The sequence below is a fragment of the Coffea arabica genome, chromosome 3e (genome assembly GCF_036785885.1).
Source record: "Coffea arabica cultivar ET-39 chromosome 3e, Coffea Arabica ET-39 HiFi, whole genome shotgun sequence".
Lineage (NCBI taxonomy): Eukaryota > Viridiplantae > Streptophyta > Magnoliopsida > Gentianales > Rubiaceae > Coffea > Coffea arabica.
In genome coordinates this window covers 9345769-9470301 of record NC_092315.1, presented here as the reverse complement: position 1 = coordinate 9470301, position 124533 = coordinate 9345769, and the positions used below count along the sequence as shown (strand labels likewise).

Here is a 124533-nt window from a genome sequence, read left to right as displayed (position 1 = left end):
ATGTGCAAAATACTTCTATCATGTGTCACTTTTGTTGCCAATTTGGACATATGCAAAATGATTGCTATGTAAAGAAAAATATGAGAAAAGGTATAAAATCCATGTGGATTGCTAGATCATGTTGTAATAACTCCCAAGGACCCTATTATGGTCTTGACTTGAAAAATAAAGGGGAAGTTGGCTTTTTGATTGATGCCAAAAGGGGGAGTAGGACTTATTGAAGTTTCTTTGAATGTTGGCATTTTCTAAGGGGGAGTTTTATTTGAACTTATTTGATCAAAGAAATCTTCATTTTGTTTGTCATCATCAAAAAGGGGGAGATTGTTGACCTTGGTTGATCAGTCATTGGTTTTGATGATTAACAAACCAAAATGTAGATTTGGGCTAATGTTTTTATGTGAGCAATTTGTTAGAACAGATTCTTGTGGCACAAAATAAGAAGCAAAAACAGGGCACTCATGTGGGACGTCCGAAAGGAAGCTATCGGACGTCCGAAAGGATGAAGAACATCAAGAAGAAAAATTATGTCGGACGCTCGTGAGGAAGCATCGGACGTCCGGATGGATCGGACGCATGCTTCGGACGCATATCAATCTCATCGGACGTCCTAAAATTTCCACGAAAATTTGATAACTCTCTGGACGACGTTCGGACACTGAAGCTCGGATGATAAAATCCCATCGGACGTCCGAACAACAACTTGACTGATTTTCGGACGATGGGATCGGACGATGACTAAGCTATCGGACGTCCGACAGGCCAACGGCTAGTTTCGACAGCATTTAATAATTGACCGTTGGAGAGCCTTTTGGAGCCATTTCTTACCTTCTATAAATACCCCAAAACACAAGAAGACAAAGGACTTTTGCTAACACAAAATACAAGCTTACAAGTGAGATTTTTGAGTAGAAAGATTCTTTGTTGGTTGTATAAGGGGTTGGGAAAGTTGGGTTGTGAGGTTGCTCAAGTGAAGGTTACTCTCTAGGTGGAGTAAAACCTTGGTGAAGGTGAACCTATCACTTGAAGTGGTAAAACCTTGGTGAAGGTTGCCTCATTTGTATAAAATAGTTCTAAATTGGGTGTGTGATCTTTCAAGTGTAGGTTGTTGAGGGTTAACTAGAATAGTTGTAAAACTCCTTGGCTCAACCAAAGTGTGTTTGGGGTGAGGAAAGAGTGAGCCTTCACATGTACATCTTGGTTAGCATCGCCATCTATTGAAGAGGCTATTGGATTGATATTTGGTTTGCATTTCTTATCTTTTCTCTTTAATTAAGTTTTCTTTATTGTGCTTAAATTTGATATATCTTTGTGCATCATTGTGAAATTGTTTGTACTCATTGGGTTGCACCCGGCCTTACAATTGGTATCAGAGTTTGGTCTCCTTGAGACTAAGCTCAATCGGCTTGGAGTAAAGATCATGGCAACCATAAAAGTTTCCTTTTTAGAAGGGCAATCTATTGATAGACCACCTATGTTTAATAGTTCTCATTTTAGCATGTGGAAACAAAGAATGATGATTTTCTTACAATCCGTTTATATTGAATTATGGTATGTGGTAGAAGATGGTCCTTATGAAGCTAGAATAGTTGACTCTACCACCAATTTGAGTAGATTAAAGACTAGACAAGAATTGAATGAAAAAAACAAGAAATACCTTTTTTTGAATGCCAAGGCCATGTGTATATTGTACAATGCATTAGATGTAAATGAATCTAGTAGGATTAAAGGTTGTAAATCAGCTAAAGATATTTGGGATAAATTGTGTGTATTTCATGAAGGTAACCAAGATATTAAAGAACAAAAGAAATCTTTGCTTGTTTCTCAATATGAATTTTTCAAAATGCATCCTCTTGAAAATGTTGATGAGACGTGTAGTAGATTTTGTGACATTATTGAAGATCTTAAATTGCTTGGAAAAGAATATTCTTTGGGTGAGAAAAATAGAAAGATTTTGAATGCCTTGCCAAAAGAATGGGAAAACAAAATAAATGCTATAGAAGAGGCAAAGGATTTAAATTCTATGTCCATTGAATCTCTTGTGGATACCCTAACCTCTTATGAATTAAAGCTGAAATTCAAAGTGCAAGAGGAAGAAAATGCAAGAATGTATAAGAGAGGCATAGCTTTTAAAGCATCTCAAGTGGGGGATAACCCATCCTTCATGGGTAATGAAATCATGGAAGTGGACAATGATATAACTCCTCACATCAAAAGTTTCAAGAAGATCTTCAACAAGAGATGTTCAAGAGGAGATTGCAAAATTACATGGGATGAATGCAATTCAAAAAGAGAAAAAGAAGAGTTGGTCCAAATGGCACTAATGGCCGTTGGAGAAGATGAGGTAAGTTCTTATCACTCTTCTTGTGATGAAGATAATGAAGATGATGATGTGAAAATTCTTATGATTAAAATGCATAAAAGTTTGAGAAAATCTTATGCTAAAAATAAAGATTTGAAAACAAAAATAAATGATTTGTTGGAAGAAAACTCCAAACTTTTTCAAGAAAACAAATGTTTGAGAATGGAAAATGATGATTTAAAAAATCAAAAAAGTGTTTTTGATTGCAAAAATAATTTGAAAAGAAAGTTGGAAGAGAAAACAAAGTTTTATGAAAAAATGTTGGAGGAACAAAATGTGTTAAAGAAAAGAATTAATAACTTGAACGAGTTTCTCCAAAATGAAAAACAAACGTTTTCTCAAACAAAAGAAAGCAAATCTTTTCAAGGTACAAATAAGTTTGCTATGATAAGAAGTAAGAAAATTAGTTGCATTAAATCCACCTATGTGCAAAATACTTCTATCATGTGTCACTTTTGTTGCCAATTTGGACATATGCAAAATGATTGCTATGTAAAGAAAAATATGAGAAAAGGTATAAAATCCATGTGGATTGCTAGATCATGTTGTAATAACTCCCAAGGACCCTATTATGGTCTTGACTTGAAAAATAAAGGGGAAGTTGGCTTTTTGATTGATGCCAAAAGGGGGAGTAGGACTTATTGAAGTTTCTTTGAATGTTGGCATTTTCTAAGGGGGAGTTTTATTTGAACTTATTTGATCAAAGAAATCTTCATTTTGTTTGTCATCATCAAAAAGGGGGAGATTGTTGACCTTGGTTGATCAGTCATTGGTTTTGATGATTAACAAACCAAAATGTAGATTTGGGCTAATGTTTTTATGTGAGCAATTTGTTAGAACAGATTCTTGTGGCACAAAATAAGAAGCAAAAACAGGGCACTCATGTGGGACGTCCGAAAGGAAGCTATCGGACGTCCGAAAGGATGAAGAACATCAAGAAGAAAAATTATGTCGGACGCTCGTGAGGAAGCATCGGACGTCCGGATGGATCGGACGCATGCTTCGGACGCATATCAATCTCATCGGACGTCCTAAAATTTCCACGAAAATTTGATAACTCTCTGGACGACGTTCGGACACTGAAGCTCGGATGATAAAATCCCATCGGACGTCCGAACAACAACTTGACTGATTTTCGGACGATGGGATCGGACGATGACTAAGCTATCGGACGTCCGACAGGCCAACGGCTAGTTTCGACAGCATTTAATAATTGACCGTTGGAGAGCCTTTTGGAGCCATTTCTCACCTTCTATAAATACCCCAAAACACAAGAAGACAAAGGACTTTTGCCAACACAAAATACAAGCTTACAAGTGAGATTTTTGAGTAGAAAGATTCTTTGTTGGTTGTATAAGGGGTTGGGAAAGTTGGGTTGTGAGGTTGCTCAAGTGAAGGTTACTCTCTAGGTGGAGTAAAACCTTGGTGAAGGTGAACCTATCACTTGAAGTGGTAAAACCTTGGTGAAGGTTGCCTCATTTGTATAAAATAGTTCTAAATTGGGTGTGTGATCTTTCAAGTGTAGGTTGTTGAGGGTTAACTAGAATAGTTGTAAAACTCCTTGGCTCAACCAAAGTGTGTTTGGGGTGAGGAAAGAGTGAGCCTTCACATGTACATCTTGGTTAGCATCGCCATCTATTGAAGAGGCTATTGGATTGATATTTGGTTTGCATTTCTTATCTTTTCTCTTTAATTAAGTTTTCTTTATTGTGCTTAAATTTGATATATCTTTGTGCATCATTGTGAAATTGTTTGTACTCATTGGGTTGCACCCGGCCTTACAATAGGTGGTTTAGAAGTCGGAGTAAGTTGATGTCTAGTTCAAAACTTGTTAGCATAAATGGACAAAAGAATAGATTTTTGGTAGCAGTCAATTAAATTCCTTGTAGGATTCTCGAGTGCTTGACTCATATGTACGTTAGGGAGAAAAACTTGAGAGAATTTAACGTTGACACAAAGGCTTAAACAATTAGGTCTCAAACCCTTATGTGCACAAAGATTTAACGATTAAGTTCCGGACCCTTACTTACATATCAAGTGCTCTTTCTCTGTCTCTCGAACAAATGTGGAAACAATTCTTCACTCATGAACCGAACAATTTTCTCTTTCATGAGTAATCCCTCATATTGAATCCAAATTTATAAGCACTTCTTCCTTTTTCGAGCTCACTTTAATACTCAACACAAGTTCACTTTAATATCTGATATCACCTCTTCTCAACTCATGGATCTACACTTCTTCAACATCCAAACTGGATTTCGAACCCCTACCAAGCTTTGGTTCTTTGGACAAACACCAAATGGACCTTCTGCCAAACTCTTGGTGGACCTAGTCAAACAACATTCAAACTTTTTGACACTTCAATCCACTACCAAGAAGAGAATTTCAACGGTCCAACTTCAAAAAGAATCTGCTTGCTAATGAGTAACCCAGTCTTGTAATCAGAAAATATGCTACCACTTGTCAAGAAAAAAAAAAATTTGAGAGAGCCCACCAAAGAAATTCAATATATAAGTTAGAAATCCAACATTGACCTAAAAGTTTAAACTGTTAGATCCCGGACCCCTATTTACATATTAACTATTATTTCTTAATCTCTCAAACCAATGTAAAATATCATTCTTTACTCATGAATCTAACAATTATGTTTGTTGGGATTTAGGCCTGAAACAAACGACTATTGAAACATTAAGAACACAATAATTTAATGACAAATAAGCCACATATATGAAAATAAATGACACACAAGATTTAACGTCCACAGAGACAACATCCATTCTTTATTATGAGCGAATAGCATCTACACAAAAATAAAAGTTGAATCCAAATCCAACCCTTATATAATTTCTCTCACCTTTCAAGAATTCTCTCTTAACCTATGTAAAGAACTCTCTCTTACTCCATTTGTACAATGATAGGCCATAATTTGTTGCTAAATTTATAATTATTTTTCCCTAGATTTTAGCCAAACATTATTTTAATTGATTGATTTTACTTATATGTGGTATTTGGTACTAATTGTAGGAAGGTGGAGCAAAAAGAGATAAAAGATGTGATTTTTCAAGAGTTTTCTAATTCAAAAGGGAGTCTACTCGTGGATTATTAACGGAACAGTAGGAGGAAGTCTATTTGGTTTCAAAAAGCTAAAAATTAGGAAAATCAATTCCTTCAATTTCGTGGCTACCAAAAGGAAAAAGAGGGAAGTATTAGACTCCTAGTAGATCTGCTTGGCTTGGCATGAATTTCCGTTTGGCTTTGCTAGGTAGGGACCATTGAGAGAAAGCCACGGTGGTGGACCTTTGTATTTGGGCTTTGGCTAATTTGGGAGGAACAAAAGACAAAGAAGAGAAAGAGCCGGATCCCGCGGGATAAAGACTTCAGCCAGCAACAAATTCGGATCTTCTTTTCACGGCAGAAATAAAAGAGGACAATTGCTTTGTTCTTATTACTTTTTTAATTCCTGGGCTAGTTGGCCGATTTTGGCCAGGAACAATCTTGTAAACTTCAAATAGCTCTTTTGCACAGTTGGTTCTCCATTAATGGAGAACTAGCTTCTTAATTCTAGTCAAGGGGACAACTGAAGATATGGTTCAACAATTACTGTGAGATCTAATTTATTTTAATTGTTTCCTTCATTTATTGGTATTCATATGTTTCCTGCTTTTAACCGTTATACCTCGTGTGGATGATTGATTAGTGCGCAATATTTAATTATTCACATAGGCTATTTTGCTAAATAGGGGTAATTGAATCCGTAATTGTTCGTTATCTCTATCTCAGTAGCAACTGGCGTAATTGGCTTTATGTCAGGGAAACATACGATCTAACTTAAACAAACCCTCGTAGCGTGTTTGTTAGTTAGGATTGGGCTTTTCTAATTATTAATGCAATCTAGAAATTAAATCCTACGGTCGTACCTAGGATTGTTTTTGGGTTAGAGAAATAGTTAACGGTCGTACCTTAACTATCGAGAAAGTAAGGAAAGGTTGGTTGTTTATCGCGTGTATGACAACTATAACCACTCTAGTAATAAATGTTGGAATTATCTTTGAATCAATGATCAGTGCGTGAACCATTTCTGAAGTGTACCCTTGGCTAGAGTTTTCCCTTAGTTATTTCTCTTAATCAATTATTTTTGCAGTTAATTTATTTAGTTAGCATTTAATCCAAAACCCCCCATACTTTGAACTCTAGAAGAAACGAACTATCCCCAGTCCCTGTGGATTCGACCCTGCTCACCGCTATATACAAAATCTGTATTTTTCTCGAGTAGGTTTTTATTATTGCACAGGTTCGGCACCTGTCAATTTTTGGCGCCGTTGCCGGGGACTGGTGCCAGATTAATTTGTTTCTTTTTGAGTTCATCTTGTTTTTATTTTTTATTTTTTATTTATTTTTCTCTTATTTTTTTTATTATAGTTTATGGCTTCTAACACTCCGTATTTTGGTGATAGACTGGATTTTGTTTCCGGGGAAGGCGATGAGACTAGTTTTTTTGCTAAGTTTGCATATTCAGAGGCAGTAAACTCTATTAGTGAAAGAATGGCTGCTGCAACCTGTAAAATTTGTTATGCCAGGGATCATTCGACCGGTATGTGCCCCGAATATCAAGATAATCTGAGTGTCCCACTCAATAATTATGGAGATTTTTCACCATGGTCTCAAACGTGGTATAACCCTAATCCAAACGGGTATGATCAAGGATGGTGGGATAACTCCAGTTATAATTATACAACAGGGCCACTAGATTTTCAACAGCTAGAGTCTCAAGAACCGTCATCCATGTCAGGAGACACAAAAGATGAGTGAAGAGATGAAAGAAGCAAGGCTTGAATGGGCATTTAAAACGAGCAAATTGATTTCTCCAGTTTATGAAGAATTGTCCTCACCGACTATTATCGACCATGAGGAAGATGAGAGTGCAATTATTCTGACAAATGACATGGTACTGCAAGAGTCTCGAGAAGAAGAATCTAAAGATGTAGTTGAAAAGAAAGTTGAAGAGCAAGAATTGAGACCCCAACATCAAATGGTTCAAGTGAATAAATCCAGTGAACTATCTCCAAATGCGGTGACATCTCCTCCATTCCTTGATCAATATTTTCCTGACTCTTATTCTTTAATTCCTGTTAGTGAGATTGATTTTATTATACCAGACGATTTTGAATTTCATGCCAGGAATAAATTAAGAGTCATGATGGCAAAATATCTCGAACCAATAAGTGCTCTTGATGGAGGAGTGAGTGAAGATTTAAGATCATCACTTGTTTGTTTGGTGCCATTTACTAGTCCATGGAAGCCCGTAGCTCGTGTGCCCAAGAATTACTCTATTTACGAGGGCTATCAGGATTACATAGAAGATGAAGCACTGAAACGAGCCACAAGATTTTATCCTCCATGAATATACATGAAAATGTCTTGCCAAAGACATTAAAGAAAGGCGCTACTTGGAAGGCAACCCAAGACTATTTGTTTCAGTTTTCATGCATTTTTGAAGTTTTAGTTAGGTGTTGGTAGCAATTAATAGTTTGATGTTTGGTGACAGGGAATTGGCATTTAGGCGTGCCCACGCCAGGTGGTCACGTCTGGGGAAAAGGGTTGGAAGGCGAGAATCTGCGGACTCTAAGGCAGTTAGACGTGCCCACGCCAGGTGGTCACGCCTGAGGAAAAAAAATTTTCGTTCAGGATCTGCGGACTCTATAGCAGTTAGACGTGCCCACGTCAGGTGGTCATGCCTAAGGGAAAGAAATTTTCCTTCAGGATCTGCGGACTCTATAGCAGTTAGACGTGCCCACGCTAGGTGGTCACGCTAACGGATGGTCAAAAGACTAGGGGCAGTTAGGCGTGCCCACGCCTAAGCCAGAGGTTCCTTTTTCTTTCAAAAAAAAAATAATAATATATTTTTTAAAAAAAAAAATTTTAAAAAAAAAATTAAAAAAATTAAAAAAAAATTTTGTGTTTCACCGTAGCTTAGATATTCAAAGTATAAAAAAAAAAAAAAAAAACAATTTCTCTTTCTTTTTCTTTTTCTTTCTTTCTTTCTTCTTCTTTCTTTTTTTTCTTTCTTCCTTCTCCCCTGCTCTCTCTCTGTTGTCCGAATCCCTTTTGCCCGCCGCCCACTCGCGCCGCCCACCTCACTCACGCCGCCACCTCGCGTCTCGCGCAAAGGACCAGCCAGCCATCCACTTCGCACCTCGCCGACCCTCGATGCTTCCACTCCAGGCCGCTCGCCGCTGCTGAAGCTCCATCGCCACCGCCGCTGCCCATCTTCCTTCCACACGCAGCTCCTTCCTCGCACAGCCACAAGCCCACAGGCGCGCGGCAGCAGCCTCTGTCCCGCCGCCCAAGCGCGACGCACGCCGCCCACTTGCCCGCGTGACCGCCACTGCCTTCCACCACCACCTGGCGCGAGCTCTCCTCTTCTTCTTCAGCTTGTCCGCCACCAACTCACCTCCAGCTCATCCGTCGCCAGCAGCCCACGGCCGTTGCCCACCGCGCGCCTTCACCACGGCCATGCGCCAGCCGCGACCTCCAGCCAAGCTTGCAGCGGCCTCGCGTAGCCTCCTCTGCGCGCATCACCTCCTGCGTGCACCAGTTCCATCGCGCAACCCAGGTGCGCAGCGCCTGGCCGAGAGCAGCAGTAGCCCGCACGCTTGCACCTGTGCGCCAGCACCAATCACAGCCCACGGCCGCGCAGACCAGCAGCGCTTGCACCTGCGCGCCTGTCATCCCAGCAGCCGTCACCTCTGCCTTAGCGCCAGCCGTCACCCACGGCCAGTCAAACAAAAAAAAAAAGAAAACTCCGGTGACTTCTTTTTCAAATTCCTGTCACTTAGCTGAGGCCAGATTCTTAATTTTTGTTTAGCAGAGGACAGATTTTTACTTTATTAGTTGAGGCCAGATTTCTTTTCATTTGCTAGCTAAGGACAGAGATTTTGTGCTATTTGGGTGCTGTAATATATCTGTGGTTCATTGTGGTCTATTTGTGAAATTTTGTGCTCGACCGGTGATATTTGGGGGATGTTTTTACTCTGACTACCTGTTTAATTAATTTTTGGGGAACAATTGTTGTGCTTACCTAATTAATTGATTTTTGGGTTGAATTTGTGGTATTTGGGGAAAATTTTGCTGCTGACAGATTTAATTAATTCTTGGGGGTGTGTTCATCGGCCGTTTCTGCACTTGTCTGTGATTGGAAGCTGTATTTAGTTGTCATTTGCTTTGTTGGCTGTATGTTGACCTCTTTGGAATCCCATTTCCTTGCCTCCACCTTGCCCTCTGATTTCCAATGACTAAACCAAAAAAATAAGGGCAAGAGCAAATGGACACTCGAATGGATCGGATGGAGCGTCAAATGGGTGGGATGGCCCAGAATTGAGCACAGCAACTCCATCACGTGGGTTTCCGCCCGCCTTTCCCTCCCCAGCCGTGGTTCAGTTCTGCCCTCCTCCGTTTTAAGGGAAGTGTCGTTGCCCCAATATCTCTGTTTTGCTCTTTCTTTGCTTACATTGAGGGCAATGCAAGATTTAGGTGTGGGGGGTAGTATATTGGCATTTTATTGAAAAAGTGCAAGTGTAGGCATTTTTGTTGGAATTTTTTGTTTGACTTTGTCGAATTTTGTCCAATTTTTGCCTATCTTTGTGCTTATTTGTGATTATTCCTGATAAACGATGGTTAGATGTCTCAAATTTTTCTATTGCTAAGATTTTACATTTTAAGGTGTTGAGTATGACATGGTTGATTTTAAGGGTATCTCTTTGGTGAATATTTGAGACTTTGTGACTTTTGCACTTTTTGGTTAACTCTTCTAAGCATTGTAAATATTTGTCTAGCATTTTTTTTGTGCAAATTGGTTCAACTATTAATTTTAGTTCTCCATGTTTAAGAAATGAAGCGGGTTTGTGTGGTATTTAATTTTATTTTTGGTGCTTATTTATGAATAATATTAGACTATACTCCGCTAGTATCGTTGCCTAGTAACCGGGAGTCTTCACCACAAATGTCGACTTTCGCGTCAAAAAGCGACGATAGCTATGAGTATGTGGTTTTTAAGCGATGATGGCTGAGTAACCGGGCTCCTTCATATGGCCAATGTCGGAGTTCGCGTCAAAACGCTTGAATGGCTAAAAACTAAGCGTTCCCCCTAAAAAAAAAAATTTCATCATTCATGTGTGGGGATATTCTAGAAAAAAAATATGGAAGTGTTTGAATGAATTGTTAACCCGCTGATCCCTGAATTTTAATGTTGAGATTTTGCTTAATAGTTGAACCATTTGCTTATGGATGCTGGTTGAATATTTTATATTCTTAGATTAGTTAGTCATAAATTGAAAGAATCCTTGATCTTGAAAGCTAGTTGGAGAGATATTTCTTGAAAATTGCCACTAATACTTAACATGTGTTTTAATTGTATCTTGGCAATAGAAGATTTGAATAATACCATTGTTTGAATTTGATTATTTGATTTGTTGTTCTCATGCTTGAGGACAAGCATGGTTTAGGTGTGGGGGAAATTGATAGGCCATAATTTGTTGCTAAATTTATAATTATTTTTCCCTAGATTTTAGCCAAACATTATTTTAATTGATTGATTTTACTTATATGTGGTATTTGGTACTAATTGTAGGAAGGTGGAGCAAAAAGAGATAAAAGATGTGATTTTTCAAGAGTTTTCTAATTCAAAAGGGAGTCTACTCGTGGATTATTAACGGAACAGTAGGAGGAAGTCTATTTGGTTTCAAAAAGCTAAAAATTAGGAAAATCAATTCCTTCAATTTCGTGGCTACCAAAAGGAAAAAGAGGGAAGTATTAGACTCCTAGTAGGTCTGCTTGGCTTGGCATGAATTTCCGTTTGGCTTTGCTAGGTGGGGACCATTGAGAGAAAGCCACGGTGGTGGACCTTTGTATTTGGGCTTTGGCTAATTTGGGAGGAACAAAAGACAAAGAAGAGAAAGAGCCGGATCCCGCGGGATAAAGACTTCAGCCAGCAACAAATTCGGATCTTCTTTTCACGGCAGAAATAAAAGAGGACAATTGCTTTGTTCTTATTACTTTTTTAATTCCTGGGCTAGTTGGCCGATTTTGGCCAGGAACAATCTTGTAAACTTCAAATAGCTCTTTTGCACAGTTGGTTCTCCATTAATGGAGAACTAGCTTCTTAATTCTAGTCAAGGGGACAACTGAAGATATGGTTCAACAATTACTGTGAGATCTAATTTATTTTAATTGCTTCCTTCATTTATTGGTATTCATATGTTTCCTGCTTTTAACCGTTATACCTCGTGTGGATGATTGATTAGTGCGCAATATTTAATTATTCACATAGGCTATTTTGCTAAATAGGGGTAATTGAATCCGTAATTGTTCGTTATCTCTATCTCAGTAGCAACTGGCGTAATTGGGTTTATGTCAGGGAAACATACGATCTAACTTAAACAAACCCTCGTAGCGTGTTTGTTAGTTAGGATTGGGCTTTTCTAATTATTAATGCAATCTAGAAATTAAATCCTACGGTCGTACCTAGGATTGTTTTTGGGTTAGAGAAATAGTTAACGGTCGTACCTTAACTATCGAGAAAGTAAGGAAAGGTTGGTTGTTTATCGCGTGTATGACAACTATAACCACTCTAGTAATAAATGTTGGAATTATCTTTGAATCAATGATCAGTGCGTGAACCATTTCTGAAGTGTACCCTTGGCTAGAGTTTTCCCTTAGTTATTTCTCTTAATCAATTATTTTTGCAGTTAATTTATTTAGTTAGCATTTAATCCAAAACCCCCCATACTTTGAACTCTAGAAGAAACGAACTATCCCCATTCCCTGTGGATTCGACCCTGCTCACCGCTATATACAAAATCTGTATTTTTCTCGAGTAGGTTTTTATTATTGCACAGGTTCGGCACCTGTCAAAGGCTATATGTCGTCTCTTGTGTGCCATTTTGTAATATGTCAACCTCCATTTAGTTATAAGTCACATTAATTGACCAACACCTAATTAATAACAAAAAATAACTACTAATTGCTAATCTTATATAGAATAGAAAACAATTTTTAATTCCTAAACTCATATAAATAGAAAATCCCTTAGTTATTACTTCAAGTAACTAAAACAATTAAAAAACCAGTTATTTTCACATAAAATAAGAAATTTGATTAAAAGAAACTAAATCAATTTTCTAATAGTATATAACGTTCCTATGTCCTGGTTTAGGTGTGGAAAACGTTAGAGTTGGGTGATTGATCTTTAAAATTTCAGTTTTGCTCCAAAACTTCCCTTATGTTAATCTATAGCTTGACCATTCCACCATCGGTTATTATATACCTGCCAACTTTTAATTCTTATGTTCGATTCTTGGAGTTTTAACAGCCTTTTAGTGTAAATTAGTTCGCAGAATCTTAGTATTTTCCGTTGCGTGATTTTTTGTCGTGGTGTATTTAGTTGGTGAAAATTGAACCATAAGATTGAATCTCAGCAGTAAGATGATTAATAGTATTGAAAACGATATTACAGAAGCATTTCGAGAGAATTGTTGATTGTTGCATGTTATTGAGTTGAAGGGTTTTATCAAAAGAGGTAAAAAAATTTGAGGGAGAGAAGAAGAATTTGTATGGGACGCGTAAAGAGTTGAATGATGGGTGAGATTATAGATTTGGTTAATGGTGAAAAGTTTAGCATACATATCCCATAAGCAAATTATTTTTTTTTTAAAGTGAAAAAGTATCTCAAACAATATAATTTAAATGAATTTTTTTTGTTGTGTTGTGAATACTTAGCCGGAAAAAGAACTCAAAGAAGAAGTCAAGATTACTATTTCATGTTATGCATCAAATATTGTCTAAGTGCCTTTTTAGAACATTTATTCATCGTGCTAATGTAATTATGTTTTGCAAAGTATTGAGTTCTATTTTTTGAATTGTGCATGTTTCCCCTTCTCTCTCGCATAATTTTGTGATTATTATTCCTCCAAGTGTAATTTTTATTCCTCCAATTCCATAATTCGGCAAGTTGCAAGTTATTATAAGAACTCATAAAATTAGAGTTCTATAATGGGACCAATTTTGTGCCCTAACATTGCCAATGGAAAACTCTAGGATTAATGTTGTAGCCTGACTTTTAATACCAATTGTAGATCTCTATTTTTATGAGTTCTAATAATAACTCATAGAATTATACCATTTAAGAAATAACAACTAGTGGAAAAAATGAAATATTAACTACTCAATAAACTCAACTCCATAGTTTGCAAAACATAATATACATCCTTCCAAATCAGCCATGGTAGTTAACGTAGTTTATTACTGTGAATAAATATTCTAAAAATACAACCAGAAATTATTTTATGCATAACTTAAAAAAAAAAAAATCTTGTCTTCTTCTTTTCGAACTTTTTGGTAAAAAATATTTGCAATAACGCAACGAAAAAACCATTTAAATTGAATAGTTTCACAAACCTTTTCACATCTAAAAATCAACTTAAATATATTAGTTCACTTCTGCATATGAGAGTAAATATGGTATACTTTCATCATTAACAAAGTCTACAACTCACGTACCCAAACAAGTTCTTTTCTCTTTCTCTTTGTTAATTTTGACAAAAGTATTCCTCCCTAATGCTGTTGCTGAAAAAACACATTTGTGAACAATTATGTTTTCTAAAATTTATGTTTTTGGAAGACTCGTGCCACATGTGGATAGTTTCAAATATGGTTTTCGATATATGGAATTATATGAGTGGTTGGATTTCATGTAACAACATTTCTCCATAAGATAAATAATATAGTCAAGGAGTAAAATTCAACAAAAAAAAATAAAATACAGCAAAACAACTGTCATAATGAAGCTTCTTGTAACAAATGGACAACACGAAAGACAATGGATTTTACTTGTCAAGGAAACAAGTGATAACTCCAAGTAAAGAAACAAAAAGCAGCTATATTTCTTGATTGTGATCGAAAGAGTGTGAGATAATACTAAGTTTCAGACAATAAATATTTATCTTTGCCAAAACAACAAGAATAACCAAACAAAAAGTTCTCCTAGGCCAATTCATGGATTCTCTAATCATTGACCAAGGCATGCTACTAATAGTGCTGGAATAGGGGATTGGGGATCCAACTTCAAGGTTGAAACAAGCTATCTTTGGGTTATTTGTTCTTTACTTTGTTTCTTTTTAGCTAATGACAGGTGCCGAACCTGTGCAATAATAATAAATAAAACCTAACTACCACATAAAGCGGTCAATAATCAATTCGAGCACTGGAGCAGGGACTCTAGGTGTGCAATAGGTTACTTGATTCACCATGTTCCCGAAGAGTTTGCTTAATCCGATATACTTGAATTAATTATTTAACTGAATTTACTAACTTAGTAGACAGTGGTAAGCAGGGTCGTCTCCTCAGGGACTGGCGAGAAATTTATTTCTTTTCAAGTCAAGATTAATAGGGGGTTTTGGGATTAAACGACAACTAAATAAATTAAATGCAGAAAATAATTAATTAAAAGAAATAACTAAGAGAAACTCTAGCCAAGGGTATACTTCAGAAATGGTTCATGCAACTGATCATTGATTCAAAGGTAATTCCAACATTTATTAATAGAGTGGTTATAGTTGTCTCGCACGCGCTAAACAACCAACCCTTCCTTAATTTATCGATAGCTAAGGTACGACCGTTAACTATTTCCCTAACCCAAAAACAACCCTAGGTACGACCGTAGGATTTAATTTCTGGTTTGCATTAATAATTAGAAAGGCCCAATCCTAATTAACAAACACGCTACGAGGGTTTGTTTAAATTAGATCGTATGTTTCCCTGACATAAACCCAATTACGCCAGTTGCTACTGGGATAGAGATAACGAACAATTACGGATTCAATTACCTCTATTTAGCAAAATAGCCTGTATGAATAATTAATTATTGCGCACTAATCAATATACACAAGAGCTATAACAGTTAAAAGCAGGAAACATATGAATACCAATAAATGGAGGAAACAATTAAAATAAATTAGATCTCACAGTAATTGTTGAACCAAGTCTTCAGTTGTCCCCTTCACTAGAATTAAGAGGTTAGTCCTCCATTAATGGAGAACAACCATGCGAAAGAGCTATTCGAACCTTACAAAATTGTTCCTGGCCAAATCGGCCAACTAGCCAAAGAAAAAGTCATAAGAACAAAGCAATTGTGCCCTTTTTCTTTCTGCCGTGAGAAGAAGAACCGAATTTGTTGCTGCCTTCGACTCTTAATCACGCGGGATCCGGCCTTCCTTTCCTATTTTCTAGCTTTCTAAAACGCAATCAACTTCCTCCCTCACAATCTGTAGTGATTGATGCCAAAGAAATCTCCTACCATAGGAAAACTAACTCCTAAAAGATAGCAAAACAAAGTGCTTAAAAGTCTCCTAAACCAACCCAATTACTAATTAGAAACTTGGCAGATAATATCATCTTCCAGTTGTGATGACGACTCCCACTTGAATTAGGATACTGCCCTGCATAGAATCCCACACACTCCAAGCTTGTTTGATGTCTTCTCACGCGTCCACACTTACTTGGAGGAAAATCTTCTAAAAGCTGCTATTTTTGCACTTTCCTTCTCCAATTGGATAAACATCCCCTAAACATACAATTCAAACAAAATATGTCTATTAATGCAATATCCAATCCAATAAGAAAGGGAAATTATAACAAAATTAATGCTAAATTAGCGTTCTATCAATTTCCCCCACACCTAAACCATGCTTGTCCTCAAGCATGAGAGCAACAAATCAAACGATCAAATTCAAACAATGGTTATTGCTCAAATTGTCTATTGCCAAAATAAAATTAAAATACATGTCAAGTATTAGTGGCAATTTGCAAGAAATATCTCTCCAATTAGCTTTCAAGATCAAGGGCTCTTTCAATTAATGACTAACTAATCTAAGAATATAAAATATTCAACCAGCATCCATAAGCAAATGGTTCGACTATTAAGCAAAATCTCAACATTAAAATTCATGAATCAGCGGGCTAACAATTCATTCAAATACTTCCACATTTTTCACTTTTAGCATATATTTTTTCTTTTCTAGAATATCCCCACTTATTTGATTTTTTTTTCTTCAGGGGGAATGCTTAGTTTTTAGCCATTCAAGCATTTTGACGCGAACTCCGACATTGGCCAAATGAAGGAGCCCGGTTACTCAGCCATCATCGCTTAAAAACCACATACTCATAGCTATCGTCGCTTTTTGACGCGAAAGTCGACACTTGTGGTGAAGACTCCCGGTTACTAGGCAACGATACTAGCGGAGTATAGCCTAATACTATTCATAAATAAGCACCAAAAATAAAATTAAATACCACACAAACCCGCTTCATTTCTTAAACATGGAGAACTAAGATTAATAGCTGAACCAATTTGTGTAAAAAATGCTAGACAAATATTTACAATACTTAGAAAAGTTAACCAAAAAGTGCAAAAGTCACAAAATCTCAAATATTCATCAAAGAGATACCCTTAAACTCAACCATGTCATACTCAACACCTTAAAGTGTAAAATCTTAGCAATAGAAAAATTTGAGACATCTAACCATCGTTTATCAGGAATAATCACAAATAAGCACAAAGATAGGCAAAAATTGGACAAAATTCGACAAAGTCAAACAAAAATTCCAACAAAAATGCATACACTTGCACTTTTTCAATAAAATGCCAATATACTACTCCCCCCACACCTAAATCACACATTGCCCTCAATGTGACAAATAAACAGTAATAGCAAGGCGAAGGGCAACGGGACTTCCCTGAATACGTGGTGGAAGGTCTCGGGCGGCTATAGAATAGGTGGGAACGGTGGAGTGAAAATGGTGCTACGGTAGTGCGCGGCAGTGAAAGATTGTAGAGGGAAGGAGAGCTTAGACGTGCGTCTTGATCCAGGCGAACTAGAGTGCAACAGAGAACATCAAACCAGCAAATACTCACTGGTGGCTCCAATTGGGTCAAATGCAGGAACAATGTAGTCCAAAATCGCAACAAATGCTCTAAAGATTTAGCAATTGAAATCAAAAGGTAAAATACTCCCAGCAAGTCAATTAGACGCCACCAACAGCAATAAGCAATGGAAGTGGCACAGTAGCCTTCCAATTCAACAAACAAATGAAGAAAATACCCAACCAAAGGCACTTCAAGGGACGCAAGACAGAAATCAGCAAAGTAGAACTCAAGTGATACCAAAAATAACCTCAACAAAGCAGTGAATTCGACCAATTTGAATACGTAGAATACGGTCAGAAATGCCTCCCAAAGATCAACAGAGAGCGACAAAATTTGCCCACCCAAAATCTGTCCAAATGGCTCCAATTGGACAAGAAATTACACAACTCAACCAACCGAAATTAGCAAATAAGCCAAGAAACCGTCAAAACCAGAAATAGCAGTTCAGAATTTGGACTACAACTAAAACAAAATGTTTGGCAGTTTTCAATCAAGTAGCCCACCAACTAGAACCAAGTATCAACAAATGTAGTTATAATACCCCAACCCGTACCACTGGTGCCCAGACAGGAAAGAATTAAATTCAATGGCAGCAACTCAACCGCAAGAACTTAAACTTTAAAATTAATCAACCAGTACCACTGGTGAGTCACAGGGCAAACGATAAATCAAACGGCCAACAATCGAGCAGCAATTAACCTCAATTCAGTTCTAAATGAACCCAGAAAATGCTCAAATCATCTCCGGCGTTATCCAACAAATTTACTCAATGAAATCGTAATCATCAAGATCCCATCAACATCAAGAAATTGGAATCGGGGACCAGAAAATTATTTAAGAAAAACCTGGCACCAGGGAGGTTGGGATGTTGGCGTGGCTGAGGTGGGGGCGACCCTGAGCTGGTGGAAGGCAACAGGCCCGCGGGCTGGGCTGCGGCGCTGGCAGCGTGCGACAGTGATGACTGGTAGCGGTGGTTGTGGAGCTCGAGCAGGCGGCGGCGCGGCTCCTCAGCGAAGTGGACCGTGAGGTGGTCTGGTTGTGGGCGAAAGCTGCGCGCGAGGGAGGAAGTAGGAGGTTGACCGCTGGTGGAGATAGCCGACAGCAGTGGCGGAGGAGGATAGCAGACAAAACAGGAGGAAAGCTGGAGTGGCGGTGGTGGTGCGCAAAGCTGGAGTGCGGCGTGCTGGTGGCGCGGCTGTCGCAGAGCTCAGGCAGGCGCTCATCGCCGGCGGCTCTGGTTGAAGGAACAAGAGAAAAGGGGAAAGCAGGGGCAGCGGGGAAGAAGGAAGAAAGAAAAGAAAGAAGAAAAGAAGGAAAAGAAAATAAAATGGTTTTTTTTTTTTTAACTAGTCTTACCGAAATTCTCCAAAAATTGAAATTGCTTTTGTAAAAATTTTATCTCTTTTTTTTTTTTTTTCAGAATAAGGAACCTCTGGCCTAGGCGTGGGCACGTCTAATTGCTATAGAGCCCGCAGATCCTGAACGAAAATTCCTTTCCCTCAAGCGTGACCACCTGGCGTGGGCACGTCTAACTGCTATAGAGTCCGCAGATCCTGAACGAAAATTTCCTCCGTCAGGCGTGACCATCTGGCGTGGGCACGTCTAACTACTATGGAGTTTGCAGAACCTGAGCAAAAATTCCTTTTCCTCAGGCGTGACCGCCTGGCGTGGGCACGCCTAACCACTAATCTCCTGCCACAAAACATCAAACCATCAATTGACACTAATACATAACAAAAACTCCAAAAACATAAGAAAACTAAAATAAAGAGCCTTGGGTTGCCTCCCAAGCAGCGCCTTTCTTTAATGTCTTTGGCTAGACATGCTATGCTTGTTCACGGAGGATAAAATCTTGTGGCTCGCTTCAGTGTTTCATCTTCAATGTGATCCTGGTAACCCTCATAGATGGAGTAATCCTTGAGCACACGAATTGCGGGCTTCCATGGACTAGTAAATGGTGCTAAACAAGTCAACAATGATCTGCATTCTCCACTCACTTCTCCCTCACTTGCATTTATTGGTTCAAGATATTTTGCCATCTCCACTCTTAACTTATTCCTGTCAGAAAATTTTAAATTTTCTGGTATAATAAAATCAATTTCAGTAACAGGAGTTAAAGAATAGGAGTCAGGAAAGTATTGATTAAGGAGTGGAGAAGATGTCACCGCATTTGGAGATCGTTCACTGGATTCATTCACTTGGACGGGTTGATATTGGGAGCTCATTTTCTGCACATTAACTTCCTTTTCAACTGCATCTTTAGATTCGTCTCTTTGAAGCTCTTGCAGTTCCATATCATTTGACCGGATAATTGCACTCTCATCTTCCTTAAGGCTAATGTTGATTTGTGAGGGCAATTCTTCAAGGTGAGAAGCTAATCGCTCTATCCTGGATGTCAATTGTTCCATTCGATCTGCTAGGTTACGCCTGCTCACTTGTGTCTCCTGTTGAATTTGATATGTTAATTCAACTATCTCTTCAAGAGACATACCTGACATAGATGATGACTCTTGAGACTCATACTGCTGAAAATTCATTGGTCCTGTTGTATAATCATAACTGTAGTTATCCCACCATCCTTGATCATACCCGTTTGGATTAGGGTTATACCACGTTTGAGACCAGGGTGAAAAATCTCCATAATTATTGAATGGGACACTCAGATCATCTTGATATTCGGGGCACATACCGGTTGAATGATCCCTGGCATAACAAATTTCACAGGTTGCAGCAGCCATTCTTTTTTTAATAGAGTTTATTGCCTCTAAGTATGCAAACTTAGAAAAACAATCAATCTCATTGCCTTCCCCGAAAACAAAATCCAGTATATCACCAAAATACGGAGTGTTAGAAGCCATAAACTATATAATAAAAAAAATAATAAGAGAAAAATAAATAAATAAAAATAAAAACAAGATGAACTCAAAAAGAAACAAATTAATCTGACACCAGTCCCCGGCAACGGCGCCAAAAATTGACAGGTGCCGAACCTGTGCAATAATAATAAATAAAACCTAACTACCACATAAAGCGGTCAATAATCAATTCGAGCACTGGAGCAGGGACTCTAGGTGTGCAATAGGTTACTTGATTCACCATGTTCCCGAAGAGTTTGCTTAATCTGATATACTTGAATTAATTATTTAACTGAATTTACTAACTTAGTAGACAGTGGTAAGCAGGGTCGTCTCCTCAGGGACTGGCGAGAAATTTATTTCTTTTCAAGTCAAGATTAATAGGGGGTTTTGGGATTAAACGACAACTAAATAAATTAAATGCAGAAAATAATTAATTAAAAGAAATAACTAAGAGAAACTCTAGCCAAGGGTATACTTCAGAAATGGTTCATGCAACTGATCATTGATTCAAAGGTAATTCCAACATTTATTAATAGAGTGGTTATAGTTGTCTCGCACGCGCTAAACAACCAACCCTTCCTTAATTTATCGATAGCTAAGGTACGACCGTTAACTATTTCCCTAACCCAAAAACAACCCTAGGTACGACCGTAGGATTTAATTTCTGGTTTGCATTAATAATTAGAAAGGCCCAATCCTAATTAACAAACACGCTACGAGGGTTTGTTTAAATTAGATCGTATGTTTCCCTGACATAAACCCAATTACGCCAGTTGCTACTGGGATAGAGATAACGAACAATTACGGATTCAATTACCTCTATTTAGCAAAATAGCCTGTATGAATAATTAATTATTGCGCACTAATCAATCATACACAAGAGCTATAACAGTTAAAAGCAGGAAACATATGAATACCAATAAATGGAGGAAACAATTAAAATAAATTAGATCTCACAGTAATTGTTGAACCAAGTCTTCAGTTGTCCCCTTCACTAGAATTAAGAGGTTAGTCCTCCATTAATGGAGAACAACCATGCGAAAGAGCTATTCGAACCTTACAAAATTGTTCCTGGCCAAATCGGCCAACTAGCCAAAGAAAAAGTCATAAGAACAAAGCAATTGTGCCCTTTTTCTTTCTGCCGTGAGAAGAAGAACCGAATTTGTTGCTGCCTTCGACTCTTAATCACGCGGGATCCGGCCTTCCTTTCCTATTTTCTAGCTTTCTAAAACGCAATCAACTTCCTCCCTCACAATCTGTAGTGATTGATGCCAAAGAAATCTCCTACCATAGGAAAACTAACTCCTAAAAGATAGCAAAACAAAGTGCTTAAAAGTCTCCTAAACCAACCCAATTACTAATTAGAAACTTGGCAGATAATATCATCTTCCAGTTGTGATGACGACTCCCACTTGAATTAGGATACTGCCCTGCATAGAATCCCACACACTCCAAGCTTGTTTGATGTCTTCTCACGCGTCCACACTTACTTGGAGGAAAATCTTCTAAAAGCTGCTATTTTTGCACTTTCCTTCTCCAATTGGATAAACATCCCCTAAACATACAATTCAAACAAAATATGTCTATTAATGCAATATCCAATCCAATAAGAAAGGGAAATTATAACAAAATTAATGCTAAATTAGCGTTCTATCAGCTAACTCCATTCAGAACCCAAAATATGCCCTAAAAGATTCTATCTGAGGCATGTGATGAAAAATTGGAATGCCTTTAGATCTTTCTTTCCTCATACGATCCAATTTTTAACTTCAGTGCCCTTGTCCAACACAAGTGTCTTAATTAATAGATTAAAAATCGACAGAAGCTGGATATCCAAAATTTACTCATCAAAAAAAAAAATTATTCCTCAAAAAAAATTCAGAAAAATCCTGTATGTGGGATAATAGAAAAAGTTAACAATCTTGAATAGTGCGAAACAAATTCAGCAAAATCAAAATATTTATAGGACGAAAAGACAAGATTCAGAGTTTTATAATTAAATTGCAGTTGAATTATCTGATGTCTTCAAGAATCTGCTATATTACAGTTTTCCCTGGGACAATACACGCGTGAAACACGGGATAATAAGATACCATATTTTCCTTCTCCTAGTGGCAAAGGCATTCAATATGATCAAAAGATTAATACTTGGAAACCTTGCATGGCTCTTGCATCATTCTTGGCTGCGTTATCATCTTCTTTAGATGACGACCAAAAACCTTCGTCCCAGCTTCAAGAACTTGATCGAATAGTTATGGCCAGAATATTCACAAACTTTATGCTAAAACTTGTCAGAGCAAATCTATAGCATGTTCTACCGAAAACCAAAAAATTAATAAATAAACTGATTCTTTGCCTAGAGAAAATAGTACATGAATGTCATAAACATAGAATAGAACTTATTAAATCAAGACTTGATTAGTTAACAGAGAACCCAACAAACAGTTGAAACTCTAATAAAGTAACTAACTAAACCAAATCAACAAAAGAAAAATTACATAAGGTAAAAAATAAAAGAAAATCATGTAAAGAACAGGGAACTTACAAGATCATAACAAGATTTTGATATCCCTTACCTTGTCGTCTTCGAAGCCAGAGTTTTTTTGTCGAGAATCCGAAGAGGGATTTCTGATCTCCTTGCTGAGCTCCAACACCATCCGACCACCCTCAACTGGCTGACATCCCAAGACCGACAATAATCTCCATGGCCATCAACACCAGAAAGGCTGGATTCCAAGCGAATCATCAAACAGTTCTGGAGGTGAAGATGGTTGTTGTTGGTCCGTGGATGTCGCCTACTGAAGGTGGAGGAATGCAGGCAGAGCGAGGCAAAGGATTTTATTCATCAACATCATCACCATACATGATACAACAGCGCCGCGCAATCACCACCACCATTAAGAACCATATGTATATGCTTGGAAATTAATTTTCTGAAGGTTAGAGTCTGTTGTGAGAAATTCTAGCAAGTCTATAAGGATATATTTATACATCAAAGTGGGGTTAATCCGTTTCCTAGTCGGATTCCTTGTCACCGACTTCCTTTTTGTTTCCAAATTTCAAATGCGTGCTTTACCAGATATCCAAAATGTCACGCCTTTGGACCTTAATTTTTGTTTGCGTTGAAGTCGTGTTTTCTCTGAAAAGTCCACTTCTTCCACGCTTCTTGCACTGAGTTGAATATAGGTCAATCTAGGTTGTCCTTTTTATGCGTTCGTCTTGCTGCAGTGAATTTTATTTTTTTTAAATAAAAATTATCTTTTTATCTCTTATACATCTATAGTAATTGTTGTTTTTTGAAAGATGCCAACAATTATTTAATTAATTTTTTTTTTGTAAAGTATAACTTGCATCTCTTTATTGCCTTCAAATGCTAAATAGCCTCTTTGCCCAAACTTTAATGTCCGGTTAATTTGATTATTTTTTGGAAAAATTTCACTTTACCCATCTATGATTTGCATGAATATTATCCACATAATCTCCTATGGTTTTATGCAAGGAGGTTAGGCTGTTGTTCAATTTAGTGCTTAAGTAATGGCGATGCTAGTATTTCAACTAACGGTATTACAAAGGCTATTTTCCATCAAATTTTCATTTTACATGAAATCGCAAGGGGTAAAATGAATATTTTGAAATGTTAGAAAAGCCATGTAGCAATAGGTGAAACCACAATTGGGTTATGTGTAAGTTACTCTACATATATTTTTTTGTAAGGTATAGTTTACTTAATTTCAATTATATATGGCATAATAGAGTTTTATCATAATTATGCTACTTGCTTTACTTGGTATAATCAGCGTGGTTATGGCATGATTTATTATTTAAAGATTCTAGCTCAAGGGCATTATTGTCAAATTAGTTATCAAAATATTGTACATTGAGTCCATAAAGCTTTTTTTTTTTGCCATGTCATGGTTACTTCATACCTGGCTAATGGCCCTACCGGATAAGCTGGGTCTTGGGAAAATTGGCCTTAATTCTATGCAAATTTAATTAAATTCTTTTTTACCTTACTCCAATGTTGTACATTAAATTCAGTTTGACATCATAATAATTGTAATACGGGGTTCATGGCCTCATAAGTTCTGGTTCAACCCAGTTGAGAGCAAAATAATTATTTTATATTTCTTTTACACTACACTCATATTTCTTTATACCGTATCTAGATTCATTTATACCATGCCTCCATTTATTTACACTTCAAAGACAAATTGGTTTGAACTAGAACTTGTGAGGCTCCTAGTCCATGATAGGGTGTTGTAGTTCATATTGCTCACTTTCTATCTCTCAGTGTGGACAGTATTTGTTTAAAAGTCAACGATTATCACTTCAAATATGGATCACACAACTTAATTCTTTTCCTTTTTTAGGTTTAATTCCCCTTAATTTGGCTGCATTTTGTGTTTAATTTTTCCTTCAATTCAAGAATTATCACATTTGCCACATTTAGTTATAATTAAATTGAATTGTTATCATGAGTCAATACCATATGAATTTTTTGTCTCCTTCTGATAAAAATTATAAAATTGGCAGTTACAGTTCATTGAAATTAAAATGGTTATCATGACTCTTGGCTCTTTCTGCAACTTCACCGCTACACGGATCAAATGCCAAGATTTATACCGTTCCAACAGCTTATAAATTGAAGCGTATACCTTCAACTCAAAGTAATAGTAATACAAGCTTTGCAATCTCGCCATGGCCATCAAGCAGCAACACTTTCTCATCACGGCTCTACCATCCCAAAGCCACATCAACCCTGATCTTCAGCTAGCTAAAAACCTTGCCCGAACAGGTGCACAAGTCACTTTTGCAACCACAGAATATGGCTTCAGCCGCATTAAAAACCTTCCAGCCACTCATGGCCTCTCCTTTGCCTCCTTCTCTGATGGTCACGATGAGGAATCCAGAAAACAAAGGCGATTTTGTGGGCTTTTTATCTGATCTAAAGCTTTTCGGTTCTCGAGACCTCACCAATTTGATCCAAACTTCATCCAACGAGGGTCGACCGGTTACCTTCTTGATCTACACAGTTATGTTGCCTTGGGTGGCAGAAGTGGTGCATGAGATGCATATTCCTTCGGCTTTCTTAGCTATCCAGTGTGCCACCTCATTTGCCATCTATCACAGCTACTTCAATTGCCAAGATGGTATGTATGATAGAGTTCGTCAAGGTGATAAGAACCTTTCAATTGCCATAAAATTGGCTGATCTTTCCTTGTTTGAAAAGGGGGATTTGCCCTCCTTTCTCTTTCCAACCGATGTCTTTTTTGCTCCTCTGGCTCCAATTTTTCGTGAACATTTTTAAAGTCTTAGAGCAAGACTGTAAACCTTGTGTACTAGTCCATACTTTTAACGAGTTAGAAGAAGCATCAATCAAAGTTGTTGACAGTACGAATGTGATCCCAATTGGACCTTTGATTCCTTCTGCCTTTTCTGATGGCAATGATCCCACTGATAAATCTTTTGGTGGGAACTTATTTGACATTCCGGAAAAAGACTGTATCCAATGGTTGGACTCAAAGCCAGAAAAGTCTGTGGTTTATGTATCAATTGGAAGCTTTGTGGCGTTAAAGAAAGAGGAAAAGATAGAAATTTTGCACGGATTAAAAGAAGCCGGAAGACCATATTTGATGGTAATCAGATTTTTCGGATGACGAAGAGAAACAAGTAAAGGCAGTGATAGAAAACATATCAAGTGAAGAAGGAATAATAGTGCCATGGTGTTCACAGATGGAGGTACTTTGTCACAGCTCAATAGGGTGCTTTATCACGCACTGTGGGTGGAATTCAACATTGGAGAGCATTGTTGCTGGGGTGCCAATTGTGGGATGCCCACATTTATCTGATCAGACAACAAATGCAAAGCTGATTGAGGAAGTTTGGGGTATTGGGGTGAGAGCAAAAGCTAATGAAGAAGGGGTGGTGGAGAGAGAAGAGATCAGGAGGTGTTTGGATATTGTGATGGGAGGTGGAGAACAACGGGAAGAAATAAGAAGAAATGCCGCAGAGCGGAGAGACTTGGCTATGCAGGCTGTGAAGGAAAATGGAACTTCACACAACAATTTCAGAAATTTCTTGCAGAATTTGGAGTAAGGATGATGATATTAATTAGTTTGTTGTAGGAGGTCTGCCTCTGAGTCTCAGTTCCTGAAGTGATCATAGTTCAAGGTTTGGACCCTTCATCAAATTGTCAGTTATATTTATTGCTTATCCTTGGATATGTCTTACTGTATTATGTAAACAAATTGTATTAAAATGGTTCCAAGAATCAGTTATATATATATATATATATATATATATATATATATATATATATATATATATATATATAAAATATAAAAGTTGTGCATGAACGATGAAGAATTGGAAAGATTTATGTTATTCTTCATCCGATCCCTCCCCTCAAGCAGCTTCTTCACTCAGAAAAGTTGAAAATTTTCAAGGTACAAGATAAACACGTAAAATAGAGGAGCAGGTCCACAATAAAATTTAAATATTATCATCCACCTCCTAAATTGTTTAAATTTTTAAGGGCAAATTATACTTTATCCTCCTGTGGTTTAGTGATTTTTTACATAACCCCCTATGGTTTCAAAAGTTATACATAACATCTTCATAATTTGGATTAAAGTGTCAAAGTGATGGAATTTGCATTCTATAACAAAGTCAACTAAAAGTAAAAAATACTCATAAGTAAAGTTGAAAATTATTTATTAACCATAGAGGGATTATGTGTATATTTTGAAAATCATAAGGGAGTTATATGGTAAAGTTTTAAACCATAAGGGGGTTAACGAAGTGTATTCTTCAATATAACCCTTCTAATTCTGATCCAATGGTTATATTAAGTGGTTAAAAAAAAAAAAGAAGACCCTTGGTTCCAATTGCATTTACAACTAAAATGGCTGAAAAGACTGAAAGTATACATTTTTTTAATGTTCAACAGCTACTTTGAAACAAAATTTAGATTAGGGACCAAAACTTGACAATGGAAGTAATTTAAAGGTGTTCTATACACTTTATCCCTTGTTCTGTCGGCACTAATGACTAAATTTGACGGGAATCCTTAAACGTGACACTTTTTTATTGAGGGGCTTATTTGCGAGACTACATTATTGAGGGGAGTGCAAAGAAAATAGTTTAGTGGTCAATCGGATGGTTTCCTAAAAAAAAAAAAAGTTATAACAAAGACGACATGTTATATGCCCATTTGATTAAAAATTTACATGATAAATTAGTTTCTTGTCTAACCTATGAACGTTACGAGCTCGAACATGACTTTGAACCGTGTTTTTTTTTTTTTCAGAGGGACTTTGAACCACGTTCAAAATAGCAAGCACAGTTGGAAATTCAGAATCAATATTTAGACCCTGTATAGCTTTGAGCAACTGCTGGCCTTTGTACTCCCGGAATTTTACGTGCTCTACTAAAGCTGAACTGACCTTCATGATCATGAACAAAGATGAACCCACTTGTCACTATCATGAGCCCAGCAAACAGCCCTACGCCAGCAGCTCCCAAGTCCCTGAATATGGCCCCAGAAGAATCAATTATCAGCTGCCTTTCACATGGAGCAGTCCGAGAGGACTCTGCTGTCCTCAGGTTCGTCTCTACTTCCTGCACTGTATTAGCTTGTTTGAAGTTATTAAACTTACTGTTCATTGTCAACATCTGATAAATTGGATTGGCCGCACAAAGAATAGAATTAAAACTTTAAAAACAGGAATACAAATGGAAGCACAAAGTCAAACACCAGTAATATAAGGTTTGCTATCTCCGATGAGTCATTAACTAACACACTCAGAAGTTTAGAAAATTATTCATTAAGCATCCACAAGAACATGGAGCACCAGCACTTTCTCATCACTGCTCTACCATCTCAAGGCCACATCAATCCTACTCTTCAGCTAGCTAAAAACCTTGCACGAACAGGTGCCCAAGTCACCTTTGCCACCACGGTTTATGGATTTAGCCGCATTAGAAACCTTCCAGCCTCAGGTTGTCTCTCCTTTGCATCCTTCTCCGATGGATATGATGATGAAAAGTCTCAGAAAAACCGCGATTTCACGAGCTTTTCATCTGATACAAAGCGTTTCGGTTATAAAGACCTTACCAAGTTGATCCAAACTACATCCAAGGAAGGTCGTCCAGTTACCTTCTTAATCTACACAGTTATGCTGCCTTGGGTGGCAGAAGTGGCGCGCGAGATGCATATTCCGTCGGCTTTCTTAGCTATCCAAAGTGCCACCACATTTGCCATCTATTACAGGTACTTCAATAGCCATGATGGTTTTTATGATGGAGTTCGTGAAGTTGAGTGTTCTTCAATTTCCATCAAATTGCCTGATCTTCCCTTGTTCGAAAAGGAGGATTTGCCCACCTTTCTCTTACCTAATGATCAGTTCTTTGCTTTTACAGTTCCTTTTTTTCATGAACATATAAAGACCTTAGAGCAAGACTCTAAACCTTGTGTACTAGTCAATACTTTTAACGAGTTGGAAGAATCATCAATCAAAGCTGCTGATGGTATGAATCTGATCCCAATTGGACCTTTGATTCCTTCAGCTTTTTCTGATCGCAATGATTTAACTGATAAATCTGTCGGTGTCGACTTATTTGACACCCCTTCAAAAGGCTTTCTCCAATGGTTGGACTCAAAGCCAGAAAGGTCAGTGGTTTATGCATCATTCGGAAGCCTTGTGACATTAAAGAAAGAAGAAAAGATGGAGATTTTGCATGGATTAAAGGAAGCTGGAAGGTCTTATTTGCTCGTGTTACGAGCAGATAACGAACAGGAAGAAGAAGTAAAGGAAGTGGTAGAAAATATTTCAAGTGAAGAGGGGATGATAGTGCCATGGTGTTCACAAATGGAGGTACTCTGTCACAGATCAATAGGGTGTTTTCTCACACACTGTGGGTGGAATTCAACACTGGAGAGTATTGTTGCTGGGGTTCCAATTGTGGGATGTCCACATTTATCTGATCAGACAACAAATGCAAAGTTGATCGAGGAAGTTTGGGGTATTGGGGTGAGAGCAAAAGCTAATGAAGAAGGGGTGGTGGAAAGAGCAGAGATCAGGAGGTGCTTGGATACTGTGATGGGAGGTGGTGAAAAAGGGGAAGAAATAAGAAGAAATTCTGCTAAATGGAGATGTATGGCGATTGAGGCTGTGAAGGAAAATGGATCTTCACATAACAATTTCAGAAACTTCTTGCAGAAATTAGAGTAAGGAGACAAGGATATGATGATTTTGAGTCTGAGTTTATGAAGTGATCATCAATTGAACCTTTTGTCATTTGTCATGACTAACATGCCAATTGAATTTATTGCTCATCTTTCTGTTGTATTGGTCGCGTCTTACATGATCAAATTGAATTATGTTTCCAAGAATTATTTAAATCACTTACCAAGACCGATGAAAAAGGGAAAAGATTTAGGGTAAATTACATATAACCCCCATAGTGGTGGCCAGATAACCCCTTTAAGGTTTCAAAATAGTCATATAACTGTCCTATAATTTTATGTAAAGTCGAAAATAGATGAAATGCACAATTAATTACAGCAGTTCTACAAGGGATGCTCCAAAAGTGTGTGTGATAAGATCATAATATCTGCTTAACCCCATTATGGTTTGCATAAACATCCATTACACCCCTTTTTAGTTTTTGCATTTATCTACATAATTCCTATGTGATTTTATATAAGGTGATTAAGTCATCATTTGATTTAGCATTTAAATAAGAATATTACTTGTATTTCAACTAACGACACTATATAGGTTATTTTTCATTAAGTTTCCACTTTATATGAAATTATTGGGGGTTTAAAATGTTAGAGGAGTCATGTGATAATAAATGAAATCATAAGGGATTTATTTGTAATTTACCGGAAATTTATGTTGTTCCTAATCCAATCGCTCGAGCACCTTCTTCACACTTGGGATCCTCGGTGACATATATTCTATGTCAATCCAATGCCATCTCTAATATTGCGCCAAGTGTCCTATTATTATTTGCACTTTAATTTTTTAATAATTCAAATTAGTTTGGTTTAACACAAGTTTTCTCTTCCTCTAAAATCTTGAACCAAAATTAACAAACCGGTCTAATTCCATAACCAATACTTTCATCATTGATTGCCTTCGAACAAAATTGCACAGGAACTCTTTTTGACCTTGATTGCTTTGGAAGAGGCACAAAGAGAAAATTCCCGTCAAAGGCCGATTGTCGATTGCCATTACCAACGATGTCATCTCCACTGCCGATTGCCTCACCGTCAAAGGCGCCGAGGACGTCTCTTTTGCTTTGGCTGGAATAACCGATAGGCGTCTCTTTTGCTTTGTGATACATGTATGATTTCTGAAAAGAGAAACCCCTAAATGGCTAACTGGCATCTGCAAGGAGGTAAGAGGAGGAAGGGGAAAGACCAAGCATCCTTGGTCGATGGAGAAGTGTCAGTCTTCCTTCTGCTCCTTCTCCTTTGATTTACTATTTCTGGACTTTATGAAGCAGAAACATGAGCAGCAGGGAAATTGCAACAAGAACTGTGTCCTGTTGGTTCTTTGTCTTATAAAGTGACTGTTTCTGCCATGTCCTTTTCACGCCAAAATACTCCTCACTCACTAGCCTTTACATGTGAGCTGACAAAACCAAAACAGCCCTTTCATATAGAATCATAGATTACCCTAAGATGAATTCAATTTTCTTCACCATGATTCCATTGCACATTCATACACATACATTTTATATGAGATGGGAAAGATTACCACAGTTTTTAAGCTCAAAGACCTTAGTTATAGAAGCTTAGAACTTGAGTTCAATCTGCCTTACATGATGTATTCTAAAAGCAACAATCTTCAGGAAGGCCAAATGCACTTGCAAGTAGGACAGCAGACTTTATCTATGGTTTCCTAAAGTAATATAACATGTGCTCCCAAGAGGAACTTAGCTTGTGTCTTCTTTATATTCTGGGCAAAGAATGGTTTAGTACCAACACGGAATATAAGTTACAGTAGTATTAATCAAGACTTAGCCTCAACATTGCTTTATTTACATGGAGGGGAGCGACATGTGGTGCATACGGAGTGACTCAAAAAGTCTGGTAATATTTTTCTAGATTCCTGTTTCAGAGCAAAACATGAGGACTTTGGCTTTGGCAAGTCTTGTTGCTATGAAAAGAAATCCCAAACAACAGTTTAGGCTGCTAGTATGGGCTACATGGTTCCTGAACGTGCCATCACAGGCAAATCCGGTAAAGAAACTGATGATCCAGAGCATTGGAGTTGTATGTAGCATTGGAAAGAGCTTGGGGAAATGACAAAGGAACGAAAGTCAAGAAAACATGGTTGAACGGGTTTTGGCCCTTGTGGAATGGCAAATCTTGTTGCATCTGCTGCACCAGAAACTCCATTTAGAATTCAATGGGGAGGAAATGGAACACTTGATAGATGATTGTTGGCCTTTGATGTGTGCTCATAATATCCGGCCTTGAGTTATCAAATTGATTCTGTGCTTAAACTAAAACACAACATTCTACAATATCGGTGGCAGGGCTAGCGTTTAAGGCCTTCTCACGGAGGGCCTTGCCATCGTAGTGTGACAGCGATAATAATTTCCCATGACCAAATCCTTTTAGAAACAGTAGAATGATCGAACAGCATAAGCATTGCAGGAGGAGTTGGTCAGGCTAAGACCTTCCACGTTGATGAAGAAAAAGAGATGTTGGTTATGAAACTCTGTTACAGCGATAGCATTGGCCTTGATCACCAGTAGAAATAGAAGAACCTTTGCATAGATTTAGAAGTTAGCCATTCGTAGCTAGAAAATTATAGCTTGGAACAATACACAGGTTATCAAATTCAAGAAAGAACAATTATTTTGTTGAAAAGTCTTGGAGGACTACTTGAACACACGAAGTATATGACCTACTAAGATTGTTTCTCAGGTATATATATCTGCAGTTTAATCAGACAGAGCAACACCCAGACTTGACCAACCCATGGCTGTGGTCATTCTTCTGAAGATCTTTTTCTTCTTTCTTCTGAGATTTCGTGATGCATTTGCATTGTACTTCAACCTTTTTGTAATCATTCAATAACATACAAATCGCTTCATAAATACTACAGGAGATGTGCTTATATCTCAAACCAAGGCATCCAAGTCACTCCAGGACCACTTGGGATCCTCGGTGACATACACAGCAGCCTCTGCATTTCCATTATTCTGACACCAACTGCACCCAATAAACATTCCCAAACACACCATTACTACGATTAACACTTTATTAACTCCGCCAGCAGGTCCAGCATCCCCCATTATAACTAGCTACCTTCAACCCAATACGCCTAGAATAGTTCCAAGAAAAGAAACTATGGAACTGGAATCAAGAGGCACTCCTCCATTAATGCCTCCAATGTAAGCTCAAGCCAAAATTGCTTCTGCCTTTTTCCAGCCGGTGTACCAAAACAAGTTCTAGCAACAAAAAAAGGCAAAATGGAGGAGAACCCACAAAGCAAAAGAGACGCCTATCGGTTATTCCAGCCAAAGCAAAAGAGACGTCCTCGGCGCCTTTGACGGTGAGGCAATCGACAGTGGAGATGACATCGTTGGTAATGGCAATCGACAATCGGCCTTTGACGGGAATTTTCTCTTTGTGCCTCTTTCAAAGCAATCAAGGTCAAAAAGAGTTCCTGTGCAATTTTGTTTGAAGGCAATCAATGATGAAAGTATTGGTTATGGAATTAGATCGGTTCGTTAATTTTGGTTCAAGATTTTAGAGGACAGAGAAAACTTGTGTTAAACCAAACCAATTTGAATTATTAAAAAATTAAAGTGCAAATAATAATAGGACACTTGGCGCAATATTAGAGGTGGCATTGGATTGGCATAGAAAATATGTCACCGAGGATCCCAAGTGCCTTCTTCACATCAGAAAGGGTTAATTACATTTACCTCCCCTGAGATTTGACCAAATAACGAATTGATCCCTGAAATTTGACCAAATAACAAAAAGGTCCCTCAAATTGAAAGATGTATAACAGATACACCCCTCCCGTTAGTCTGTTGCCGTTGATTGTTAAAATTATGGGTTAATTACATTTACCTCCCCTGAGATTTGACCAAATAACGAATCGATCCCTAAGATTTGACCAAATAACAGATTCCTCTCCCATACTAATTTCTGTCACTTATATGTAACGGAAATAGCCAAAAGTCTGAATAACCCTCATTGATTTCCATCAAATTTTTTACCTATCGATTTTTGTGTTTTCAGAAAAAAAATTTTGGTTAACAGATAAAATTTTGAATCCAACAAATTATTAATTTATTTAACAGATAAAATCAAAGTAAATTCTAGTAGACCTTGTAACGCAAAATTTGCCATACACGTATTTTGTAATTTGGTGAAATAGTGTGACAAATTTTGGGTTACATGGGGTAATACCCATTATCCCATAAAATAACAGTGCTTTACGACTTTTTCCAATTATATGAACAAAGTATCCATTTTTTTAAAAAATAATTTATTTAAAAGATAAAGTAAAATTAAAATTTCCAGTGCATAAGAGGGTTGAAAACGTAGTACACATTTTTTCTTTCCATAATGTACCAGCTCCTTATACTTTTCCTATATTATATAAACGAAGTATCAGCTTTCTATTGGCATTTTACTCTATTTATTAGTAACCCATTGTAAAACCAAACCAGCAGAAGGCTTTTCTACACAAAACACTTTGTCATGGCCGATTCAGTAGTCAAAGGATATTTGAGAATCTGGTAATGGTCTCATTTTTGAAAATCATGCCCGTCTCATTTTTGTGGTGGATTGAGTGAACCTTTACATTGCTTCTATAAATTTTCTTTCATCGCTCAATTGTCGGTTATTATTGAAAGCATTTTTGATTTTTTAACGGTAAGTTTTCTCTAACTACAAGTTTTACAAAGAGGGTAAATATGACATTTTACTACTTCTATTTAAGTGTCTTTGACGGGATTACTTAAAAAGGAGGTACTTGTAATATTACCACACCACAGGGATTTAAAAGTAGTTTGGTCAAACCACAAGGTAGGTAGATGTAATTAACCCTTAAAAATTTCATGGAAATCAATAAGGTTTATTCAAACTTTTGGCTATTTCCGTTGCATATAAATGACAGAAGTTAGTGTGGGGGAGGAATCTGTTATTTGATCAAATTTCAGGGATCGATTCGTTATTTGGTCAAATCTCAGGGGAGGTAAATGTAATTAACCCTAACAATCAACGGCAACATACTAACGGGAGGGGTGTATCTGTTATATATCTTTCAATTTGAGGGACCTTTTTGTTATTTGGTCAAGTCTTAGGGATCGATTCGTTATTTGATCAAACCTCAGGGGAGGTAAATGTAATTAACCCCATCAGAAAAGTTGAAGTTTTTTATTTAACCAATTAGACAACAGGTGAGTGCAATAACAACTTAGGTAACAGCTGATTAGTAAAATTATAGGACTATTTTAAATTTGTACCCCTAACATTGTGCCTCACTCTCACCTTGCATCTTAAACTTTAATTTTTGAATATTGCACCCTAAGCTCACATATTCTTGCCATTAGAATCCCATTGCTAATATATCATAAGAAAAATTAGCGGAAGTTGTGCACAACATGCCGTTTTAACAATTCCACATTTGTAAAAGGACTTATTCCACTTTCCACCATAAACTTTAATTCCTTACGTATTGTACACTAAACTCATAAATATGTCCGATTCAAGTTCAATTGTTAACAACGTAAGTAAAACAAATGAAAAGAAATCTCCATAGTCCATTTCTCAGAGGTCTCAATATTGTTCACTCCTTGTGTTTGTCAGAAAAAAGCCAACTAAAAATGAACACCTAGTGGATCATAAAAGGCAAAAGCATATTCTTGTTCTTTTTTTGGCATTTTTTTTCTCACAAATTACAAATTAATCCAAGAAGTTGAACTTGATGGCTTATGCAACTTGACACGCACTGACTAGTTCTATCCAAATAATGCAAAGGATAGAAAATATGTTTTATTGATGCCACAGAAAATATGTTCGTCAATGAAGTCAGTCGAGTAGGAAAGAATTAGGCGAACTTGTCTTATTTTTTGTGAAGAGTAGGAAGATAGTATACTTTAGTGATTGGTTGGTTGGTATATAGTATACTTCTTAACGTTTGAAACGTAGTTGGCCCCTTTTATTTTATGTTACATGTTCCAATCATGAATTGTGGAAAATGTGGTTTATGGAGAAAAGCATCAACGCACAGGAACCGGATCAAGTGAACGAAGCTAGTCAAGATGCATACTTCCAAACACAACTCACAAATTGAAGCGTAAAAGTCATTAACACAAGTTTGAATATAAGCTTTGCAATCTCCTCATCAGTCAATAACCAATACGCGCAAAAGATTAGGAAATAATTGAGCATCCACCATGAACATCAAGCACCAGCACTTTCTCATCACTGCTCTACCAGCCCAAGGCCACATCAACCCTACTCTTCAGCTAGCAAAAAACTTGGCAAGAGCCGGTGCACAAGTCACCTTTGCCACCACGGTTTATGGCGTTAGGCGCATTAAAAACCCTCCAGCCTCTATTGGTCTCTCCTTTGCATCCTTTTCGGATGGCTATGATGATGCAGAATCCATGAAAAACCGCGATTTCGCGTGCTTTTTATCAGATGTTAAGTGTTTCGGTTCTAAAGACCTTACCAAGTTTATCCAAGCTTCATCAAACGAGGGCCGACCGGTGACCTTTGCAATCTACACTGTGTTGCTGCCTTGGGTGGCAGAAGTGGCCAGTGAAATGAATATTCATTCGGCGCTTTTGGCTATCCAGTGTGCCACTTCGTTTGCCATCTACCACAGGTACTTCAATAGCCATGATGGAATTTATGATGAAATTCGTGAAGTTGATTGCACTTCAATTTCCATAAAATTGCCTGATCTTTCCTTGTTCCAAAAGGAGGATTTGCCGACCTTTCTCTTACCGAATGATCCATTCTTTGCTTCTATAGTTCCATTTGTTCATGAAAATATTAAGATCTTAGAGCAAGACTCAAAAGCTTGTGTGCTTGTCAACACTTTTAACGAGTTAGAAGAAGCATCAATCAAAGCTGTTCATGGAATGAATTTGATCCCAATTGGACCTTTGATTCCATCGGCCTTTTGTGATGGCTACGATTCATCTGACAAATCTGTTGGTGGCAACTTATTTGACATCCCGGAAAATGACTGTCTTCAATGGTTGGACTCAAAGCCAGAAAGGTCAGTGGTTTATGCATCATTCGGAAGCCTTTTGAGTTTAAAGAAACAAGAAAAGATGGAGATTTTGCATGGATTAAAGGAAGCTGGAAGGTCTTATTTGCTCGTGTTACGAGCAGATAACGAACAGGAAGAAGACGTAAAGACAGTGGTAGAAAATATATCAAGTGAAGAGGGGATGATAGTGCCATGGTGTTCACAAATGGAGGTACTCTGTCACAGATCAATAGGGTGTTTTCTCACACATTGTGGGTGGAATTCAACACTGGAGAGTATTGTTGCTGGGGTTCCAATTGTGGGATGTCCACATTTATCTGATCAGACAACAAATGCAAAGTTGATCGAGGAAGTTTGGGGTATTGGGGTGAGAGCAAAAGCTAATGAAGAAGGGGTGGTGGAAAGAGCAGAGATCAGGAGGTGCTTGGATACTGTGATGGGAGGTGGTGAAAAAGGGGAAGAAATAAGAAGAAATTCTGCTAAATGGAGATGTGTGGCGATTGAGGCTGTGAAGGAAAATGGATCTTCACATAATAATTTCAGAAACTTCTTGCAGAATTTGGAGTGAGACTGATACTAATTTCTTGTAAAAGGGCTGTGTTTGAGTTTCAGTCCATCAAAATCATAGGTTTTTTGTAATCATGTATTGATGATTGAATAAATTACAATACCTATTTAATTGTTGAAAACTCCTTTAAAAAAAAAAAAAAAAGCTGCTTGGGACCGCATACAGCTTTAAATGTGAAAGATGGATTTCCTGCACTTGACTTTTTGAAAATTGCAATGGCCTCCCTTTGACTCAGTCTTTTCCGTGTTTCGAAGTGCTACGTAAGCACAGACGTTTTTTCGCCATTGTGGCTAAACAATGTAAACGTGCACTAATAGGGGTTACTAGGAGGGGATCACCGCGCGAATGCGCGGTGTGAAATTAATAGGTAGTATGCCCAGTGTCAAGCCCATTGCAATAGTTTTTTTTAAAACAAAATAGATAATCCATAATTAGGAGTAATGACTAAAATAAGTTACAAAACTATATTGGCCAAATATGTTGAGTCAAGGCCAAGTATATTAATAAAGAATACAGTTAAAAAAAAACTTCTATAAATTATTACAAGTTGTATGCATAATTGGATACTAAGTGTTTACTAACTATGGTTCAAGCTTGCATTTCTCAATCTCTTTACAATGCCGAATATCGTTCAAGAGTTTATTTGTCTTCCTCTTCCCAGAGCTTATTCGAATAATCTCCTTATGCCATGTTTTTATCCTGCACAAGAGGTAATGCAATTTTATGTTTAAGCCATATGAATTTTATGTATCATTAAGGATATAATCTAGACAGAGTAATAAATGAACTACTCTGATGGAACTAAAAGGAATATAATATTACAGTATAAATTGAGTTAGCATTCGCCCAGCAGGAAGCAAATAAAAACTACTTTCTCTGCTATAAAATATGCAATTTGCTGGTAGCTATGCTTGATATGCACATGCAATGGTGATAACGTTCTTTATAGCCATGGCCTTGTATGTGTCAAAATCAACTGTAAATTAAGCTCTTGTATGTTGAAACCAAAACTTTACACATTAGACAAAATTAAGAATAACACCATGTAAAAATAGGAACGAAATATGTTATAAGTTTTGAAGCCAAAAATATTGAAATTTGAGAAATAAAAATGAAAGAACTAACATTTCCATGGGAAACAAATACAAAAAAGAAATTATTGATTAAGTAAAAAGGCCAATCGATCTCACAATTATTGATCACTATACCAGGGAAAGATAAATGATAGCAAATAGTAAAATAGTTCATATCCACACTGTTTGTGGTTGGAAAACCATACCTTGCTTCTTGATAAGAATTCATGAGAAAAGTCTTGTAGTAGCCAACCAACTCAAGCAGTTCATCAAAATTTTCACTTTTCTTCCCAAAATTTCAAAAGCAAATTCAGTAAGTAGTATATGATTGATAGCAACAAGTGATTATTAAAAAAACAACGCGTGAAGGAAATGCAAAGAGATTTAGAAATTTGAGGGATGAAAGCAAATGATCCTAAGAGGGTTCAGCACATGCAGTCCTCAACCAAAAGATGTTGAATTTAGGCAAAGACTTGCTATTCATCAAGAATGACAGTAATACCTATACATTATTTGGAAACAAGCACAATCAAGTCATCCATGTGGTTTCCATCATTTAATAGAAAGGCAATGAGCGGACAGGATGACTTGGAATTCAAGAAAAAATGAAGTTAACAAGAATACCTAAAACAAGAAAAAATGTAAACCACTGACCAACTTGATATGAACTATTTAAACTATCAATGAAATAGCAAGTTGAAGTTCCCATGGATTACATCATCTTCATTAAGAAAAGGCATAAGATCATTACATGCAATCTTGGACCAATTAGTAAAGTCAAGATCAATTGAAAGCTTTTAATGCAGAAATTATTAATACAATTCCATAAGGCTTCCACAAATATGCCTTTTTGAAATAGAAACAGGGCTGCAATGTAACAATTCTTACATCTCGATTAAATTGGGAAATATGTATTATAGGTCCAATTAAAAACAAAAGCAAAAATTTTTTTGGTCGAATAAATTGGGGAATTTGTATCAGTTATGTTTCTTTAGAAAAAGTAACAAGTAGGATAGCATAAGATGCATAAGGTGAATAAGTACCTATTTAACTCAAATTCTGAACTACATCAATTCAAAAGAAAACCATGACTTGCGTTCCGAATCCAAAGCTAGTTCGAGGGTCTTGTAAAGGGTTTGACTTGGCATCTGGACTGCTATATCCTTCAATTTTAGTTTGTAAAGAACCACATTGATCATCTTCCAGTAGCTCAAAGACAATAGTGCGAGGCTAATTGTGATTAGTGCTGTTAATCGAGCCGAGTCGAGCCGAGTATCTGAACGCCGAGCTCGACTCGTGACGAATTCGAGCCAAGCTCGAGCTCGCTCGATAGCGCTAACGAGCCATAATATGCACTCGAACTCGACTCGAAAAAAGGAAATGTGACTCGAACTCGAGCTCGAGCTCGACTCGTTTATCACAAACGAGCCAGGCTCGGATGAGCTCGAGCTCGAGCTCGAAATATCCATTCGAGCTCGAGGCTCGAGTTCGAGGCTCGATTTTAGACTCGAGTTCGAAGCTCGAGACTCGATTTTGAGGCTCGATTTCAAAATTCAACAATCAGTTATTACGAAGTCCTGCTCCAGCATATCCAGATTTAGGCTATCCAAAATCAACAAAAAATATTAGGATTGGCAACCAATGCCATTCACATTCAACAATACACAAACTCTAACCACATTTCATCCAAGACAAATAAGACCATAACATCCATGATCCATACAACACAAACTCCAGGGGCTGCAGTCAACAAATACACAAACTACAGTCTAATTCCATATGAGACAACATTCATAAGAGCCAATATACCATAACAGGTTTTGTCCAGCCAAATAAACGCACAAACTACAGCCAAATAACCATGTAAAACACTGCTACATAGCTTAAAAATTGTCCAACTTCAAACACCTGACAAGAAAAAGTACAACCCCTTCAGAAATCACAAGAAAAAGTACAGCTTCACAAGTCCAGCTTTACAAATCACAAGAAACAGCATCACATATTCCAGAAAACAGCCTTCAAATGTCCGGAAGATCAATTTCTTCAATTGTAGATGATTCGGAAACATCGAGTGGTTCCTACAAAACGAAAACAAGAAAGTTACAACTCCTAGCAAGATAAAATGAGCTGCCAAAATAAATAACTAATAGAGTATATATTATACTTACACGAGACTTGTTTTTTAACCCATGAAGATTGCGGATCCAATCATTCCCACAAAGTAGCATTTGAACCGTTTCAACGGACATAGAAGCACGCCTATCATCGATTATTCTACCACCAGCACTGAAAGTAGATTCGGACGCCACGGTTGTAACTGGAATAGCGAGTATATCACTTGCCAATCTTGACAATATAGGAAACCTCCACCTTTCCCCTTTCCACCAACCCAAGACATCAAGATTTGCATTTGCATCACAAACATATCTGCCCTCTTCCAAATAGACATCTAAATCTGATTTTTCAGGGGGAGCCTTGTCAATTTCACTAACAATCATCTGAAATTTTTCTTTCCCAGTTAGAACATTAACTCCAACCTTTTTAGCAGCCCTTTGAGTAGATTTACTTGAAATTTCCGAATGTTTTCTTTTTCCAGCTTCCCTTGGTGGTTCCTCACTATGAGATGAGATGTGAGCATCCACATATTCATTATAAAGGTCATAAAGAATGCATCTAATCTCATCAATGTTCCTAAGGGCTGCAACTTCTCCATAAATAACTGGGAAAGTATGATTAACAAGGACCATTTTGTACCTCGGATCAAGAATAGCACCCAAAGACATCAAAACATTGTTTTCACCCCAATACTTGTCAAATTTTTGTGTCATACTTTCAGCCATAAACCTAATATGATCAGAGAAATCGAGAGCTTTTTCATTTAATAGCTCTTTAATCCTATACAACTCTACAAGAAAAAGGTTAGCTGTTGGGTAATCGGATCCAGAAATAATATTGGTGATCTCATAAAAAATACCCAAAAATTTACATACTTCTTCAACTTTCATCCATTCAAACTCACTTGGGACATAGTGAAACCCAGGATCAATGTCCCCATACCTGGGAAATACATCCCTAAACTCTAGAGCTGAAGCCAACATCAAATAAGTGCTGTTCCACCTAGTTGGGCAGTCCAAAATGAGCTTTCTAGAAGGCAATTGAAGCTGTTTTTTTATTTTGGCAAATTCATTGAGGCGAGACTCTGAATTTTTCAAATATTTAATCCCCTCTCGAACAACATCAATCACATCAACAATTTGATTAAGCCCATCTTGAACAAGCAAATTAAGTATATGGGCACAACACCTAACATGAAAAATTTTTCCTCCAATGCTCAACCTTTTTCTTAGAGAGAAATCCTCTCTAACTCTCCTAATGCATACATCATTATAAGAAGCATTGTCCACAGTGATAGTAGAAACCTTATTTTCAATCCCCCACTCAAGAAAACACTTACTTAACGCATCAGCAATAATTACACCCGTGTGAGGAGGTGGGACATTACAAAAATTTAGAACCCGTTTTTGCAACACCCAATCACTATCAACAAAATGCCCAGTCACAACCATGTATTGAATTTTTTGACCAGATTTCCACAAATCTGTGGTTATACTAACCCTATTGGCACCTTTTAAGATATTTCTCAGCCTTCTCTTTTCAAGCATGAAAGCAGTCACACAATCTTCCTTTACTGTTTGCCGGTTAATCTTTTTATAAAATGGAGATGCAGCTTTCATGAACTTGTTAAAAACAACATGATCCAACATAGAGAAGGGATACTCATGTACAAGAACCATATGAGCTGCTAACTCTCGTACTTTAGCATGATCATAAGAGAAATTAGTTATAGAAGTTATACCATCCGAGGGGCCTTCGGTAAAGGATAACACTTGCTGCCTCTTTTGATTTTCCTCTCCAACAGCCAGCCTCTTTTGTAGGCAATTTTTGAGATGACGCTTGTGTTGAGAAGTAGCTCCAGATGGATTTTTGACAAATAGTTCTTTGCAGTGATTGCACTGCACTTTCAATGTTCCATCAGGTTGTTTTACTATAGTCATATCCTCCCATATTGTTGACTTCTTTTTCCGTTGTTTTTTTTCAAACGGATTTGCTCCTTCAACAGCACCTTTTTCCCCTGTTTCTGTTCCTTCATTCATCTGATCTAAGTGATCTAAGTCCAGCTCTTCTTCGCTCATCTCATCAGCATTAGACTCCACCTCAAGTTCTTGTTCGACATCTTCATTTCCAACCTCCATAATAGGACTTGTTGACGATCCTTGGTGACTGTACATACCTATTATTTAAAAGGAAAAATATACTTGAGTCAAGTCCATAAGGAACATATGCAGGAATATATGCAGTCAAGTCCATATGATATTTAATAACTATTTTCAGCTTGCTTTTCGCCATTTCTACAAATGCATGAATCCAAATTAGCAATAAAACCTGAAGTACCATTTATGCAACAAATAACAAACAATTTTAGAATCCAATATTAGTGGCCAATTAGACCTGAATTCAGAATAAATCTCTACAAATAAGATTAGTTAACTCTCCATTTCTCCTGAAAAAAGAGGAAAACAAGAAAGGTAGACAGAGAAGTATTTTCATCTATAGAGAAATTATCTAGAGAAGTAAATGGTGCCAGCCTGTGCTGCAGGTGCAATGCCATGAACAAAAAATTCCATCCTCATTCTCACGTGGTCGTGCACCCATGGCAAGGTTTAGCTTCTGCCTTGTGGATCCCTCGATGGGAAGCAAAAGAAAAGGAAAACAGCAAAACAAAAAAGAAAAAAAAAAAGAAAATCAAACATCCCTCTATGCAGCCAGTGCCTATATTATTCATTCAATAATTCATTTAACTCAATTCACACACACATAAATGGCCCCAAGACGAAAATATCAAACTAATCAAACACTTTGAAATTGAAATGAAATGAAATGAAAGGCCAATCAATCCCTGTGATAGTGCAACAGTTAGCTCACGAACATTGACATGTTTCATTCAAAAGATCAAAAATTTACCCAAAAAAAAAGAAGTATGCTGTCCAAATTAAGTCCGTAAGGCTTTGTGAGTCAAAAATAAACCACCCTTTAGAGAGGCTTTGCAGAGTTGAGGTTAAATTCTAAGATGAAAACTCTTAATTGGAAACCAAATTTGGCAGCTTTAGCTTTGAAGCACTAACATAACAGTCCCATATAACATGATGCTACCCAACTTGGCATTTGAATGACAAAATTTTTGAATTCTTCATAATTAATACAGTCAAAAACATTAAAAAGAGAAAATTGAAGTGTAATATAACGTCTGTGCGTATCAAACTTAAATTGGATTTTCAAGACAACGGTCTTCTTTCTGAAATTGCATAAGCTATCCGTTTTGGAATGTAAAAACATTACAAAATTAAAAAATTAACTAGTACAGAACAGAAATTACGGGTTTAATTAACCTACGAAAAATCAGAAATTACGGGTTTAGTTAACTAGTACAGAACAATGAAACCTAAAACCAGAAAAGAGACAAGAATGAACTCTTGTCATTCAGTATAATTAACCTACGAAAAGAGACGAGACTTACCAGAAATCACGAAGGATTAGAGAAACCAGTCAAATTGGACTGGTTTTGGCCCTGGCCGTGGCCGAGGTTGTTAATGGCAGAAAACAGAGGCTGTGGGCGGCAGTGGAGGCAGAGGTTGCTGTGGGTTGCGGCTGTGGAGTGCGGCTTGCTGTGGAGTGCGGGGTTACGGTGTTGCGGGGTTGCGGGCTGCGGGGTTGCGGTGTTGCGGGGCTGCGGGGGTTGCGGGGCTGCGGGGTTGCGGAGCTGCGGCGTTGCGGGGCTGTGGGTGCGGCTGTGGGTTACTGGTTGCGGGTTGCGGTGTTGCGGGGCTGCGGGGTTGCAGGGTTGCGGAGCTGCGAAGCTGCGGCGTTGCGGGGCTGTGGGTGCGGCTGTGGGTTACTGGTTGCGGGGCTGCGGGGTTGGAGGGTTGCGGAGCTGCGGCGTTGCGGGGCTGTGGGTGCGGCTGTGGGTTACTGGTTGCGGGGTGCAGCGGAGAGGGAGAGGCAGAAATGAAGAATGAGACGATGCAATATCAACCCTAGTCCAAATTTCTACTTGTTGGCTGCTAAAATGACAAAAATAACCTTCTTTGTCGAGCTCAACCGAGCTACTCGATAAAGAATCGAGTTCGAGCTTACTCGGCTCGATAACTAAACGAGTATTTGTCGAGCTCGAGCTCGGCTCGTTAATTGAAATTAACGAGCCGAGCTCGAGCCTTATCGAGCCGAGCCTTAACGAGCTTTCGAGCTGCTCGTTTCGCTTAACAGCTCTAATTGTGATATTTCCATCACCACATACCTCGACTAATTTTTTCACCATAAGGTGTCAGTTTAGATTCTTTATCCACTTCTTCACCTTGAAATCCATAAACAGTCTCCAATGACTTACCCAAAATCCATCAATAGTTGTGCAAAGAATAAACTGCTAAATAAATTTGAAAAAAAAAAGAAAGCAAAGAGAGAACAAAAACACTGAAACAATAACTCCTGCACATACCTTGAAGGCTGAAATAAGAAAAGTAGCCTCCTTATTTCGTTCTTCCTTTATCTAACAAAACTTTAGTGTAAACAAGCGTCGGCCAGATGAAGAATATAATTAAAACAACCTCATGGTAATAACATGAAAATGATTCAGAGAAAATTATTGAACTTATTCTCCATATTCTTCAACATTATTAACAGTTGCAAATGAAATATACAACCTACCATTCTTTCCTTGCTTTTTTTTTACATTAAAATAAAGGTCTATAGTTACATGAAGCCAGATGATATGTAGATTAATATCACAAGTTTTCCTCTCCTTTCTGAGTAAGACCCTTTTGATTTCATAGCCCTTTCAAGAATTCAATGTTTTCATTTAATGGTTCACAAACCTTACATGGTTTGAAATTTAACTACTTCAACCATTAACAGCCTAGAATTTAACCCCAAGCATTGAATAAATTGCGTAGATAGCATGCTTAGCAAAGCAAACATGACATTCTAGTCGTTAATCAAACAATTTTGATCCAAATCCAAGGAAAAAGGCCTCAAGATGGAATTCCACTCACTTGAGCTATAAAAAGTTGTCCAAAAAGTGCATTAGCTGGCTGCAAAAAGAAAAAAAAATGACAAAATCATTACCAACTAACTAAGAAAGTTTAACAAAAACAGTCAACCCACACCCTCTTACTTTGAATTTTTTACTTATAAAGAGTTATTGGCAATATCAACTGGAAAACAAAAATTTCTATGAACATGAAAAAAGAGGAAAGAAATTAAACCATTTCATCTAAGGAAATAATCACAAGTTTCAATGCAAAAAAGTGAAAGCATAAAATATTGGATCTTAAGTAAGGATAATTACTGAATGGAGTTGCTTAAAAAGACCTGACAATCTCATAATCATGACTTACACTGGAATTTTAGGAAATACTTCAATAAGAGGCAGATTGTCCTCTCCATAGTCCATTTCTTGAACATCTATGAAAGAGAAGTAAAGACAGGAGAAGATTATAGTTGACTCCAGGTAAAAAGAAAGAAAAAATAGAAAAACAGAGATCCTAAAAGTATTTACTTGAGCAAAGAATTTCCAATCATTCTTACTTGGTATCAAATCCCTATTCCTCAACCCATAGCAAACATATAAAACTTATTAGAGAATAAAATAAAATTTAATCAAGAGAAAAAAAGTATACATAGAACAAGACTGGAGAAGCTAGCAGTTTTCAGAGAGAAAGAAAGAAAGATAAGAACAGAAGAGACTTTTCAAATAGAAGCTTTGAGTCGGAGGGGATTGAGATATGGAAAATTATCTGATGGGAATTGATTAGTCTTGTCAGTATTGAGCCAAACCCCTCTATTGCAGATACAGGAATTTGAGGGAAGGCTTCTGGTTTTGTAACTCCCAGTACTTTAACTCGCCAGCAAAGAGGAAAACAATAACTTTTTGCACAGAAAGGAGATGGGAAAGATTTTTTTTTGACACAAAAGATAGGAGAGAGATGGCTCTGAGGTCTTTCTGTCAATTTTTCTCATAAAAAATCTGAGGTAAGATGACTCCAGAACACCTCTCCAAAAATAGTTGGATGTGTCAAAGAAGTGACTGTATTCTCAAATTCTAGAAAGAATTGTATGCCATTTATCTCAAAGTAGAGGCATCTTGTCCTCATATTTGAACATCTAAATGTGTTATATTTAGTACAAATTATCCATCCAGTTAAATAAATTAGGAGTTCTACCAAATTTTCTTCAAAAGTAACATGCCCTTCCTTTAAGTTCTTTCCTGCATAAAAAACTTCAACATAAATTGAAGGTCTCCATCACATTCACCTTTTTGAACCTATCAATTGGAATACCATCTTCATGTTTCTCACAAAATTTTCTGTTTAGGCTTACCTCAATTAAGTTCATTTTTACAAGTAAAAAAACTATCATAAGGTTCAGTTTTCCAGACTTAATCTAACTGAAATGTTACAAATCTAAGAGAACATCATGTTTTGTAAATATAGACTTAAGTCAACCAAAATTGATTTTCCTAATATGAATTTCCAAGCTATTAAACATCGTAGTCTATGATTCAAGAGGCAAAACTACAATTATGTAGCAATTTAATTCTTTTTTTGATCAAGGAATTGAAAATTTAAGGTGTTTATTAAAACAGTAACTTACTCATTATTTCAAGCAGGTGCTTAGAATGTAATATTTGAGAATCCTCATCTTGGACAAACCTTTAACCACCTACAAATAAGAAAACCATTTAGATTGCCATTGTAACAAAAAATTATATTGCTGAAGATACTCAGTTTAATATCCACTTAAGGTTCATAAAACGAATATTCAAGAGGTTTTACCAAGAAACAATTTATGTACTAAAACAAAATATTTCAACACAAAGCAATCAAAAGAATAGCATCACCCGATCTTTTGTAACTCATGGCCAATGACCAATGTGACCTGGAAGTTCCTGATTCTCAGAGAAGAAATTTATTAATTCTTCAAATGTTGAAAACCCTATGAAGAAAAAGGAATCGGAAGAACTGGAGCAAATAGAAAGATATTTTGAAGATGAAGAAATCTATTTTAAACAAGTGAATCTTTTTGCTTACCATATGGATTGCTTTTCTGATCAGGAGATCAACAAAACACCTGCATGAAAGACACCAAAGAAAAAGACTAAAAAGAAAACTCGAATGAGGTTTGAAAAGAGCAAAGGCCAAAGAAAAGTTATACCATCATTTGAGCTCTGAAAAAAGCAATTTAAAGTAAAATTAAATTAGAATGATAAAACAAAGCTTACGATTTTCCCCTCAGCAGTTGTCTTTTACGGGTGGCCATTTTCCTCCCTGTTGCAGAAGAAATCCAAGAAAGGCAAAAGCGGAAAGAAAAATGGAACAATAAAACACCAAGTAGGTAAAAAAAATAAAGTAAATAAATACTCTACAAGCCAGCTAATCATCAATTATTCACCATCTCCGACCATATTAAAAGTTTTTTGTTCAAACTAAAAATAAAAATTTAATGATAAAACTGAAATGAAACAAAGACATTAATCATGGAAAGAAAGGGGAAGAAAAATACCATATCTGTATTCTACAAATTCATATAGACAGTGGAGATGAAATATTAACCTTTCACTTCCTCGTTGTTTCAGAAAAGGACCAAAAAAAAAGAAGGGGGAAGAATTGATTGTTTTTAGCCAAGGAAATATCAGGCAAAATGGCAGAAAAATAGAAAAAATCAGCTATAATTACTTGAGGTATGGAGAGAGGGAGATGAAGGAGAACAGGAGGGAGAAATCGACAAAGGGAGGAGAGAAAGATTACCAGTCCCTTTGCAGTCTTGAGCCCACCGTCCATCAACTCAATCAGAAGGAAAAAAATCTGGACCCCCCCCCCAAATTGAGAACTTTAAGACAAAGAGCCTCTTTAAGAAGAAGAGAGAGGCTGAAAGATGAAGAAAACCATCTTACTCATTGTTGTTCTTAGACAGAGACTGAAAGATGAAGAAGGAGAGAGAGACTTGTTCAAAGAGGTTTAGAGAGTGACGGTCGATGAACAAAGAGGGAATGAGGAGACTTTTGACGCATCGAGCCCAACCCCCTGTCAAATCCCACCAAAAAAAGCTGTTACAGAGAGAGAAGGTCTACCCATTTGACTACCACCAATAAAAAGCCGGGAAAAGAAAAAAAAATCAAAGGCACATGTGACCAGATTTTAGCGGAACACTTCCCCCGGCAAACAACAAACAATGAAACAAAAGGATTGCTAAATGTCTGAGCAAGCAAACAAAAGAATTCAAGCGTGGAACGGACGACCATCAATTGGAAATTTGCACGGGCGGATGACCACCAATCAACCAATAGCAACGCGCCACGTTTGCAATCACAACCCAATTGAAAACAATGGCATTCCCCAATAGACTAGATATGTTAATAAAGATTGAGTTGCAAAATGAATTAACATATTCAATATTTGAATTGAGCTCGATTTGCTAACATGTTTTTCGAATTTGGTTCGTCAATGATAAATCAAGCGAAACATGCATGAGAAATATATAATGCTTGTTAATGTACCAAATTTGGCAAAAATCTTAGGTAAATAAAATGGCATCAAACTTTAGTTTTATATGAAAAAATTTCAAGCTACAAGAGTCCCGATATAACAAAAATTTGTTTAAATCCGACTCGACAAATAAATAACTCAAGATTAAAGATAATTTCAAACTCGTCAAAGAAGATTGAAGTGTAAATACTAAATATTTGGCTTAATTAGGATCGTTTTCACCAATTTAAGGAGTAATAAAGTAGAGTGTAAAGTTCAAATGGTCGAAGTAAAATTACATAATCAGCGGCATTGTAGGATAAAATTGAAATGGTAAAAAAAAAAACGTCAGACTAAGAGAGCATCAGGGCAATTTTCAACAAATAAATATTGATGAGTGCAAAATAAAACAAGGATAAACAAACAGACACTACAAGAAAAATGTCCTATTATGACATACCTATAAGGACACTTTTTTGTAAGTGTCATTTTACATCTTTTATGAAGACATAAAAAAGTGAGTGTCATAATAAAATAACATGAACCAAATACCATTGCACTTTGTTTTATATTTTTTCTAAATTGAAAAAATTGATATGTCAAATTAGAATAGCTATTAGGGCATTACTTGTGAATGTCAGCAGAAGTAATAGGAAATTGAGATAGAAACGACGTAGTTTTGTCACTGGTATAAAAGAAATGGTGAGAAAGCGTGGGGAAAAGAAAAAAAAGAACACGGCAAGGAAAATTTTGCCGCTTCACTAAAAGTTTGCCCAATACATTTCTCTTTGAAAGGTCCGCCTCTTACAATTCACACCAAAAAGGTCCACCAGTTTCTTCTCCAACTCTAAACCCATGGACACTATTCACAAAATCCATCATCGTCAAAATCAATCTTCCTTTTCTGCCTCTTTTTCATTCTTTAATCCCTACCCTCTCTCTTTCTATCTTGAGTTTTTAGATGCACTCCAATTTTACCAGAAGAAGAGAAGGATGGTATAGCGGTTAAAAGGTAAGTGTATTATGGGTTTTTGAAAATCATATGCTTTGCCTGCCCTATGTGAATAATTGCAATTTGTTTGTCAGTATTGTCTTGCAAAATTGAAGGTTTGAGGTATGGGTAATAGTTATTCATGTGATGGAGGATTGCAATCCTTCAATTTGAAATATATATATATAATAATAATAATAATAATAATATAGAGCACTGAAACAATAATGAAAGCGTAAGAGGGTCTTTGTTAAATTCAGCTCCTGAAAAATGTAAAACCAATTTCTTGTTTGGAGTTTTGAACTCTATCCCCATCAAGGTAATTATTCCCAGCCTTGACAGGCATTGCCGCACACATTTAACCAACCCTTTTGGGTTCAAGGGAGCTTTGATTTATAGAAATCTAGAAAGGCTGTTACCAAATACGGTCTGTTAATGGAGAAGCATATTTATGTTTGGCAAAAGGAGACAGCTAGCCACCTTAAGAGTTCCATGCTCTTCGTTTTTTTTTATATATATATATAATGCAACAATATCTCAAATAACCCTTTGCTTTCTTAATAAAATCATGATTCCATGGAAAAACGGATAATTAGTATGTTCACCTAATAATGATAATAATAATAATAATAAAGTGTATAAAAATAGTGGCAGAGGTTCTTTTTTTAAATTCAAGTACAAAAGCGGAAGGGAAAAGGGGAAAAATGGATGTCTGAGAATTGAATCAGGACATTATGATTATGTAGTTAATGCTTTTCTCAACCGAGTTGGATCTTGGGAATTGGTTTCTAATCCTACATTAGTGCAACTGGGCTGGTACAAAATATAGGATATAGAACCTCGGGTGCTTTACTTCTACTGACTAGTAACTACTGAGAATGTCGAAGATGGTGTACTGTTCATGTCATTTGGTTTCGAAAAAACATGTAAAATTTGGCAAAGTCAGAGCCAGTGAATTGGGAAGAAAGTTAACTGTTAACAATTGTTTGAGTTCTAGTTGAGTTTCCAAACTTGATTCATATTATGGTAATATGGCAATTAAGTTTACCAGAAAAATAATTGGCACCAATACAAAGCTTTCTAAATTTTAACTTGTAAAGCGAATTGAACCCTCAAACATGAACATACAATCTTTTTATTTCTTGAGTTTAGATAAAATTCCTGCTATCCCAGTGCTTTTCATGAAAATGTTATTCAATGAGAATAATTTGCATTTGTGGTTTTTGTGTTCAAATGGGGAAAATGTGCATGCCTTGGATCATTTTCATGCATATGTTGGTGCATTTATATATGTACATAGAGAAAGTATATTCCTTGGATAGCCACTGATTTAGTTGGAAAATTAAAATCGATGCTCAAATTAGACAAAAAAATTTAAAAGAACTAATCATAGATATAAACAATTAATCAACATCTCTAAAAAAGATAAGTTTAAAACTCTTTTATATTTGTTTGTTCTGTCTGCTTCAGAATAATTAGGAAAAGTCATTCAGTACTTTTGGTTCTTTCTCATTTTTTAAAATATTCTTCAAGAAATTTGCAAGCTGACGTTATTTTTCTTCTTGAATAATTAGAGAATTACGTATACCACCTATTCAAAATCTTATACAATTATTAAAATTTTACTTAAGTTCATTAATGTTTCACCACAGGCTTGAATTGAAGATAGCTATCTGTGAAAAGCAATCATTTTGAAGACGTTGCACATTGATTTCGCTAGAGGTACAAGCCAACTTATATTCTTGTGTTCTTTTTTATTAGAAATTAGATTAAGTTACATATGTGATATTAACTTTGTTCATTTGTTTGAACCTGTAATGTACATTCATTTTCATCTTTTGGTCATTTGGATTCTTAATTTCTTTTTTAAACTGGAGTGTCATTGCAGTGGATATATTATATGACATGCAAATTTTATTCTTAACATTGATTCGTGTAAAAAACTGTTTACTTGGTGACACGTGATAAATGGCTAGTGGTGGAAAACATTTGGGGTTCGGTCTGTTTGCTCATGTCTTGTGCTTTTATCTCAAATAGTGACCTTCTTGTTGACTTCCAAATAGCTTCTTGGTATCCTAATAATTTTTTTGTTGTATGAGTGATGCTCTTTGTTAATATTATTCTTAATTGCTTTCTTTTGCTTATATATGTATATGTATATGTATGTATGTATATATTTTAAGGTTAAATTTGTCATGGTTACAGAATATGGATAAAACTTGGATGCAAAAGAATAGATGAAGCAAAGAATATTGGGATGGTTTGTAAAAATTCTTAGATTATGCATTCCAGAATTCAAGTATAAATGGGATGATATTATGTTGTAAAGAATGTAAGTGTGGTGTATGTATTACTTGGGAGAATGCAGAACTTCATTTGAAAGTTTATGGTTTTGTTAAAGGACATTGGGCAGCTCATGGAGAATTTGTTTACTCTAGTGCACCAAAACCTACTTCCCATGATATCTCACATGGGGTACGGGATGAACTTGATGACATGCATGGTTTGGTTCATGATGCATTGGGAATTCTTGAACAAGATCATACAAGGATAGATGGAACTGAATACAAAAGCCAGTTGCCCAATGTAGAAGCTGAAAAGTTTTACAATCTAATTGATAATTCTAACAAAGAGCTTTACGCTGGATGTAAAAGATTCTCAAAACTTTCCTTTATGATTCGGTTGCTTCACATCAAATGCCTTGGTAAACTCAGCAACAAAATTTTTGATATGTTACTTGATTTGTTGAAATAAGCCTTTCCAGATGTGATGGATGGTTTGCTCATAAGACAAGGAAGAAATCGTATGCTCAAATTCGAAAGAAATTGGTAAATCTTTTTAACCTTTTAGTTTCATTTAGTTTTTTCTTGTATCACCTAGTGGTCTTATGAAGACTTCATTTTTTATAGATGAAAAAATTAGGTCATCTCCCATCACGAGTTGACATGTTCGAACACTGTTATACTGACTCAAACGGAAACCCGGGAAATGATGACGTTACAGCTACATTAGTAAGTTACTAATTAGTTGATGAAATTAGTACTCTAAATGACTTAAATTGTCTACTAACTTAAGACCGATTTTATTTTCATTGATGTAAGATAATCGATTTTAGTAATATTGAACTTTTTCTGGATTTTGAATACAGCCAGCTTTGAAGGAAAAAGTTAGCCAACTTCCCCCTGGTTCTAATGATGATGTTGCTCGTAATGATGCATTTTCCCAAGTATTTGGGGAAGTGTATTCTTCAACATAACCCTTCTAATTCTGATCCAATGGTTATATTAAGTGGTTAAAAAAAAAAAAAGAAGACCCTTGGTTCCAATTGCATTTACAACTAAAATGGCTGAAAAGACTGAAAGTATACATTTTTTTAATGTTCAACAGCTACTTTGAAACAAAATTTAGATTAGGGACCAAAACTTGACAATGGAAGTAATTTAAAGGTGTTCTATACACTTTATCCCTTGTTTGTGGCACTAATGACTAAATTTGACGGGAATCCTTAAACGTGACACTTTTTTATTGAGGGGCTTATTTGCGAAACTACATTATTGAGGGGTCAAAAGAGTGCAAAGAAAATAGTTTAGTGGTCAATCGGATGGTTTCCTAAAAAAAAAAAAAAAGTTATAACAAAGACGACATGTTATATGCCCATTTGATTAAAAATTTACATGATAAATTAGTTTCTTGTCTAACCTATGAACGTTACGAGCTCGAACATGACTTTGAACCGTGTTTTTTTTTTTTTTCAAAGGGACTTTGAACCACGTTCAAAATAGCAAGCACAGTTGGAAATTCAGAATCAATACTTAGACCCTGTATAGCTTTGAGCAACTGCTGGCCTTTGTACTCCCGGAATTTTACGTGCTCTACTAAAGCTGAACTGACCTTCATGATCATGAACAAAGATGAACCCACTTGTCACTATCATGAGCCCAGCAAACAGCCCTACGCCAGCAGCTCCCAAGTCCCTGAATATGGCCCCAGAAGAATCAATTATCAGCTGCCTTTCACATGGAGCAGTCCGAGAGGACTCTGCTGTCCTCTGGTTCGTCTCTACTTCCTGCACTGTATTAGCATGTTTGAAGTTATTAAACTTACTGTTCATTGTCAACATCTGATAAATTGGATTGGCCGCACAAAGAATAGAATTAAAACTTTAAAAACTGGAATACAAATGGAAGCACAAAGTCAAACACCAGTAATATATGGTTTGCTATCTCCGATGACTCATTAACTAACACACTCAGAAGTTTAGAAAATTATCCATTAAGCATCCACAAGAACATGGAGCACCAGCACTTTCTCATCACTGCTCTACCATCTCAAGGCCACATCAATCCTACTCTTCAGCTAGCTAAAAACCTTGCACGAACAGGTGCCCAAGTCACCTTTGCCACCACGGTTTATGGATTTAGCCGCATTAGAAACCTTCCAGCCTCTGGTTGTCTCTCCTTTGCATCCTTCTCCGATGGATATGATGATGAAAAGTCTCAGAAAAACCGCGATTTCACGAGCTTTTCATCTGATACAAAGCGTTTCGGTTATAAAGACCTTACCAAGTTGATCCAAACTACATCCAAGGAGGGTCGTCCAGTTACCTTCTTAATCTACACAGTTATGCTGCCTTGGGTGGCAGAAGTGGCGCGCGAGATGCATATTCCATCGGCTTTCTTAGCTATCCAAAGTGCCACCACATTTGCCATCTATCACAGGTACTTCAATAGCCATGATGGTTTTTATGATGGAGTTCGTGAAGTTGAGTGTTCTTCAATTTCCATCAAATTGCCTGATCTTCCCTTGTTCGAAAAGGAGGATTTGCCCACCTTTCTCTTACCTAATGATCAGTTCTTTGCTTTTACAGTTCCTTTTTTTCATGAACATATAAAGATCTTAGAGCAAGACTCTAAACCTTGTGTACTAGTCAATACTTTTAACGAGTTGGAAGAATCATCAATCAAAGCTGTTGATGATATGAATCTGATCCCAATTGGACCTTTGATTCCTTCAGCTTTTTCTGATCGCAATGATTTGACTGATAAATCTGTCGGTGTCGACTTATTTGACACCCCCTCAAAAGGCTTTCTCCAATGGTTGGACTCAAAGCCAGAAAGGTCAGTGGTTTATGCATCATTCGGAAGCCTTGTGACATTAAAGAAAGAAGAAAAGATGGAGATTTTGCATGGATTAAAGGAAGCTGGAAGGTCTTATTTGCTCGTGTTACGAGCAGATAACGAACAGGAAGAAGAAGTAAAGGCAGTGGTAGAAAATATTTCAAGTGAAGAGGGGATGATAGTGCCATGGTGTTCACAAATGGAGGTACTCTGTCACAGATCAATAGGGTGTTTTCTCACACACTGTGGGTGGAATTCAACACTGGAGAGTATTGTTGCTGGGGTTCCAATTGTGGGATGTCCACATTTATCTGATCAGACAACAAATGCAAAGTTGATCGAGAAAGTTTGGGGTATTGGGGTGAGAGCAAAAGCTAATGAAGAAGGGGTGGTGGAAAGAGCAGAGATCAGGAGGTGCTTGGATACTGTGATGGGAGGTGGTGAAAAAGGGGAAGAAATAAGAAGAAATTCTGCTAAATGGAGATGTATGGCGATTGAGGCTGTGAAGGAAAATGGATCTTCACATAACAATTTCAGAAACTTCTTGCAGAAATTAGAGTAAGGAGACAAGGATATGATGATTTTGAGTCTGAGTTTATGAAGTGATCATCAATTGAACCTTTTGTCATTTGTCATGACTAACATGCCAATTGAATTTATTGCTCATCTTTCTGTTGTATTGGTCGCGTCTTACATGATCAAATTGAATTATGTTTCCAAGAATTATTTAAATCACTTACCAAGACCGATGAAAAAGGAAAAAGATTTAGGGTAAATTACATATAACCCCCATAGTGGTGCATAATGCCAGATAACCCCTTTAAGGTTTCAAAATCGTCATATAACTCTCCTATGATTTTATGTAAAGTAGAAAATAGATGAAATGTACAATTAATTACAGCAGTTGAACAGGAGATGCTCCAAAAGTGTGTGTGATATGATCATAATATCTGCTTAACCCCATTATGGTTTACATAAACATCCATTACACCGCTTTTTAGTTTTTGCATTTATCTACATAATTCCTATGTGATTTTATATAAGGTGATTAAGTCATCATTTGATTTAGCATTTAAATAAGAATATTACTTGTATTTCAACTAACGACGCTATATAGGTTATTTTTCATTAAGTTTCCACTTTATATGAAATTATTGAGGGTTTAAAATGTTAGAGGAATCATGTGATAATAAATGAAATCATAAGGGATTTATTTGTAATTTACCGAAGATTTATGTTGTTCCTAATCCAATCGCTCGAGCACCTTCTTCACATCAGAAAAGTTGAAGTTTTTTATTTAACCAATTAGACAACAGGTGAGTGCAATAACAACTTAGGTAACAGCTGATTAGTAAAATTATAGGACTATTTTAAATTTGTACCCCTAACATTGTGCCTCATACTCTCCTTGCATCTTAAACTTTAATTTTTGAATATTGCACCCTAAGCTCACATATTCTTGCCATTAGAATCCCATTGTTAATATATCATAAGAAAAATTAGCGGAAGTTGCACACAACATGCCGTTTTATCAATTCCACATTTGTAAAAGGACTTATTCCACTTTCCACCATAAACTTTAATTCCTTACGTATTGTACACTAAACTCATAAATATGTCCTATTCAAGTTCAATTGTTAACAATGTAAGTAAAACCAATGAAAAGAAATCTCCATAGTCCATTTCTCAGAGGTCTCAATATTGTTCACTCCTTGTGTTTGTCAGAAAAAAGCGAACTAAAAATGAACACCTAGTGGATCATAAATAGCAAATGCATATTCTTGTTCTTTTTTTGGCTTATTTTTTCTCATAAATTACAAATTAATCCAAGAAGTTGAACGTGATGGCTTATGCAACTTATGCAACTTGACACGCACTGACTAATTCTATCCAAATCATAAGAAAATATGTTTTATTGATGCCACAGAAAATATGTTCGTCAATGAAGTCAGTCGAGTAGGTAAAGAATTAGGCGAACTAGTCTTATTTTTTGTGAAGAGTAGAAAGACAGTATACTTCAGTGATTGGTTGGTTGGTATATAGTATACTTTTTAACGTTTGAAACGTAGTTGGCCCCTTTTATTTTATGTTACACGTTCCAATCATGAATTGTGGAAAATGTGGTTTATGGAGAAAAGCATCAACGCACAGGAACCGGATCAAGTGAACGAAGCTAGTCAAGATGCATACTTCCAAACACAACTCACAAATTGAAGCGTAAAAGTCATTAACACAAGTTTGAATATAAGCTTTGCAATCTCCTCATCAGTCAATAACCAATACGCGCAAAAGATTAGGAAATAATTGAGCATCCACCATGAACATCAAGCACCAGCACTTTCTCATCACTGCTCTACCAGCCCAAGGCCACATCAACCCTACTCTTCAGCTAGCAAAAAACTTGGCAAGAGCCGGTGCACAAGTCACCTTTGCCACCACGGTTTATGGCCTTAGGTGCATTAAAAACCCTCCAGCCTCTATTGGTCTCTCCTTTGCATCCTTTTCGGATGGCTATGACGATGAAGAACCTATGAAAAACCGCAATCCCGGGCCTTATTTATCAGATGTTAAGTGTTACGGTTCTAAAGACCTTACCAAGTTGATCCAATGTTCATCCAATGAAGGCCGACCAGTGACCTTCTTAATCTACACTGTGTTGCTGCCTTGGGTGGCAGAAGTGGCGAGTGAAATGAATATTCATTCGGCGCTTTTGGCTATCCAGTGTGCCACCTCGTTTGCCATATACCACAGGTACTTCAATAGCCATGATGGAATTTATGATGGAGTTCGTGAAGTTGATTGCTCTTCAATTTCCATAAAATTGCCTGACCTTCCCTTGTTGCACAAGGAGGATTTGCCGACCTTTCTCTTACCGAATGATCCATTATTTGCTTCTGTAGTTCCTTTTGTTCATGAAAATATTAAAATCTTAGAGCAAGACTCAGAAGCTTGTGTGCTTGTCAACACTTTTAACGAGTTAGAAGAAGCATCAATCAAAGCTGTTGATGGAATGAATTTGATCCCACTTGGACCTTTGATTCCATCAGCCTTTTGTGATGGCTACGATTCATCTGATAAATCTGTTGGTGGCAACTTATTTGACATCCCGGAAAATGACTGTCTTCAATGGTTGGACTCAAAACCAGAAAGGTCAGTGGTTTATGCATCATTCGGAAGCCTTTTGAGTTTAAAGAAAGAAGAAAAGATGGAGATTTTGCATGGATTAAAGGAAGCTGGAAGGTCTTATTTGCTCGTGTTACTATCAGATAACGAACAGGAAGAAGAAGTAAAGGCAGTGATAGAAAATATTTCAAGTGAAGAGGGGATGATATTGCCATGGTGTTCACAAATGGAGGTACTCTGTCACAGGTCAATAGGGTGTTTTCTCACACACTGTGGGTGGAATTCAACACTGGAGAGTATTGTTGCTTGGGTTCCAATTGCGGGATGTCCACATTTTTCTGATCAGACAACGAATGCAAAGTTGATTGAGGAAGTTTGGGGTATTGGGGTGAGAGCAAAAGCTAATGAAGAAGGGGTGGTGGAAAGAGCAGAGATCAGGAGGTGCTTGGATACTGTGATGGGAGGTGGTGAAAAAGGGGAAGAAATAAGAAGAAATTCTGCTAAATGGAGGTGTATGGCGATTGAGGCTGTGAAGGAAAATGGATCTTCACATAACAATTTCAGAAACTTCTTGCAGAATTTGGAGTGAGACTGATACTAATTTCTTGTAAAAGGGCTGTGTTTGAGTTTCAGTCCATCAAAATCATAGGTTTTTTGTAATCATGTATTGATGATTGAATAAATTACAATACCTATTTAATTGTTGAAAACTCCTTTAAAAAAAAAAAAAAAAAAGCTGCTTGGGACCGCATACAGCTTTAAATGTGGATTTCCTTCTTTCAACAAAAAAACAAAAATTTTTTGTGGATTTCCTGCACTTGACTTTTTGAAAATTGCAATGGCCTCCCTTTGACTCAGTCTTTTCCGTGTTCCGAAGTGCTACGTAAGCACAGACGTTTCTTCGCCATAGTGGCTTAACAATGTAAACGTGCACTAATAGGGGTTGTAAAGATTGAGTTGCAAAATGAATTAACATATTCAATATTTGAATTGAGCTCGATTTGCTAACATGTATTTCGAATTTGGTTCGTCAATGATAAATCAAGCGAAACATGCATGAGAAATATATAATGCTTGTTAATGTACCAAATTTGACAAAAATCTTAGGTCAATAAAATGGCATCAAACTTTAGTTTTATATGAAAAAATTTCAAGCTACAAGAGTCCCTATATAACAAAAATTTGTTTAAATCCGACTCGACAAATAAATAACTCAAGATTAAAGACAATTTCAAACTCGTCAAAGAAGTATTGAAGTGTAAATACTAAATATTTGGCTTAATTAGGATCGTTTTCACCAATTTAAGAAGTAATAAAGTAGAGTGTAAAGTTCAAATGGTCGAAGTAAAATTACATAATCAGCGGCATTGTAGGATAAAATTGAAATGGTAAAAAAAAAAACGTCGGACTAAGAGAGCATCAGGGCAATTTTCAACAAATAAATATTCATGAGTGCAAAATAAAACAAGGATAAACAAACAGAAATTGCCCTATTAAATATATTCCCTCCATCTCACTTTGATGGTTTTGATTTTTTTCACATAATTTAAGAAAAATTAGTTAATTTTATTAGAAAAATAAAGGAAAAATCGTTCAAAACGTCCCTCACATTTTGCAAAAAGACTTTTTTCGTCCCTCATTTTTAAAAATGTATTTTTACATCCCTTATAAATTCACATTGATCAAATCTGGTCCTTATCTAGGTTTCCGACTAATTTTTTGTTGGAATCCACCACGTGCCTTGCACGTGATCATTTTTAAAGGGTAAAATTGTTACATCAAAATTTACATCATCCAATCCATAGTCTCTCACATTTCATAAAATGAATTTTTTTGTCCTTCACATTTCACAAAATGAATTGTTTTGTCCCTCATATTTTACAAAATAAATTTTTTCATCCCTCATTATTCATGTATACGAATAACTTTTTTTTTAAACTAATGTATATATCTATTTGATCTCACCTGAACAATACGAATAGCATGTAATATATCTCTATTTGATTTCTCCTGAACGTACTGTTCATGTGAAATTAAAATAGATATATACGGGATTTTAAAAAAAATTGTTAGTTTTTCACTCATGTTCATTCCTTTTACTTAAAAATTGAAAACAAAGAAGACATTTAATTCTAAACATTATCAAGTGTTTATATCGAATTAAATTTAGACAGAAAAAAATAAACAAAGGAAAAGTATGACAAAAAGAAGTAAGTAATTGACACTTTCAAATTTTAAAATAATTATAAGGCAAGAAATTCAGCTATTGGTCTTAAAAGTAGCGAATAAAAATTTTAGATTTAAACTGCAATTTGTTAACATGACTATAGAATTCGAATTAACACCTATTAATTAGATCCTCTAATTAAACAACTCAATAAATGAATTATTACTAAAATAGAAAAGGCTACAAATATTGAATAGATTCACAAGGTGAAATCACACACACACACACATATATATATATATATATATTTAAAATAAAATTATTAGATTTAAACCCATGTATGTATCAATCTGTTTAGGTGAAATCAAATAGAGATATATAACATATTATTTGTACTGTTTAAATGAAATCAAATAGATATATACATGAATTAAAAAAAAACTATTTGTACACATGGTCAATAAGAGATAAAAAAATTCATTTTGTGAAATGTGAGGGATGAAAAAATTTATTTTATGAAATGTAAGGGACGAAACAATTCATTTTGTGAAATGTAAGAGACTATAGATGGATTATGTAAATTTTGATTTGGTAATTTTGCCCCTAATAAATGATCACATGCAAGGCATGTGATGAATTCCGACCAAAAACTAATCGAAAACCTAGATAGGGACTAAATTTGACTAATATAAATTTGTAAGGGACGTAAAAGTACACTTTTAAAAGTAAAGGACGAAAAAAGTCATTTTACAAAATATGAGGGACGTTTTGAACGATTTTCCCAAAAATATATCTAGCCCACTATCTTACTAAAATGCCTTTACATTAATATTATTAGTATAACTAACCATTATACTTTACATTAATTGCAACAATGGTATCGATGAAAAGTCGCACCATTCAAGACACATATCAAAGCAATTAATGAATAAGGTAAGTTAATTTCACTGATAATAAAACACAATAAATAAGAATATTCTAGAAAATTTGAAATTAATTATATTTTTTAATTAAAAAGTGAACTATAATTTGAGATGGATGAAAATAAAAAACAAAACTGTCAAAGGATGGAGGAAGCAATAAATATGCTTGACAAAATGGCTCTTCACACATTTCAGAACTTTCTTACAAGACTTGGACTGAAAATGTTAACTTTGAGTGGCCAATCAACGTACGCGAGCATTTGACGGTTCTGTCTTATCTTTGGGAAGAAACTTAATTGATATCGAAACAATAAGATGACCATTCAACGTCACATAATTGTTTGCTTCAGTGTTTGGTTGGCTGGTATATCGCAACACTTTTCAACATTAAATACCTTCTTGGCCCCTTTTATATATATGCTACGTATTCCAGTCATTCAGCATTGGGGAAATTTTGGATTATGGAGTAAAGCGGCAATTCACTAGGGCAGGAGCAGAATCAAGTGAATAAAGCCAAGGTACAATGTTACATATGATAGAGTTCCAACTAAGAATTTGCTTGACTTCCAAACACAACTCACAAATTGAAGCACAAAAGTCATTAACTCGAGTTTGAATGTAAGTTTGCCTTTTCCTCAAGAGTCATTAACCACAAGTGCTATTGGTACACTCTACGTGTGTGTGTGCTTATTATAAAAATATATGATTAATTATTCTTTTTTTACATTAAGTTATTACCTGTAAAATCATGTTAGAGCATGTATATATTTTTGCTTTTAGATATCTATAAAACTATTCTTTTTTATTTAGGAAGTTATTATATTTAAATTATGGTAGAGAAAAAGACAGGATGTGAGCAGTTGTACTTAAAGAGTCAAATCATGATAGAAAAAAAAGATAGAATTTGAGTGGTTTGAAAACAAATTTTAAAAGGTATTTTTGGTATAACATTAAATGACATAAATTATTTATACCAAAAAAGTGACCTCTCCCATTGTATATAAGTATAGATTATGTACTCAGAAGAAAAACAATTGAGCATCAACCATGGACATCAAGCACCAGCACTTTCTCGTCACTGCCATACCAGCCCAAGGCCACATCAACCCTACTCTTCAGCTAGCCAAAAACTTAGCAAGAGCTGGTGCACAAGTCACCTTTGCCACCACGGTTTATGGCCTTAGCCGCATTAAAAACCCTCCAGCCTCTAATGGTCTCTCCTTTGCATCCTTTTCGGATGGCTATGATGATGAAAAATCTATGAAAAACCGCGACTTCGTGTGCTTTTTATCAGATGTTAAGTGTTTCGGTTCTAAAGACCTTACCAAGTTGATCCAAGCCTCATCAAACGAGGGCCGACCGGTGACCTTTGCAATCTACACTATTTTGCTGCCTTGGGTGGCAGAATTGGCGAGTGAGATGAATGTTCCTTCGGCTTTTTTATTTATCCAGTGTGCCACCTCGTTTGCCTTATATCACAGGTACTTCAATAGCCATGATGGAATTTATGATGGAGTTCGTGAAGTTGATTACTCTTCAATTTCCATAAAATTGCCTGACCTTTCCTTGTTTCAAAAGGAGGATTTGCCGACCTTTTTCTTTCCGAATGATCCATTATTTCCTTCTGTAGTTCCTTCTTTTCATGAACATATTAAGATCTTAGAACAAGAGTCTACAGCTTGTGTACTGGTCAATACTTTTAATGAGTTAGAAGAAGCATCAATCAAAGCTGTTGATGGAATGAATTTGATCCCAATTGGACCTTTGATTCCATCAGCCTTTTGTGATGGCTACGATTCATCTGATAAATCTGTTGGTGGCAACTTATTTGACATCCCGGAAAATGACTATCTTCAATGGTTGGACTCAAAGCCAGAAAGTTCAGTGGTTTATGCATCATTCGGAAGCCTTGTGACTTTAAAGAAAGAAGAAAAGATGGAGATTTTGCATGGATTAAAGGAAGCTGGAAGGTCTTATTTGCTCGTGTTACGAGCAGATAACGAACAGGAAGAAGAAGTAAAGGCAGTGGTAGAAAATATTTCAAGTGAAGAGGGGATGATAGTGCCATGGTGTTCACAAATGGAGGTGCTCTGTCACAGGTCAATAGGGTGTTTTCTCACGCACTGTGGGTGGAATTCAACACTGGAGAGTATTGTTGCTGGGGTTCCAATTGTGGGATGTCCACATTTATCTGATCAGACAACAAATGCAAAGTTGATCGAGGAAGTTTGGGGTATTGGGGTGAGAGCAAAAGCCAATGAAGAAGGTGTGGTGGAAAGAGCAGAGATCAGGAGGTGCTTGGATACTGTGATGGGAGGTGGTGAGAAAGGGGAAGAAATGAGAAAAAATGTTGCTAAATGGAGAGGTATGGCGATGGAGGCTGTGAAGGAAAATGGATCTTCATACAACAATTTCAGAAACTTCTTAAGAAATTTGGAGTAAGGATGCCAATAATTCGTGTAGAAGCTGGAATTGAATAAACTATAGTGTACGTTTAATTGTTGAAAATTCCAGCCTCAATTCAATTTTTTTTTTTAAATTGCAGATGGAATTTCTTGCACTTATATTTCTTGGCATCTCTTTCATTCAGTCTTTGTTGTTTTTTTTTTGAGGAATTTCATTCACTCTTTTTCAACAAAGCATGATTTTTTGCCCCTTTTGGTCGGTCCTTTTCCTTATCCCGAGGTGGTATGTAAGCACTGACGTTTCCTTCGTCCAGTAGGGTATGGGAAGGCAAAAACTTGGATAGATCCAATCTTGTACATCATGTGCCACAAAACAAATTTTTTCATGTAAAAAAATTAAAGATGTGGCAAAATTTGTTTCGGGTTTATCCTAAGTGTTTGCAGGTTGAGAATAGTAGTGTAATCTTGCACTAAAAAGGCTGAGGATGGAGTTGAAATAATTTAATTATTTAAATTGAACTTTAGTTTAATAAATTCTATTTTTCATTAGATAATCTCATTAAACATAAAAATATTAATTAATTTTTTTTTATATTTCAAACTAGTCGAGTTTGACTTAGTAAAAATTTATTTGAGCTAGGCGCAACAAATAAAGAAACAATTTCAAACTCAACAAAACTAAGCAAACAAAATTTAAACACCGAGAGTGTTAAGCTTGAGTAAAATTGTTCACACCTAGTTGAAAAAGTGATATTGTACGATAAAATCCAAATGGTAAAAGGAAAATCACTAATTTTTTTGGGTCAATTTCAATTCCTAAGTTACTCCTACTCTAATTTATATTAGGGAAGGTTCAACTGAGCTAAGGAAGATTAAAGGGAGTGACTTCTACCTCTAGACTAAAGAAGTGCACTACTGTGGGTTCAAATCCTCGATCGCGACTTATACCAGTCAGCATCGATCCCACAAATAAAATAGTGATACGTATCTCTGGCACATGGCTTTCTTTCGGACAAGGGCAGGAACAGTTGCATTCCCGGCGGTTTTGATCATTTTCAATAGCGCGTAACTTTGGTTTCACACGGCATAATTTTGTTTGCACAACGTGTAACTTTAATACAAAATTTTGCGGGGCCCCATACACGTTGTAAAAATCGATGTACAATTAGTGATCTGGACAGCACATTTTTTTTGGCCAAAATCTGGCCGTGAACAGTTCAGGAGCGGTCATTCTGCCCCTCACCCCTTTCATGTCATTTGCTTTCCCTTCTCCACCAAAAAGAGTTCCGTGGGCACTTAGGCTTAGTTTGGGAGTTTAGGATAGAAAAGAGAAGAAGGGAAAACAATGCCTTGTTTGGATTGCATTTTCTTGAATTTTTGGTAGAAAAATTACTGTAGCGATTTGATGTATGTGAGAAAAAAAATAACAGAGAAATGTGATCACGGAAAACGACGCAATTTTTCAGCAGAAAATAGCTGTCCAAACACCCCCTTAAGTTATGAGAGAAGAGAATGGATTGTTATGTTATTTGAGAATTTTGAAAATTAGTAGAATGATTTTGAATCTGAAAGTCATTAAATATTTATTCAAGACATTTTAAAGGATAAAATAGGTATTTTAAAAAATTTTCACAACATTCCTCCAACTCTCTCTCCATTTCTCTCCAATTTGGGAAGAAAAATTTTACCTACCATTCATCCTCCCATTTCCTTTCTTTTCTCTTTTACTAAAAACTCACAAACAAAAGAAAATCAAGTTTTTTCATCTTTTCCTTTCTTTTCTGTCTAAATCCTCAACTCCGAAATGAACCCTTAAAGCGGACCGCCAGTACCTGAGAATTAAAACACAATGCAAGCCAACTATTCTGCTTCCGCCACGGTTACAAGGCACATCATCAAAACCAGACAAATTACTGTGAAACCATAAAATCACCCAAAATCATAATAATCAAATAATCCAAATGCAAAAACCGGAGGTCAATGTTGGATTCCAACTGCATTTGCAAGTGTTTTCTTTCCAACAAAGCCCAAGAAACAACGGTAATACATAATTTGCTGATTAAATTGGAGTTGCAGCCTAGAAGGATGTTAAAAAGAGACCTCAAATATTTCTGGCATTCTATTCAAATCCTAGTGAATTGCAGAGAAATAGATTTGTTTGGATAGAGTATTATTTGGAATAATTACTGTAACACTTTTTATGTTATGATATATGTGAGATAAAAAAATGATTAAAAATATAAAAAAAATGAGTTAAAAATATTTTTATTAGACAACCGAAATGTTATTTGGAATAATTTATTTTCCAAACAAACCCACTCGAAAATTTGGTTTCGAGTCTGGGGGCTTAGTGATAATGCAGGTGACGAGTGACGAGTGGCGAGTAAGGAGGAGAGTAAAGAAAATAGGTCAATAGTCAATACACGAAAGGAGGATAGGACGAAATCAGCGTATCACATGATGTGCTTTTACGGGACTGCGCGTGTCACTCCGTTATTTGTGCGGCCGAGCTGCGACCGAGGATTTGAAGTCCACTGCTGCACATTGTTAGAAATTGTGCCTCAAATTTAAGTGATGTCTACTTGTCCATTAATTTTCTCCGGAGATTCATTAATACATTTATTTCCCTTTTAGATTCATTCTTAAATTCACGTACCTCTTGAAATTTATTACTCCTTCCGTCCACTTTGATAGTCATGTTTCTTTTTTCACACAGTTTAAGAAAAAGTAGTTAATTTTGTTGGAAAAGTAAATTTAGATTGCTATTTTCCTAAAATACCCTCACATTAAATATGATACAACTTTATGGGAACTTGAATTGATGGTAAAAAAAGAATTAGCTCTCATTAAATGGGGTAGGTTTATAGTAACAACTACTTACATTGAATAAGGGTATTTTAGAAAAATTAAAATACAACTACATTCTTCAATTGGAAAGTGGATTACAATTTGGGACAGATGAAAAGGAATACAGGACTATCAAAGTGGGACGGAGGGAGTATATTTTTATGTATGTAAATTGTCTCTCTATATACATTGATTTTATGAAATATATCTCCCGTATATTTTTGTTAGAATTTTTGGATTCTACACGTTTGGTATCAACTGGTATAGTTTTGGTGTGATCGATGGTGTGATCGACAAATCAGTTGTATGTGTTAACAAATATAAGTTTATACCCAAATTGTATGATTTTACACTAGAAATTATAGAAATTACTCCAATTGGTTTGAATCGTACAGATTTCAACTTCAGAGGCCTCTAATCTAGTGCACGAGAGGAGCGTTTGGGGAGTTTCTGTAAATTTCCACCCAAGGGTGACCTTTTATTTGCAAAATATTCACATAGACCTTTCTTTCTTTTTATATCACATAGACCATGTTACAGGGCACGAAAGTTACTTAGTTAAGAATAAAGATGAAACTTTCTTGCATAGATATGTGCCATGTATTAAAATTTAGTGGTGTTATACTTATGTATCAATATAAGAAAAATTAATCCAAAGAATAAACTATTTTAATGTCTAACCTAGACCACGCAATAAGGAATTTTTTTTTAACAAAAAAGGGGTAAAATATACTTTACCGCCTATGGTTTAGCGTTTTTTCACATAACTTCCTTGTGATTTAAAAAACTATATATAACCCCCCCTCATAATTTGGACTAAAAGTCACGAAATTTGCATTCCATAATGGAGTCAATTAAAATGTCAAAAGTATCCTTTTATGAAGTTGAAACTTATTAATTAATCACAGAAGGGTTATGTATATATTTTGAAAATCATAAGGGAGGTATATGATAAAACACTAAATCATAAAAAGTTATGTAGTAATATACACATAACCATAAGGAGTTAAAGTATCATACGTATTAAGTTTATATATTTTGATTGCTTTAATCATTTTAGTTTTTAAATAAGGATATTCTTGATATTTCTTTGGATTCCGTTATAGAGGGTCATTTTTATCACATTGACACTTCAGTCTAAACTATAAGGGAGTTACGTATAGTTTTTAAAACTATGGAGAAGTAATATGAAAAATTACTAAATCACAGGGGTTAAAGTATATTTTACCAAAAAAAAAAAAAAAGGGTGGTTGACGGGGTTACTGAGATGTGATAAGGTTTCTCATTAGATTCCAAGTATTCTTTGAGTCCGTTAATTGTCATGGGGAGCTTGTGCTGCAAAAATGTTTTCAGTGGTGTATGTCTAATTATTAAAAACTACTCCCTCCGTCCCACTTTGATAGTCCTGTTTCTTTTTTCACACAGTTTAAGAAAAAGTAGTTAAATTTGTTGGAAAAGTAAATTTAGATTGCTATTTTTCTAAAATACCCTCACATTAAATATGGTACAACTTTATGGGAACTTGAATTGTTGGTAAAAAAAGAATCAACTCTCATTAAATGGGGTAGGTTTATAGTAACAACTACTTACATTGAATAAGAGTATTTTAGGAAAATTAAAATACAACTACATTCTTCAATTGGAAAGTGGACTACAATTTGGGACAGATGAAAAAGGAATACGGGACTATCAAAGTGGGACGGAGGGAGCAGTTCTTTTATGAAACTTCTAAATTCATGTACTTGTAATAATAATGATGGTACATGTATTATAAAATAAATCCGACTCGACAAATAAATAACTCAAGATTAAAGACAATTTCAAACTCGTCAAAGAAGTATCGAAGTGTAAATACTAAATATTTGGCTTAATTAGGATCGTTTTCACCAACTTAAGGAGTAATAAAGTAGAGTGTAAAGTTCAAATGGTTGAAGTAAAATTACATAATCAGCGGCATTGTAGGATAAAATTGAAATGGTAAAAAAAAAAAACGTCAGACTAAGAGAGCATCAGGGCAATTTTCAACAAATAAATATTGATGAGGGCAAAATAAAACAAGGATAAACAAACAGAAGTTGCCCTATTAAATATATTCCCTCCATAGCACTATGATGGTTTTGATTTTTTTTCACACAATTTAAGAAAAATTAGTTAACTTTATTGAAAGAGTAAATCTAGCCCAATGTCTTCCTAAAATATCGTTACATTAATATTATTAGTATAACTAACCATTATACTTTACATTAATTGCAACAACAGTATTGATGAAAAGTCACACCATTCAAGACATATATCAAAACAATTAATGAATAAGGTAAGTTAATTTCACTGATAATAAAGCACAATAAATAAGAATATTCCAGAGAAGTTAAAATTAATTATATTTTTTAATTAAAAAGTGAACTATAACTTGAGATGGATGAAAATAAAAAACAAAACTGTCAAAGGATGGAGGAAGCAATAAATATGCTTGACAAAATGGCTCTTCACACATTTCAGAACTTTCTTACAAGACTTGGACTGAAAATGTTAACTTTGAGTGGCCAATCAACGTACGCAAGCATTTGACGGTTTTGTCTTTTTTATCTTTGGGAAGAAACATCACATAATTGTTTGCTTCAGTGTTTAGTTGGTTGGTATATAGTAGCACTTTTCCACATTAAATACCTTCTTGGCCCCTTTTATATACATGCTGTATGTTCCAGTCATGCATTGGGGAAATTTTGGATTATGGAGTAAAGCGGCAATTCATTGGGGCAGCATATAAGTTCCAATTGAGAATTTACTTGACTTCCAAACACAACTCACAAATTTAAGCACAAAAGTCATTAAGACACACAAAAGTCATTTAACACAAGTTCGAATAAGAGTTTGCATCTTCCCCAAGAGTCATTAACCACGGGTGCTATTGGTACACTCTACGTGTGTGTGCTTATTATAAAAATATATAATTAATTATTCTTTTTTTTACATTAAGTTATTATCTATAAAATCATCATGTTAGAGTATCTATATATTTTTGTTTATAGAAATCTATAAATACTATTCTTTTTTATATAGGAAGTTATTATATTTAAAATCATGGCAGAGAAAAAGACAGGAGGTGAGGAGTTGTACTTAAGAGTTAAATCATGATAGAAAAAATGAGAAATTTGAGTAGTTTGAAAACAAATTTTAAATGGTATTTTTGGTATAACATTAAGTAACACAAATTGTTTATACCAAAAAAGGAACCTCTCCCATTGTATATAAGTATACCTGGCAATTGGACGGGTTGGGTGGATTTTGGACGGATTGATATTGGGTTTTATTTAAATGGGTTATACCCAACCCGTCCAACTTTAGATTGGGTTATATTGGGTCATCTTAAACCCATGACCCAATATATTAATTAATAGATTTTGATATGTAAACTCTCTCAAATACATTTTCACATATAAAAAATTTTTTTCACACACATAAACACATTTTCACATAGATAGACATATTTTCACACACTAAAAAACTCACAGACACAAACACACACTTACTTCTTCTCTTTTGAAATACGCTATTTTTACACATACAAACACATTACAATACACACTAATATACTTTCACAAATACACACACATACTAACTATTTAAACTACTTGGATGAACTCACTATTTTTTATATAAGTAAGGATTTTCAAACTGGGTATAGTTTTGGTCTAAACTAAGAGACCAAAGCAACAATTTTGGTCCAAGTTTGACATAGCATGTCAATATACAATTTTCTAAGTCTTGTTACTTGATTTAGCATTAGCTATTCCAGACATATTTCTAGTCTCATAAAAGTTCCAATCACGCTTTAAAGAAAGCTGTAAACTAAAATTTGATCCAAAAAATAAACACGAAAGAAACTAATAGATACATTCACAGAACAAGAAACAAAATATAATATTCGACTAGTTGTATTGTCAAACTCAAAAAGTTCTCATCCTCTCAGAGCTACTAGGCTCAATGCTTTCAAAGGACTTGCAGACATATCTTGCACTTGCCTTCAAAGAAATCTGCCAAATTCATGAACCCAATGTTAGAAGAAATGTTGTTATAAACCAGTAAATGGTTCCGCAGATTCCTGATGCACAAGGGTTGAGTAAAAGAACTAAAATTCTACTGGTGCTTGTGTTGCAAGGTTTTTTAGCTAATCAGGTCTGGCTTCAATATAGTCTAGGATGCACATTAGGATGTCACCATGATAATTAAAACAGTACGCCTGAAAAAATGTAAAAAAAAAAAATCTAATTTCTAATATGATATGATATGATGTCCGCAATTATTACTTCGCAACAATTCACAAATTGCAAATACTACTCTGCTAACATGTATATCTAAACTACATAAAGCCCCAGGCTTTAGCTACAGTTGATTGTGCCGGTTTCGATGTGATTCCGCAGCTCATTTCGTCCTTTTTTGTCTTTTGCCAAGTTCCATAACTTCCATGCAGCCGCTTTGGCTGCTGTTGCGCTTTTCCTCATTTTTGTTTTTGTTGCCTTATTCCGATTGTGCCCTTTTCTCTTGGTTCCTTTGTAATTTTGCAATCGATTTTGTCCTTTTGTTTCTTCTATCTTCTACTGCTGCAATTGTTATCTTCGATCGTTTTCTTTGTGTGCGTTTTTATCATTTAAAAATGTTTCTTCTATCTTGTACTCCTGCAATTGCTATCTTTCGCCATTTTCTTTGTGTGCATTTTTGTGATTTAAAAAAGGTTCCATTTTTATGTTTATAATTTTCCCTGCTCTTCTATATTTATTCGCTTATTTATTAACTTTCTTCAAATTATAATTTTCTCTATTCTTTTATATTTATTAACTTTCTCCAAAATGCATATATTAACAAAAATATTGATTTTCTAAAAAATATGCAAATCGATACAAATTCCGTGTGCATCTAATATATATAGAACAATACAAATTCTGTGTATCTAATCAATAAGAATCAATTATGCTGCTTTGTATTAACACAAATCAATGAAAATCATATGTATATCTAATATATACGAATGAACAAAAATCTTGTGTGTATCTAACACATATAAATCAATTGTGCCGCTTCGAATTAACATATAATGAGTGTTATTCAGGTCAGATAATCATAATTTAAATTTTTCTTATACATGAGTCAATGTGCTATTGGTTGATTTGGAGTAAGAGTTGTTTAATGAGTAAATAAATTATTTGATCAGTAAATAAATATTTATTCATGTATGTTGTTGAATCAAGTATTATTAATTTTCCATATCAGTAAACCAACGGACTGTTCGAAATTGTTTTATTTTTAAATCTTCGAATCTTATTAATTTTGAAAAAGTTAATGCAAGTATTATTGCTTCCAATGACATTTATTTACAAATGAATCCATCCAATATTTATTGATTTGAAAAACGATTATTCGATCAATAAATACAAGGGTTAATTACATTTACCTCCCCTGAGGTTTAACCAAATAACGAATTGATCCTTGAGATTTGACCAAATAACAAAAAGGTCCCTCAAATTGAAACATGTATAACAGATACACCCCTCCCGTTAGTCTGTTGCCGTTGACTGTTAGAATTATGGGTTAATTACATTTACCTTCCTTGAGATTTGACCAAATAACGAATCGATCCCTGAGATTTGACCAAATAACAGATTCCTCTCCCATACTAACTTCTGTCACTTATATGTAACAGAAATAGCCAAAAGTCTGAATAATCCTTATTGATTTCCATCAAATTTTTGACCTATCGATTTTTGTGTTTTGAGAAAAAAATTTTGGTTAACAGATAAAATTTTGAATCCAACAAATTATTAATTTATTTAACAGATAAAATCAGAGTAAATTCTGGTAGACCTTGTAACGCAAAATTTGCCATACACGTATTTTGTAATTTGGTGAAATAGTGTGATAAATTTTGGGTTACATGGGGTAACACCCATTATCCCATAAAATACCAGTGCTTTACGACTTTTCCCAATTATATGAACAAAGTACCCATTTTTTCAAAAAATAATTTATTTAAAAGATAAAGTAAAATTACAATTTCCAGCGAATAAGAGGGTTGAAAATGTAGTACGCATTTTTTCTTTCCATAATGTACCAGCTCCTTATACTTTTCCTATATTATATAAACGAAGTACCAGCTTTCTATTGGCATTTTACTCTATTTATTAGTAACCCATTGTAAAACCAAACCAGCAGAAGGCTTTTCTACACAAAACACTTTGTCATGGCCGATTCAGTCGTCAAAGGATATTTGAGAATCTGGTAATGGTCTCATTTTTGAAAATCATGCCCGTCTCATTTTTGTGGTGGATTGAGTGAACCTTTACATTGCTTCTATAAATTTTCTTTCATCGCTCAATTGTCGGTTATTATTGAAACCACCTTCGATTTTTTAACGGTAAGTTTTCTCTAACTACAAGTTTTACAAAGAGGATAAATATGATATTTTACTACTTCTATTTAAGTGTCTTTGACGGGATTACTTAAAAAGGAGGTACTTGTAATATTACCATACCACAGGGATATAAAAGTAGTTTGGTCAAACCCCAAGGTAGGTAGATGTAATTAACCCTTAAAAATTTGATGGAAATCAATAAGGGTTATCAAACTTTTGGCTATTTCCATTATATATAAGTGACAGAAGTTAGTGTGGGGGAGGAATCTGTTATTTGGTCAAATTTCAGGGATCGATTCATTATTTGGTCAAATCTCAGGGGAGGTAAATGTAATTAACTCTAACAGTCAGCGTCAACAGACTAACGGGAGAGGTATATCTGTTATACATCTTTCAATTTGAGGGACCTTTTTGTTATTTGGTCAAATCTCAAAGATCGATTCGTTATTTGGTCAAACCTCAGGGGAGGTAAATGTAATTAATCCTAAATACAAATATATGATCTCTCAATTTATAATATCAGATTGTTAAAAATTCTTAGTTTATATATGTTATATTTGCAATTTTATATTCTCCACTACATTTCTTTTCTTTGACTGTCTCTTACATCTAATTCTTCAACTATCCAATCTTCATTTAACGTGCCCATGTGCCTATTTACTATTTAGATTACTTTATGGCCACGTGTTACTCATCCACTCACATTGCCGGGAGGAATCTTCATTTCACCTGCCTTTGCCAGTGGTATATATGCATGAGTCAACCTTAGGCTCATAATTAAAGTCCAAGCAGTAGCAGTGGATTCCTTGTGTTGGTCCTACCAGTACCATGCATGCCGGAAGATGTTATTGCAGCTAGGGAAGGAAGGAAAGGGTTCTCCTCTCCGCCTCAACTTTTTGCGTACGAGAGGTGAGATTTTTTTTGGCCTTGCTGGTGCAGCTACTTGTGTGGAATGTGGACGCTAGGGTACTAAACTACTAAACTCTTCAATCGTTATATAATATAAGTATAGATTATATACTCAGAAGAAAAACAATTGAGCATCCACCATGAACATCAAGCACCAGCACTTTCTCATCACTGCTCTACCAGGCCAAGGCCACATCAACCCTACTCTTCAGCTAGCCAAAAACTTAGCAAGAGCCGGTGCACAAGTCACCTTTGCCACCACGGTTTATGGCCTTAGGTGCATTAAAAACCCTCCAGCCTCTAATGGTCTCTCCTTTGCATCCTTTTCCGATGGCTATGATGATGCAGAATCTATGAAAAACCGCGATTTCGCTTGCTTTTTATCAGATGTTAAGTGTTTCGCTCCTAAAGACCTTACCAAGCTGATCCAAGCTTCATCAAACGAGGGCCGACCGGTGACCTTTGCAATCTACACTATTTTGCTGCCTTGGGTGGCAGAATTGGCGACTGAGATGAATGTTCCTTCGGCTTTTTTATTTATCCAGTGTGCCACCTCCTTTGCCTTATATCACAGGTACTTCAATAGCTATGATGGAATTTATGATGGAGTTCGTGAAGTTGATTACTCTTCAATTTCCATATAATTGCCTGATCTTTCCTTGTTTCAAAAGGAGGATTTGCCGACCTTTTTCTTTCCGAATGATCCATTATTTCCTTCTCTAGTCCCTTCTTTTCATGAACATATTAAGATCTTAGAACAAGACTCTACAGCTTGTGTACTGGTCAATACTTTTAACGAGTTAGAAGAAGCATCAATCAAAGCTGTTGATGGAATGAATTTAATCCCAATTGGACCTTTGATTCCTTCAGCCTTTTGTGATGGCAATGATTCAACTGATAAAACTTTTGGTGGCGACTTACATGACATCGCGGAAAAAGACTATCTTCAGTGGTTGGACTCAAAGCCAGAAAGGTCAGTGGTTTATGCATCATTCGGAAGCCTTTTGAGTTTAAAGAAAGAAGAAAAGATGGAGATTTTGCATGGATTAAAGGAAGCTGGAAGGTCTTATTTGCTCGTGTTACGAGCAGATAACGAACAGGAAGAAGAAGTAAAGGCAGTGATAGAAAATATTTCAAGTGAAGAGGGGATGATAGTGCCATGGTGTTCACAAATGGAGGTGCTCTGTCACAGGTCAATAGGGTGTTTTCTCACACACTGTGGGTGGAATTCAACACTGGAGAGTATTGTTGCTGGGGTTCCAATTGTGGGATGTCCACATTTATCTGATCAGACAACGAATGCAAAGATGATAGAGGAAGTTTGGGGTATTGGGGTGAGAGCAAAAGCTAATGAAGAAGGTGTGGTGGAAAGAGCAGAGATCAGGAGGTGCTTGGATATTGTGATGGGAGGTGGTGAAAAAGGGGAAGAAATGAGAAAAAATGTTGCTAAATGGAGAGGTATGGCGATGGAGGCTGTGAAGGAAAATGGATCTTCATACAACAATTTCAGAAACTTCTTGCAGAATTTGGAGTGGGAATGATACAAATTTTTGTAAAAGGGCAGTGTTTGAGTCTCAGTCCATCAAAATCAGTTTTTGTAATCAATTAATCATGTATTGTTGAAAATTCCTTTAAAAAAAAAAAAAAAAGGCTGCTTGGGACCGTATACAGCTTTAAATGTGGATTTCCTTCTTTCAAGGAAAGAAATTTTTTTTTTTTGGTGAATTTGCTGCACTTGATTTTTTGAAAATTACAATGGCCTCACTTTGACTCAGTCTCTGCCTTGTTTCGAAGTGCTGCTTAAGCACAGACGTTTCTTCACCATAGTGGCTTAACAATGTGAACGTGCACTGATAGGGGTTATAAAGATTGAGTTGCAAAATGAATTAACATATTCAATATTTGAATTGAGCTCGATTTGCTAACATGTTTTTCGAATTTGGTTCGTCAATAATAAATCAAGCGAAACATGCATGAGAAACATATAATGCTTGTTAATGTACCAAAATTGACAAAAATCTTAGGTCAATAAAAATAAAATGGCATCAAACTTTAGTTTTATATGAAAAAATTTCAAGCTACTAGAGTCCCGATATAACAAAAATTTGTTTAAATCCGATTCGACAAATAAATAACTCAAGATTAAAGACAATTTCAAACTCATCAAAAGAAGTATCGAAGCGTAAATACTAAATATTTGGCTTAATTAGGATCGTTTTCACCAATTTAAGAAGTAATAAAGTAGAGTGTAAAGTTCAAATGGTCGAAGTAAAATTACATAATCAGCGGCATTGTAGGATAAAATTGAAATGGTAAAAAAAAAAACGTCGGACTAAGAGAGCATCAGGGCAATTTTCAACAAATAAATATTCATGAGTGCAAAATAAAACAAGGATAAACAAACAGAAATTGCCCTATTAAATATATTCCCTCCATCTCACTTTGATGGTTTTGATTTTTTTCACATAATTTAAGAAAAATTAGTTAATTTTATTAGAAAAATAAAGGAAAAATCGTTCAAAACGTCCCTCACATTTTGCAAAAAGACTTTTTTCGTCCCTCATTTTTAAAAATGTATTTTTACGTCCCTTATAAATTCACATTGATCAAATCTGGTCCTTATCTAGGTTTTCGACTAATTTTTTGTTGGAATCCACCACGTGCCTTGCACGTGATCATTTTTGAAGGGTAAAATTGTTACATCAAAATTTACATCATCCAATCCATAGTCTCTCACATTTCATAAAATGAATTTTTTTGTCCTTCACATTTCACAAAATGAATTGTTTTGTCCCTCATATTTTACAAAATAAATTTTTTCATCCCTCATTATTCATGTATACGAATAACTTTTTTTTTAAACTAATGTATATATCTATTTGATCTCACCTGAACAATACGAATAGCATGTAATATATCTCTATTTGATTTCTCCTGAACGTACTGTTCATGTGAAATTAAAATAGATATATACGGGATTTTTAAAAAAATTGTTAGTTTTTCACTCATGTTCATTCCTTTTACTTAAAAATTGAAAACAAAGAAGACATTTAATTCTAAACATTATCAAGTGTTTATATCGAATTAAATTTAGACAGAAAAAAATAAACAAAGGAAAAGTATGACAAAAAGAAGTAAGTAATTGACACTTTCAAATTTTAAAATAATTATAAGGCAAGAAATTCAACTATTGGTCTTAAAAGTAGCGAATAAAAATTTTAGATTTAAACTGCAATTTGTTAACATGACTATAGAATTCGAATTAACACCTATTAATTAGATCCTCTAATTAAACAACTCAATAAATGAATTATTACTAAAATAGAAAAGGCTACAAATATTGAATAGATTCACAAGGTGAAATCACACACACACACACATATATATATATATATATATTTAAAATAAAATTATTAGATTTAAACCCATGTATGTATCAATCTGTTTAGGTGAAATCAAATAGAGATATATAACATATTATTTGTACTGTTTAAATGAAATCAAATAGATATATACATGAATTAAAAAAAAACTATTTGTACACATGGTCAATAAGAGATAAAAAAATTCATTTTGTGAAATGTGAGGGATGAAAAAATTTATTTTATGAAATGTAAGGGACGAAACAATTCATTTTGTGAAATGTAAGAGACTATAGATGGATTATGTAAATTTTGATTTGGTAATTTTGCCCCTAATAAATGATCACATGCAAGGCATGTGATGAATTCCAACCAAAAACTAATCGAAAACCTAGATAGGGACTAAATTTGATTAATATAAATTTGTAAGGGACGTAAAAGTACACTTTTAAAAGTAAAAGACGAAAAAAGTCATTTTATAAAATGTGAGGGACGTTTTGAACGATTTTCCCAAAAATATATCTAGCCCACTATCTTACTAAAATGCCTTTACATTAATATTATTAGTATAACTAACCATTATACTTTACATTAATTGCAACAATGGTATTGATGAAAAGTCGCACCATTCAAGACACATATCAAAGCAATTAATGAATAAGGTAAGTTAATTTCACTGATAATAAAGCAAAATAAATAAGGATATTCTAGAGAATTTAAAATTAATTATATTTTTTAATTAAAAAGTAAACTATAATTTGAGATGGATGAAAATAAAAAACAAAACTGTCAAAGGATGGAGGAAGCAATAAATATGCTTGACAAAATGGCTCTTCACACATTTCAGAACTTTCTTACAAGACTTGGACTGAAAATGTTAACTTTGAGTGGCCAATCAACGTACGCGAGCATTTGACGGTTCTGTCTTATCTTTGGGAAGAAACTTAATTGATATCGAAACAATAAGATGACCATTCAACGTCACATAATTGTTTGCTTCAGTGTTTGGTAGGCAACACTTTTCAACATTAAATACCTTCTTGGCCCCTTTTATATATATGCTACGTGTTCCAGTCATTCAGCATTGGGGAAATTTTGGATTATGGAGTAAAGCGGCAATTCACTAGGGCAGGAGCAGAATCAAGTGAATAAAGCCAAGGTACAATGGTACATATGATAGAGTTCCAACTAAGAATTTGCTTGACTTCCAAACACAACTCACAAATTGAAGCACAAAAGTCATTAACTCGAGTTTGAATGTAAGTTTGCCTTTTCCTCAAGGGTCATTAACCACAAGTGCTATTGGTACACTCTACGTGTGTGTGTGCTTATTATAAAAATATATGATTAATTATTCTTTTTTTACATTAAGTTATTATCTGTAAAATCATGTTAGAGCATGTATATATTTTTGCTTTTAGATATCTATAAAACTATTCTTTTTTATTTAGGAAGTTATTATATTTAAATTATGGTAGAGAAAAAGACAGGATGTGAGCAGTTGTACTTAAAGAGTCAAATCATGATAGAAAAAAAAGATAGAATTTGAGTGGTTTGAAAACAAATTTTAAAAGGTATTTTTGATATAACATTAAATGACATAAATTATTTATACCAAAAAAGGAACCTCTCCCGTTGTATATAAGTATAGATTTTATGTACTCAGAAGAAAAACAATTGAGCATCAACCATGGACATCAAGCACCAGCACCAGCACTTTCTCGTCACTGCCATACCAGCCCAAGGCCACATCAACCCTACTCTTCAGCTAGCCAAAAACTTAGCAAGAGCTGGTGCACAAGTCACCTTTGCCATCACGGTTTATGGCCTTAGTCGCATTAAAAACCCTCCAGCCTTTAATGGTCTCTCCTTTGCATCCTTTTCGGATGGCTATGATGATGAAAAATCTATGAAAAACCGCGACTTCGCGTGCTTTTTATCAGATGTTAAGTGTTTCGGTTCTAAAGACCTTACCAAGTTGATCCAAGCCTCATCAAACGAGGGCCGACCGGTGACCTTTGCAATCTACACTATTTTGCTGCCTTGGGTGGCAGAATTGGCGAGTGAGATGAATGTTCCTTCGGCTTTTTTAGTTATCCAGTGTGCCACCTCGTTTGCCTTATATCACAGGTACTTCAATAGCCATGATGGAATTTATGATGGAGTTCGTGAAGTTGATTACTCTTCAATTTCCATAAAATTGCCTGACCTTTCCTTGTTTCAAAAGGAGGATTTGCCGACCTTTTTCTTTCCGAATGATCCATTATTTCCTTCTGTAGTTCCTTCTTTTCATGAACATATTAAGATCTTAGAACAAGAGTCTACAGCTTGTGTACTGGTCAATACTTTTAATGAGTTAGAAGAAGCATCAATCAAAGCTGTTGATGGAATGAATTTGATCCCAATTGGACCTTTGATTCCATCAGCCTTTTGTGATGGCTACGATTCATCTGATAAATCTGTTGGTGGCAACTTATTTGACATCCCGGAAAATGACTATCTTCAATGGTTGGACTCAAAGCCAGAAAGTTCAGTGGTTTATGCATCATTCGGAAGCCTTGTGACTTTAAAGAAAGAAGAAAAGATGGAGATTTTGCATGGATTAAAGGAAGCTGGAAGGTCTTATTTGCTCGTGTTACGAGCAGATAACGAACAGGAAGAAGAAGTAAAGGCAGTGGTAGAAAATATTTCAAGTGAAGAGGGGATGATAGTGCCATGGTGTTCACAAATGGAGGTGCTCTGTCACAGGTCAATAGGGTGTTTTCTCACGCACTGTGGGTGGAATTCAACACTGGAGAGTATTGTTGCTGGGGTTCCAATTGTGGGATGTCCACATTTATCTGATCAGACAACAAATGCAAAGTTGATCGAGGAAGTTTGGGGTATTGGGGTGAGAGCAAAAGCCAATGAAGAAGGTGTGGTGGAAAGAGCAGAGATCAGGAGGTGCTTGGATACTGTGATGGGAGGTGGTGAGAAAGGGGAAGAAATGAGAAAAAATGTTGCTAAATGGAGAGGTATGGCGATGGAGGCTGTGAAGGAAAATGGATCTTCATACAACAATTTCAGAAACTTCTTAAGAAATTTGGAGTAAGGATGCCAATAATTCGTGTAGAAGCTGGAATTGAATAAACTATAGTGTACGCTTAATTGTTGAAAATTCCAGCCTCAATTCAATTTTTTTTTTTAAATTGCAGATGGAATTTCTTGCACTTATATTTCTTGGCACCTCTTTCATTCAGTCTTTGTTGTTTTTTTTTTGAGGAATTTCATTCACTCTTTTTCAACAAAGCATGATTTTTTGCCCCTTTTGGTCGGTCCTTTTCCTTATCCCGAGGTGGTATGTAAGCACTGACGTTTCCTTCATCCAGTAGGGTTTGGGAAGGCAAAAATTTGGATAGATCCAATCTTGTACATCATGTGGCACAAAACAAATATTTTCATGTAAAAAAGTTAAAGATGTGGCAAAATATGTTTCGGGTTTATCCTAAGTGTTTGCAGGTTGAGAATAGTAGTGTAATCTTGCACTAAAAAGGCTGAGGATGGAGTTGAAATAATTTAATTATTTAAATTGAACTTTAGTTTAATAAATTCTATTTTTCATTAGATAATCTCATTAAACATAAAAATATTAATTAATTTTTTTTTAAAATTTCAAGCTAGTCGAGTTTGACTTGGTAAAAATTTATTTGAGCATGGCGCAACAAATAAAGAAACAATTCAAACTCAACAAAACTAAGCAAACAAAATTTAAACACCGAGAGTGTTAAGCTTGAGTAAAATTGTTCACACCTAGTTGAAAAAGTGATATTGTACGATAAAATCCAAATGGTAAAAGGAAAATCACTAATTTATATTAGGGATTTCCTAATTTATATTAGGAAAATCCAAATCCTACGTTACTCCTACTCTAATTTATATTAGGGAAGGTTCAACTGAGCTAAGGAAGATTAAAGGGAGTGACTTCTACCTCTAGACTAAAGAAGTGCACTACTGTGGGTTCAAATCCTCGATCGCGACTTATACCAGTCAGCATCGATCCCACAAATAAAATAGTGATACGTATCTCTGGCACATGGCTTTCATTCGGACAAGGGCAGGAAAAGTTGGGAAATGGGGCAGGGACGGTTGCAGGTCCCTGCACGGTTAACGGCTCAGATTCCCCCTCAAAAATTTGTACGGCTGAGATAATAAGTTGTAACTCGATTTTCGCGTTGTGTGTGGGACCCACCACTATCTATTGTGAAAATACATTCTGTGAAAAAAAAGTTACACGATGTACAAAGAAAGTTACGCGCAGTTAATAATGACAAAACTTGCCAGGGAAGGTTGCACCTGCAACCGTCCGTGCCCCGAGTCCGAAAAGTTGCATTCCTGGCGGTTTTGATCATTTTCAATAGCGCGTAACTTTGGTTTCACACGGCATAATTTTGTTTGCACAACGTGTAACTTTAATACAAAATTTTGCGGGGCCCCATACACGTTGTAAAAATCGATGTACAATTAGTGATCTGGACAGCACATTTTTTTTGACCAAAATCTGGCCGTGAACAGTTCAGGAGCGGTCATTCTGCCCCTCACCCCTTTCATGTCATTTGCTTTCCCTTCTCCACCAAAAAGAGTTCCGTGGGCACTTAGGCTTAGTTTGGGAGTTTAGGATAGAAAAGAGAAGAAGGGAAAACAATGCCTTGTTTGGATTGCATTTTCTTGAATTTTTTGTAGAAAAATTACTGTAGCGATTTGATGTATGTGAGAAAAAAATAACAGAGAAATGTGATCACGGAAAACGACGTAATTTTTCAGCAGAAAATAGCTGTCCAAACACCCCCTTAAGTTATGAGAAAAGAGAAGAGAAGAAAAGGGATTGTTATGTTATTTGGGAATTTTGAAAATTAGTAGAATGATTTTGAATATGAAAGTCATTAAATATTTATTCAATACATTTTAAAGGATAAATAGGTATTTTAAAAAATTTTCACAATATTCCTCCAACTTTCTCTCTATTTCTCTCCAATTTGGAAAGAAAAAATTTGCCTACTATTCATTCTCCCATTTCCTTTCTTTTCTCTCTTACTAAAAACTCACAAATAAAAGAAAATCAAGCTTTTTCTTCTTTTCCTTTCTTTTTTGTCTAAATCCTCAGCTCCGAAATGAACCCTTAAAGCGGACCACCAATACCTGAGAACTAAAACACAATGCAAGCCAACTATTCTGCCTCCGCCACGGTCACAAGGCACATCATCAAAACCAGACACAGTACTGTGAAACCATAAAATCATAATAATCAAATAATCCAAATGCAAAAACCGGAGGTCAATGTTGGATTCCAACTGCATTTGCAAGTGTTTTCTTTCCAACAAAGCCCAAGAAACAACGGTAATACATTAATTTGCTGATTAAATTGGAGTTGCAGCCTAGAAAGATGTTAAAAAGAGACCTCAAATATTTCTGTCATTCTATTCAAATCCTAGTGAATTCCAGAGAAATAGAAACTCGTAAATTTGGTTTCAAGTCTCGGGGCTTAGTGATAATGCAGGTGACCACTGGCGAGTAAAGAAACTGGGTCAATAAACGAAAGGTGGATAGGACGAAATAAGTCTCTCACGTGATGTGTTTTTAAAGGACTGCGCGTGGCACTCCGTTATTTGTCCGACCGAGCTGCGACTGATATAAGTCGCGACGGAGGATTTGAAGTCCACTGCTGCACATTGTTAGAAATTGAGCCTCAAATTTAAGTGATGTCTACTTGTCCATTAATTTTCTCCGGAGATTCATTAATACATTTTATTTCCCTTTTAGATTCATTCTTAAATTCACGTACCTCTTGAAATTTGTTAGTTCTATTATGAAACTTCTAAATTCATGTACTTGTAATAATAATGATGGTGCATGTATTTATATCCTTGCGCTCTTATGAATAGATATATTGAAAGTTTAGTTGAGCAATAAATTCCATTTTCATTTCTTCCTTCCTACTGTACGGTACTGAGTAATCCATTGCAGTATTTGCGAGTCCACGCAATCGAGGCTAGTTGTTTGGATAGGAGTTTATTTGGATGATTTATTTGAGATAATTACTGTAATATTTGTTGTGATGTGATGTACGTGAGATAAAAAAAAAGTGATTGCGATATGTGAAACAAATTATTTTTTTCCAAATCACTTGATCAGCGACATTGTAGGATGTGATTCAAGTGATCATAAGGATTGAGACTACGAGAGCATAAAAGCAAGTTTCAGCAGATAAATATTTGTCAGTGGAAGGAGAACTAGGATAAATTAACCAGCAAAAAGTTCCTCCATTAAATATTCATAGCAAGTATATATGCTTATCAAATCCGACCTTACTTATGATCACTTTTCACATATGAAGCATTTCTAGGGAGAAAAAAAATTAGCAACAAATATTAATTGGTAGTTCCTGGGATTTGGAAATGTTTGTTTGTCCTTCGATGAGTTAGTAAATTAGGTATACCCAACCTAGGCTCTTCAAAGTCTTTGGGTAGTTTAAGTCTTTAAGAGGAGAAGAGGAGTTGCTGTTTTCTTTTGTTGAAACCGGAAATTCCAGTATTTTTTTGTTTTCTTAGTAAAATTGATTGCTTTGTTTATGTCATATCTGCCATTGGTGGCGTTTGTTCTCCTGCCCTTTGATGTTATCAAAAATCAAAAAGAAAATTGTAAATAAGCTATACTATCTTTTTAACAAAATTTGTTTCCCAGAAACTTTAAGAACAAGTAGAAGAATAATATTATTGCTTCTTGAAATCTTCCACCATATATTTTTCGGTTTAAAGAATGTTTATATATATATATTTTTTTGGAAAAAATCGTTTAAAATGTCCCTCACATTTTGTAAAATAATTTTTTTCCCTTTTTTATTTTTAAAATAGTAACTTTAAATCCCTTATAAAATCAAGTCAATAAAATTTAATTCCAATCTAGATTTTTTATCACTTTTTACCCTGAATCCATCACGTGACCTATACATGATCATTTTTTTCTTTGGTAAAAGAATTAGATCCCATTTGCAATTAAAGAAATAATCCGATACATATTTATTTTTGTTACTAAAAATTTAAAATCTGACTTGAACCATATTCAACTTTTCCCCTAAAAAATGAGATATGATCCAATCCATATTTAGTGGGATCTAACTTTTTTGTACATTAAAATAATGACTGCATTTGGATTACGTGGTTATTTCAGGCTAAAAAATGGTAGGAAGTTTAAATTGGCACCAAATTTTATTAAACTGAATCTACAAGGGATGTAAAATTAACATTTTAAAAGTGAAGAACGAAAAAATTTATTTGGCATAATGTGAAAGATAATTTGAACAATTTTTCCTATTTTTTCAATGGTTATGGAATGAATTTTTTTAAGAAAACCTTAAAAAGTTTCAAAAATCTCCCAAAAGAATTGGTATGACTTGGACGTCATCATGCTAAACCAATGAAGCCCTCTTACACAGGTCTGCCATTTATCCGAATCTAAACCCCTTTTGACCCTAATATTGATTATTTAGGTCAACTTGAAATTATCTTCTTCAAAGGCCTCAATTGAAATTGGAAATGGTAATCAAAATCCAGATCCTCAAACAATTTCCTGTTGATCTTTAAAGAAACCCAATAAAGCCCAGAAGTATTTTGACTAGTGACACTATTGAATAGTCCATCCTCTATTTTGTTTTTTTTTTTCTGTAAACAAGCAAAATTTTCAAGTAGACTACCAATAGTAACTTGACTAGTAAATTCATGAAGATGGTCCATCCTCCTTTTTTGTAAACAAACAAAAATTTTCAAGTGGGCTACCAATGACAAAGAAGGTGGATTACTTGTAAAAGAAAATTGTACAAGTCTTGAGATTGTCTTCGGCTCACTTTGTCCCAATTTCAAAATTTTCACCCAAAATAAGCTTTTCACTATTTAAAACTAAAATAATTGTGGCAAAGACGAACCACTAATAGACTGAAAAGAAATCAATCTTTGAGATTGCATGGCTCGTATTTCATAAATAAACAATATAAACATGATTGTACAAAAAATGTTACCCACTCGAGGTACTTGTTTTGAAATTTTCCAAAAAATTTCACTTCAAATTCTTAGTCGATAAAATATGGAAGAACAAATTCATATGCATTTACGTTTAGCAAATTAATATGTTAGCCAAAATTCTTTTAGTGGATTGTAAATTTTTTAGCATTACATTCTACTAGATAAAAGTTCTAGTCATTGCATAACTTATTTATTTTTGGCAAAAATTTTGAAAAATAAATGTTATTGATTTAAATTCATGAAATAAAAAAAGTTTGAATTCCAAATTATTGAGACATTTCTTAGTTTATATAAAATGTATTTAAATCCACATAATTGTATATAGTGATTTAATGTAATTTTACAAACACTAGAATCGTAATAGGACCGGAATCAAATTGCTGATTTTGAATTGTGGAATCGTAGAATCATAACAGCAAGATCAAGAGTTTTACAATTCTGTAGAGATGAAAAGAAAAACAAAAAAGGAAATAGTATATTTTCCATGATGTGAAATCCTGGAGAGTCATGTTCGTTAAATTGGTAAACAAACTATGGACCTAAAAATTAGAGAATTTGACGCAATCAAGCATGAGATGGAAGATAAATGTCTAGTCATCTTGGTTGAGTTGGTAAAGCACATTGACTTAAAATTTTATGTAATATGCTATAATCCATTTGTAGTTTCTGCAGGTGAAATGGCCATTTTCAATCCATCTCCTCTTTTGTATTGAAAAATACCCTGTCTTATCCCACATAATAAAGGGCATAAACTTTGTAATAATAATTTGCTAAAAAATCAATGTAAAAGTAAAATAAAATAGAATAAAGGACTTCTGGGATGCATCCAAATCCTGGGAAGCATCCAAATCTATCATCGCTTATCTACCTGTTTCGATAATAGAAGTGACATCCCTAAACACCCCCCCCCCCCCCCCAAATTCCCTCTCGCATGAAGTTTTAGAAAGTACGGAAGATTTATAATTATTCTCCAAACAAAGAATGCCACAAATAATAGTAGTATTTTTTTCACTTTCATATAAAATTTTTCTTGAATAATCAAGTATGCTCGACTTTTTTTTTTTTTTTTTTCCTGGAGATGACAACTGTTGTATAACCTAATCTATTCTACACTAAGGGAGAAGAGCGGACCTAAGGAGGCCTAGAGATAATCCGGAGGGGACTGTACCACCACCGGACCAAACGAGTGCACAACACACCCGTCTGAATTTTTTGAAGCAAACCACTTAAATGTGGCATTTGGTGAGAGGCAAGGGTTCAAACCTTGCCTCCCACAAAATATGTTCGACTAGATGTCACTAATATTTAATAATGCTTAGGCCACTTCCAAAATGATTTGACAAGACAAAGCAAACAACATGATGACAATATCATAATCATTCGGAAGTGGAAAAGAACAAAACCAACGAATTTTCTCAGTCTAATTAGGTCCTAATCCACGCTTCTATGTTTTCTTCATCAAAGTGCTTAAACATGTAATCTCGCTCTAATAGGCTTCGAGAATAAGGTAAACCAGCACTAACGAGGTTGAGCATACGTAGAGTTGAAATATGAACTAAACTACTCAATGTTTGAATCAAATTTCATTTGATAATTTTCAAATTTATTTATCAGCTAATCAAATTAAATGTAAAAAAAAAAATTAATCTTCGTTAAAATTTCAAATTACTTGAGATCCGTTAAGTCAATAAACAAGGTTAACTCGAAAATTAGGGAGCTTAACACAATCAAGCATGAAATGAAAGATAAATGTCTAGTCATTTTCGTCGAGTCGGTGAAATACATTGACTTTAATGTTAGATAATGTTGAACAATAATCGTCGAGTTAGTAACACCTATTGACTTGAAACATTTATTTTTTCCCATGTTCCAACCTATTGACTCCAACTTGTTTCTGAAGAAGATGCAAAGACAGAGAGAGGAATGGCAAGCAGGCAAAAGTCATCTTTACTCGAAAGAGAGAGCTGTGAACAGCTCAAAATCAAAGGAGTCCGCGTCTTTTAAAAAGACATTGACCGAGGTGTGAATTTAATCGTTTTTCCAGATTTATGCCTCCGCAATTGAGGTGGAAAATTGCTTGACGAAATTGAGAAAACTTTTGAACAAACCAGTTATGGCTCATAAGATATTGATGGTACTTAGAAATTTGAGACCGACATGAAGAAATCAGCAATACTTCTTTATCTTTTGACTACATTTATGTCACACTCAATATTATCCTTTGAGTTGATTTATGTCACATGCATAGGGTAAGAGTTCACTGCTTGGAAAGTTTTTTCTACCCTCTAATTATATAACGCGGTTAGTGACTCAACATTTAACTAAGTAACTTGCTCCTTCGTGCTATTATTAAAGTCATGTATTTACCTTTAAATGCCCAAATAAGAGTTACTTTTTCAAAGTTGGCTCCACATAGGATTAATTACACTTTGCCCCCTAACTAAGATTCCGGTGACACTTTGTCCCCTGAAATTCAAATATACACACTTTACCTTTTATGGTTAACTTTTTAATAGGGTTATAATAAAGACATATTTTGCATGACCAAAATACTCCTGGCTAATTCGTGAATACATATAACAATTGCAACCTAATAACTGCACCATTTGTTTGATGTTTTAGCTCGCAAAAAAGTGTAAACACTAAGATTATTTATCTCAATGATGATAGCAGTGCTTATTTACATGACATAAAATTAACGAGTAAATTAACGTGTTTATGACATAAACACGTTTTCCACCACCTTAGTGTTTACATGACAAAAAAGTGTAAACACTAAGGTGGTGGAAAACGTGTTTAGAGGATCTTGAGTTTTTCTTTTTTCCAAATAATATAGACTCCAAACAAAATATAAAGCAAACTGCAAATATGGCATAAAAATATTGATTTGTAGCTTTTTTTTTTTTTTTTTTTCAGTTGGAAGGTGTCCGGGCTCACCCCGACTAATCCTACCAACCCCGAGGAGAGCGGGCCCCACCGATCCTCAGGAAAATACCCCGGTTGCCCAGGCTCAGGGTCGAACCCCAGACCTGTCTCACCTAATGAGGCTACACAGGCCACCCGAGCTAACCGAGGGGGACGATTTGTAGCTTATTGACTCATTAAAATCTTGTAAGAGCTGCAAAGTAAGTGAAACTACCAAGTACAATTCGTTTACAATCTAAAAGAACAAAGAGAAGCAATGGAAAATAGTGTCAAAAATTTTGGAAATTTTAAAAAACAATTATTCTACACCATAATTTTTTAACTCTTTGGTATTTTGTGATCTTCTACAGTATTATTTAAATTTTCATGTCATGTGACTCAATATCTTTTCCATATAAAGCACTCCATATCCTGGCTTAAAGTATACCATTATCTAATAAAAATTATGTATGGCCTATGATGTCATTTATCAAAATTTTGAACAGAAAGTTTATCATTAACATTCGACCAGACAATATAAGGGGCAAAATGTATATAACTAAGTTAAAGAGGGCAACTTGTTATGAGGTGTTAAGTTTAGGGGAGTAAACTGTATTTAACCCTACCAAATAATCTTAGATTTCATATTTGGCCAATTACAAGGTTACTTTTAAGATTACCATCAACCCTCTTAGTTACAGAATTTATGTTTGAGGACCATATTGTAATTTCATTCAAACCCACGTTGACTAATCACAGTTATTACATGCTCTCTTAAAAAATTAAATTCTTGACAAATGAACAAAATTATTGGGTGGAGGGAGCGCTTTTTTAGTTCTTTTAACCACACTGAACAGTAACAAAATGCGTTCCTAACAAACTAGACGAACCTCCCAACCAGAAAAAAAGATTCAGAAAAATAAAATAGAAAAAATGTTTTTGTTTGTATCTGAATGATGTCTTAAACACTTTTATGTAATTAAATTGCTTCAAGAATATTGCCCAACACAAAGTCTAAGAAAGTACATAAAAGATTTGTAATTATTCTCCAAACAAAGAAGACCTCAAATGATTGCATTTTTTTTCACTTTCATATTAAATTTTTCTTGAAGCCTCTTATAATAATCAAAATATGCTCGACTAGAAGTCATTAATATTCGATGGATTAATCTTTCAGTATGTATACTGTCAGTATTTGATGAATGACAATTATGTAAAATTTGATTTTGAAATTCAATTTTTATATATAAATTCAAGGGACAATGTATATAACGTATTTAATAAGATTTACTCATATTTAATATAATGCGTAGGCCACTTCCAAAATGATTTTGACAAGACAACGAAAACAACAAGTTGACAGCAACATCATAATACTTCGGAAGTGGAAAAGAACAAAACCAACGCATTTTCTCCGTCTAATTAGGTCCTAAATTCACGCTATTAGCCGCATATGTTTTATTTTATTTTATTTTCTAGAACCCTATTGAATTATATGTTTGACCTTCAAAAACAATTTTTATTTGCTGACACGTTTTTGGATTTGCGTTCTGGCAACAGGCACCACGCGGCAGCGGCGGGTCTCGCCGTCGCTCTCAGCTGTGCCGCCATGCAACGAAAGTTTCTAAGCTAACAAAACCATTTTTTAATTTATTGGGCTCCAAAGTATATTTATTTTCTAAATTGACGTCAGCCTACAATCGATCAATCACCAGCTAAAAATAAAGGACAAAATGTTTCGACTTAAAATTGTCTAGAAAAAAAATCTATTTTATTTACTACAGCAATTTTTTTTTTCTGATATAATGCATATCAGCGCATGATACGTAAGAAAGTGCTTAGAAGATATAAAGGTGGTGGGAAAACGTATTTAGAAAATATTGAAAAGAATATTTTTCTAAGTAATTCCTTTCCAAATATATTTAAAAAGTTAAAAAAAAGTTTGCCAGATTGAAATTTAGAAGATTGAGTATAAACAAGTTTTGAACTATGAAATGTTTTAGAATCAAAATTTTATGAACTAAAATCAAATTTTAGCAATCATAAGTAAAACTGGACTTTTTGTGTTGAATTGAGCAGCTTCTAGTGAAGTCCAGCAATGTTAATAAATGCTACAAGTAATTAGTACTAGTGTTAAGAGCAAACCCAATATGTGTGCGGTTTAGATATAATTATTGATTTTTTTGACTATATTAATTTTGTTTTTACAAAATTAAATTTTATATAAATTCTTCATGAAAAATTGCAATTCATTAGTAATTTTTTCTTTAATATAGTTGTAATTAATTTAGTAGTTGCAATATTTAAGAGAGTTATAGGAGATTATATTAGCAAATATGATTCAATGATTAGGGTCAAAATTGATTTTTTAACGGCAAAATTGAAAATACAAAAAATGACACAAAATGTTTATTCAACTGTCACTTTTCTCCCTTTGTTATTGTATAGATATCGTCACAAATGGATAATTTTACCTTAGAAGTGAGCTTAAATTAACTTTTTAGAACTGTGGATATCAAGAATTGGCACAAGTGATTAAAGTTGAAGTTATGATTTCCCTAATCATAAGCCATGATTCAACTCTCATTCCCTCCCCTTCACTACCTTGGTAGGGTAAATTGATGTCCTCTTGGAAATAGCAAGGAAAAACTATTTTTTGCTTTTGTAATTTTTGTTTATAGTAATTGAGTTAAACTCAAAATAATATTGTAAAGTTGAATCTCAACTAATTCGATTCGTCTTGTTGGTAGTTGCATTATTGCATTTGATTGAGATCTCTTTTCCTATCTGTCTCTCTCCATATGATTGGAAATTTTTCTTTTTTTATACCATTTATTTATTTGTTTCTTTCTTCTTCTTCAGTTTTTAGATTCATAGTGAGTAGAAAATTCTAAAAAATAATAACTGATTGAATTCACATCTTTCACATGATTACATGTTCTAGTTTGATCAGGCCAAAATCATTCAGTCAAAGTACTCCAAGATATTATATTATGGGCGTTTTTTGCCCTTCAGTTTTTTGAAGTTGTTCAGAAACAAAATGACCCTTCAAAATATGTGTTACAAAAGAAATATATGGTTATTTTGTTCCACAGAAAATCAAGAGCCAAAAAACTAGTTTTTGTAGTTTCTATTGAGTAGTTCAATCTTGTATGATATTTTCTTCATCTTCTTTTTTAAAGAAAAAAAGATGCAAAAGAAGGAAGGTTGAAAAGAAATTTTTTTCTCTAAAATTTTTTCTTTTACTCATTACATTTGTTCGCGCTATTTTTATGAGGAAAAATGATACGCTATACGACACACAGCTTTACATAATAGAATAAAATTAAAAATGACTCACATTTTTTATTTTGAGAAATTTTTACATTTGCGACAATCATTTAGATATATATGTCCTGATTTGCAGTCACTTTTTATAGGTGAATTTTCTTAATTAATTTTACTGATTAGTTTTACAAGAGGTAACAAATTAAAATATTTCCATTTATTTGCTTTACAATCTTTACAATTGCATTGACAAATTTGTCATCCCAACCTCATGCATTGATCAGCCAAAAAATGCCAATAAAAAGAAAATGGAAAAAGTTAATCAATCAACTTATGTATTAATTGTTTTTAGCTCCAAAACCATGTTGAAATTCAATCAACTTATTAAGCAACCCCAATATTCCATTGAATGATATATGTCTCAAAAAATAACAAATAGTACAAAATGACACTACTATGTTCATTTCTAACTCGGCCCATTTTTCTTCAAATCTCATCCTAAGTAAAACCCAATTTTGAAAATCACACAAATTTTGTCTATACTCAAGAAATATGGATTTAAAACCAACCATTTCACACAACCCTCATGTCGTTTGTTATTTTAATTTTTTTTTTTTGGGTAAAGCATATAAAACCCTCATGTCCTACAGGTCAAAATACTAGTAACAAAAAGTTAGTTAACCAAAATTATAAAATGGTCATTTGTACAATATGCATTAAAATTTTTTATTATAATTTTTTTAGTTTTTTTTTTTTTTGTAATAATCCTCATGTCCTTGAGGTCAAAAACACTAAATTAATGATAAATCCTCATGTCCCCAGGTTAAAAACACTAAAAAAAAAAAAAATTAGTTCACCAAGATTGTAACATGATACATTTGTACAATGCGTATTAAAACTTTAACATGCATGATTTCTCAAGGAAAACCTTTATAGGCTGCAGTCTCCACTTACAAAGGGTTTTACACAAGAAATATTAGGACTAAGCGCAGTTGCAAGAATCCTAGAATACCTTCTGTAACACTCTTTGGCTTTTTTTGTCGTTTGGTTTAAATGTTACCAAATCTCATTATGGAAAGCAATTATAAGATTGGTTCTTGATTACTTTTTCAACAGTGAAAATTACTTTCAATGTATAGTAAAAGTATTATTCTTTATCATTGGCGTATGAACTTGACTCCTTTTCGGTGGATTCTCTTTTCATTTTTTACAGTATATATCTGTATGGATGACACGTGTTTTTATTTATTAACAAGGGATAAGAATTAGTAAATAAAGACATATGTTATGCATCCAGATGGGAATTGTTGGAACCTTGAAATTGATACTTGTACAATATGTTATGTTTTTCTTTTTTCCCTGAGATTAGCAAAGTCCTGCTCAATGATGCTAGCAATTTTGTCACAGTGAGGGTCGAACACGGGATCTTACGGTAAAGACGGACTTACCAGTAACGGTTGAGCTGCCGTGGGGGCCTGTACAACATGTTATGTGAACTCTACATTTTGTAAGATTTAAAATTTAACCATTGATAACCTTCAACCTTATGCAACAATTGCTTTAAAGTTTAAACAACCTTTCCTGCCCTTAGCTCAAAAGTTTTCCTCTAAGAACATCTTCAACAGAAATCTTATAGCTCAGGCAACTAGCTGTCATGTGCATGTCATCTACTCAGCAATAATAATCAGCTTTAAATAAACAAAAAAACAAAGTAAAAACTTCCAAACTTGAAAACACTTCTTAAATTAAACACTTCTAAATAAAATAAATGTAAATCCAGAATACTATACAAAATAAAGCAACAATATGCCATGTTCTCCACCATCTTCACCTCCTGCTTCCTTTTTCTTCCAAAAACCAGCTCACACCAACTCCAAGAAACCAAACCAAACACTCCTTTTTCTCTGTCTCAGTATATTATTCTGCCCACTTCCCCAAAACCACCCAACTCACCACCCCAAAATGCCTATCCGCCGCCTCACCACCACCGCCACGACCACCACCACCATTTCTCTTTTCCTCCTGCTCCTGTTGCTCCTCCATCTCTGCCAACCATCCAAAGCAGATGATGCAGCAGTCATGTCAAAGCTTCTGGCAGCTCTCTCCCCAAACCCATCAGGCTGGGACTCCACAAAGCCATTCTGCAGGTGGACAAACGTCAACTGTGACTCCACCAACAAGTTCGTCACCTCCATCAACTTAGACTCCCAATCCCTCTCTGGAACTCTTCCTCCAGAGCTTGGTCAACTTTCGTCTCTACAATCACTTTCTCTCCAGAAAAACTCCCTCTCTGGAGCTCTACCATCTTTCGCAAACCTGACCAGTTTGGAGTCTGTTTATCTTGATTTCAATTCTTTCAGCTCGGTTCCCTCGGATTTTCTTCTGGGCTGTTCAAACCTGCAAACTGTTAGTATCAGTGAGAACTATAACTTGGCTCCTTGGCAGATTCCGTTATACTTGACTGGTAGTAGTAATCTTCAAACATTTTATGCGAGTAATGCGAGTATCGTTGGTGGGATTCCTGATTTCTTTGATTCTTTCCCCAATCTGCAAAGCTTGAGATTGTCTTACAACAACATTACTGGGGGTTTGCCCAACAGTTTTGGTGGATCTGAGATTACCAATTTGTGGCTGAACAATCAGGGGTTGTCAGGTGGTATTGATGTACTCTCTTCCATGACACAGATATATCAAGTGTGGCTCCATGCCAATGCCTTTACTGGGCCGATCCCAGACTTGTCAAAATGTACAAATCTTTTCGATTTGCAGCTGAGGGACAACCAGTTAACTGGGGTTGTGCCGCCTTCGCTGATGAATTTGCCAAAACTGGCGAATATAACTTTGTCTAACAACAAATTGCAGGGGCCTGTGCCTCAGTTTCGCGCTGGAGTTGACGTGAAACTGGGGAGTACTAATAGCTTCTGTGGGACGACTCCCGGGCCATGTGATCCGCAAGTTACAGCTCTTCTTGCTGTTGCTGGAGGTTTTGGGTATCCAATGTTGCTGGCTCAGTCTTGGCAAGGGAATAATTCTTGTGATCATTGGTCATTTGTTACTTGTGATCCACAGGGGAAAAATGTGACCATGGTCAGTCTTGGGAAGCAGCATTTGTCAGGTATTATTTCCCCGGCTTTCGCAAATTTGACTTCTTTGAGGAACTTGTATTTGAATGATAATAATCTTAATGGTACTGTTCCAGAAGTATTGGCTACTTTACCTCAGCTTCAAACTATTGATGTTTCCAATAATAATTTAGCTGGTCCTAGACCCGTTTTTCCATCTACTGTGAAATTTGTGTATACCGGTAATTTGTTATTGGAGAAAAATCAAACTGCTGGTGGTAGTGGAAGTGGTGGAAGAACACCTGGGGGTGCACCAAGTTCTGGTGCTTCTGGTGGAAGTCCATCAGGGAGTGGGAGTTCGAAAGGATCATCAGTTTCGGCTGGTATGATTGCCGGAGTGGTTGTTGCGGTTATTGTTTTTGTTGGAGTTCTTTTGTTTGTGTCTTACAAATGTTATGCCAAGAAACGTGTTAAGAGTTTTGGGAGAGTTGCAGGCTCTGAGAAAGGGTCGGAAATGAGTAAGCCAAATGTAGTTGGTGGTTTGAATGGGTACGGTGGAGTCCCAAGTGAAATACAGAGCCAGAGCAGCAGTGATCACACCGAGATTCCTATTTTTGAAGGTGGAAATGTTTCAATTCCAATCCAAGTACTTCGTCAGGTGACGAACAATTTTAGTGAAGATAATGTTTTGGGCAAGGGAGGATTTGGAGTTGTTTATAAGGGGGAATTGCATGATGGGACCAAGATTGCTGTGAAGAGAATGGAATCTGGAGCAATGGGTACAAAAGGAATGAATGAGTTCCAATCAGAAATCGCTGTACTTACCAAAGTTAGGCACAGGCATTTGGTTGCTCTTTTAGGTTATTGTACTAATGGCAGTGAGAGGCTCTTGGTTTACGAGTATATGCCACAGGGAACTTTAGCCCAGCATTTGTTTGAATGGCAAGAGCTTGGCTATCCACCTCTTACTTGGAAGCAGAGGGTGACAATTGCACTAGATGTAGGAAGAGGCGTTGAGTATCTCCACAGCTTGGCACAACAAAGTTTTATTCATAGAGATTTGAAACCTTCTAACATACTTCTCGGGGATGACATGAGAGCCAAAGTTGCAGATTTTGGTTTAGTCAGAAATGCACCAACCGGGAATTACTCTGTTGAGACTAGGTTGGCTGGAACATTTGGATATCTTGCTCCTGAGTATGCTGGTACGTATTGCCTCATTTCCTTATATTTTCTGTACTATACAACTGGTTAGTAAAACTGCATATTTTGCAACTATCGTTCATGTCAGATTGTGCTCGTCACTTAATTGGTTCTCTCATTTGATCTGGAATTTACAAGTTTACCACATCTAGCACCAGTTATCCTCCAAGAACACTAGAACATGGACTTGAGTTTATCTTTTGATGTGGCATATGTGTTATTATAACATATGTAATTTGGACGTGGGAGATGAATAAAGATAGTAGACTTGCAATTGTAATTTAGATCTCCAAATCTGTTACCGGGGTTGTCTGTGGACATGTCTAATTTTGAAGCTGATCATGTTGGGCTTACAAAGTAATAATGCTAGAAAATAAGTGCTACAATAATTTATGTTTGCTGAAAAAGGTAAAAATAAATGTGATTGAAGATCGTCGTGGGGTAGTAAATATTACATAGACATAATTAGCAAGCTATTAAAAATGTATGGTAAATTAATTAACATTGCTGTGCCATTTTTGGATTGTCGGTATTTTATTGTGACCTACCAATCTCTGATGAGATGAATCAAAACATAACAGTTCAATTGAGTTTCTTAGTTATCAGATACGTCTCCTTGAAGCTCAACCCTATTTGCTTTTCGAAATGTCATCTGTTGTAATATGGCCTTGGATTTGCAAGTACGCATGATACATTTGCACCACATAGACGCAAATTTTTTTCTATTTTCGTTTCCTAATGTGGCTGTTAATTATTTGGTTGGATGCATTGTAAAAACTTTCCTTTTTCTTTCAACAGCTACTGGACGAGTGACAACAAAAGTAGATGTCTATGCATTTGGAGTCGTTCTCATGGAAATCATCACTGGCAGAAAAGCACTAGACGAGACCATGTCTGATGAGCGGTCTCATCTGGTAACATGGTTCCGCAGGGTCCTAATCAACAAAGACAACATCCGGAAGGCTATAGACTCAACTCTTGGTCCTGATGATGAGACTTATGAAAGCATTTGCAAAGTGGCCGAGTTGGCAGGACATTGCACTGCCCGTGAACCACATCAGAGACCCGACATGGGACACGCTGTGAATGTCCTTGGACCTCTTGTTGAACAATGGAAACCTGCTAAGAACGACGAAGAAGAAAGCTATGGCATTGACCTCCATATGAGCCTTCCTCAAGCCCTTCAAAGATGGCAAGCAGATGAAGGTACTTCAAGAATGTTTGATGACGTCTCATATAGTCAATCACAGTCAAGCATTCCCTCCAAACCTTTAGGATTTGCAGATACTTTCAGTTCAACTGATTGCAGATAACCCTTAAAGGAAGATCAGAGCATTTGATTATTATACGCAAAGGAGGCCATGCCTTCATCATAGGAGGGAGAAAAAGTCATTGAGGTCCACACGGTTGAGTCTTTTACCAGCCCCCATTCAAGGCCGCATTCATTCCATTTGTTTATTTTTTTCCTCTTAGATTTGTATCTCTTTATAGGGATGTTTTATGCTAATGATCCAATTGTAAGAAAAAAACTGCTATAGTTGACGTCGTGGTTCGATTTCTTGAACTTTACAAGTATGAAATTTTTTAGCTTCTTGTGAGACGGTTTTATGTAAGAAAGGGAATAGGAGGGAAGAAAGAGAGAGTAGACAAATTGTATCAAATTCTTTTACTTGAATTCCAATGTAAATTTACTAAAGCTCTATTATTTTAAGTTACTTTCTTGTTCAATTCTCCATCTTCACTGTTGAAATCAATAATCTTTCTGTTCAAGGAGAATTCTAATGTTTGTCTGGATGGTCCGGAGCCTCGGATTCTGCACAGTTGCAACTTGACATTATTCAAAGAAATAATGACACAGCAATGTGAATAAACTATAAAGTAAGATCCGTAGATAGCATTAGCAACATGATTTAAACCTTTCTTTTTTTTTTGGTGATGGTATTTTCTCTCCAAATTTACTTGTCGTACTATTTCTTTCTAGCAGAAAAATATGTGATGGCTTCCACTTTCAGGACAGCACAACATATGGACAACGAGGACTGGATTCTGCCACCAAAATATAATAATTATTGTGGGCCAAAAGTTACCTCCCCAACTCAATAAATTTGCTGGATCAAAGTTGGCCAAGTTGCATGAAGAAGCATAATTTTCTTGTAGGGCATATGACCGATTTCTTCATTCTTGTTCTAAAAATACATAGCAATTTTTTTAATGAGTCAAACTTCAAAAAATTTGGTACACAATATTTAGCAGATTTTTTGAGCAAGTTAAATTGGGATATACAAAGAACAAATATAATCCTCTTTGTATCTAAAATAAAGTCGGCTACTAAGGGAATTTAAGTTCCTTTCTAGGGTGTTGGTCAAGATTCGAATCCTGCTGCTAACATCAATTTTGCCAAGGAACAATAGCAAGCAGGCACACCGCAGGAACAATAACAGGAGATACCAACTGGGGTTGGGTCAAGTGATAAGCAGTTTGGTTTCGCTTAAACAGGTTTCGGGTTTGAAATTTTGCGTACGCAGCCACCCTTGTTGGGAGACTCACCCACCACAGTCAGGTGTGCGACCCGGGTCGACCAACGAATTAGTCAAGGCAAAACCCAGGATATCGTGGCAGGAATAAAAAAAATAAAAAAAAACAGGAGACTCCCCTTCTCCTATCGTTCCCTTCTCCAAGATCCCTCCTTATAATAGAATAGGATTTCAAAAAAAAAAAAAAAGACCCATCATTGGATTGGTTGGTATTTCATCATTTATTTTGCTCAATTTGATGATGTTTTTAACATTCGATTTGGTGGATTAGAAGGTGAACTTCAGTCATATCTCACATGGGATGAGATAGTGCAAAGATAAAGGCGCATATTGAGGAAGATTGGAAAGGGACACCATCTATAGAAGATGACTTGTGATTTTTGTGGTTGCACGTTTGTGGGACCTCTTCTTTCTCAATCTCAATCTTTTTGGACGGTTTGGGGTCAAGATGTTGTGGGGAAGTAACTTCCAACCCAAAGTTAGTACTATGATTATAATATTTCGAAAGGAACTTGACAAGGATTTAGGTTGAATTAATAATGCTGTTCAATACTAATGGGTTTGTTTGGACAGTAGATTATTTAACCAAATATATTTGTTGATATAATTATTACAATTTTTAATACAATTTTTTATCTTTTCAATTATCTTTTTATCTCACATATATCATATCATAAAAAGTGTTATAGTAATTATTTCAAATAATATCCTATCCAAACAAACCCTATAATGTATTGTTTCCTGAAAAGGCAATTTATGCTGGCATGGCCATGTGTTGGCAATTGATGTTATCAATTTATCTTCTCAAGCACTGGGATTGGCTCAAGATTAGCAGGCAAATGGGAGATAAAATCATGTTTAAGTAGAGAAGTAGGAAGTGTTGTTTTCTTTGTATCAGATTCAATAGTTGACTGGATAGTTTTGGAACTTTGAAGGCCCTACTAGCGTACTACTAAGTGTGGGTACAAGAAAGCAAATTTTTGAAGTAATAGATTTGTCAAAACATTTATTATTGGAATTAAACAAAAAGAAAATAATAGATTATAAAATAATATCAGATAGCTTTTTTAATCTTGATGCCACCATAGTATTTCAAGTATCTTTCTTGGATCTATAGATAAAAGAGAAAAGAAAATGGTCCAAACGGTTGTTTTCGTATTTATGCTGTATGTATATTCAAATATTCGTAATTTTACTTGAAAATTAAAATTTAATTAATTGAACTCTAAATTCAAGATTCCAGATTACCTTTATTAGTCAGAACATATTCATTATTATTGTGCATAAAGTCGATCACAAATATTGCTTTTTAGAATGTCATTCTTCTCTTTAAAGAATTGGAAGTCCCATAATTCTCAGAAACTGATGGATTTAGTGAAAAATTCAAGATAACTTGACTTTGCTGATTACTTTTTATTTTTCATTAATTGATATTTTCGTTTTTAATTATAAGGTCACTAAACAGTTGCACAAAACTTAAACCAAAAACAAAGAAGAAGAAGAAGAAAAAAAGACAACTTCCTTGCTATCAATCACTTTATTTAGCTTTCAATTTGCTTTGAGCACCGGTATCCCCACCTCCTTTAGTGAAACTAATTCGAATTCGACTTGAAAAGCCCCACAAAGTCCGACTCTTATTTGGGAGTGAAGGTTTGGTCCAAAACTTTTCAAGACGCTGTATATAGGAGTCGAACTTGTGACCTCCCATTGACATATTAGAACTAAGATTTATATATTAGAAGTAAAATTCTAAGAAGTATTTTAAACCTGACAAATTATTGCCAAACTAAGCAGATAGGTCCCCTGTCGCAGTTCATTAAGTGAAGGCAACATGTAACCAATTATCTTTGGTGCAGCCACTGTAGTCCACACCATTATAACTTACTCTTTTAGTTTTAGTTTTTTTTTTGATAAAGAAAAGTTTAGATATGTTCGACTTGATCATCACCCGCTTCTTGCCCCATTGCCCAAACCTACCCCATACCCCCATCATCCGCTCCCCCCACCCCACCACACTACCCCTGCGTGTGCCTGCCTAGAAAATGCTTATAATTAGTCAAAAAATTAATTAGTAATTTAATACAAATATATAATTTTGTAAAAAATGTAGTTAGTAATTTAGTATAAATATAATAGTACAACTAATCAACAATTTGTATTAGTATAAATATATAATTATTAGTATATCTAATAATATTAATTATATTACATATACATAATTTGATATTTATAACTAATAATATTAAATATGTTATGTATATAATTAATATATATATATACATACACATAATTAGTATAGTTCCCCATCCCCCGCCTCGCCCCATCCCCGCCCTATTAACCGCCCCCTCCCCAACGGGTACCCGCATAATTGCCATCCTTAATCACCACTAAGCAAGACATTGCTTATAGAAATTCTTACAGTTCGCTTACTAACATAATCCTTACATCAACAGCGGTTTCTCTCACATCAATAATGAGATTTGATTACTCTCTTAGTTGTTACTGTTGTAGTAGTATTACATTTGTTTGTCTTTGCATTTATGGAGGGCATCAATTGTTTTTCTTTTCTGTTTTACTCAAAAAACTTATTAATTTTTGTTGTTCCTTTAATATGGTTGGTATTAAATTTCTTGCAATTTACTTCAGGTCCCTTAAGTTATGGGTGGACAAATATTATTATAATAAGCTACTATTGAGCTCCATAACCATAATACTATTGACATTTAAATATTTTACTAACCAACTTAGTTATTTAATGGGAAAAATTATGTTTGAAGAGGCGATCTGAAGTAATGTGCAGTCCAAAGTACACATGAAAATACATAAAACTAGCTCATGTCTTTTTAGTTATTCATTTATTTATTTTTAAATTTTTTTTCCTAATAGAAAAAGGGTGAAATCTAAGAAGCACATTTCTTTTATGTTCTTGGCATTACACATCTTTTTGGGGCAGAATCTGTTCAATCTATTGCTAGAAAGAGGGGCTTGAGTGTGCATATACCTCTGCCTACTGGGGAGTCAAGACAGCTTTGAATCTTTTGATGTTCTCTACTCTACTTTTTCTTGGGTTATCCACATATACTTTTGTAACTTTCTTGCTAATTAGGATGTGCCTTTTTTTTTTTTTAACCTTTCTCGCTACAACCTTTCACCCCAATTGTCAGGTACAAGATTCGAATCCTGAATAGAAAAAAAAAAGCCATTTAAGCAATTTATCATTAACAAATAGTCCTTATTTTGACCTTTTCAATACTTATTTTGAACTTTTAGTGTGTACATACATATATATATATATACATATATATAATTCTTATATCAAGACTGCAATTGAAATTGGAAAATTACTTGTCAACTTATACCAACTAAAAAGTTATGATTGGACCTGTTTTGGGTAGCTGATATGCTAACATGTAGTATTTCCATTCCCCAACAACTACTATATGATTACCGGGAAACAAGGCAAACAAGTTTTCACCGTTTTCAACGCCTAACTTGGTCCGTTTATGAGTCCAATTTACTTTGAAGTCAAAAGTAACCAAAAATTTTGGTCAATCAAATGTGAACGTAATACCAATTAACTCAGAACGGCCTAAACCTTTTCTTTTTCATTTTACATTTTTTGGGTAAAGGTTTATTATATTTTTATTCTGTTCAAATAATTTACTTTTGCATGAGAATTTAGAAATATGTTTCACAACTATTCCTTAAAAATATATTTTCATTATCTTTTCTTGTTATCCGTAGTTTGTCATAAAGTTTTCAAGTTTTTCAGTGTCCCAATTTTGAAGGGATTGGTGGTCAAATAATAAGATCTTTTAATTACATCGAGAATCATGTTAAGCCAGAGCCTAATATTCTAATTAAGAATTAATCACATTATTTCTACAAATTAATATGGTTGCAGACTTACCATCAACTACACCTTCAATCAGTTGCTTTGTTTACAAAATATAAAAAGAAAACCAATAATTTGTAGTGAAAATTTAGAATATCTCGAGATCAAAGCCGTGTATAACCTCTCCATTATAATTTTACTTGAACTATATAAAAATTATTTTATGCCATCGCATTAATTTCGTTTTATTTTCAACTTATTTATGTTTTCAGCCAACTTTTAGTGTCACAGCTTTTATTGTAATTCTAAATTCTTATATTTCCCCTGAATATTTTTTATGAATAGCTTTACATATATAACTAGATCAAGCCAGTAGTTTTTAATTTGACTCCAGCTCACAAAATTGTTAATTGATACTTGCTTAATCATATCAGTTGATTAACATGTGGGGCAGTTGGGGAATATCTTGTAGCCAAAATCTTCATTATTCAGTGAGAGTGAAGATGATGAGGTAACCTGATCACAATAAAGAAAAATGCTTCAGCAAAGTCCTCCATGAGAACTGCCTTGATTCAAGGGGTTAGTTAAGTTAGTACCTAATAAAATAATCAAACTACATGAAAACTGCTTAATAATAGGATGGGATGTCTGCCAAGATTTTTTTTTTTTTTTTTGCTTTTTATTTGACTATATTTCTAATACTAACAAACAATCAGTGTTGTGCACTCTGCTACCTCCTTTTTTTTTTTTTATAGAAAGTGTCAAAAATATTATTAATCTGAGATAATGTCCGTAGCAAGTGCGATAACAATAAAATCTGGAGGGAAGTCCCCCCATATACAACCATTAGAAATAGAACAAGCATATTTAGCAAAACAATGTGCGACATTGTTCAACTACGATATTTAGCACGTTCTCTGCTCCCTCCTTACTTCTTAAATCTCACCCTTCCTCTACTAGAAAAAAAAAATCATTGTTGTGCACTGGACAAGTTTAATGACTTCATAATTATATTATTATCATGTAATTGTTAAGGATAGATTATAAGTACTTTAAATAATGAAATTCAGCACAATGGCATATATTACTGAAAATACATGTAAAGGGGCTCAATTTTGTAAAAGTAGCTGTCAAAAGGGAATTCAGATGACAAACTATGATTAGAGTAATTACCATCCTTTCATGCTAAAGGGAAAACAAAGTGTAATTTCTTTTATGTGTTTTTCTTAGCTACCCCTCTATGATACATAATAAGCTCATAGGGTAAATACACAGTTATAAAATAGAATTCTATTCCAAAAGTTCAATTAAAAGAGTTATAAATCTATTATAAAAATTTTATTATATTGTTAAGTAGTTAATCCTGTTTATTTCATGTGATGAATTTCAATGTTCAGATAAATATCCAAAATTTTTCACAATATTGCACGAGGGGCAATCTGAAAATTTTATGACTTTTTATAGTACGTGCATAATTTTACGAATTTCAAGGTCCATTTATTTGTTGGAAGGGGAAAATTGGAAGCTATTTCATGAACTTTGCAACGGGGCAATTTCCATATACTCAACTTGATACAACTCCACAATTTAGCAAATCCAAATGAAAATAAAAAGCTACATGATTTCACAGCAAAAATAGCACAAAAATATTCATGATTTAGTACAAAATCACCCACACACCTGTTGACCAAAAAAAAAAAAAAAAAGAGTCATTCTAAGCTCAGTTATATGTTTTCTTTGGTTATCTTCACATTGCACCATGAAAAAACATTAATTTGTTCTAAAGTCTTCAATTACACTAAAAACCACAAGAAAGACTCAAGTGACTATTTGTCCAACAAAACTGCTAATTACACTGCAGTAGCAAGTGCAGTTTCCTAACTAGACTCACAATTTTTTTTTGCAAAATGAAGAAATTCCTCCAACTGTGGACTGGCACAAGTGCAGATTTGATCACTTAAACTCTTCCACCACATATAACATAAACCTTTGCAGCCCAACCTTTGCTTGTTGCCTTCATCCTATCAATCATACCCTGAAAATCAGTTGTCACAAAACATAATACTACTACTTAAAGAAAGGCCAACAGCTCAGAATCCTAATAAATTCAAGATTTCAGATGTTTCTGTAGCCCATCTACTTTCTTTGTTATTTGTGAAAACAAACAAATTCATGTAACCAATTCAACAAACGAATTCTTTCCTCATGCTTGGATGCTAACAAATTGAACATACCATTCTGTCTCTTTCAATTTCTTGAGACCCTGGCCACCTATAAGAACAATAACCAATTGTGGTTACAAGGTTTGCAGTACAGTGGTAAAGAAAATGCAAGAAGCAGAAAATGGTAATTGTTATCAGGCAATCAACTAGAAAGAAGGTACCTAGGCCATACTGGAATCATTTGATCACCATGAGAACCTGTATCCCCAGAACTTTATCCAATCTACCATCTGCGTTGATGATATTCAAATGAGAAAGAAAATGAAAGGTGAAATGCAGATATCTTAACAGGTGATATGGAAATTGGAATCTTACAGAATGTAGTGAACTTCAAAGTAGGCGGCCTCTAAGATTTTTTAAGCAGCCCAGCTCCCCAATTGTGCGGCCTTTTCCCTTTCCAACATTGAAGAACTGTAGTGTTTGAAGGGAAGTCAATTGTCCCATCCCTTTAGGCATTTGGAGTTCACTGTCAAATGTAAAAAAGCTGAGATGTCTTAAGTTAATCAAATTTCTCATCCCCCTTGGAAGCTCCATACCAATTCTCTGGTCACCAGATTCAAGAATTATCAGTGTTCGCAAATTATAAAGCTTGCAGATGGACTCTGGCAATGCTTTTATTCTAGAGTATGAAATTTCAAGCAACCTCAAATGAATCAGCTTGCTAATTGATCTTGGTAGCACCTCACTAGTCACCGAAAGCAACCTCAGAATGCGCAATTACCTAAATTTTGCAAGGATGTGACCAGGCATGACACTCTCAAGCCAATCTAACGTACTTACTGACGTGAATTTGTCGTTCAAGTTTACTTCTGCTTCTACCCCAGATGAATTTAATACTAGGTACCTGGACTGGTAATGGTCCTCCCTTGCGCTGTCAGATCTAGAAACTGATCGTGCAAGATCAAAGACGAAATCATGCATTTTGCCAAATCTGACATCCACATCCAAACAGTTGTCATAGTCTATTACTTCTTCCAACAATGACCTTTCTAACAAAATGTGGTAATGGCTGTTGCCTATATCCTCTAATTCCTCATCATCACTTGCTTGAAGAAAACCTTCTGCCATCCAGAGTTGGATTAGCAGTTGCTTATCCAGAACAAAATCTTTTTCAAAATTTGAGAAGTATGCAAAACACTTCTTAACGGATGCAGTTGGCAAATGATCAAAGCTCAACCTAAGTAGCTGCATGACACTATTTTCACTCTGACTCAAGTGCAGAAGTCCACTCTCTATAATTGGTAGCCACTCTTCTTTTCTCTTGATACGTAGTAAACCACCAATTACACATGCAGCCAGAGGTAGACCTTGACATCTTTTCGTGATGCAATTTCTAAGCTCTTCCAATTCTTTTGGTACTTCTCCACCTGCAAATGCTTTTTCTTTGAATATGGACCAACAATCATCATCTGATAATATATCCAATCCATAAGTATGATGCGTAGCCACAATCGATGCCACTTTTAGCTTACGCGTAGTGACAAGGATCCAGTTTCCCATTGTGTTGGTAATTCCCACCAAGGGTTGGAAAAAATCATCCCAGAGTTGAGATCTCTCATCCCAAATGTCATCAAGCACAAGAAGATATTTCTTTTCTTCTAGTTCTTTCCGAATATCTTGAGCTATAACGTCCCTGCTTTGAGTTTTAACTTTCTGCTTTGTTAATGATTCCAAGATCAGTTTGAATAGCCTAGTAACTTCGAAATTCTCAGACACACAAATCCACATCTTTTTATCAAAATGCCCACGAATTTTTGGATCATTGTACACTAACTGAGCCAAAGTTGTTTTCCCCAACCCCCCCATGCCTGTTATGGGAACAACAGAAACAACTTTTTCAGATGAGCTCAACAATGTCTCCACCATTCTGGATGCATCATTGGCCCTTCCAAAAACATTTTGACGAACGATAGAGTCAGTCTCCCGACTAGTAGCAGGGAGAGGAAGAGGAGCCAAACTGGCACCACCTCCCATAATCATCTGGGACCGGAGTCCAAAGCCAGTAGCTTCTTGATTGATCATTTTCAACTTCAGGTTAACATTCTTAACCTTAGAAGCCATTCTCCAATGCAAATTAGTACCACAAGAGACTGGAAAGAAGCATACCTTTCCCTTCAGTTGTCTCCTGATAAATTCATAGTTGAGCTCATCCAACACATTATCAGCATCAAAAGCCACTCCTTCAAGCCTCTTCAGCCACAGATTCACAGCCTGATCGTGTCCTTGCTTTTCCTCTGCATCAGCTACCACTGCTCGGATCATGGCAAGAGATTCCTTCATGCTCTCCAACTCCTCCTTGAATCCAAAAGCCCTTCCAATGCCATCTGTGGCAAGTGAAAGTGTCTTCTGCAACATGATCTGAATGGTAACACCAATAAGAGCGTCAGCCATTTTCCTTGATTTAGAATTTGGTTTTCAGAGGATATACGTTTGCAGAGCTCGCAGGAATTGGTGGTGGATGACAATAAGAGTTTCGGAGTACTTCTTTGCTTGTTTAAGCATAAAAAACATATTCATCTTTAGTAAAAAAAGTAAAAGAAGATAATTATGTTAGCTATTCACTTTTTAGTGCCTTTTTCTCCCACTAAATTTGCTTAATTTGATTCTCACTTTATTCCTTGCCTCGGTACGGGAGCCTTGTAAATTCAACAAAGAAATCATGCATGACGTTAAACAAGTAAATCCCAGCGTTGGTGCGATTGCAAGTTAGCTCAATTAATAAATCGACCACTTCTTCCATAAAAATCATATGTTCAAATTTTATTGTCGAAAACTGCGTTAGTAAGCAATTTGTAAAAATCCGATCAAATTCATTCAAACTTTCTTACTGCAAAAGAAAAAAAAAAAAGTAACCTCACATTTGCGACTAAAAACTAACTAAATCAATTAACAAAGATCTTAACTTTCCCATCTAATGTGACAAAATATCAAATTCTTTTATCATGGTATCAGAGTTAGCCATGCATTACTATTATCCATCGATACACATGAGGCATGACCCAGACTGTGGGTACTATTGGGCTTGGCTTCACAACGACAGTGCTTCGATTAACTTGGTCCAAAATTTGGCTTTATTCTCGATTCATGAGATTAAACTCGTATCCCGTGTGAGAGTGAAAAAAAGGCTAACTAAACTAATTGTTACGTCTTCTAAATCCTGTCTACTTGATCTGTTTAACGCGAGTCATCTGTGAAAACGAAGACCAACTAAACTAATCAATGAAGATACACCTTCATAAAGACTAATTCAACTAAGAGGAATATTAATCAGATGATCCAGAAATCCTTTGTTCGAGTTCCTCTTCTCTTACTTTATGTGTTTGAATTTTACTGCCGATATGAGGATTGAATTAGTGGGCAAATTTTAATATTCCATGTAAATAACCTATGCTCCTAAAGATATTCACTGGTGGTGATTAGAGTCAAATCCGCTCTTTTTTTTTGTTTTGTTTAAATAAAATATCATAATTTCATTAAATCTACACTACTGAAATAGATGAATGTGGTTACTTGGTTTCGAGATCGATGGAATTTCAAATTCTTTTATGCTTTTGTTTGGATTGAGAAATTTGATGAATGATCAAAATTTATCCACATTGTTCTAGTTATTTGAATTGCTTAATAGGTATTCGAGTTTGTAATATATCAATTATTAAAATATATTTTAAATACAAGAATAATTTGTAATCAACAAATCTAAATACCTCCTAAATAATGTAAACAACCAAAGGTACTTCAAATCCTTGGTCAAATCCCTCGATCCAAAGGCAGCAACTGTCAATGTTTGCCCTATATTGCCAAAAAAAAGAGTTAGCTTTGTATTATGGTCCGTCCATGCACATGACTCGGATTCTGGGTATAGTTCTTGACTCGTTGGAATTGCCTTCCAAATACATTCAACCCGAGTTATGTATGAGAATAAAGACTAACTAAACTAATTAATAAGTCGTCTAAATTCAGTCTGTTTGATCTTTTCAGTATGAGTCTCATGTGAAAGTAATGACCAACTTAACTAATTCATAAATATACATGTGAGTAAGACTAATTCAATTGGTAGGGATATTAATCGGATGATGCTAAAGTCATTGGTTCGGATTTCAGTCTCTTCACCTTCTCCCTTTTAAGGTTTAGAGTCTCACTTAAACCAAATAAGAAAAATAAATCAACTAAACCAATTTATAAAGATCTGGGGCATTTCCATTATCCAATCCATGCCACTAGATCTGTTCACCTCAATTCACGTTTAAGAAACTAAACTAATTAGTTAATATTAACTTATAAAAATGTTGGACCTCTTTAATACATGAAGTAAACAACAATTACAATTTAATCGTGATAAACACTAATTGGGATAATAAGAGAAAAAGAAAAAAAAACCCATCTTCACCTTGGACCATCAATCAACATTAATCTCTTCTAACATCTTCAATTACACCACAAACAACACAAATTAGCGATACACAATTCAGTAGCTAATACAGTTTCCTAACTTGATTCACAAAAGAAATAGGTTCACAAACTATTGCAAAATGAAGATATTACTCCAACATAACTGTGGACTAAAAGTGCATATTTGATCAATCAAAATCTACCACAGTTCCTTGTCCGCCACATATAACATAACTACATTGCAGACCAACCTTTGCCTCTTGATAATCAGCAATAGAAGGCATAGCAGTGCTTAATTAGTGGAGGCCAACAGCTCGTAATCCTAATAAATTCAAGGCAAATTTCAGATTTTGTAGAGTATCTTCTTCTTCTTCTTCGTTATCTGTGATATTGAACAAGCTGTAACCAATTGATAAAAGTTGTGAAAAACAAGCTGAATCTTTGCAAATGATGGGGTGCATACAAATTAAACGTACCATTCTGTCTCTTCATTTTCTTGAGACCCTGGCCACCTATACGAATTACTGCAGCAAAAAATCAAGAAAGTGAAAACCGGAGATATTATCAGCTAGAAAGGAAGTAGATAGGCCGTACTGGAGATTTGATCAACATAACAACCTTCTTCCATCATTTTATCCTTTGTACTACCTGCAACCATTAGATTCAAAGGAGAAAGAAAATGAGAGATACAGTAGCAGATAAGTTAAACTAGACAGGTGATAGAAAATGAGTGGAACCTTACAGGATGTAATATAATACTTCAAAGTTGGATTACATCAACTCTTCATCATCAATTAATATAGTGGGAATATGAGAAATCTTGAACCGCTCAGAGTTGCTGCATAGTTCCTGTAGCAGAGGACAACCCGAAATTGACAGAAAACTTAATTTGGTGAGACGTCGCATAGCAGCCATAGAAGGCAAATGTTGAAGCTTTTCACAATCAATCAGGTGTAGTCTTTCTAGAGAGCCAAGGTTTCCCAACCAATCAGGTAAAGCTTCTACTGATCCAAAGTTGAGTATACTTAATTTTGTAATGTTAGTCAGGTACTGAAGCTCTTCTGGCAGAGAATTTGAATGAGGCCATCCAACTATTGCAAGAGTGCGGACAGATGAGGAAGCCACGGCTGATAACAATTCGAATTCCTGGCTTGAATCTGGGAATGGACCAATAAACAGCACTCTTAAGCAAGAAAAGCGACCGAGTCCTTCCGGTATAGTGGTCAATTTGGGACAACCGGATAGCACTAGGACCACTAGAGAAGGTGTTTGCTGCAAATCAATTGGAAATGAGACAAGATTGGGGCATCTTCTCACAACCAGAGTACAAAGAGATGTACGAGAGTGTAGCATTTCAGCTGGCAGACTATTCAGCCCACTGCAATCAACAAATCTCAGTTCTTGGAGGGATGTGAGGCCATGCTCTCCTGAAGGAATCGCGATTGACTTGATATTTGGGCACTGCATAATACAAAGTGTTTGTAGAGCCTGTAGTTGATGTAGATTCTCCGGCAACTCCCTTAGATTCTCGCAGTTCATGATCCTTAATTCTCTAAGAGAAGTTCCACAGCCATGTATGTCATTTAAATAGGGACACTCTTCCAATCTTAGCCATGCTAAGTCCTGTTTGTTGAGCACGTCTTGAATGCAAGTAAGCTCCGGCATTCCTTTGATCCAGAGGTCTGTGAGAATGGTTGCGTTGCTGCAAATCTGTTTTACTGGCAAAAGCTGGTCCATCCTCTCGATTTTCAATCTCTTCAGGCTTGGAAAATTACCTGGAGCTGTGGTCAGTTTGGGGCACATCATAATCATCAAATCTTCAAGGCTAGGAAAGAACACTTCTAGCCCTTCATCACCACCTCCTCTGGATGTAGCTTCTGCTCCCCTCCATTGTACTAGATTTGGCATATTTGCTAACTCAAGAGTTTTAAGAGCTGGAAACAATTTGCTTGACCCTTGACTACTGCTTCTGTTGCTGCTTGATCCACTGGAATCATCAGCAATGCAATAGAATGAAGTTCCAATGCATCTTAAGTTCTCTAATCCATTCAACTCAAGAACTTGAAGAGATGGCAACTGTCCAAGGGCAGGGACTTCTGTGCATAGTTTGCAGTTTATTAATCTCAGCTTTACCAATTTGTCGAGTCTTGTTATTGATGATCCGTCTGTAGTCTTCATGTATATTGCCATGTTCATTAACCAACGTGGAAATTTCCCACCATTGTAGTTATTAATGTGTAAACTTTGCAAATTTGGATGGGGCTGGAGGCCTTCCAAGACATGTTCATCATCATAACCACCTTCTGCATTAACACTACACCATTCAAATCCCAAGTGACGCATTTTTGGCTTTTGCAGTAAATCTGCCTGCAGAGCTCCCTCTTTACCATTTACCAGTTCTAGATTACGAATCTGAAGGCGGCCTCGGAGGTTTTTTAAGCATCCCAGCTCCTCAAGTGTACGGCCATTGTCTTTTCCTACATTGAAGAACTGTAGAGTTTGAAGGCAGGTTAACTGCCTCATCCCTTTTGGCATTTGGAATTGACCATCAGAAGCAAAAAAGCGGAGATGTCTCAAATTAACCAACTTTCTCATCCCTTTTGGAAGCTGCTTAAGAGTTCTCTTGTCAGGATATTCATCAAATGTAAGTGTTTGCAAATTATAAAGCTTGCAAATGGACTCAGGCAGAGCTTCTATTCTAGAGTATGAAAGGTCAAGAAATCGTAAATGGATCAGCTTGCCGATTGAGCTTGGCAGCACCTCACTAGTCACCCAAGACAACTTCAGCACGTGCAAGTACCTAAAGTTTGATAAAATGTCACCTGATATGTGACTCTCAAGCAAAATTAATGAACTAACTGATGTTGATATGTCATTCAACTTCATCTGTGTTTCTTCTCCAAATGAATGCAATACTAGATATCTGGATTGGCAGTTCTCACCCCTTATGCTGTCAGATCCTGACAATGATCGTGCAAGATCATACACGAAGTCATGCATTTTGGCATATCTGGCATTCACATCAAGATAGGGGTCATACATCCTTACTTCTTGCAACAATGAACTCTCTAACAGGATGTGGTAATGGTTGTTGCCTATGTCCTCTAATAACTCATTATGACTTGCTTGAAGAAAACCTTCTGCCATCCAGAGTTGGATTAGATGTTGCTTGTTTACAAGAAAATCTTTGTCAAGAATCGAGCAGTATGCAAAACACTTCTTGATGGATGCAGTTGGTAAATGATCGAAGCTCAACTTAAGTAGTTGCATGACAGTATTTTCATTCTCACTTAAGTGCAAAAGCCCGCTCTCTATGATTGGGAGCCACTCTTCTTTTCTTTTGATACGTAACAAACCTCCAATTACATTTGCAGCCAGAGGTAGACCTTGACATCTTTTCGTGATTCCAGTTCTTACCTCTTCCAATTCTTTTGGTACTTCTCCACCTCCAAATGCTTTTTCTATCAGTATTGACCAGCAATCATCATCCGATAATATTTCCAATCTATAGGTAGGATGTGTAGCCACGATTGATGCCACATTTAGCTTACGCGTTGTTACAAGAATCCAGTTTCCTTGTGTGTTGGTAATTCCCACCAAACATTGAAAAAAGTCGTCCCAGAGTTGAGATCTCTCATCCCACATGTCATCAAGCACAATAAGATATCTCTTCCATTTAAGTTCTTTCCGAACATCCTGAACTATAACATCCCTGCTTTCAGTTTTAACTTTTCTCTTTGTCAATGATTCTAAAACCAGTTTAAAAAGCCTAGTAACTTCAAATTTCTCAGAGACACAAATCCAAATCTTAGTATCAAAATGTCCATCAATTCCTGGATCATTGTATGCTAACTGAGCCAAAGTTGTTTTCCCCAACCCCCCCATGCCAGATATGGGAATAACAGAAACAACTTTTGCAGAAGAGCTCAACAATGTCTCCACTAGGTTTGATGCATCATTGGATCTTCCAACAACAATTTGACGAATTATAGAGTCAGTCTCCCGACTTATAGCAGGGAGAGGAAGGGGAGCTATATTTGCACCACCTCCCATCAGCTGGGACCTGAGTCCAAAGTCAATAGCTTCTTGGTTGATAATTTTCAACTTCTGGTTAACATTCTTAACCTTAGAAGCCATTCTCCAATGCAAAGCAGTATCACAAAAGAATGAAAAGAAGCACACCTTTTCCTGCAGTTGTTTCCGAATAAATTCATAGTTCAGCTCATCCAACACATTATCAGCATCAAAAGCCACTCCTTCAAGCCTCTTCAACCACAGTTTCACAGCCTGATCGTGTCCTTGCTTTTCCTCTGCATCAGCTATGACCGCTCGGATCATTGCAGCAGATTCTCTCAAGTTCTTCAAATCCTCCTTGAGTCCAAAAGCCATCCCAATCCCATCTGCGGCGAGGGGGAGCATCTTCTGCAGAATAATCTGAATGGTAGCACCAATAAGAGCGTCAGCCATTTTCCTTCTTAACAAATTTAATTTTCACAGCAAATATGATTCAACAGATAGTAGAAATACTAGAGGATGACAATATAGATTTGAAGTGTTTCTTTGCTTGTTTAAGCATCAAAAGCATCTTCTTGACGAAAAAGAAGAAAATCAAAGTGGCAATAACTTAATAGTTCTTTAGTTGATCAATTAATTAAACAGCAATTGGATGCTTTCTGCTCCTAATTTACCTTTTCGCTTTATTCCTTCCCTCATTATGGCAACAAATTATGCTTGAACTTTCGTCAGAACTTTGTCCTACTAAAAAAGCAACAATTAAAATCTAATCCTGGTAAATCAGATCAAGATAATAAACAGTGACTAGAATCAAGACTCCATTTCCACTGTTAATGCTGTCTTGGTGTTGTCAGGGTACCTTATTCATTTGGAGATTAATAAATTCATTTGATTAATGGGATGTAATCCTAATCCAATTTCAGTTCCCATGTAGATAGCGAAGAGGGCTAAGGTTTCTGGATAATGGCAGAAGCAGCACAAGCCTAAACTATGTCAAGTCTGCTCCATGTACCTTTTTTTTTTTAAAAAAAAAAATTTTAGTGTAAGTGGAGGGCTCAAATTTAGACATTTCACTTATACTGCCTCCCCCAAACCATCCAACCCATCCCTCCCCTGTCTCATGTATATTTGACTATTTTCTCCGTACACAAAAAAAAAAACCACTATTGACAAAAAATGAATGCACAAAATAATTTTGGACATCCAACAACAAATTATAAGCGTTGATCAAATATTAGTTAAGAGTAGAAAATTTGTCATTGGGTTTAGTAGAGAGTTCAAAATTCAGAAAGAGGATACAACTTTGCTTAGTACCTACCACAGACTACTTGCTCCAATCACCCCTCCCATGAAAACCTCATTAATTCAAGGCTAAAATAGACTAGATTTATCTATGACAAGCTTTTGAGATTTTGAGTGACATTTCTTGATTACAAGGACTAAGATTTATACGAGCTTTTTAACCCAAAATTGTAGTAATAAAATAAAATTTGAAAAAAGATAAAAATGATAACGAAGTGGACAAATGCCAGCCTGCGTCTCTTACCTAATTCATATGTCATGGTTTTGTTCCATTCTAGACTTCTAGTTTATCTTGCAGCAAGAATGCAATTTTCAACTGCTATTGCTCTCACTTTATCTGTGAAACTATTGTAAAGATTATTTCTCTCCTCTTCCCTTATAATTGCTGGTTGTTCAACAGCTTCTTGATATTCTAACAATTTTTTCTCCATCTATATATGTTCTTAATTCTCACAATCTCCATTCTTACTCAAAAAGTTTCTTCTATAATCTGTTTCTATCTGTGCATTCAAAACAGTAGTATTCTAATAAGTCTCAACATTGAGTAAAACAGAAGAAGATGAAAATAGCAGAGAATTTTCTTATTGTTCCTTTGTTCTTCTGCCTCCTCACATTCTCAAGTAGGTTTTCAAAAAAAGAATGAAGAAAAAACTCCGGTTCATGCTTTCACATTTTTGTTTTCAACTACAATTCAACTAACAACTTTCTTATGCTTCTTTAACAGATGCACTAACATCAAGCAGGATTGGTGTAGTTTATGGAACGCAAGGAACTAATTTCCCACCAATAAATTACACAGTCCAGCTCCTTGAGATCAAGAATGCTGGTTTTGTAAAGCTTCGTGATGCAAATCACGAAATACTAAAATCGTTATCTCAGAAAAGTGTTCGTGTCTCAATCAGCATTGCTAACAATTTTCTCGTGCATATTGCTTCGAATCAAACATTTGCAAATCAGTGGGTACAGGAAAATGTACTTGCATATTATCCTGATACAATGATCCGGTTCATACTTGTTGGACAGGAAGTTCTAAGCCAGAATGATACAACATTGTGGTACAATCTTGTACCTGCAATGAGAAGGATCCTTGGTTCAGTTAGAAGTCACAATATTCATAACATTAAAGTTGGGACTCCATTGGCTATGGACATATTGGAATCAACATTTCCACCTTCTAGTGGGACATTCAGGTCTGATATTCCTCATGATCAGGTCATCATACCATTGCTGCAATTCTTGAATCAAACAAAGTCGTATTTCTTCCTAAATGTCTTCCCCTATTTTACATGGTCTGCAAATCCAACAAATGTGAGCCTTGACTTGGCTTTATTTAGAGGCGACAAAAATTCTTCATACAGAGATCCAGAGAGTGGTTTGATTTACACAAACCTCCTAGATCAGATGCTTGACTCAGTTCTATTTGCTAGTCAAAAATTAGGCCTTGACCATGTTGCATTAGCAATATCAGAAACTGGTTGGCCTCATGCAGGTGACATTGATCAGCCTGGTGCAAATAGATACAATGCTGCTACTTACAACAGAAATCTTGTGCACAGAATGTCTGCTAAACCACCAATTGGGACACCGGCTAGACCTGGTGTATTCATACCAACATTCATATATGCTTTATTTGATGAAGATCAAATTCCAGGACGAGGAACAGCAAGGCACTTTGGAATTCTGCGAGCCAATTCCTGGCCTGTGTATGATTTAGACCTGACAGGAAAGCTAGGAGAAGGGGACTATCCCCCATTGCCACTGCCATCAAATAATGAGCCCTTTAAAGGAAATCTGTGGTGTGTTGTGGCAAGCGAAGCAAACATAATGGAATTAGTTCCACAATTGGAATCTGTTTGCAGCCTTGGCAATGGAATTTGTGATGCACTATCTCCAGGAAATGATTGCTATGAACCAGTAACAATTAGAGCTCATGCTAGTTATGCATTTAGCTCATATTGGGTTAAGTTTAGGAGCAGAGGTGCAGCTTGTCATTTCAATGGTCTTGCAGTGCTAACCACCACAGATCCAAGTAAGTAATTTCTCTTCAGGGATCATTTAACAAGCATCAGATCATAATAGAGTCAAAACTTCCAGCAAGAAATGGAATTATCGCATCAATGGGTGAAATATTGTAGACTTCCCAAACCTTTTTACCCCTAGACTGCTAATTAATCATTACCATCTTCACAGAAATTTTTCTCACTATAGTTATGTCTTACTAGAATTACTATTTTTCCTTCGCAATTTGTATGACTTTTTCTTTTCTTGGTTTATATGTTGAGCAGGCCATGGATCGTGCAAGTTTCCAAGTGTATATTTCTAAGAAGTATGTGAAGCAGTTGAAATTCTGAATATCAAGTTTATTCTCCTTGTTTTAGTCATAGGTTAGCAATCAATGCAATAATGAAATTCATATCTTTAAAAGACTATTTGAGGTCATTTTCTTCGAAATAGTTGTTAGCAATTCAGAGCAACTAGCAAGTGATTGAGTACTCTGAGATCATTTTTTTTTTATTTGTATATGCTCTTCTATCAAAAGATTCAAGTTGGTTTGGAAATTAGTTTAGGTACTTCTGCAAAAGCAGATGACTATTGGCTTAAGAGGCATCGTTCTTCTCCAAATTCATCACTGACTCTACATCTTCCAAAGAAGCATAATTTGGTGAGCAATGAAATGCTCATTGCTCAAGAGACATGCATGGAGCCCGAGTTTTTCAGATATAATTGAAGGATGATGTTGCAATTTAAAAAGCAACAGAGTGATTGATTAGACCATATTGCAAATGCAAGGCTTGTTAAAAGACTGAATTGGCAATTTGTTTGGCAGTCATTTGATGAAAATTTCAAAGGTGGATATTAAGTATTTTGCATCTAAAAGGTGGTATTTGGTGATTAGTTTCTTCTGGGTAAAAATGTGTAAAATCTACTTGACTACTTTGAAATCCACAGTAATGTAGTTCATGATATTCTACAATTTAACAATTTAATGGAGAGTTATAAAATTGTTGATCATTGTTAATTCTCGTTGAGTAAAATAGTATTAGCTAACTTTCGAAGGAATAAAAAAGTCAGTACCTATGACAAATTTATTTGGTTTACTCCATAAATAGATTATGTCCAGTGAAGTAAATGTAGACAAGAAATGAGGCAGAATCATGTATAGAGGTAAAATTTGATGCCAATCTAACGATTAAACACAGTTATTTCGAGCCATTGTTTTTGCGAGTTTCTAATTCTAGATGAATAAAGAAAGCAGACATAACGTCAAATAAGTAAAGAGGTTCAAGTTAAAAAACTTTGGGTAAATTACAATTAACCCCCATGTGGTCTAGTATTTTATTACATAACTCCTTTATGGTTTCCAAAGTTATACATAACCCCTTCATGATTTGGATTATAGTGTCAAAGTGGCAAAATTTGCAATTCATAATGGAATCAACTAAAACATCAAAAACATCCCTATGTAAAGTTAAAAATTATTTATTAATCACAAGGGGGTTATGTATATATATTGAAAACCATAAGAGGGTTATATGGTTAAGCACTAAAGTATAAAGGGGGTTATATGGTAAAATATAAAATCATATGAGATTAGAGTGTCATGCATATTATATTTATATATTTTGGTCACTTAAGTCATTTTAGTTTTTAAACAAAGGTAATTTTGATATTTTTATAGGTTTCGTTACGGATGATCATTTCCGTTAATTTGACATTTTTAATCCAAACTATGAGGGGATTATATATAGTTTTTAAAACTAGAAGGGGATTACATGAAAATTAGCTACACCGGAGGGGGTAAAGTGTAATTTGATCTTTTCCTATACTTTCTGGACAACCAATTCGTGAAGAGAAAGCGAAACTCCCTCTGTTATTTGCAACTTCAACAGTTCCATGCTATTGAAACAACATATTTGGATGGAATACCTTGATCTCCTCACACCATCACACAAAATGGGCAAAGAAAAAGAAAAGCAATTAAACCCGTTTAGAAGGTTTTCATCACATAAGAGGACATCAGCTTTCATAAAACATCTGCATTCAGCAAACATTTTGGTAGCAAGAATTTTCTTCAAGTTTTATGTGATCCAGAACATGTTGTTGTTTCCCTGTTTTTTATCCCATTTCTCTAGGAGTTGGAGATACCCTTTTTTTAAGATGCACCAAAAGCACTGGCGTGCAACTCTGGAAGTGGAATAATCTATATATGCAGTTCATTAAGATGGGGGGAAAAAAAGGAACAAAGACAAATCTATTCAAGATTTCCTTCGAATTAGCTATTAAATTAAGTAATACAATATAGTAGTCACAAACTAAGTTCCTCGTACAGATGATGACAATTACGTTGGAAAGGTGGAATACTTGCATTATTGTATTTGATCACTGGATAACATTCAAATGTGTCTTTCTACCTGATGATCTTTGCCTTAATTTTCTGCAGATTATTACTGTACATGTTCTTGATCCTTCCTTGTATTTATTGCTGTCACGAGCCTTGCAATTTGCAACAGTAAGAGCTCTCTTTTGTTTTTTTAATGGGGCTCAACCATGGCTGGTTGTTCAACAGCTTCTTGGAATTCTAGTAAAATGTTCACTATTTATATACTTCTCCCTTGTCACATATTGACAACCCATACCTACAATCTGTTCTTCTCGTATTCCCACAATTCCAGCACCACCAGCATTCAGGAAACCATTATTCCTTTTTGAAAGTCAGGACATTGATAGAAGATCATGGCCAAAAAGAAGCTAGCCGAGAATTCTATTTTTTATCTGTTATTCTACTCTCTCCTTGCTTTTTCGAGTAAGTTTTCCTCAAAGGGCATACGAGGAATAGTTTCTTGATGCTCTAAGATTTGTTTCAACTTCAATTCAACTAACACCTACTTGATGTTCTTTTGTGTTGTCAGATGCTACAATATCAAGCAAGATAGGGATAAATTATGGTTTGAATGGAGACAATTTGCAATCTGTACATCATTCAATCAACCTTCTTCAAAGCATGAATGCCAGTCGAGTGAAGATTTATGATGCTAATCCTGAAGTACTTAAACTGCTGTCTGGAACAAAGCTTCAAGCCTCAATCATGATTCAGGATGGACTTATCCCAGATATCGCTTCAGATCAATCCATTGCAGATCAATGGGTAAGAGATAACGTTCTTGCTTATTACCCTCAAACAATGATCCGCTTTGTACTAGTTGGAAATGAAATCCTAAGCAGCAATAATACATTGCTATGGTACAACCTTGTACCTGCCATGGTAAGGATTCATAACTCAATCAAGGCACAAAATATTCAGAACATCAAAGTTGGGACGCCGGTAGCCATGGACATCTTGGAATCAACATTTCCACCTTCCAGTGGGAAATTTAGGCCTGAAATTCTCAACCATCAGGTGATGGTACCACTGCTGAGTTTCTTGAATAAAACCAGATCGTTTTTCTTTGTTAATGTCTTCCCTTACTTTTCATGGTCTGAAAACCCCACGAACTTAAGCCTGGATTTTGCATTGTTCACGGCTAAAAATTCATCGTACACAGATCCAGAGAGTGGTTTGATCTACACAAACCTCCTGGATCAGATGCTTGATTCGGTTCTGTTTGCAGCTCGAAAGTTAGGCTTCGATAATATTTCCCTAGCAATATCAGAGACTGGTTGGCCTAATGCTGGTGACATTGATCAACCTGGTGCAAATATACACAATGCAGCCATTTATAATCGAAACCTTGTCCGCAAAGTTACTGCAACACCACCAATAGGGACACCAGCTCAACCTGGCGTGGTCATTCCCACCTTCATATTTTCCCTATATGATGAGAACCGAAAATTTGGCCCAGGGACTGAAAGGCACTGGGGGCTGCTGCAGCCAAATGGGCTGCCAAATTATGAGATAGACCTGACTGGAGTGCAAAGTGAAAGTAACTACCCCACCTTGCCACAACCTACAAATAACAAGCCATTCAAGGGAAAGATATGGTGTGTGGTGGCGCCTGGTTCAAGGATAACGGACTTAGGGCCCGTTTTGAATTCAGTGTGCAAAGAAGATAATGGAGCATGTGATGCTCTTGCACCAGGGAAGGAATGTTATGAACCTGTCTCTCTTGTTGCTCATGCTAGTTATGCATTTAGCTCATACTGGGCTAAGCATAGAGACAGTGCTGGTGCAACTTGCTATTTCAATGGTTTTGCTGAGCAAACCACCAGGGATCCAAGTAAGTATATCTCATCATCATCCAATCTGAAGAAAGAAAAAGTAGTTGGTTGAATTGGAACGGAAAACAGGAAATAGTCTATCATCATTATCACGTAGAACTCAGATTTGTCTGATTAGATATGTTTGTTGATGAACGCTTCTATGTGTCTTTTTTGTACTTATTTTGACTATCTTTTTGGTTTATATGTTGACCAGGCCATGGACCGTGCAAATTCCCAAGTGTGTCTCTCTAGGAATGGAGATAAAACTTCCTCAGCTTTCTAGTTCACGGCCTTGTCAAAGTCACAATTTGACAATTCTTGTAATAAATAAGATTCATTCTTGTTCTTAGTTGTAATTAAGCTCGAACATTTCATGTTTCATAGATGATTTGTTCTTGGTATGTTTAGCAAGTCGAAGCTTGATGATGCAATGCAATAAAGCAGAACAATTGCTTAACTATATATTCACTGGTTTCCTTAATATTCTTAGTGAAGGGTACTGGTTGATTGAATTCCTATAATTTTTGTCCTGGTTATAAAGAAAAAGTAAAGAAATTAATTATGCGTAGTCAATCTAATTTCAGACTAATATTCTACATACAATAACACCTAGATTGATGACATGTTGGACAGTTTTCAGTACATACAGAAATCCCTCACTTTAGGGGAATCAAAGACGTTCAAATTGAAGGTGGAATTCTTGGATGGGAAAAGAATATTATATTGAAGTAGGCATGTGTAACAACCAGGGTCCAAAAATGAATGAGTTCCACTAAGGCATTGTACTCTGATATTTTGATAGTGATAGTTTCTTGTAGCAACTGAGCTGCAGTTGATGTCCAATTTCATTTGTGGAAATATAGATGATTGAAGGAGGAAGAGGAAAGGAAAATAAAACAGGCTCCTAGATAATCCCTATTTGCTGTAATCTTTATCTCGAATGTCAAAAATTGATTTTCAAGCTTACAATTCGTGTTTTTCAATTTAGTCCCTTTATTTAATATCAGCTTACACTTTAGGTGTGCCGAAGGAGGATTGTTGCATGAGATTGTTAAGTTAGATTTGAATTTAATTTATACAATTTTTTTATGGTACTGATTTGTTGTTTGCATACTTTCAGTAAAGTACACAACAATATGGCAAAACGTTGAATTATATTTTGCTAAATTCGCCTTCAAATTATGGTCATCATTATCAGTCTTAACGGTAGCATTTCTACATCTTAGATTAGCAGCAAAACTTGGGGTCCATTTGGATAACATATTTTTAGGAAGTTTGTACAAAACTTTATCGTATCTTACTTGTAGAATTGAAAACTTTTATGCAATGGAGGGTTTGGAGAAAAAATTTCTTATTTTCTTTTTCTTTCCTTTTTTTTTTTTTGTTTTGTCCCTTACTTTCCTCCCTTATTCTTCCTCCCTACACCATTGGTGTTCTTTCTCCTCTCTTCCCACTGTAGGCTGCCCCTCTATTTTGTCACCCTCTCTTTCTCCCTCCCTTCTCCTCCCTCTCTCCCTTCCCTCTCTCCTCCTCTCCTTGTCTCTTCTCCCCCTCCTCCTTCCCCCTTCTCCTGCCACCCTTTCTCCCTCCCCCTTTCTCACTCTACCCCTTTCCTTTACCAGCCCCTCTAAATGTAGTATTTTTAGGTGCCGATTGATTTTGATATGGAGGTTTAACACGAGTAGCATCTCTCTTACATAGAAAAGAAACGAGCCTTGAAAATGTGGTCCCTTGCTTCAAACTCGAGGTGGCAATGGAAAAATACTTAGCCATCTCTTGATGGATCTAAGCTTCTACCGTTGTTAGTTTCAATTGCATTAATTATTACTAGGGGGAAAAGCCCGCACAACGCGCGGGAGTTTAGTGCCTATAATTAAAGATGATTAATAATTATTATTTGGTATTTTGTAGTATAAGAATTGAAGTATGACAATTTTAATATATAATATTAAACAGAAAAATCATAAGTTACATATTGAGTTAAACAATATACTAATATGTAATGAAACAGAATTATAAGGTATGATCAACTACTTTGCACCTAACCTAATAAAATAAAAGACCTACTTATATCTGCTCATGCACTTTATGGATATTAAAATCTGTTATTTAGTTTGAATTTGATCTTAATATAAGGGCAGTCCATCACATTATCTTGTCATATAAGTGAGATTTGAACAATTAGCATATTTGAAGAAAATTATTGCTAGTGGAATTTCGGTTCTTGCAAGCCAAATTCTTGAATTTATATTGATTCCAAGAACATATCATCATGAGACCTCCACATTCACCAATCAATCAATTATGATTTATTGTATAATTTAGAACATATAGTAAAGCATCTCCTTCTCGATAGGGATTACAATCACTACACATCAGTTTTTGATCTAGCTGCAAAGATATACAACAACTAACATGCTAATTTAGAGGAATAACCATATCAAATAAAGTACTAAAACATCTTAGACCACTCAATTCAAGAAAACAATTAAAAGTAATGAAGTACATACTTTAGATTTGCAGCCAAATAGTTCTAAGTAGATAGCTAAACCTATTGGCAAATCAAATGAAGTGAAAAATTTGCCTAAATGGAATCATCAATAAAATAACAAACAATTGAAAATTATCATAACTAATAGTTAAAACAATAAAAGTAGATGCAATCTGCATATGGAAAAATTTATGATGATAAACTTACTTTAAACCACAAATAATAATTAACAAATGTGATCTCCTCCCTATCATGTCTATCTAACATGGACAATTGAATTAAAACACTAAAAAATTATCGCACATACAACCATCAAGATTACAGATTTTTTACAACCAAAAAGTAGATTGGTTAAAGAAAACATACCTATTGAGATTTCTTAAAACCAAAAAGTAGATTGGCTAAAGAAAATATACCTATTGAGAAAGGTGTTGCAAAATGGGGAAGAGGAGTAGCTAATGTAGCAACATCCGAATTTAATAGGCTACATGATTGTAGTGGAAAAAAGTTGTAAGTAAATGAAATGAATTTGAACAGATGAGGGTAACGGTCAAGAAAGCAAACTTCTCTACTAATTGGCATTAATTATGTCTTAATATCTATATAGCATAAGTTTACAAATAACTGATGAGAAATGCTTTAGGAAATTAAGAGACTTGGATGTTAATACAATTAAATGATTAGAAGGGCTTTTCTGTAATTTCACTAAAACACAAGCTGAATTTAGTTATACCTAGTATTCAATCGGATATCTGTCACCCCTAGCTTTAAATGTCTAAAAGGACATCTAAGTAATTACAACAAAACTAAATTAGCTATAATGACTTGTATTCAATACTCCAATTGCACTTCAAATACTTTTACATTCCCAAAATAGCCCTACCCTTACGGTTGAAATCCAAAGAACATCTTTATTCTAAACTCATTCTTATATAGTATAAGGATATATATACTAATAGAATAGATATAAAAGGGTGTGTTTGATAAAACTAAAGTCTGAAAACTGAAATCTGAAATCTGAAATTTGAATAATTAATTTATTGAATTGTAAAGTATTAAATCTAATACATTTGGGTGTATATCACGTTCAGTGATAAGTAAATAGTTTATCACTTATTTTTGGAAGCAAGTTTTGTCTAAGAAATTCAATACTATTTAATCAATTCAGATGTTCAATTTTTTATTATCAAACACGTTTGAACATGTTAAGTTTTGAATTCAATAAATTTAAGTATTGAATTAGATTATCAAACAAGGCCTAAGTCAACAAATCTAAATAGTAAGATAACAACATATAAATAAAAGAATACAATAAATATCATCGCTCATTTAAACATTTTGATCACAATCAATGCATCCAATTTCAAATCAACCTAACTAGTTAGACCATCAACTCTATCTATTTCTAAATAATGTCTCCACCATCATATTCTCTATAGTATATTGCTGAACTTCGTTGTATATATTAACTAAGATGATAGTTATATTCACCAAGTATCTAACTGTTTACAAATTCTTTGAATTAAATTGCCATAAACATGCATTTTGGATTCAATTTTTACCCAAGAATTTTCTAACAGAAAAAAAAAAATCACAACTTACAACTATTGCTTTGACTTTCTCATCTTTTAAAAGGAAAATTAGACGGCTTCGTTTATACTTTTTCCCACTCATTAGTACAACAGTTGAGATTAGAGATAAAGCCAAAAACAAAGATCAGCATCAGAATACGCAGGTGCTTGCTATCTTGTTGTGGCCTCTATTTATAATAGTTAGAGAATTGGGGATGGAGTAACTTAATAAATATTGAGGAAACAATTAAAGTCGGAGAGATACGGTATCCTATGTATGGAAATACCAATAATTAGGGGGTGTCAATTGTTGACTCATGTACAATGGATATCTTTATAAATGTGTAAATTAACGAGCAGCTCAAATGTGGGGGTGAAATTGCCTAAAAGGCCTTCAAATCTTATGTATGTAAACATTTAGTCTCTAATTATTAAGGGTACCTTGTCCCTTGAGTTTATGAAAAAACGTATACTGTACTTTTACACTTTTGTTGCAATTCAGCCATTAAGATTGAAGGAAACAATTGCAAGGTGATAGATGGGCTAAAATTAACAAAACTAAA

General features: G+C 35.4%; 12 protein-coding genes, 2 long non-coding RNA genes and 2 pseudogenes across 24 annotated transcripts; 12 read left to right on the top strand and 4 right to left on the bottom strand.

The window, feature by feature from the left end:
- The first annotated feature begins 24762 nt into the window (after nucleotides 1-24762).
- On the top strand, nucleotides 24763-27776 carry LOC113737316 (crocetin glucosyltransferase, chloroplastic-like; annotated as a pseudogene).
- Nucleotides 27777-27909: 133 nt separating this feature from the next.
- On the top strand, nucleotides 27910-29544 carry LOC113736930 (crocetin glucosyltransferase, chloroplastic-like). Of its 2 annotated transcripts, XM_072084690.1 has the most exons (2): nucleotides 27910-28723; nucleotides 28832-29544. In XM_072084690.1, exons 1-2 carry the CDS (start codon nucleotides 28039-28041, stop codon nucleotides 29425-29427), a joined length of 1281 nt encoding a protein of 426 aa, XP_071940791.1. In that variant the 5' UTR covers nucleotides 27910-28038; the 3' UTR covers nucleotides 29428-29544. The 2 variants fall into 2 exon arrangements, with proteins under 2 accessions (XP_071940791.1, XP_027119953.1); XM_027264152.2 differs by having other exon boundaries at nucleotides 27910-29544.
- Nucleotides 29545-35514: 5970 nt separating this feature from the next.
- LOC113737186 (UDP-glycosyltransferase 75C1-like) lies at nucleotides 35515-37151 on the top strand. The gene has a single exon (XM_027264449.2). The coding sequence runs from the start codon at nucleotides 35636-35638 to the stop codon at nucleotides 37028-37030; it is 1395 nt and encodes a 464-aa protein (XP_027120250.1). The 5' UTR covers nucleotides 35515-35635; the 3' UTR covers nucleotides 37031-37151.
- A 2564-nt stretch (nucleotides 37152-39715) lies between these two features.
- On the bottom strand, nucleotides 39716-48362 carry LOC113736473 (zinc finger BED domain-containing protein RICESLEEPER 2-like). 9 transcript variants are annotated; one of them, XM_072084686.1, is made up of 11 exons: nucleotides 47961-48346; nucleotides 47435-47480; nucleotides 47244-47283; nucleotides 47054-47101; nucleotides 46807-46875; nucleotides 45552-45618; nucleotides 45207-45245; nucleotides 44654-44704; nucleotides 43679-44512; nucleotides 40272-42394; nucleotides 39716-40181 (listed from the first exon to the last, which is right to left on the bottom strand). In XM_072084686.1, exons 10-11 carry the CDS (start codon nucleotides 42390-42392, stop codon nucleotides 40122-40124), a joined length of 2181 nt encoding a protein of 726 aa, XP_071940787.1. In that variant the 5' UTR covers nucleotides 42393-42394; nucleotides 43679-44512; nucleotides 44654-44704; nucleotides 45207-45245; nucleotides 45552-45618; nucleotides 46807-46875; nucleotides 47054-47101; nucleotides 47244-47283; nucleotides 47435-47480; nucleotides 47961-48346; the 3' UTR covers nucleotides 39716-40121. The 9 variants fall into 9 exon arrangements, 8 of the variants coding, with proteins under 8 accessions (XP_071940787.1, XP_071940784.1, XP_071940788.1 ...); XM_072084683.1 differs by having other exon boundaries at nucleotides 43679-45245; nucleotides 47054-47148; XM_072084687.1 differs by lacking the exons at nucleotides 43679-44512; nucleotides 44654-44704.
- Nucleotides 48363-49419: 1057 nt separating this feature from the next.
- Nucleotides 49420-52061, top strand: LOC140038962 (uncharacterized). Its single transcript, XR_011842475.1, has 3 exons — nucleotides 49420-49689; nucleotides 51321-51390; nucleotides 51874-52061. It is a non-coding gene; the product is annotated as an uncharacterized lncRNA (long non-coding RNA).
- A 1772-nt stretch (nucleotides 52062-53833) lies between these two features.
- On the top strand, nucleotides 53834-55508 carry LOC113736899 (UDP-glycosyltransferase 75C1-like). The gene has a single exon (XM_027264101.2). The coding sequence runs from the start codon at nucleotides 53959-53961 to the stop codon at nucleotides 55345-55347; it is 1389 nt and encodes a 462-aa protein (XP_027119902.1). The 5' UTR covers nucleotides 53834-53958; the 3' UTR covers nucleotides 55348-55508.
- A 1440-nt stretch (nucleotides 55509-56948) lies between these two features.
- LOC113737222 (UDP-glycosyltransferase 75C1-like) lies at nucleotides 56949-58618 on the top strand. The gene has a single exon (XM_027264483.2). The coding sequence runs from the start codon at nucleotides 57103-57105 to the stop codon at nucleotides 58495-58497; it is 1395 nt and encodes a 464-aa protein (XP_027120284.1). The 5' UTR covers nucleotides 56949-57102; the 3' UTR covers nucleotides 58498-58618.
- Nucleotides 58619-61989: 3371 nt separating this feature from the next.
- LOC113736673 (UDP-glycosyltransferase 75C1-like) lies at nucleotides 61990-63562 on the top strand. Its single transcript, XM_027263742.2, has one exon. It carries the CDS (start codon nucleotides 62046-62048, stop codon nucleotides 63438-63440), a length of 1395 nt encoding a protein of 464 aa, XP_027119543.1. The 5' UTR covers nucleotides 61990-62045; the 3' UTR covers nucleotides 63441-63562.
- A 9894-nt stretch (nucleotides 63563-73456) lies between these two features.
- LOC113737179 (UDP-glycosyltransferase 75C1-like) lies at nucleotides 73457-75339 on the top strand (annotated as a pseudogene).
- Nucleotides 75340-78585: 3246 nt separating this feature from the next.
- LOC113736638 (UDP-glycosyltransferase 75C1-like) lies at nucleotides 78586-80140 on the top strand. The gene has a single exon (XM_027263696.2). The coding sequence runs from the start codon at nucleotides 78618-78620 to the stop codon at nucleotides 80016-80018; it is 1401 nt and encodes a 466-aa protein (XP_027119497.1). The 5' UTR covers nucleotides 78586-78617; the 3' UTR covers nucleotides 80019-80140.
- Nucleotides 80141-92924: 12784 nt separating this feature from the next.
- Nucleotides 92925-97142, top strand: LOC113736396 (receptor-like kinase TMK4). The gene is made up of 2 exons (XM_027263337.2): nucleotides 92925-95416; nucleotides 96213-97142. The coding sequence occupies exons 1-2, from the start codon at nucleotides 92956-92958 to the stop codon at nucleotides 96725-96727; spliced, it is 2976 nt and encodes a 991-aa protein (XP_027119138.2). The 5' UTR covers nucleotides 92925-92955; the 3' UTR covers nucleotides 96728-97142.
- A 6227-nt stretch (nucleotides 97143-103369) lies between these two features.
- On the bottom strand, nucleotides 103370-106437 carry LOC113737784 (putative disease resistance protein RGA3). Of its 2 annotated transcripts, XM_027264959.2 has the most exons (4): nucleotides 104321-106437; nucleotides 104167-104235; nucleotides 104018-104054; nucleotides 103370-103804 (listed from the first exon to the last, which is right to left on the bottom strand). In XM_027264959.2, the coding sequence occupies exon 1, from the start codon at nucleotides 106394-106396 to the stop codon at nucleotides 104723-104725; it is 1674 nt and encodes a 557-aa protein (XP_027120760.1). In that variant the 5' UTR covers nucleotides 106397-106437; the 3' UTR covers nucleotides 103370-103804; nucleotides 104018-104054; nucleotides 104167-104235; nucleotides 104321-104722. The 2 variants fall into 2 exon arrangements, with proteins under 2 accessions (XP_027120760.1, XP_027120759.1); XM_027264958.2 differs by having other exon boundaries at nucleotides 103370-104054.
- Nucleotides 106438-108407: 1970 nt separating this feature from the next.
- On the bottom strand, nucleotides 108408-109021 carry LOC113737313 (uncharacterized). Its single transcript, XR_011842474.1, has 2 exons — nucleotides 108871-109021; nucleotides 108408-108776 (listed from the first exon to the last, which is right to left on the bottom strand). It is a non-coding gene; the product is annotated as an uncharacterized lncRNA (long non-coding RNA).
- Nucleotides 109022-109142: 121 nt separating this feature from the next.
- LOC140004335 (disease resistance protein RGA2-like) lies at nucleotides 109143-112812 on the bottom strand. The gene has a single exon (XM_072084681.1). The coding sequence runs from the start codon at nucleotides 112781-112783 to the stop codon at nucleotides 109166-109168; it is 3618 nt and encodes a 1205-aa protein (XP_071940782.1). The 5' UTR covers nucleotides 112784-112812; the 3' UTR covers nucleotides 109143-109165.
- Nucleotides 112813-114269: 1457 nt separating this feature from the next.
- On the top strand, nucleotides 114270-116661 carry LOC113737312 (probable glucan endo-1,3-beta-glucosidase A6). The gene is made up of 3 exons (XM_072083688.1): nucleotides 114270-114330; nucleotides 114435-115739; nucleotides 115996-116661. The coding sequence occupies exons 1-3, from the start codon at nucleotides 114270-114272 to the stop codon at nucleotides 116031-116033; spliced, it is 1404 nt and encodes a 467-aa protein (XP_071939789.1). The 3' UTR covers nucleotides 116034-116661.
- Nucleotides 116662-118628: 1967 nt separating this feature from the next.
- On the top strand, nucleotides 118629-120160 carry LOC113737809 (probable glucan endo-1,3-beta-glucosidase A6). The gene is made up of 2 exons (XM_027264980.2): nucleotides 118629-119925; nucleotides 120123-120160. Exons 1-2 carry the CDS (start codon nucleotides 118713-118715, stop codon nucleotides 120158-120160), a joined length of 1251 nt encoding a protein of 416 aa, XP_027120781.1. The 5' UTR covers nucleotides 118629-118712.
- Nucleotides 120161-124533: the final 4373 nt, after the last annotated feature.

Excerpts from the sequence above, each read along its gene's own strand:
- LOC113736930 (XM_027264152.2), top strand. The coding sequence starts at position 28,039 with ATGGAGCACCAGCACTTTCTCATCACTGCTCTACCATCTCAAGGCCAC.
- LOC113737186 (XM_027264449.2), top strand. The coding sequence starts at position 35,636 with ATGAACATCAAGCACCAGCACTTTCTCATCACTGCTCTACCAGCCCAA.
- LOC113736473 (XM_072084684.1), bottom strand. The coding sequence starts at position 42,392 with ATGTACAGTCACCAAGGATCGTCAACAAGTCCTATTATGGAGGTTGGA. Across the intron at positions 40,182-40,271 it reads GGTTAAAAAACAAGTCTCGT|GAACCACTCGATGTTTCCGA; the intron begins GTAAGTATAATA and ends TTCGTTTTGTAG.
- LOC113736899 (XM_027264101.2), top strand. The coding sequence starts at position 53,959 with ATGGAGCACCAGCACTTTCTCATCACTGCTCTACCATCTCAAGGCCAC.
- LOC113737222 (XM_027264483.2), top strand. The coding sequence starts at position 57,103 with ATGAACATCAAGCACCAGCACTTTCTCATCACTGCTCTACCAGCCCAA.
- LOC113736673 (XM_027263742.2), top strand. The coding sequence starts at position 62,046 with ATGGACATCAAGCACCAGCACTTTCTCGTCACTGCCATACCAGCCCAA.
- LOC113736638 (XM_027263696.2), top strand. The coding sequence starts at position 78,618 with ATGGACATCAAGCACCAGCACCAGCACTTTCTCGTCACTGCCATACCA.
- LOC113736396 (XM_027263337.2), top strand. The coding sequence starts at position 92,956 with ATGCCATGTTCTCCACCATCTTCACCTCCTGCTTCCTTTTTCTTCCAA. Across the intron at positions 95,417-96,212 it reads TCTTGCTCCTGAGTATGCTG|CTACTGGACGAGTGACAACA; the intron begins GTACGTATTGCC and ends TTCTTTCAACAG.
- LOC113737784 (XM_027264958.2), bottom strand. The coding sequence starts at position 106,396 with ATGGCTGACGCTCTTATTGGTGTTACCATTCAGATCATGTTGCAGAAG.
- LOC140004335 (XM_072084681.1), bottom strand. The coding sequence starts at position 112,783 with ATGGCTTTTGGACTCAAGGAGGATTTGAAGAACTTGAGAGAATCTGCT.
- LOC113737312 (XM_072083688.1), top strand. The coding sequence starts at position 114,270 with ATGAAAATAGCAGAGAATTTTCTTATTGTTCCTTTGTTCTTCTGCCTC. Across the intron at positions 114,331-114,434 it reads CTGCCTCCTCACATTCTCAA|ATGCACTAACATCAAGCAGG; the intron begins GTAGGTTTTCAA and ends CTTCTTTAACAG. Across the intron at positions 115,740-115,995 it reads GCTAACCACCACAGATCCAA|GCCATGGATCGTGCAAGTTT; the intron begins GTAAGTAATTTC and ends TATGTTGAGCAG.
- LOC113737809 (XM_027264980.2), top strand. The coding sequence starts at position 118,713 with ATGAATGCCAGTCGAGTGAAGATTTATGATGCTAATCCTGAAGTACTT. Across the intron at positions 119,926-120,122 it reads GCAAACCACCAGGGATCCAA|GCCATGGACCGTGCAAATTC; the intron begins GTAAGTATATCT and ends TATGTTGACCAG.